Here is a 144,179-nt window from a genome sequence, read left to right on the forward strand (position 1 = left end):
CTTAGTGTCTACTTTTAGCAAGGATAGCGGTCGATAGGAGCTACACTCCTCCAGGGTCTTACCTGGTTTGGGGATAGCTACCAAGATAGCCTCACGCATAGACTGTGGCATTTGGCCCGTAACACACATATCATCAAACAGCTGCGATATATGTGGGAGCAATAAGTCTATGAAGGTTTTGTAGAAAGTGACCGTTAGGCCATCCGCCCCCGGAGAGCTATTCGCCCTCATGCCCGCCAATGCCTCCAGGATTTCATCCTTCTCAATGGGAAGGGCCAGGAATTCCCTATGTGAATTAGAGAGGAAGGGTAACTGAATATGATCCAGGTAATCCCCTATGTCCTCATCCATATCAGTCTGTCGTGAAGCGTAAAGTGCTGCATAATACGACTTGAAGCGAGCTGCTATATCCGCTTCCTCCATCATCAGCTCCCCTTCGTCCGATCTAATCTTGGTGATGGTGGCTTTACCCCTCTGGGCCTTTAGTATATTAGCCAGCACTGAGCCAGGCCTGTCACCCTCTCCACACACCCTGGCCATAGCATACTTCCCTAAATGCTGCACTTCAGTATCTGCTGCCTCATGATATTCTTCTAACAGTGCCTTCAGCTCTTCTGTAGTGCCATCCGCCGTATCCAGTTGCTGCACAGCCTCCAATTCCCCCAATCTGCGCTCCAATGTCGATAATCTCTGTCGAATGGCGCGCAGCACCCCAGAATGCTTAGTAATGGCCACCCCTCTAATATATATCTTAAATGTTTCCCAGACCGTTTGAAAACTATCCACTGAACCAATATTAGTGTCGAAAAACGTTGTTATCGCTTCCGCCATTTTCTCCTTAAATAGAGGATCCAACAGAGAATATGGGGGAAACCGCCACGTAAACGGGGGTATGGCCTTCCTAGGTGTGGCGAGAATCAGCATTATAGGGGAGTGATCCGATAGGGTACGTGGCAACACCTGGCACGATCGCACCTGCGACATAAGAGACGTCGATGCAAACCAGTAAACAAAACGCATGTGTAGGTTATAGTAGGCTGAATAGTGCGTGTAGCCTCCCTCCATTGGGTTAAGCGTTCTCCATACATCCGAAAGTGCCATACTGATCATTGCCCTGTTCAGTATTTTAACTGCCGACGCCGGCGCTCTGGCCGGACCTCCCGATCTGTCTAGGCTCAGGTTCATAACCATATTGAAATCTCCTCCCCACAAGATTTGAGGCGCTCCGCTATCCCTCATTGTATTGGCCAGCGTATTCTAAAACTCCGGGCAGTCATAGTTTGGGCCGTAAACATTGACCAATAGCAAATCAAGGCCCCTACCCTGACATCGGGATAGTACATACCTACCCCCGTTGTCCGCTGCCACCAGCTGCACCCTGTAGTCCGAAATAGGGTTGATCCAAGTAATGACCCCCCTGGCACGTGTTGTAAATCCGTCTGCATGCGCATTTCCCAGCAGCCCTCTGGTTCTGGTTTGGGAGGTGCGTCTCCTGAAGGAAGGCTACATCGATGGCATGTCTATTGAGGTAATGCAACACCTTACGCAACTTCCGGTGATTATTCAGGCCTCTGACATTCCAGGTCACCACCTTTATGGAGTCCAGCGACCCCCGGGGAGCAGTTGTGCTAGTCATTACTATCCTGTCCGTTACGCATTACACCTCCCTCTAAGTGTTGTATATGACCTGTGTAATGAAAAATGAGCAACGTTGTGTACTGCCGGACTAACCTCTGAACGAAAAACTGAAACCCATCCCTCACCCCCCTCTCACAGCAGACCACCCGCAGCTCGGCCATGCCGCATCCCATTTAGAGATTTCCCACACCTCCCGCTGCCCTCCCCCCAACAAGTTAACCCCTCAAAGTTGTGGTATGCACTCGCGAGCGGAGGTCGCTCCGTTCTTAATCTATAGAAAAAATGTCACCTTGTACCTACCCACGACCTCCGGTCGCAGATCTCATATCTCTGCCCCACCGCTAAGGGAGAATTTAACCACTGTATGCATCCATGCGTGATACACACCCCCCAGGTGTGTGCCCTGCTATCGTCCACACCATACCTTGTATGTGGCGAGGCTTCCGCCCGCGCCTAAGCCTGTTTGACAGCCTACGTACTTTTGGCCAATACCACTATGTCAGTTTGCCAGCATCTTTGTAGCCCGTATGTCAATATTTCAGTGAATGTCTACTGGGCGGCAATTACATGCCTTTTGTCTACGTAGTTTGCCCCCTTTTTCCACCCCCGTCCCTCCAGCCCCCAGACCCAAGTTTACTTCAGCCCACGCTTGCCACCAGACCATGCTCAGTCTTGGTGCTCCAGCACACCCTCCGCCGCTTCTCCCTGCGATTGTCTCTCTGGGCTCCGCCTCCGCTCTTTGCTCCAGTCTTTCAGTGCCTTCTGCAGTGCTTTAGGACCCAGGAAAATGTGGGTTCTCCCCTGCCTGTTCACTCGCAGCTTGGCAGGGTACAGCATCGCGTAATCCAAGCCCAGTTCCCTCAACTGCTTTTTTATCGGGATGAACTGCCGTCTGGCCTCCTGCACCCGTGCAGTAAAATCCGGATATAGTGAGATAGTCGACCCCTCATATGTCAGCGTCTTTTTCTCCCTCACCACGCGAAGGGCCGCATCTCTGTCCTGGTAGTTCAATAGCTTCGCTATGATTGGTCACGGCGGCGCACCTGGAGGGGGACTAGGTCTCCACAAAGCACTCCATTCGACTCGTTGGCGTAGTCTCCAGCAGGCCCGTAATTCGCAAATTACAGCGTCTCGTACGGGCCTCAAGGTCCTCAGTTTTATCCTGCAACACCTGCATGATACGCCCCAGTTTCTTATGCTCAGTATCCAGCGAGGTCTGCGCCTCCTCAACTCCCGCTAGCCGTTGTTCCGACTGGTCCAGTCGCTCAGCATGTTTGTCGATTCGTTCCCCCATCCGGTCCATTCTGTATGAGAGAGCATCGATCTTTGCGCCCAAGGAAGTGATGCCGTTCTGTGGTCCCTTTTCCATGGAGAGCAACAAGCTCCGGATATCCTGTCCTTCATCCGGGGGTGGGATTGCGCTACCCTCTGCCCCCGCAGCAGGGTCATGGGGTTTAGAGCGCTTCTGCTTGAACGTTAGTTTCGACTGGGTCCTGTCCGACTTGCCCATCGCGTATTCTGCTGCCTCTGGGCGTCACTCACCGCTTCCGCAGCTTCACACCAAAGCGCCAAATAGTGCTAATTTACAAGTGTGTCTTCTTACCAGGAGCAAACCACCGCACACTTCAGTCCCGAGACATCGCACGGTGCTTGTTGGCAGCGTCTGCAAGTGGTCCCTTCCTTTGCCGCTTTGCCGGCCACTGCCCACACTCCCCAGGTGTACAGCGCTTCTACACAGGATCCTTCTGTGGCCAAAGCAGCCCGCCCCGTCTGGCACTCCAGCTAGGCGATCTACACTCTAGTGGGGCTCCACGTCCCGAAGGCTCCCCCACTCCTCGCCTGAGAGTCGCCTCCAGGCGACTCTCAGACACAGTTGCAGGCTGGCGTCTGCCTCGGGACCCACCGCCTCTCAACCACCGCCCAGGGCGTCTTCGTATTACTCTGCACCCCCAAGGAGGGTCCTCTTGTTGGAGCGTGGGCTACGTCGTGTGGACTCCCGCCTTCCGTTCACCCACTATGGCCTTATGTCGAGCGATTTTGCGCCGTCGCAGCCACCACACCGCCTCTCCAGTGACCGACCTCACGCTGCGCTCCGCTGCTCACACATCCGAGCCCCAGCTCCGCTATGCAGTTGGCGCCCTCCGTCCGTGAGTCGCCGCGCCGGCGGGTAGCCGAGATGACGCCGCCCCCCCACTATTGTGGTCGTTGAAGCTACAATGGGTGGTCTGCCGGTTCGCGCTGCCCACAATCCGCCAACAGCACTTGGGCCCCTATGCCATACCGCAGTGGGGCAGTATGTAGCGACCTAGGCCAACAATCCTCTGATCACCGGTCTCTCCGGCAGCGCCAGGCTCACTCTCACCGCTCACCTGGCCCGCCCGCGGCTTCACAGCACTCACCAGACCCCGGCGGCCCTCCAATGCACCCGTTTTTTCGGCGCCTCGGTGCACTGCAGTGTCCTGCGCAGCTCCGGCCGTCCCTCGCCCGTCTGGCGATCGAGGCCGAGGCGCCCTTGTCTGTGATCCTTCCCTGGCAGTGATAAATTCAGGTGCATGAGCGCCAGTGTATTGAAGATCCGCTCCCTCCACCTGTCAGCAGATCGCAGCAACAGCCACGCCGATCCTGCAGCACCGCCTCCTCCAATCCGCTCGCATCTGGGCCACAGCGACGGGGACGACGTGAAGGTCCGAGCTCTCCTCAATTGTTCTGCCGCACGCACGGCGACGTCACTCCGCCGCCGCACATACCAGCGCCCGGGGATTAGCGGCCTCCAACATCCCGCGCTTCAGCGACTCTATCTGAACATCAGCCGTGCCCCCAGACCTCGGGATTGTCTCGTCGGATCGTCCACCTCTTCCGCCGCATGTGTCGCTTCACCCGCTTCGAATACCAGCGGTGTAGGGCAGGATTATTGAAGGATTTTGCTTTCTGCGCACCGGAGCTCGAGGCTCAAGCTGCCATCTCCGTTTAGAGCCAAGCTCCGCCCCCGTGTTCTTACCTTTACCACTATGCCTATGTATGTGACACGTCATTACTGGTGTGTAATGACAGCACTGCTGCTGCATCATAAACAAGCATTTGCACTGGAATTGGTCTCGCCTTTAGGACCTTATATGTATTTAGCCATGCAGCACATTAGCCTGGAGGCTGAAACATCTACTGTTCTTTAACATGGAGGGAAAAGAAGCACCAAACTGCGTGACACGCCTATAGGAACACATGAGAGAAATGTTGCCTTTCAGCGGGAAATGGTATAGCCAAAGCTCTGTTTTTAATATAAAATCTGGGCCTTCGGTGGTCATATAACTGAAAATACAAGATTTGAAAAAAATATTATTGTCTACGAGTGCTCGTGGAAGACAATTTCTATGGACTGGAATTTAGAGGATGCTAAAGTGATGCTGGTATTTTACTGACCTCTGCTGGTCGTTTCCTATCAAGAAAGTTAAATAGAGGGAGATGCCAGAAATATTAAAAAACATAAAGTCCCTCAGCAGAAAGCAATTTTGGTATTTTACTGACCTCTACTGGTCCTTTTTTATTAAGAAAGTTAAATAGAGGCAGTTGAACAGAAACAAAAGTCCCTAAGCGGAAGCAGACAAGTCCTAGGGCTGATCTCCAGGCCCTACAAAGTACATACACATAGAAGTATATACTAAAGTATATACAAGAGTTCTTGAATACTCGACCTAATGATGGGGCCTCCCTGCAGAATTTGAAGCGGGACCCCTGTGTCTCCCATATCGCACATATACTAATTGGCCATGGCCTTAATGGGAGTCCTCTGAAGAGTTGGAGGGCCCCAATCGTGCAGGTGGACCCCTATACTACAAAGGCCTGTGTTACACTCCTGCGCGGCACAAGGAGGGCCAGGACAGATATAGCCTGGGGAGTTGCCGCATGTGCCCCACTCTAATGATGCCACTGGCTCCCAAATTCTGGAAAAGAGGAATCAGGAAGTAGTTCACCAGGAAAAATGCCAAACTGTAGGCATAGCTAACAACAACATGTGTGCACTATTCCAGATGCTTCACAGGATTATTTGCTGCGTGCATCATGAATCTGATATGTTTGTGACATAAAAGGCAGAGGAGCTGGAATAGTTTTCAGAGTGGGGGTGTGCATCAATGCTACAACACCAAAGTCATAGTAATTGTGAAACATCCAAGCGGCACACAAAGAACACGTGTAGCAAATAAGCCGCTTTCTGTCATGTCGTCATTTTCTGCATTTTTCTTAAAATTTTGTAGCATGCAGTATTTATATAAGATGTGCACATGTATTGCAGGGTATGGCGCACTCCTAGTGAGTTTCCTTTGGCATTGCAGGGTATGGCGCACTCCTAGTGAATTTCCTTTGGTATTGCAGGGTAGGGCGCAGTCCTAGTGAGTTTCCTTTGGTATTGCAGGGTAGGGCGCACTCCTAGTGAGTTTCCTTTGGTATTGCAGGGTATGGCACACTCTTAGTGAGTTTCCTTTGGTATTGCAGGGTATGGCGCACTCCTAGTGAGTTTCCTTTGGTATTGCAGGGTATGGCACACTCTAAGTGAGTTTCCTTTGGTATTGCAGGGTATGGCGCACTCCTAGTGAGTTTCCTTTGGTATTGCAGGGTATGGCGCACTCCTAGTGAGTTTCCTTTGGTATTGCAGGGTATGGCTCACTCCTAGGTAGTTTCCTTTGGTATTGAAGGGTATGGCGCACTCCTAGTAAGTTTCCTTTGGTATTGCAGGGTATGGCGCACTCCTAGTGAGTTTCCTTTGGTATTGCAGGGTATGGCGCACTCCTAGTGAGTTTCCTTTGGTATTGCAGGGTATGGCGCACTCCTACTGAGTTTCCTTTGGTATTGCAGGGTATGGCGCACTCTTAGTGAGTTTCCTTTGGTATTGCATGGTATGGCGCACTCCTAGTGAGTTTCCTTTGGTATTGCAGGGTATGGCGCACTCTTAGTGAGTTTCCTTTGGTATTGCATGGTATGGCGCACTCCTAGTGAGTTTCCTTTGGTATTGCATGGTATGGCGCACTCCTAGTGAGTTTCCTTTGGTATTGCAGGGTAGGGCGCAGTCCTAGTGAGTTTCCTTTGGTATTGCAGGGTATGGCGCACTCTTAGTGAGTTTCCTTTGGTATTGCATGGTATGGCGCACTCCTAGTGAGTTTCCTTTGGTATTGCAGGGTATGGTGCACTCCTAGTGAGTTTCCTTTGATATTGCAGGGTATGGCGCACTCTTAGTGAGTTTCCTTTGGTATTGCATGGTATGGCGCACTCCTAGTGAGTTTCCTTTGGTATTGCAGGGTATGGCGCACTCCTAGTGAGTTTCCTTTTTAGGTCTCGCCTGGCGAACGCAGCGCGAAGCGCTGTCGCCAGCGAGATCTATTGTTACTGACTTGCCTCGGAAGTGGGACAGGACATGGGCACGCGCATGGTCTCGGCGGATTTGAGTTGGTGTACGCGCCTACAGCCATGCGGCGTGCACATCTCCTGCCTCTCTTCCCTCAGCAAGCCAGTATCCAGTTTCACTTTCTTCCTCATTAGTCTCTGTGAACGCTCATACATAGGCCCCAGCATTCAGTGATTCACATCAGCGTCTGCTTAGGTGACTGTTCGCGCCACGTTAATTGGCTTTCTGCGTTGCTACATGATTAGCATAGCTCCAACTCTTAGCAAAACATTGGCAGCCGTCTAACTGCCGCCATAGTTTTCTTAAAATACGGAAGGGGATTAAATAACAAATTACTTGTTTTTATCTCCTTGCTAAGTTTGGCTTTTTTTTCCTTTTCAGCCTTATAGCAACTGCTTTTGTGATATGCTTGGATGTCCGATGTGCTTTGCTGTATTAAACATTCATTGGCCATTTAATTTTATTCATTATGTTATCGTAGACAATCAGCATACAAGCTCATGTTTCTACGAAAACATGAACTTCTTTAGCGAATCTGTGCGTTATATTCAACGCCATTATGTTATCGTAGACAATCAGCATACAAGCTCATGTTCCTACGAAAACATGAACTTCTTTAGCGATTGTGTGCGTTATATTCAACGCCATTATTACCGCTGTAAGAGCAGTTGAGTTCATATTAGTGGTACTGCAAACAAACTTATAGTTTAACTGGTGTTCACATTCGTCGTGTTTTTATCGTTCTTGCATACCTTAAGATTTTTTTCCTACTAGATGCGTTTAGCTGAAATATGCGCTTTTGATGTTACACCGTGTAAGAACTCGTTCTCCACATTTACAATGTCCACATGTTGTTTGTGGCACCTGCGTATCTTCACACCATCGCCATACGTCGGCTTGGCTGACTCTTCGCGCCACGTTAATTGGCTTCCTCTGTTCCTACACGATTAGCATAGCTCCAACTCGTAGCAAAGCCTTTGGCAGCCGTCTAACTGGCGCCATAGTTTTCTTAAGGAACGGAAGGGCATTAAATGACAAATTATTTCTTATTATCTCATTGCTAACTTTGGCTTTTTTTTCCCCTTTCAGCCTTATAGGAACTGCTTTTGTGATATGCGTTGGATGTTTGATGTGCTTTGCTGTATTAAACATTCATTGGCCGTTTAATTTTATTCATTATGTTATCGTAGACAATCAGCATACAAGCTCATGTTTCTACGAAACCATGAACTGCTATAGCGATTCTGTGCGCTATATTCAACGCTATTATCACCGCTGTAAGAGTTGTTGTCTAGTGATCAAAGTATAATAATTTTTAGCATACCTTATAATATGCTCAATAGTATTCTGCTTAATATATGCTCAATAGTATTTTGCTTAACATTTAATATTGTTGCCTGGTCCTTCGTGCTACGAAAGGGAGGACACACTATACGCTTTTGCTGTTTTTGGGGCATGACGTCTTTTATACACTGTGCACAGAGTATTGGCCTTCTTTATAAAATGCACCAGCGTTTTTGTTAAAAGCAGTCTGCTGATATCGCCACATTAATTGGCTGCTTGCGGCCTACACGATTAGCATAGCTCCAACTTGTAGCAAAACCTTTGGCAGCCGTCTAACTGGCGCCATAGTTTTCTTAAGGAACGGAAGTGGACTAAATGACAAATTATTTATTTTTATCTCATTCTTAAGTTTTGCTTTTTTCCCCTTTCAGCCTTATACGAACTGCTTTTGTGATATGCGTTGGATTTCCGATGGGATTTGCTGTATTAAACATTCATTGGCTGTTTAATTTTATTCATTATGTTATCGTAGACAATCAGCATACAAGCTCATGTTCCTACGAAAACATGAACTTCTATAGCGATTCTGTGCGCTATATTCAACGCCATTACCACCGCTGTAAGAGCAGTTGTCTACTGATCTAAGTATAATAAGTTTTAGCATACCTTGTAAATATGCTCAATAGTATTCTGCTTAATATATACTCAATAGTAATTTGCTTACCATCTAATATTGTTGCCTGGTCCTTTGTGCTACGAAAGGAGGGACACTACTATACGCTTTTGCTGTTTTTGGGGCATGACGGCCTTTACACACTGTGCACAGAGTATTGGCCTTGTTTATAAAATGCACCAGCGTTTTTTGTTAAAAGCAGTCCGTCCATATTAGTGGTACTGCACACAAACATATAGTCCACTTCATGTTCGCATTCGTATCTCATATTGTCATCTAATCCTTTGTGGCATCAAAGAAGAAATACTACTATAATCCTTTACTGCATATTGAGATTTGGCAGCGTTTCATATTGTCCTTTTTTATAAAATAGAACTAAGTTTTAATAGAAATGAATACGTTGATATTAGTGGTACCGCAAACAAAGTTTTAGTTTGGCTGGTGTTCACATTCGTTCTGTTTTTATCGTTCTTGCATACCTTAAGATTTTTTTCTTACTAGATGCGTTTAGCTGAAATATGCGCTTTTGATGTTACACCGTGTAAGAACTCGTTCTCCACATTTACAATGTCCACATGTTGTTTGTAGCACCTGCCTATCTTCACACCATCGCCATACGTCGGCTTGGCTGACTCTTCGCGCCACGTTAATTGGCTTTGTCTGTTCCTACACGATTAGCATAGCTCCAACTCGTAGCCAAACCTTTGGCAGCCGTCTAACTGGCGCCATAGTTTTCTTAAGGAACGGAAGGGCATTAAATGACAAATTATTTCTTATTATCTCATTGCTAACTTTGGTTTTTTTTCCCCCTTTCAGCCTTATAGGAACTGCTTTTGTGATATGCGTTAGATATTTGATGTGCTTTGCTGTAATGAACATTCATTGGCCGTTTAATTTTATTCATTATGTTATCGTAGACAATCAGCATACAAGCTCATGTTTCTACGAAACAATGAACTGCTATAGCGATTCTGTGCGCTATATTCAACGCTATTATCACCGCTGTAAGAGTTGTTGTCTACTGATCAAAGTATAATAATTTTTAGCATACCTTATAATATGCTCAATAGTATTCTGCTTAATATATGCTCAATAGTATTTTGCTTAACATCTAATATTGTTGCCTGGTCCTTCGTGCTACGAAAGGGGAGACACTACTATACGCTTTTGCTGTTTTTGGGGCATGACGTCCTTTACACTGTGCACAGAGTATTGGCCTTCTTTATAAAATGCACCAGCGTTTTTGTTAAAAGCAGTCTGCTGATATCGACACGTTAATTGGCTGCTTGCGGCCTACACGATTAACATAGCTCCAACTTGTAGCAAAACCTTTGGCAGCCGTCTAACTGGCGCCATAGTTTTTTTAAGGAACGGAAAGGGACTAGATGACAAATTACTTATTTTTATCTCATTGTTAAGTTTTGCTTTTTTTCCCCTTTCAGCCTTATACGAACTGCTTTTGTGATATGCGTTGGATTTCCGATGGGCTTTGCTGTATTAAACATTCATTGGCTGTTTAATTTTATTCATTATGTTATCGTAGACAATCAGCATACAAGCTCATGTTCCTACGGAAACATGAACTTCTATAGCGATTCTGTGCGCTATATTCAACACCATTATCACCGCTGTAAGAGCAGTTGTCTACTGATCTAAATATAATAAGTTTTAGCATACCTTGTAAATATGCTCAATAGTATTCTGCTTAATATATACTCAATAGTATTTTGCTTACCATCTAATATTGTTGCCTGGTCCTTTGTGCTACGAAAGGAGAGACACTAATATACGCTTTTGCTGTTTTTGGGGCATGACGGCCTTTACACACTGTGCACAGAGTATTGGCCTTGTTTATAAAATGCACCAGCGTTTTTTGTTAAAAGCAGTCCGTCCATATTAGTGGTACTGCACACAAACATATAGTCCACTTCATGTTCGCAGTCGTATCTCATATTGTCATCTAATCCTTTGTGGCATCAAAGAAGAAATACTACTATAATCCTTTACTGCATATTGGGATTTGGCAGCGTTTGATATTGTCCTTTTTTATAAAATAGAACCAAATTTTAATTGAAAAGAATACGTCTATATAAGTGATGCTACAAACAAACTAATAATTTAGCTGGTGTTCACATTCGTCGTGTTTTTATCGTTCTTGCATACCTTATACAGTTTCCTTTACTAGATGCATTTAGTTGGAATATGCGCTTTTGATGTTACATCGTGTAAGAACTCGTTCTCCACATTTACAATGCCCACATGTTGTTTGTAGCACCTGCCTATCTTCACACCATCGCCATGCGTCTGCTTGGCTGACTCTTCGCGCCACGTTAATTGGCTCTCTCTGTTCCTGCACGATTAGCATAGCTCCAACTTGTAGCAAAACCTTTGGCAGCCGTCTAACTGGCGCCATAGTTTTCTTAAGGAACAGCAGGGCATTAAATGACAAATTATTTGTTATTATCTCATTGCCAAGTTTCGCTCTTTCTTCCCCTTTAAGCCGTATAGGAACTGCTTTTGTGATATGCGTTGGATGTCCGATGTGCTTTGCTGAGTAAACAATCATTGGCCATCTAATTTTATTCATTATGTTATCGTAGACAATCAGCATACAAGCTCATGTTCCTACGAAAACATGAACTTCTATAGCGATTCTGTGCGCTATATTCAACGCCATTATCACCGCTGTAAGAGCAGTTGTCTACTGATCAAAGTATAATAATTTTTAGCATACCTTATAATATGCTCAATACTATTCGGCTTAATATATACTCAATAGTATTTTGCTTAACATGTAAAATTGTTGCCTGGTCCTTCGTGCTACGAAAGGGAGGACACTACTATACGCTTTTGCTGTTTTTGGGGCATGACGGCCTTTATACACTGTGCACATAGTATTGGCCTTGTTATAAAATGCACCAGCGTTAATGTTAAAAGCAGTCCGCCCATATTAGTGGTACTGCACACAAACATATAGTTCGCCTGAAGTTCTCAGTCGTATCTCATATTCTCGCCTATTCCTTTGTGGCATCAAAGAAGAAATACTACTATAATATTTTACTGCATATTGGGATTTGGCAGCGTTTACATACTATGCACATGATATTGTCTTTTTTATAAAATAGAACCAAGTTTTAATTTAAAAGAATACGTCTATATTAGTGGTACTGCAAACAAACTTATAGTTTAGCTGGTGTTCACATTCGTCGTGTTTTTATCGTTCTTGCATACCTTATAGAGTTTCCTTACTACTACATGCCTTTAGCTGAAATATGCGCTTTTGATGTTACACCGTGTAAGAAGTCCTTCTCCACATTTACAATGCCCACATGTTGTTTGTAGCACCTGCTTATCTCAACACTATCGCCATGCATACTGGTGCCATGTGCGTTTGTTTAGTTTAGAAGTAGAGTGAAAATAAGCCTCTGCAATATTTGCGGATTCCACTTGGTGTACGTGCTTGCTGGCGCTGGTGTATACATTGCTTGCATATTGCGTGTTAATTTTGATGTCGTGTAGGCATATTATGAACGTTTGCATTTAAGTATATTGTAAACGTATGCATTTAAAAATCACGTCATGTAGGCGTATTGTAAACGTGTGCATTTAAAAATCACGTTGTGTAGGCATTTTATAAACGTCTGCATTTAATAATCACATCGTGTAGGCATATTATAAACATCTGCATTTACAAATCATGTCATGTAAGCATTTTATAAATGTCTGCATTTAAAAATCAAGTCGCGTAGGCATATTATAAATATCTGCTTTTAAAAATCACATCGTGTAGGCATTTTATAAACGTATGCATTTAAAAATCACGTCGTGTAGGCATATTATAAACGTCTGCATTTAAAAATAATGTCTGGTATGCATTTTATAAACGTCTGCAATTAAAAATCACGTTGTGTAGACATATTATAAACGTCTGCATTTAAAAATCATGTGTGGTAGGCATTTTATAAACGTCTGCATTTAAAAATCACGTCATGTAGGCGTATTATAAACGTCTGTATTTAAAAATTATCTTGTGTAGGCATATTATAAACATTTGTATTTAAAAATTACGTCGTGTAGGCATATTATAAACGTATACATTTGAAGATGACGTCATGTGGGCTTATTATAAACATCTGCATTTAAAATACACGTTGTATAAGCATATGCTTGCCAATAGCATAAATTTATCTGGTGCTTGGCATCACGTCACTTTAATATGTTTCCTGCTTTGTTATACAATTTATGTATGTACAATTTTATAGCAGGGTCTTTAACACACGTATCACTGACGCCGTATATGAATGGCCTTAAGAAGTGCAGCCGAAAAAAATCTCGATAGTGTTGAGTTTGCATGCTGCGTGTTAATTAATCTATGGGCAATAGTTTATTTGTGAACGTGCTTAAACCTGTTGTGTTTACTTTGCGAAGTTGGCTGTGTTTATTGAGCTAGTGATATTATAAACATCTACATTTAAAATTTACGGCGTATACGCATATTATAAATGTCTGCATTTAAAAATTAGGTTGTGTTTGTTATAAGACTCTTTTCTTATAAAGCAAGGCGACATTGCCTTTTGCTGGCCGCTCTCTCGTACACATTGTGTTTGTTATAAGAGTCTTTTTTTATAAAGCAAGGCGTTAAGGCTGTTGCCTTTAGGTTGTATTATCAAGTTGTGAACTGGTGGATGTGCTCATAAAGACGCGCCAGCATCCAGTGTTTCACAGTAGCATGTGTTTAGCTGGTGCTTGGCATTCCGTCACTTTAATTGGCTTCCTGCTATGCTGTACAGTTAATGTATCTACATTTCTATACTACGGTCTTTGGCAGACGACTTACTAGCGCCCTTTGTGTTTCTTTATTTGAGAAGTATAGTGAGAATAAGTCTTCATAGTGTTTAATTGGCCTCATATGTCTTCTATATTTATTTCTTCATTTATAGAAACTGGTTAAGGTCATGTTATAGTCTGCTTTTTGATTATTAATTAAGTGCCATCTGTTTTAGCTTGGCATGTTATGTTTTGTGGTTTATTACTATTGCTCTATAACAGGACTGTGTAACGTTGGAAAACCGCTGTTTATTTTGCAGTCTTCGCATAGTATATGCTAGACTAGGCTACTATTATAAAATGATAAAGGACAGTATTGCAAGTAGTTTTTCATAGAGGTATTTAGCAACAGCGTGCACAAGTAAAAATACTTGCAAAGGGATTGATTTTACATATTAATATACATAGGGACATATTATAAACATCTGCAGTTATACTTATGTACGCTATATCGGTAGGAAAGGCTTAATAATATGCCAAACACAATTATTCTACAAGCTCATGTCCATACAAAAACATAAACTTGTATCAGGTTTCTCTACATCATATTATAAACGTCTTCTTGCCTTGTTATAAAATTTATGTACTTACAATTTTATACCAAGGCCTTTAGAAAACGTCTCACTGGCACCATGTGTGTTTCTTTGCTTAAGAAGTGCAGCGAAAATAAATCTGAGCAGTGTTTAGTTTGCATGTTACAAGCTAATTAATCTATGGGCAATAGTTTATTCATGAACGTACTTAAACCTGCTGTGTTTACCTATGGGGTTGGCAATGTATCACTAGGCTAGGCATATTATGAGCATCTGCATTTTAAATTTACGTTGCGTCGGCATATTATAAGCGTCTGCATTTGAAATTGAGGTCCCCTTTGTTATAAAAGTCTTTTTATTACAAAGCAAGGTGACATTGCCTTTTGCTGGGCGCTCTCTCGTGCACGTCGCGTGTGTTATAAGAGTTTTTTTTTTATAAAGCCAGGCGTTAAGGCTGTTGCCTTTGCGGTGTATCACAGAGTTGGTAACTGGTGGATGCGTTCATAGAGACACTCTACCATCCAGTGTTTGACAATAGCATATGTATAGTTGGTGCTTGGCATGGCATTACTTTAATTAGCTTCTTGCTTGCTATACAGTTAATGTACGTACAATTCTAAAGCAAGATCTTATGCAGACGTCTCACTGGCGCCATGTGTGTTTCTTAACTAAAGAAATGCAGTGGGAATAAGCCTTAAGAGCGTTTGGTTTTTTGGCTTTTTTTCCCCTTTTCAGCCTTATAGAAACTGCTTTTGTGATATGCGTTGGATGTCCAATGTGCTTTGCTGTATTAAACATTTATTGGCTATATAATTTTATTCATTATGTTATCGTAGACAATCAGCATACAAGCTCATGTTCCTACAAAAACATGAACTTGTTTAGCGATTCTATGCGCTATATTTAACGCCATTATCACCACTATAGGAGCAGTTGTCTACTGATCAAACTATAATAATTTTTAGCATACCTTATAAATATGCTCAATAGTATTCTGCTTACCATCTAATATTGTTGCCTGGTCCTTCGTGCTATGAAAGGGGGAACACTACTATACGCTTTTGCTGTTTTTGGGGCATGACGGTCTTTATACACTGTGCACAGAGTATTGGCCTTCTTTATAAAATGCATCAGCGTTTATGTTAAAAGCAGCCCGCCCATATTAGTGGTACTGCACACAAACATATAGTTCGCCTGATGTTCTCAGTTGTATCTCATATTGTTGTCTAATCCTTCCGACATCAAGAAGAAATACTACTATAATCCTTTACTGCATATAAAGATTTGTCAGCGTTTACATACTATGCACATGATATTGTTCTTTTTTATAAAATAGAACCAAGTGTTAATTTATAAGAATACGTCTATATAAGTGGTACTGCAAACAAACTTATAGTTTAGCTGGTGTTCACATTCGTCATATTTTTATCGTACTTGCATACTTTATAAATTGACATTACTACTAGATGCATTTAGCCGAAATGTGCGCTTTGATGTTACACCGTATGCAAGAAGGCGTTCTCCACATTTACAATGCCCACATGTTGTTTGTAGCACCTGCCTATCTTCACACCATCGCTATACATTTCCTTTACTGTGTCTTCCCCCATTCTATGACTTTTCTTCATGGCAATGTGCTTTTGAAGGTCTATTTAAACGTGATACACCAACCATTCTACAGAATGCCGAAGCTGTGGTGACCATTGTACGAGCTATATATTCAACTACATACTGCTGTTTTTGTGGTAAGTTTTAGCGGAGTTTTATATTATTTATTTACCTGTTCATAATTATTGTACAATCTTAGAATACTTACTAATTGCACATTCTTTTTTGGTAAGTGCATGTGTATTATATTAAGCTTATACTTTTCTTTCACGTTACTTTTATAATATTACTTATTTACATGTTATGCTACTTTAGTAAAATACTGCGTTATTGCACATATATTACTTTCTTATAAGTACCATATAACTACTCGCATCTCAACAGGCATACAGAGACATCCTTTGTTAGGAGCCTTACTTAAATAGCTTCTTGTACAATTTGTTACGATTACACAGCGTTTGCTACAAGTGCCACTTACATACGGCTACTGTACACAGCATTGTATTATTATTCACCCTGTTTTAAAACTCTTATTATGTGCATAGCATATCTTAAAGCATTCTGTTAAGATGCTTTTTTAACATACATTATTTACCCAACATTATAGAAAACATATCTATAACCTTTCGCTTTGCACGTATATCACAAACGCATGTGTTTAATGCGCTTTGCCTGTTCAGCTGCCATGTATTATGCTACTTAATAATTAGTGTTGCCATGTATTTACATGTACCTGTATATTTACAACTATCTTTTTTTGATTGCAGGGTAAAAAAACTCATTGTGCCATATCGTCATTTGGATTTTTAGCTGCTTTGAAAATAATCCTTGGCTATAGTACTTCAACGAACATACGTGTGAGTAAATAATAACATTTGTATACACTGCAATTCAAATGCAATTATGCTCTTAGTAAAATCAACTTTAGTAATTGCCCAATTTAACAGTTACTAACGTCGCTTAAGCAATTGCACTTTTCCTGTTCCTATAAAGCGTATTAGCAATTGCGTATTATTTCATTGGTAAACTGCTTTTAATAGTAAATATTTTTTCGTGCTTCGTGTTTGCCGCTAACACAGGTAATGTTTGCTTGTATATAAAGTACATATTACCAAACACTTTCAGGTTAATACCTATGATTCTATTACTTTACAAACTCACCACAATGTACTTGCCTGTATTTTATTTGCCGTTTTATATACGTGGTTTACACGTACTTTGTTTACCTTGTGTGCGTGATATCTTAACCTAATATATTAATAACGAATAATTTACTTGTTGTGGTTGATTTTTAATTATTTGCCAGGTTGCGAAACACTAATAGACGTAATTTTGTATTACACTTCTCGCTGTTATGTTATGCGCATGCTGTGGTCTATATTACGTTAAAAAGCATCTGTTACTGTTGCAGTCAAAAAAAACATTTTCCAAACCGAGTACCTCAAATACAGTGGATCTTATAAGCAAGCTGCATTTCATTTATTCAATTTCCCCTATTTTTTTTGCTCTCCACTTTCATTTACCCCTTAGGTTTTCCTATATCTTTTTGTCCCTCTATCTTATAACGTGCATTAGTTGCTAATTACTATATTAAAGTATCCACATGTAACTTCCTTTTACTGCTACGTGTATCTATACTCCGTTTTACCAGTTCGCCTTGTTTTATATTATAACAACAAAAGCATATACAATTAGAACTATCCATGATGGTGCAATTCCTAACATGCTGCACACCTACTACTTGGCATTCCCCACATTGCTGATTATACAACTGTCTATCTAACTGCTATTTTCGATTACATTTGCTACTGTCCTCACCACACCTTTACTAAGCTGCAATTTCCACTACTTTCCTAACATTTTCGCAAAAAAATCAATTGTCATTTCGTATTTACCTACTTGCACTCTCCTACCAACACTAATATATAAATATAGTCTTTACCCTCCTGCGAAGTAGCTCTTACTCTATCTGCAGTACATAAAGACTACACTACCAACGCGGTCACTACGCTATACCTTTTGTCCTCCTACAACATTCAATATCTTTACTTTGGCTTACCTACAACTATTTCTTCATGCTAAGACTGCACACTCCTCTCAACGTAATAATCTTCTAAGGTACTTACAGTTAGCAGCATTTAAAATAAGCTGGGTACAAGTTTTCATGTACACATCCAGCTAACGTTTGCATTGTGCCTGTATATCACATCGAAAGCAAAATGCTCTCAGCAGCAATAATACATGCACGAACACACTAGCGAGGTTGTATCACGTGATATTTTTTTTTCCCTCTAGCATACGTTCAGCATGACGAATAGTTTTAAGATAAATGCTCGTTGTTATTAAAAATAGTCTACAAATAAACATATATTTTACATTTTTGCTTTTACGATGTTGCTCTTTCGGCAACGCACAAATTATATGCATTTTTAAACATATAATGTAAACACGTGTATACATGTTTAAAGTCTTTCCTTAAAAGCGAAAAAAACATAACAACAAAAGCATTAAACAAGCATTTACAATGCAATAGTCTCGGCATTGGTAAAGTTAGACTTATTGCCATTGCTCATGACATTATTTTTGCTAATGTTTTTTGTTTTTAATACATTTAAAGAAACGGCATTGTCACTGTGCAGCAGACGTAGCACAAAGGGCATAACCTTACAGACACGCACGGGTCCTGTCTTTTATAAAGGCAACCTGAACGCTGCCCACGCTTGTAATCGAGTGGATCCCGTTCGTAGCAGGAAGGATCTCGCGCTCTTGTCCCCCTCGCCTCCACCCCTCAAGCACTTCACTCCTATCGCACTATCTATCGGTAATAGGACAGAAGCAGTCTTAATAGTCTCAATTTGTGTTCCCTTTGGCATTAAATATTTATACGATCGATCGCTTGGTTCAGGGTTTTACAGGCGTCTTAACACATCTCAAGGCAGGAGTCTTCGGTGGGTTATTTAGATAGCTAACTTCTAAGCCTTTGTGTGCAGTTTATCCACCCCTCCGCACAAAATTCGTGTCCAGGACGCAACGCTAATAGATATTCATTAAAAATACTCTTTTAATACTCGCTAAAGTATTATTAAAAGCCATTAGCATAAGAAGTGCTGCCCTCTTACCTCCACCTGCGAATTGTCTCTGTATAGCTTGAACCTTAGGAGGGTAGAGGCGAGGGCTGGGCGGAGCTACGAATTTCTTCCCAACACGTATTTATAGCTAGTAAATGTACAGTGCCATACAAAATTATATTACAAAAATCAACGCCCTTTATTTAACTTGCTTTCTTGTACAAAGTAGTGTGTGAAACCATTTTTAAAAGTTTCGCTTAAAAATGAGCATGCTGGCCGAGATGTGCATCGTGTATTACAGCAATAAGGATGAAAGTTCCGTAAACTAGACAATCATTGAACAGAGCCAGTGAAAGGAAACCGCTTCCTGTGGCCAGGCATGCATTTTTTTACTCACCCATACATACATACATACTTGTAATCATCCATCCGTACACCAGTTCATCCGTCTGTTCATGCATTTTGCCCGTTCATCCATACGACACATAAATTCATCCACCCAGGCATCCATTCAGTCATCTATCTATTTCAATATAGCTAATCATACATCCATGCGTCCAGTTACCAACCAACGCACCCACCCACTTACTCATCCATCCCATCAAGTTCATCCAGCCAAAAATACATTCATTCACACATCTATTTCCCCTCCGTTTCTTTAGTGTATACAAATATATAATGTATACCCTGTATTTTTTACATTACCATACCTCCAAGGGGCACTGTTTACATTACAAAGGAGAAGACAACTGTCTCACATGGGTACATTACACTAGAACCTGGAGGTGTTTTTAGAAACCAAAAAAATTCTCTCGCCTAGCCTTGTGTATCTTATACTGAATTAAACATCTTAAGGGTCTCTTTTTAATATGCAAGTCATTAAATTGCTCTAGTTATTGTGAATTATGGAATACAACTGCCCGGTGTACATATTACCAAACACTTTCAGATTAATACCAGTGTTTCTATTACTTAAAAAAATTACCTCAATGTACTTGCCTGTATTTATTTGCCGTTTTATAAACTTTGTTTACACGTACTTTGTTTAGCTTGTGTGCGCGATATCTTTATTTAACATATTAATAACGATTAATTTACTTGTTGTAGTTGATTTTTAATAAATTACCAGGTCGCCAAACACTAATAGACGTAATTTTTTATTACACTTCTTGCTGTTATGTTATTCGCATGGTGTAGTCTATGTTACGTTAATAAGCATCTGTTACTGTTGCAGTCAAAAAAAACATTTTCCAAACCGAGTACCTCAGATTTAGTGAATATTATAAGCCAGCTGCATTTCATTATCTCAATTTTCCCTATTTTATTTGCTCTCCACTTTTCTTTACCCCTTAGGTTTTTCTATATCTTTTTGTCCTTCTATCTTATGCCGTACATTAGTTCGTAATTACTATATATAAGTGTCCACATGTAACTTCCTTTTACTGCTACGTGTATCTATACTCCGTTTTACTAGTTCGCCTTCTAATATATTATAACAACAAAACCATATACAATTAAAACTATCTATCATGGTGCGATTCCTAACATGCTGCACACCTACTCCCCAGCATTCCCCACATTGCTGATTATACAACTGTCTATCTTACTGCTATTTTCGATTACATTTGCTACTGTCCTCACCGCATCTCACTAAACTGCAATCTCCACTACTTTCTCAACATTTTCGGCGAAACTCCATTTTTACTCGTATTTACCCATTTGCACTCTCCTACTAACACTAATATTTAAATATAGTCTATACCCCCCTGCAACCTAGCACTTACTCTATCTGCAATACATAAACACTACACTACCAATGCGGTTACTACGCCATACATTTTCTCTTCTTACAACATTCAATCCTTTTACTTTAGCTTTTTTACAACTATTTCATCATGCTAAGACTCTACGCTCCTCTTAATGTAATAATCTTTTGAGGTACTTACAGTTAGCAGCATTTAAAATAGCCTCGCTACGAGTTTCCGTGTGCCCATCCAGCTAACGTTTGCATTGTGCCTGTGTATAACATCGAAAGCAAAATGCTCCCAGCAGCAATGTGCACGAGCACGCTAGCGAGGTCGTATCACGTGATATTTTTTTTTCCCCACTAGCATACGTTCAGCATGACGAATAGTTTTAAGATAAATGTTAGTTGTTATTAAAAATACTCTATAAATAAAGATATATTTTATATATTGCTTTTACGATGTTGCTCTTTCGGCAACGCACTAATTATATGCATATTTGAACACATATTGTAAACACGTGTATACGTGTTTAAAGTCTTTGCTTAAAAGTGAAAAAGCATAACACAAAAGCATTAAACAAGCATTTACAATGCAATGGTATCGGCATTGGTAAACTTACAGCTATTACCTTGCTCATGACATTATTTTTGCTTATGTTTTTTTTTTTAATACATTTAAAAAAACGGCATTGTCACCGTGCAGCAGACGTACCGCAAACAGCATGACCTTACAGACACGCTCGGGTCCTGTATTCTATAAAAGCAACCTGAAAGCCAACCACGCTTCTAATCGAGTGGGTCCCATTCGTGGCAGGAATGATCCCGCGCTCTTGTCCTCCTCGCCCCCACCCCTCAAGCACTTCACTCCTATCGCACTATCTATCGGTAATAGGAACAGAAGCAGTGTTAATGATTTTCAATTTGTATTCTTTGTAACTTAAAAATATATAGCGATCGATCGCCCGGTTCAGGATATTACATGCGTCTTAACACATCTCAAGGCAGGAGTCCTCGGTGGGTTATTTAGATAGCTAACTTCTAAGCCTTTGTGTGCGGTTTGTGCAGTTTATCGACCCCTCCGCCCACAATTCCTGTCCAGGAGGCGCAGCTAATAGATTTTTATCAAACATACTCTTTTAATACTCGCTAAAATATTATTAAAAAGCCATTAGCATGAGAGGTGCTGCCTTCTTTCTTCAACTTACGATCTGTCTCTGTATAGCCTGAACCTTAAAGGGGTATAAACGAGGGCTGGGCGGAAGTACGAATCCCTTCCCAACAGGTATTTATAGCTACTGAATGTACAGTGCCATACAAAATTATATTACAGATTCAAATGCTCTTTATTTAACTTGCCTTCTTGTAGAAAAGTAGTGTGTGAAACCATTTTTAAAAGTTTGGCTTCAAAATGAGCACGCTGGCTGAAATGTACATCATGTACCACAGCAATGAGAATGAAAGTTCCGTGAAGCTGGACAACCATCAAACACAGCTAGTAAATAGAAACTGCTTCCTATCGCCAAGCATGCATTCTTCCACCCATCTATACATACACACACACATGCAATCATCCATCCGTACATTAATCCATTCGTTTGTTGATGCATTTTGCCTGTTCATCCATACAACAAACATGATTTTATCCACACAGGCATCCATTCAGTCACCTATCAATTCCAATATGACCAATCATACATCCATGCATCCAATTACCAATCAACGCACTCACCCACCTACCCATCCATCCAATCAAGTTCATTCAGCCAAAAATACATTTATTCACATATCCATTTCCTTTCCATTTCTTATCTGTATACAAATATATAATGTATACCATGTATATTGACCATACCATACCTCCCAGAGGCACTGTTTACACCATAAGAAAAAGACAGTTGCCCCACATGGGTACATTACACTAGAACCTGGAGGTGCAGAGAACAAAAGATTCTCTCACCTGGCCTTGTGTTTTTATACTGAATTAAACATCTTAAGGGTTTCTTTTTAATATGCAAGTCACTAAATTGCTAAAGTTATTATTAATTATAGAAAACAACTGCCCAATATTAAATTGTTTTGTGAAGTTTAGGTACTAAGTACGGTGCAGTGCAAGTAAATTGATAAATGTTAAAAAAATGACATAATCATGGGCCATCTTTCACAGACACTCTCCATCCGGTGCAGTTGAGGAGGCCATCACTAGAAAAATAATAACATTCCAAGAGTGTGTGTGGTGTATGTCACCCACGTACAAAAACGCGCACACAGCTACAAATGCGTCGTTACACACATATGCATAAACAAACATACAGTCATTCACATACATACAATGACATACAGACACAAAGCATATGTCAACTTGCATACACACAAAAATACACACAAAAAAATATGCACGAACATAGTCACAAGCACATATACATACAGAGATTATACACACACACATGGAGACACTCAAACATGCATATATTTATAAAGGTTAAGATACACACTTAACAGTCATTAAAAAATAACTTAGTACATGTTAAGCTATCTGCAATACAAAATCTAACTCTGGCACAACCAGAAAAGCTATTAAATAAAGGGGCCGTAATTATTTGAAAAAGGACTCAGCTGTTTGTGTATACCCCATTCAGGTAAACAAATATAGGTTTCAATTAGTTCCTCTTGTTTCCTTCCAACCTGATATGAATTAGAGATGCAGGGAAATCTACCAAAACATAGGCCTAACGTGCATTAACTCTAGCACATAATAACATTTTTTCATTTAAATAACAACAACGCGGTGGGAGGTGGCGCTCTCTACAAACAAATACAAGCTGTAGCCAAGGACAAGACATACTTGCAGACACTGCAATTTTAAATAGCATATAAGTAACACAACATAAAGTTTGTACTAATTGTTTTTCTATCGTCCTTTTGGAAAATTATGTAGCTTTAAAATAGAGATCTATAAAACACTCATGCCAGCCACTTACCCAAGGTGAAGGCGTCTTTAAAACCTGGGCGTCTGACTTAAGTCCACAAGTACACATAGAAAAAAAAACAGACCGGTCTAAACCAGGACTGGTGTTAGGGCGCTAAACAAGCCATCTAGATCAGGCAGAGGTGGCACCAGTATCGTATTATCAGGCTTTAAGTAAGAAAATTTTAATATAAAATACAGCAAGTCATAATTGCTGCTTATTTATTTTATGCAACTAACATCTATTAACAAAGCCAATAGTCCTGCCTTGTTATACGTATAATATTACTTACATCATATATCTGGATGCGGTAACACAAAACCAAAAAATATATATTATGCACTACTATACTACACACATATTTAAAGTTTATGTATATTTAAGGTACAACTTAAAATTACTTAGTTATACCCCTTTAAAAGATGCCTCTCTTTGTTTTTAACCGACTTCTAGCCCTAACTAAATATAAAAAAATCTTGCTAATCAAATAAGCATAGTGTATCTTTTAAAATTGAACTGTACCATATGCAAAGAAAAAAACAGGAAGCATCAAATCTTGCAGCATTATTGCATAGTCACTGATTAATATATACTAGTCCTTTACAGTAGTAGGCAACATCTCATATTTGTTAACTGACACTTCTATTATAATCTAATATTTTGACTTGCATAAACACAGAGACAGAAAAGCCACAATTCTTCCTTACTGCAGGGCACTTCATGATCAAATTTCAGTTGAATGACATATTAGGCTTGCCTTTGTAATACCTATTAACTTGCCTACTAGTATTCTTTCAATCAAACTAACAAACTTGCATGCCTACTGCTAACAATAATTTAATAAGTTTTTATACTACTTTCATAGTAATCTACTTTAATTGCTAAACTAATATGCTACTCCTAGAAAAGATTTTCTAATATTCCATCAAAGCGAAGCGCTATATATATTGCCGCTCCTTTATTTCTCAGCTATCCTTTACAACACAAATAACTTTCTTGCATGATCGCCCCTCAAATTAATACATATTTTTTTATACTAATTCACCTCTATGCATTTTTACTCCTGGAATAATATATTGTTTGCAAAAAAAATGGTTTACTCACGTTAGGGATAGTAAGCACTATAGAAATGCAACATTCAATTATTATATTTGCTTACAGATCCATAGTATGTGCCTGCAAAAGTAGGCAACATCTAATATGTTACAGCTACAACTGCTGTTACAATTATTTATTTAACTCGCAGAACAAAAACAACAGAAAAGCAACAATTCCTATTGAAGGGCACTTCATCATCAATTAGCAGATGGATACCTTAATAAGGCTTTGCCTTTTGCAAACTTTCTCACCTGCCTCCCTATTATCCTTCCCAATAAAACTAACAAAGTCAACAATTCCTATTAAAGGGCACTACATCATCAAGTAACAGGTAGATACCTTAATAAGGCTTTGCCTTTTACAAACTTTCTCACCTGCCTTCCTATTGTCCTTACCGATAAAACTAACAAACTTACATGCTCACTGCTGACATAAACTATTTTCCTGTACTACTTCACTACTAATCTTATTACATTTCTAAACTAACATGCTACTTTTAGAAAAAGATTTCCTAATGCCTTAACAAGATGCCCAGCACTACATGAATTGTCGCTCTTGTATTTGCCAGCTATCCTTTCCAAGCAAGAAAACTAACTTGCATATTTACCCTACAAATTAATTTCATATTTACCCATACTAATTCATCTCTAAGCATTATTAATTCAGGAAACACACCCATACTCTATGCCTACACAAATAAGCATGTCTTATATACCACAGCTGAAACTTGTTATTATTATCAGATTCTAATTTACAAAAAAGAAAAACACAGTTCTCACCAAACAGCAGTTTATAATGAAGTAACAGGTAAAAATTAATAAGGCATAGCCTTTTACAAACTATCTCACTTGCCACTTTACTATCCTTTCCAATCAAACAAACACACTTGCATGCTTACAGTTCACATTGCATATTTTCCTATACTACTTCATTAGTAATCTTATTACATTTCTGTACTAGCCCCACTTCTACAAAGAAAATTTAACGCATTTTTGAGGTGTAAAGCACTATATAGTTGCCACCTCTGTATTTTCCAGTTATCTTTTTCAACCAAAATAACTGCTTGTTATATCCATTCCTCGTTTAATTACATATTGTTTTCTAATAAATCTCTATTGTTTTTATAAAAAATCATCCCTAAGCATTTTTAAATTCAAGAACAGTTAAATACTTGCTGAATGATATCTTAATGTTACATCATGGGTAGTAAGCACTATATAAATGCAAGTACAATCACCATATTTGTTTACAGCCCTATAGCAGTATGCCAAATAAGTATACTGTGGTGTTAAAGCCTAAACCTATACTCCTTCCCATACCTCTACAATTCTTAAATCCTTGAACAATATACTCGCATGCTCAAATTTTACTTTAGTTACAAACACAAAAAAAATCATTACAAGTTATAACTATAATTCAACATTTCTAAATTAAAAATTAATTCTAAGACAGATCACTTTAAAAAGTTAATAATAAACAATTTTATTGCAATCTAACATTCTTTATTGCCTATCTAAGCAAATATCTTGTTATCTTTTGTAAACAAAAGTATTACTTTAAAAAGTTATGAATATAATATCTTACAATAATATTAAGATATTTTTTTTACAAAAAACTTCTACTGTCTTATAAATGCTACAATGTGTAAAAAAATACTTTGCAAGCAATTTAATATAGCTAATACTATAATGTAGTAAACATTTATAAATTAAAGCAAATTTTAAAAATACTTCTTTTTATTTGCAGATACCTAAAAAAGAAAAGAAAAACCTATTGACAAGGTAAGATATTTATTACAATCAATCAATGTCAATATATAGAGATAGTTTATACATACCAGTATAATATACCTCCTTCAAATTATCTAATTATATCTAATTTTTATTAAGTAAACTGATATAAAAGTATTCATATAATTGTAAAAAAATACAAATATAAATATACATATAAAGCTGCATATCTATACAATTCAGTATTTTAAAAAACAATTATAAGCAGTAATACTTTAAAAACCACATCTGTATAAATAAATATAAATGCATAACATAGTACAAGCCAATTACCACCAAGGAAATGCAAAGTTTGCAATGACTTCTAGAGGTAAACAATGTTTGCCAAATAGTACATTTGCTATTCTTTACATTTATGACAAACCAGCAAATATATGGGATGTTGATGATTTGCATTATATAATGGACCTTGGAGATGCTTTATATACAGAAATGCACTCCATTAACAAAGAAGATCTTATGCATCCTGATGATCTACCTAAATATATACAACATATGGATAGTGTGTATTCTATTAAGCTTTATCAACCATATTATGGTAACATATTTAAACGTTTTGATTCATTATATCCAGATATACAAGCTGCATTAGCTATATCATTAACACATTCTGGAGTCCTGCTTTGCATGGATATATATGTTATTTCTATAATAAAAAATGAAGATAAGTATTTCATTTTTGATTCACATAGCCGAGATAGCAATGGAATGCCCCATGAAAATGGAACATGCATAGTCCTCCAAAAAAAAACCTTTGAAGAACTAATAAAGTACATTAACAATTTAGCATCTTGCATAAAATTATATAATGCAGAAGATGTTCAATTTGAATTAACACCAATTGATATAAATACAATACAGAAAAAGTCCTTTAGCAGAGCTCAACGCATAAACAAACAAAATACGCCAAATCAAACTCCTAAATTATTTATGCATAATACTGGCTTATGCACAAAACTTGATAACCCTGCAAAATCTTTTGCTAAACAAACATCACCACCACAGTTGCATAATACAAATATAAATACAAGTGAGCATGCACAAAATTCACTGTCATTATTAAATACACCACATACAATTACTACACACAAAAAAAACATTAAAAAAGACATAATCCAAACACTATTATTTGTAAACCACTTAAAAAAACTAAAAAAAGTACAGCATTAGAAAATGATATATCACAATATAACATTATGCATAACACACCAGATACAAATATGCTTGCAAAAAATAAACCATTAGACACAAATATACAAAAGATACCATTAGATTTTAGTCATACTTCCACAAACAAAAACACACAACAAACTACAACAATAGATGCTCTAAACACAACAGAAACACTTACTAATGTAGTACATCATACGAATACAAACCCCAAAAAAACCAAACACACTAATACTAAACACCAACACCTCAAAAAGCAAACAGTTACTATAAAAAAACAAAATATAGGTACCATAGACGAAACTAGCAAAGTGCAAATAGAAGCATATTTCAAAATAGAACATAACCAGGATAAACAATATTTAATAAACAACACATATAATTGCAATAATATATTTGCTATTATATATAATCACCAAAAAAGTGCTTCTAAGTGGATTGCAGAAGATCTATATAATATAATGGATCTAGGCAATACACTGTATATAGAATTGATAAAGTTTTATAGCAAAACAGACATACAGTTAGAAGATATACCTACTTACATAAAATACATTAATACAATATATACAATTAAAGTTAGGAAACCATATTTATATAGTATATCAATAGATAATACATTACAGGAAGCCATCAAAACAGCATTGCAGAATGCATTAGCTATATATAATTCTATAATAATATGCTTACATACAAATATAATTTCTATTGGTAAAACTAACAACCTATATTATACATTTTACTCACATACATCAAACAATAAAAAAAGTTTACATATTAACTGTAAGAGTATAGCTATAACATTAAATACCATTTATAATCTTACACAACATATAATAGAACTTGTAAATAATGTAATGCCCTGCAATGCAAGATTAATATTATTGACAATAACACCAATTAATGTAAACACAATCAAACAAGAACCCTTTAAAAAAGCACAAAAAAGAATAATTTTAAAACAGAATGAAGATAGTCACAAAAAGATGTATATACATTATACAAAACAATTGCCCAACTCAACAAAAACTATTTTATCTACAAGTATACAAACAAACGCTATTAAAATGCAGGGCGACAGTAATATTCAAATAACAAATAACATTGACAATAGTACACCAATAGTTACCGAAAAACTAGTTGATACTACTAAAAACTCTTCGCAGGGAAACCAATGTCAAAATGAACTTTTGATTGAAAACATTAGTCAAAATTGTACAAATAACATAAGCACACAAAGAACATTACAAATGTTTTTAATCGATAACTTTCATACCGAAATACATTATGGACCAGAATATGTTTGTACTATTTGCAACCAAATGTGGCACAAACAAACAATAAAAGAAACACATTATATTAATAAACAAAATACCTTTATATTATGTAACATTAGTAAACATAAAACAAACTATATATGCACTACATGTTACAAATATATTAGCAAGGACAAAATACCACCATGTTCTGTGTATAATGGAATGGGTTTTCCAGATATACCACCTGAACTATATTTACATAACTTAGAAGAAAGGTTAGTATCACCAAGAATACCCTTTTTGCAAATTAGGACATTGCCACGTGGTTTTCAGAAATCATTATCAGGTGCAGTTGTTAATGTTCCATCTGATGTTATGACAACTGTTACCATTTTACCTAGACAAATACATGATAATATGACAATTCCAATTAAATTAAAGCGGAGATTAAGCTATAAATCATATACACATTTTGAAAATGTAAGACCAAATGTTGTAAAAAATGCAGCTATATGGCTAGCATGCAATAGCAATTTATTCAAAGAATATGGAGTAACAGTCAATACAGATTGGGAATATGCCCCACAAGAAACAAACAGTGATATTAACACTTCCGAAGCAAATAATACATCAAGTAGTACAGATAACGTACCAGTCGGCAACTTAGATACATTATTAACAAATGAGACAGTCCCTATCGATAATATAAATATTTTAAGTTTAGCCCCTGCAGAACATAACACACCACGTGGGTTATACGAAGATAAAGATTCTGAATATCTAGCATTTCCAACAATATTTGGTGGTAAACGTAGACCATCTAACAAAGAAAGACATATACCAGTACATTACAGTACAATATGTCAATGGGAATTAAGAAGCTGTGACAAAAGAGTAGCTAATTGTATAACAAATATATTTTTTAAGCTAAAAAAATTACATATAAAGCAAATCCAAGACAAAATATTTATATCACTAAAAAAACATTTTAATGATGGTAAAGTTATAACAGTTAAAGATATAAAAGACAACTTACAAGGCATACTGCAATATAATGAAGGATACAAAATACTAAAAACTATACGAAGTTCGCCTCCATACTGGGAAAATTGCAAAAAAGATTTATTTGCGATGATAAGGCAATTGGGAATACCAACATTCTTTCTCACTTTATCAGCAGCAGAAACAAAATGGTATCATTTAATTAATATACTTCTGCGTATTAACAATAAAAATGAATGCAGTAAAGAACAATTTGAGAGCATGTCGTGGGAAACAAAATGCACATTAATACAACAAAACCCAATAACATGTGCACGACACTTTGACTATCAAGTTAGGAAATTGTTTAATTGTATATTACTACACAAAAGTAATCCTATAGGAAAAATTTCTGATTACTTTTATAGAATAGAATTTCAACAAAGAGGATCACCACATATACATGCATTGTTATGGATTAATAATGCTCCGCAGTATAACAAAGCAAAAAATGAGGAAGTTATAAATGTTATTGACAGTCACATAACATGTAGTAAGACAGTAGACACATGTATAGAACCTTTACTACCATTACAAAAACATGGACATACTAAAAATTGTCACATAAAACACAAGAGAACATGTAAATATCAGTACCCTAAATATCCTATGGCATATACTGTTATACTAGAACCAATAGAATTAGACAAGACAGATAGTATACTAAAGCAGCACATAGACTTAATACATACAACAATGAATTCAGAATTCTTTAATACTTATTCATTTGAAGAATTTTTACAACATATGCACTTAACTGAAAACCAATATATAACATGCATACAAACAATTATAGATAAAAAAACTATACTTTTAAAAAGAACACCAGCTGAATGCTTTATCAATAACTATAATAATATAATATTACAAGCATGGCAAGCTAACATTGACATACAGTATGTTTTAGATGCTTGTGCTGTCTATATCGTGTCATATATTAGTAAATCACAGCGAGGGTTAAGCAAAATAATTGCACAAGCTGCAAAAGAAGTATACCATAATCCAAGCATCAAAGAACAATTAAAGCACATAAGTAACAAATATTTAAATTGTACTGAAATTAGTGCACAAGAAGCAGCTTATCTCATTTTGCAAATTCCATTAAGGAAAAGTTCAAGAGCATTTGTATTTATTAATACAAATATGCCAGATAAAAGAACATACCTAATGAAAGACATACAGACAATAAACTCATTGCCAGATACATCAAGTAAGATACAATTTGACAATATAATTGTTAAATACAGCAAACGTCCAAAAACATTAGAACAATGTACATTAGCTGACTATGCATCAAAGTACAATAAAAGAGCAAAGCAAACAAAAGAAACACTACAAAACAATCATGATAATTTTCTTCTGGAAACTAACTTTTACAGTTCAGATGATGAAGAAATTGAAATAGATAACTTACTTCAGGAAAAAACCAACATGTTATAGATCAAGCGTAAACAACAAAAAATAATTCGATACTGTAGATTTAGCAAACTAAATGACTCTGAAAATTATTACAGGGAATTATTAATGCTTTATTATCCATGGAGAATAGAAAGTGAAATAATTATACCAAAACACACATACTTAGAAAGATACTTACAAGTACAAAAGCAAGTCGATGCAAATTATTTTCAGTATAATAAACAAACTGAAATAGCAAACAATTTTAATGCAGCAACAAATAATGACCTTATTGTTACACCTCCATTATCACCAATAGCAGCAGTATCAATAGATGATATACACAATAACACACAAGAATATCAAGAACAAATACAATATGACATATCATTTGATTTAGGAATTAGAAGCACTGCAGAAGAAGAAGTCTTCGTAAATAATATATTACCAGAAAACGAATACAATCTTATCATGCAAGATTTAACACTTGAACAACTTAACTTTATATATCACCACTTAAATTTGATTAAAACTCAAACCACACCCTGTTATACTTTTTGTACAGGTGGTGCAGGAGTAGGTAAAAGTTTTCTAATAACTGCACTTTATCAAACTTTATTACGATACTACAATACTAAAGCAGGGGAAAATCCTGATAATATATATATATTACTCACAGCACCAACAGGAAAAGCAGCACTTAATATAAATGGAAAAACATTACATAGTACATTTAAAATACCAGTATCCCAAACATTAACATATAAACAATTAACACATGAAAACAGAAGAATGCTACAAACACAACTCATGCATATAAAAGTGCTAATAATAGATGAAATATCAATGGTAGGTGCAAATATGTTCAATTTTATACACAACAGATTGCAAGAAATAAAAGCATCTAACCAACCATTTGGTGGCATATCAATACTAGCGTTAGGAGATTTCTATCAATTAAAACCTGTTTTCGACACATACATGTTTGACAATTCAAGACATTTATATGGACCATTAAGTACAAACTTATGGCAAACACATTTTAAATTATATGAACTCACAAAAATAATGAGACAGTTAAATGACTTGCCATTTGCACTAATGCTTAATAGACTAAGAATAGGTGAGCATACACAAACTGATATAGCAAATATAAAATTAAGAGAAATTGTACCTCACCCAAGTATTATACAAACTATACCATATATAATGTCTACAAATAAAGAAGTCAATGAAATAAATAATAACGTTCTAATGCAACATATAAAGCACAATGCAGTATATACAACATTAGCAATAGATACAGTTGCAGCAGACTTAAGCCAGGAAGTAAAGCAAACAATATTAAAACAATTACCAACAGACTCAACAAAAACAAAAACAATGGGCTTACCACACATATTGCATATTGCAATAAAATTACGATATGATTTAACATCTAATATTAATATAAATGATGGCTTAACCAATGGTGCAACAGGTATAGTTGAATATGTAGATAAGTAATAATGGCATACCAATTGTAGTATGGATACAATTTGATCATAGCAAAGTAGGCAAATATACAAGACAACAAAACAAACACCTATATCATATTCACATTTCAGATAATTGGACACCTATTGTACCAATATCAAGACATTTCCAATTCACAAAAAAATTCATCACAATAATACGCAAACAATTTCCATTACGCCAATCTTCTGCACGCACTATACATCGAACACAAGGTGAAACAATAGAACCATTATATATACATTTTAATAATTCAAAAATACATCATTTACATTACGTAGCTATTAGCAGGGCAAAATCCTTAAAAAACATATATATTAAAAACTTTGATCACACTAAAATAGTAATACACCCAAAAGTGCATGACGAAATGTTACGCTTAAAAACATATATGTTATTGGAAATATCAATACCACAAATTAACAAATATCATGACTACTTTACAATTGTAGTACATAAAATACGTTCACTACCAAAAAATTTCAAAGCAATGCTAGCTGACACTAATATATTGAGTGCTGAAATATTATGCTTAACCGAAATAAATAATACACAAACCACAAATCCAAATATATTTAAAATTGACCATTATCATATGATGTTATTTGACAAACATTATAGCAAGCATACAAACCATGGAATTACAATATATTACAACAAACACCACATATTGCAACCAACATTTACAACTGAGCACGAAATTGACATTTTAAAATTCACAAAATGTATTAATAACACACAATACCTTATAGTAATTATATACAAACCACCAAAAGTCACAATACAAACCTTACTAAACATCTTAACAACCATATTAAATGCCTTCCCCAACTATAAATATATAATAATGGGTGATTTTAATATAGATTTAAAAAAAGCAACACACAGTACCAATTTGTTATTAAATTATATGATGGAAAATTTTAACTGCATTCAAAAAATAAGCACGCTCACAACAGACTATAATTCTTTATTGGATCATATATATACAAACACAGACATCCCATATTATGGAACATTAGAATCATATTACAGTGATCACAAACCAATATGGATAGCTATTTGACAAAAATGTATTACATGCAAGTATATTAACAAATCTTGTTTAAGCCAAACTTTATTACATCATTATTTACTGCTGCATTTTATTTTACAGATGATTTCCATTCAAGAATTAAAAGACATGAAACAAGAAGATGCAAAGCCATACCAAAAGGCAATACGTGTCAACATTATTCAATGTTCAGCAAAAACCTATTATCGCAATGCCAAACAAGAAAACAAAGTATTGTATTATATGGCTCTGGCAGACCAAACTGGATCTATTAAAGCTACATGTTACAATGAAGATTATTATACTCAAACCAAAGAGCAAAATGGAATGCTAATTCGCAATTATCTGATCAAAAATGCTATATTACTAATAACCAAACAAACGAAATTATCAAGAATGCCGCCAATTACAATATCACCAGCTATTATTCAACAAGCTGAATATATTTTGCAGCCACCAGCTCCACCACTGTCTCCTATAAAGACAGTTAGAGAAGCAAATGAAAAAACACTATTAAGTGTGTCCGGGACAATATCTGAGGTAAGTTAAAATATATCACTTTTAAATTAAATTTGTCATTGTTTGTTTTACCATAGAAACATAAAACACAATACTACTAAAAAATGCTTCTTAATATAACTATTGTACCTAACTAATGTATAAGTGTTACTAGAAGTGATTGCAAATATTAATGCTTTTAACTATACTTGTAAATGCAATAAAATAATTTGCATGTAAAATTACATACAAACATATTAATGCAACCATGAAGGAAACCTTTGTTAAAAAGTAAGTAAAATAAAATGTAAAACATTCGTTTGAAGATAATTTCCCATTAATACATGTAAAGGAATTTACAAAGATACCCAATTTTTATATATAATATATTTATTATTAGAAAAATAAATTTCTTCCTCTCTCTCTCTCTTTCTCTCTCTCTTTCTATCTCTCTATAAAAAAAATTTTTTTATATATATATATATATTGTTTATTTCAATGGCTCTATATTCACAAAAGCATTCAACAGTAGAACAAAAAAAATCTTCATTGTTCATGGCATTTTAGCAGTAACAGGTAATATGTTATTGTTCCTCATTGCCAACACGTTTCTAAGCTGTCTGCTTATTCTTCATAAGCAATGGAGAGGCAGACTTGCAAGGTTACTAACAGCTCCATGATTCAGCTGTCCTTTAGTAGTAGTTGATTCAGGTGTGCGCAATGATTAGTTCTTGCGCACTCACAATGTATGTCAGCATGTAGTTTTGTCTTGCTATATTTTTCGCCAATAATCTGCTCCACAGTGCCAGTAATTATTAACGGGATCACAGCAATTCAGTACACATCATCTGTGATATTTTAAAAGCACTTCAATGTGCTAGAGATTATATTACACCTTCATTACAAGAGCCGTCTGCTATGCCCCTTCAAACAGGAAACTCCTGCTGGCACCCCCTCCTTTTCATGAAGCTGTGCTAATCGCACAACGAAGCTGTCTTACAGTTAAATTTTATTTCAATGGCTCTATATTCACAAAAGCACTCAGCAGTAAGCAAAAGAAATCTTCATTGTTCATTGCATTTTTAAGGTAACAGGTAAACTGTCATTATGATAATTGCCAACGCATTTCTAAGCTCTCTGCTTCTCCTCCTTAGACAATAGAGAAGCAAACTTGCAAGCTTACTAACAGCCCCATGATTCAGATGTCCTTTAGTACTAGTTAATTCAGATGTACGCAATGATTACTTCGTGCAAACTCACAATGTATGCTAGAACATGTAGTTTTGTCCTGCTATATTTTTCGCCCATAGTGGGCTCTGCAGCACTATTAATTATTAACAAATCACAGCGATCCAGTACACAACATCTGTAATATTTTAAAAGCACTTCAGTGTGCTCCGGATTAGATTTCATCTTCATTACTTGAGCCGTCTGCTGTACCTCTTCAAACAAGAAACTCCTGCTAACCGCCCCTCCTTTACATGAGATAATGCTAATCTCACAACAAGCTATCGTGCAGTTAAATTTTATTTTAATAGCTCTATATTCACAAAAACACTCGACAATAAAACAAAAAGAATCTTCATTGTTTATGGCATTTTTGAGAGTAACAAAAATCCGTCATTGTTCCTCGTTGCCAACGCATTTCTAAGCTGTTTGCTTATTTTACTTCGACAATAGAAGGCAGACTTGCAAAATAACTAATAACCCCATGATACAGCTGTCCTTTAGTAGTAGTTGATTCAGGTATGCACAATAATTAGTTCATGCGCACTCACAATGTATGCTAGACCATGTAGTTTTTTACTATATATATATATATAAAACACAAAGTAACAAAATAATAAATACTATTAAATTATTCATATCAACCTTTTAGATGTAACATTTTATAAAAAACAAATATCTAATAAATGTAGTATTTTGCACAATTAATATACATAAATATATTTCTTTGCCCAAACGATATCTTGAAGCATACTTTAAAGGTGAGTAAAATAAAACTATTATTATAAATTATGTTTAAATAAACATTAACAGCAACTATATAACATAAATGTATTTTTTGCAAATATGTATATATATATAGACAAGAAAAAACACCCTAATAACGCTATTAAAGGTAAGTACATTAAATCAACAGTTATAAATAGACACCAATGTATATTAAACAGAATTACTAAAAATATATAAAGATACTTTCTTTTGCAATTCATGTATAAAGTATATCTACTATCTCTGTCTATGCTTATATAGCAATATTTATATGCACCTCTAAACAACTATAATACAATACTTAATATATATTAATCTTCTATGCATGTGTATATATATATAAATATATATATATATATTTGTATATATATATATATATATATGCACACAAACATATGTATATAATGCATTAAAAATAAACTATTCCTATATAGTTCCTAACAACTTTATCTATAAAACAACATGACAGGTAAGCTACTACTAACAAATAATTATTCAGCTAAGCAGCCTCCAAGACATTAATAAAAGGTAAGTAAAACTAACACAATAAATTTGCAGCAAATATATATAACAACTTATCATCTAAACTGCAATAACTATAAATCAATATTATTTTTTAACATTAATTTTATATATAAATACTTTAGACATGTTTATATGAATTGTATAGGAAAAAACATGATTTTCATTTGAAAAAACCTTACATATACAGAAACATAACAGGTAAGTAATAATTTCCATATCTGCAATAAATACAATAATATATACAAAAAGAATTAGTGCAGCAACAACTTTGAAACATCATTTGAAGGTAAATACAATATAACATAAAATAATAAATGCTATTGCAACATACATATGAATGCAAATAATGCATAGCATTTACTTATTATGTAAGCACATATCTAAAATGCATGTCAAAGTACTACATTTAAAAACTATAAGAACTTATATTGATATTGCATTAACTTCTTGTCATATGTCATAAAATGTAGATATATTATTATGTATCGTAATGATTTTTTTATTGTAAATTGAATAACTGTCTAACAATAACTAACATACTCATAAAACTACTTCCCAAAAATACTTTAAAAGTATGTGATAATCATGATATATCCTACATGTACATTTAAAGCAACATGATATTGTATAAATATATAAGACATTTTTACTAATAAAACAGTAACCAAAGCATATTTTATATTACAGGAAGAAGCAACCAAAAAGATATTCATCGGAGGACAGGAAACAAAACTAAAAAGCATAACTATAACTGATGCAACCGACTCAGTAAAAATCACTCTGTGGAGAGAAGCAACGGACTTCCCTATAGAAATTGGAAAATATGTAAAAATAACACATCTAACAGTACATCAATACAATGGAGAGAAAATCTTGAATACAACTCGACATACCCAAATCCAAGTAAGTCTACATTTATATAATAATTTTCTTTAAAAACCTGTAAGCAGTGCCATGTAAGCAGTGCCATTACTAAAACGATTTCTCTATAGGGAATACAACCACCAAAAGAAAATATAACTGTTACACTATATGGACTGGAAAAAACGTTTCAAGAAATAAGTACTATGACAGTGCAAGTTGAAGGAACAGAACATTTCCAATCAATGGAAATACATAACACTACTATCATGGATTTCTTGGATATAAGTGCAGATACTGAAGACTTTGGGGATGCATTAATGCCACACCTGCCAATTACCCTTAATGTACTATTCTCTAATGGATGTATCACACAAATAATAAAGCAAATTTAATGTACAATTTAACCCCTTCCCTGCTCATGACGGAACCGTTCCGTCATGAGCCACGGTTGTCGTGTGCTCATGACGGAACGGTTCCGTCATGACAATCCTGCCGGCGGCCGCTCCGCCTGCGCGGCGCTGTTTCCCCGCCTGTGCGGGGCGACAACGCAAATGGGCGGAGTCATGACGGAACCGTTCCGTCATGAGCACAGCTCAACTGTGGCTCATGACGGAGCGGCTCCGTCATGAGTACAGGCCCGCCGCGCTGCCCCCCTGCCCCCCCCAGCGCTGCAGCAGAATGTCCGCAGCAGCGAAGGGGTTAAACAACTATGTATCAACAACCTATGCATACAAATGTATATCTAAAAGAATTTGCTTGTGTATTGCAAATTTTACAAAGTAATACTAAATACTATTTTGTACAATACGTGATCGAACTATGGTATCTTATTATATAGACCACAAATGTAGCCAACTGCAAATACTATATAGCAATGTGTACTAATACTTAATTGTTTGTTGACATTTTATATAACAAAAATACTTGTATTGCAAAGTACTTTCTAAATATTTTTTAACTATGGTACATTATTAATATATATATTAAAAAAGCAAATTTGCCTTATAAAACAATGTATATACATAGCTATCAACATTAGACTGTTCATTAAAAAAATACAATATGTCTAATATTTACCTTATTATTAAAATGTTTTCATGAACACCTACTATTCAACAAAAACTGATTAAAAAATGCAAAAAAAATTATTAAAAATGTTTACTGTTTTTACACATACTTTGCATAATATTTTTTAAAAAAAAGCTTAAATTACAATGTGTATTAATATAACCAAATAATTATTAATGTTATTACAGAAAAATGCATGTTTACAAAAGAAAGTTTAAAAACCCATATTCCTAAGATATGCATTATTAGAACAAAAAATTAGCTGCACACCTCACACTGATGCACGCCTCACACTGCTGCACGCCTCACACTGCTGCACGCCACATACTGCTGCACGCCACACACTGCTGCACGCCACACTGCTGCATGCCACTGCACAAAACACACTACTGCATGCCACACACTGCTGCACACCTCACACTACCGCACGCCACACAATGCTGCACACACTGCTGCATTACACACTGCTGCACGCCTCACAATGCTGCACCCTTAACTGCTGCACGACACACACTGCTGCACGCCACACACTGCTGCACGCCTCACACTGCTACACGCCTCACACTGCTGCACACCGCACACTGCTGCACACCGCACAATGCTACACGAAACGCTACTGCACAACACACACTGCTGCACACCGCACACTGCTGCACGTCACACACTGCTGCACACTGCTGCATTACTCATTGCTGCATGCTGCACGCTACACACTGCTGCACGCCGCACACTGCTGCACGCCACACACTACTACACACCGCACAATGTTGCACACCGCACACTGCTGCACTCCATACACTGCTTTTATGCAGGTTTATGCTACTGACATTGTAAATGACAATGCCTTTTATTTGTTTTAAACCAAAACAAAAAAAAAAGGCATTGTAAATTTACAATGCCAATAGCTCAAACTCTATAATTGCGAGACCTATTGCATTGCAAATGCTTGTTATTGCAGGGTATGGCGCACTCCTAGTGAGGTTCCTTTGGTATTGCAGGGTAGGGCGCAGTCCTAGTGAGTTTCCTTTGGTATTGCAGGGTATGGCGCACTCCTAGTGAGGTTCCTTTGGTATTGCAGGGCTTGGCGCACTCCTAGTGAGTTTCCTTTTTATTGCAGGGTATGGCGCACTCCTAGTGAGTTTCCTTTGGTATAGCAGGGTATGGCGCACTCTTAGTGAGTTTCCTTTGGTATTGCAGGGTATGGCGCACTCCTAGTGAGTTTCCTTTGGTATAGCAGGGTATGGCGCACTCTTAGTGAGTTTCCTTTGGTATTGCAGGGTATGGCGCACTCCTAGTGAGTTTCCTTTGGTATTGCAGGGTATGGCGCACTCCTAGTAAGTTTCCTTTGGTATTGCAGGGTATTGCGCACTCCTAGTGAGTTTCCTTTGGTATTGCAGGGTATGGCACACTCCTAGTGAGTTTCCTTTGGTATTGCAGGGTATGGCGCACTCCTAGTGAGTATTGCAGGGTATGGCGCACTCCTAGTCAGTTTCCTTTGGTATTGCAGGGTATGGCTTCTCCTAGGTAGTTTCCTTTGGTATTGAAGGGTATGGCGCACTCCTAGTAAGGTTCCTTTGGTATTGCAGGGTATGGCGCACACCTAGTGAGTTTCCTTTGGTATTGCAGGGTCTGGTGCACTCCTAGTGAGTTTCCTTTGGCATTGCAGGGCATGGTGCACTCCTAGTGAGTTAGTGAGTTTCCTTTGGCATTGCACGGTATGGTGCACTCCTAGTGAGTTTCCTTTGGCATTGCAGGGTATGGCTCACTCCTAGGTAGTTTCCTTTGGTATTGCAGGGTATGGCGCACTCCTAGTAAGTTTCCTTTGGTATTGCAGGGTATGGTGCACTCCTAGTGAGTTTCCTTTGGCATTGCAGGGCATGGTGCACTCCTAGTGAGTTAGTGAGTTTCCTTTGGTATTGCAGGGTATGGTGCACTCCTAGGGAGTTTCCTTTGGCATTGCAGGGTATGGCGCACTCCTAGTGAGTTTCCTTTGGTATTGCAGGGTATGGCGCACTCCTAGGGAGGTTCCTTTGGTATTGCAGGGTATGGCGCACTCCTAGGTAGTTTCCTTTGGTATTGCAGGGTATGGCGCACTCCTAGTGAGGTTCCTTTGGTATTGCAGGGTAGGGCGCAGTCCTAGTGAGTTTCCTTTGGTATTGCAGGGTATGGCGCACTCCTAGTGAGGTTCCTTTGGTATTGCAGGGTTTGGCGCACTCCTAGTGAGTTTCCTTTTTATTGCAGGGTATGGCGCACTCCTAGTGAGTTTCCTTTGGTATAGCAGGGTATGGCGCACTCTTAGTGAGTTTCCTTTGGTATTGCAGGGTATGGCGCACTCCTAGTGAGTTTCCTTTGGTATAGCAGGGTATGGCGCACTCTTAGTGAGTTTCCTTTGGTATTGCAGGGTATGGCGCACTCCTAGTGAGTTTCCTTTGGTATTGCAGGGTATGGCGCACTCCTAGTAAGTTTCCTTTGGTATTGCAGGGTATTGCGCACTCCTAGTGAGTTTCCTTTGGTATTGCAGGGTATGGCGCACTCCTAGTGAGTATTGCAGGGTATGGCGCACTCCTAGTCAGTTTCCTTTGGTATTGCAGGGTATGGCTTCTCCTAGGTAGTTTCCTTTGGTATTGAAGGGTATGGCGCACTCCTAGTAAGGTTCCTTTGGTATTGCAGGGTATGGCGCACACCTAGTGAGTTTCCTTTGGTATTGCAGGGTCTGGTGCACTCCTAGTGAGTTTCCTTTGGCATTGCAGGGCATGGTGCACTCCTAGTGAGTTAGTGAGTTTCCTTTGGCATTGCACGGTATGGTGCACTCCTAGTGAGTTTCCTTTGGCATTGCAGGGTATGGCTCACTCCTAGGTAGTTTCCATTGGTATTGCAGGGTATGGCGCACTCCTAGTGAGTTTCCTTTGGTATTGCAGGGTATGGTGCACTCCTAGTGAGTTTCCTTTGGCATTGCAGGGCATGGTGCACTCCTAGTGAGTTAGTGAGTTTCCTTTGGTATTGCAGGGTATGGTGCACTCCTAGGGAGTTTCCTTTGGCATTGCAGGGTATGGCGCACTCCTAGTGAGTTTCCTTTGGTATTGCAGGGTATGGCGCACTCCTAGGGAGGTTCCTTTGGTATTGCAGGGTATGGCGCACTCCTAGGTAGTTTCCTTTGGTATTGCAGGGTATGGCGCACTCCTAGTGAATTTCCTTTGGTATTGCAGGGTAGGGCGCAGTCCTAGTGAGTTTCCTTTGGTATTGCAGGGTAGGGCGCACTCCTAGTGAGTTTCCTTTGGTATTGCAGGGTATGGCGCACTCTTAATGAGTTTCCTTTGGTATTGCAGGGTATGGCGCACTCCTAGTGAGTTTCCTTTGGTATTGCAGGGTATGGCGCACTACTAGTGAGTTTCCTTTGGTATTGCAGGGTATGGCGCACTCCTAGTGAGTTTCCTTTGGTATTGCAGGGTATGGCGAACTCCTAGGTAGTTTCCTTTGGTATTGCAGGGTATGGCGCACTCCTAGTGAGTTTCCTTTGGTATTGCAGGGTATGGCGCACTCCTAGTGAGTTTCCTCTGGTATTGCAGGGTATGGCGCACTCCTAGTGAGTTTCCTTTAATATTGCAGGGTATGGCGCACTCTTAGTGAGTTTCCTTTGGTTTTACAGGGTATGGTGCACTCCTAGTGAGTTTCCTTTGGTATTGCAGGGTATGGCGCACTCCTAGTGAGTTTCCTTTGGTATTGCAGGGTATGGCGCACTCCTACTGAGTTTCCTTTGGTATTGCAGGGTATGGCGCACTCCTAGTGAGTTTCCTTTGGTATTGCAGGGTATGGCGCACTCCTAGTGAGTTTCCTTTTTATTGCAGGGTATGGCGCACTCCTAGTGAGGTTCCTTTGGTATTGCAGGGTTTGGCGCACTCCTAGTGAGTTTCCTTTTTATTGCAGGGTATGGCACACTCCTAGTGAGTTTCCTTTGGTATAGTAGGGTATGGCGCACTCTTAGTGAGTTTCCTTGGGTATTGCAGGGTATGGCGCACTCCTAGTGAGTTTCCTTTGGTATTGCAGGGTTTGGCGCACTCCTAGTGAGTTTCCTTTTTATTGCAGGGTATGGCGCACTCCTAGTGAGTTTCCTTTGGTATAGCAGGGTATGGCGCATTCTTAGTGAGTTTCCTTTGGTATAGCAGGGTATGGTGCACTCCTAGTGAGTTTCCTTTGGTATTGCAGGGTATGGCGCACTCCTAGTGAGTTTCCTTTGGTATTGCAGGGTATGGCGCACTCCTAGTAAGTTTCCTTTGGTATTGCAGGGTATTGCGCACTCCTAGTGAGTTTCCTTTGGTATTGCAGGGTATGGCACACTCCTAGTGAGTTTCCTTTGGTATTGCAGGGTATGGCGCACTCCTAGTGAGTATTGCAGGGTATGGCGCACTCATAGTGAGTTTCCTTTGGTATTGCAGGGTATGGCTCCCTCCTAGGTAGTTTCCTTTGGTATTTAAGGGTATGGCGCACTCCTAGTAAGGTTCCTTTGGTATTGCAGGGTATGGCGCACACCTAGTGAGTTTCCTTTGGTATTGCAGGGAATGGCGCACTCCTAGTGAGTTTCCTTTGGTATTGCAGGGTATGGCGCACTCCTAGAGATTTCCTTTGGTATTGCAGGGTAGGGCGCAGTCCTAGTGAGTTTCCTTTGGTATTGCAGGGTATGGCGCACTCCTAGGTAGTTTCCTTTGGTATTGCAGGGTATGGCGCACTCCTAGTGAGTTTCCTTTGGTATTGCAGGGTATGGCGCACTCTTAGTGAGTTTCCTTTGGTATTGCAGGGTATGGCGCACGCCTAGAGATTTACTTTGGTATTGCAGGGTAGGGCGCAGTCCTAGTGAGTTTCCTTTGGTATTGCAGAGTATGGCGCACTCCTAGGTAGTTTCCTTTGGTATTGCAGGGTATGGCGCACTCCTAGTGAGTTTCCTTTGGTATTGCAGGGTATGGCGCACTCTTAGTGAGTTTCCTTTGGTATTGCAGGGTATGGCGCACTCCTAGTGAGTTTCCTTTGGTATTGCAGGGTATGGCGCACTCCTAGTGAGTTTCCTTTGGTATTGCAGGGTATGGCGCACTCTTAGTAAGTTTCCTTTGGTATTGCAGGGTATTGCACACTCCTAGTGAGTTTCCTTTGGTATTGCAGGGTATGGCACACTCCTAGTGAGTTTCCTTTGGTATTGCAGGGTATGGCGCACTCCTAGTGAGTTTCCTTTGGTATTGCAGGGTATGGCGCACTCCTAGTGAGTTTCCTTTGGTATTGCAGGGTGTGGCTCACTCCTAGGTAGTTTCCTTTGGTATTGAAGGGTATGGCGCACTCCTAGTAAGTTTCCTTTGGTATTGCAGGGTATGGCGCACACCTAGTGAGTTTCCTTTGGTATTGCAGGCTATGGCGCACTCCTAGTGAGTTTCCTTTGGTATTGCAGGGTATGGTGCACTCCTAGTGAGTTTCCTTTGGCATTGCAGGGCATGGTGCACTCCTAGTGAGTTAGTGAGTTTCCTTTGGTATTACAGGGTATGGTGCACTCCTAGTGAGTTTCCTTTGGTATTGCAGGGTATGGCGCACTCCTAGTGAGTTTCCTTTGGTATTGCATGGTATGGCGCACTCCTAGTGAGTTTCCTTTGGTATTGCAGGGTAGGGCGCAGTCCTAGTGAGTTTCCTTTGGTATTGCAGGGTAGGGCGCACTCCTAGTGAGTTTCCTTTGGTATTGCAGGGTATGGTGCACTCCTAGTGAGTTTCCTTTGGTATTGCAGGGTATGGCGCACTCCTAGGTAGTTTCCTTTGGTATTGCATGGTATGGCGCACTCCTAGTGAGTTTCCTTTGGTATTGCAGGGTATGGAGCACTCCTAGTGAGTTTCCTTTGGTATTGCAGGGTATGGTGCACTCCTAGTGAGTTTCCTTCGGCATTGCAGGGTATGGCGCACTCCTAGTGAGTTTCCTTTGGTATTGCAGGGTATGGCGCACTCCTAGTGAGTTTCCTTTGGCATTGCAGGGTATGGCACACTCCTAGTGAGTTTCCTTTGGTATTGCAGGGTATGGCGCACTCCTAGGTAGTTTCCTTTGGTATTGCAGGGTATGGCGCACTCCTAGTGAGTTTCCTTTGGTATTGCAGGGTATGGCGCACTCTTAGTGAGCTAATAATAGATGAAATATCAATGGTAGGTGCAAATATGTTCAATTTTATACACAACAGATTGCAAGAAATAAAAGCATCTAACCAACCATTTGGTGGCATATCAATACTAGCGTTAGGAGATTTCTATCAATTAAAACCTGTTTTCGACACATACATGTTTGACAATTCAAGACATTTATATGGACCATTAAGTACAAACTTATGGCAAACACATTTTAAATTATATGAACTCACAAAAATAATGAGACAGTTAAATGACTTGCCATTTGCACTAATGCTTAATAGACTAAGAATAGGTGAGCATACACAAACTGATATAGCAAATATAAAATTAAGAGAAATTGTACCTCACCCAAGTATTATACAAACTATACCATATATAATGTCTACAAATAAAGAAGTCAATGAAATAAATAATAACGTTCTAATGCAACATATAAAGCACAATGCAGTATATACAACATTAGCAATAGATACAGTTGCAGCAGACTTAAGCCAGGAAGTAAAGCAAACAATATTAAAACAATTACCAACAGACTCAACAAAAACAATGGGCTTACCACACATATTGCATATTGCAATAAAATTACGATATGATTTAACATCTAATATTAATATAAATGATGGCTTAACCAATGGTGCAACAGGTATAGTTGAATATGTAGATAAGTAATAATGGCATACCAATTGTAGTATGGATACAATTTGATCATAGCAAAGTAGGCAAATATACAAGACAACAAAACAAACACCTATATCATATTCACATTTCAGATAATTGGACACCTATTGTACCAATATCAAGACATTTCCAATTCACAAAAAAATTCATCACAATAATACGCAAACAATTTCCATTACGCCAATCTTCTGCACGCACTATACATCGAACACAAGGTGAAACAATAGAACCATTATATATACATTTTAATAATTCAAAAATACATCATTTACATTACGTAGCTATTAGCAGGGCAAAATCCTTAAAAAATATATATATTAAAAACTTTGATCACACTAAAATAGTAATACACCCAAAAGTGCATGACGAAATGTTACGCTTAAAAACATATATGTTATTGGAAATATCAATACCACAAATTAACAAATATCATGACTACTTTACAATTGTAGTACATAAAATACGTTCACTACCAAAAAATTTCAAAGCAATGCTAGCTGACACTAATATATTGAGTGCTGAAATATTATGCTTAACCGAAATAAATAATACACAAACCACAAATCCAAATATATTTAAAATTGACCATTATCATATGATGTTATTTGACAAACATTATAGCAAGCATACAAACCATGGAATTACAATATATTACAACAAACACCACATATTGCAACCAACATTTACAACTGAGCACGAAATTGACATTTTAAAATTCACAAAATGTATTAATAACACACAATACCTTATAGTAATTATATACAAACCACCAAAAGTCACAATACAAACCTTACTAAACATCTTAACAACCATATTAAATGCCTTCCCCAACTATAAATATATAATAATGGGTGATTTTAATATAGATTTAAAAAAAGCAACACACAGTACCAATTTGTTATTAAATTATATGATGGAAAATTTTAACTGCATTCAAAAAATAAGCACGCTCACAACAGACTATAATTCTTTATTGGATCATATATATACAAACACAGACATCCCATATTATGGAACATTAGAATCATATTACAGTGATCACAAACCAATATGGATAGCTATTTGACAAAAATGTATTACATGCAAGTATATTAACAAATCTTGTTTAAGCCAAACTTTATTACATCATTATTTACTGCTGCATTTTATTTTACAGATGATTTCCATTCAAGAATTAAAAGACATGAAACAAGAAGATGCAAAGCCATACCAAAAGGCAATACGTGTCAACATTATTCAATGTTCAGCAAAAACCTATTATCGCAATGCCAAACAAGAAAACAAAGTATTGTATTATATGGCTCTGGCAGACCAAACTGGATCTATTAAAGCTACATGTTACAATGAAGATTATTATACTCAAACCAAAGAGCAAAATGGAATGCTAATTCGCAATTATCTGATCAAAAATGCTATATTACTAATAACCAAACAAACGAAATTATCAAGAATGCCGCCAATTACAATATCACCAGCTATTATTCAACAAGCTGAATATATTTTGCAGCCACCAGCTCCACCACTGTCTCCTATAAAGACAGTTAGAGAAGCAAATGAAAAAACACTATTAAGTGTGTCCGGGACAATATCTGAGGTAAGTTAAAATATATCACTTTTAAATTAAATTTGTCATTGTTTGTTTTACCATAGAAACATAAAACACAATACTACTAAAAAATGCTTCTTAATATAACTATTGTACCTAACTAATGTATAAGTGTTACTAGAAGTGATTGCAAATATTAATGCTTTTAACTATACTTGTAAATGCAATAAAATAATTTGCATGTAAAATTACATACAAACATATTAATGCAACCATGAAGGAAACCTTTGTTAAAAAGTAAGTAAAATAAAATGTAAAACATTCGTTTGAAGATAATTTCCCATTAATACATGTAAAGGAATTTACAAAGATACCCAATTTTTATATATAATATATTTATTATTAGAAAAATAAATTTCTTCCTCTCTCTCTCTCTTTCTCTCTCTCTTTCTATCTCTCTATAAAAAAATTTTTTTTATATATATATATATTGTTTATTTCAATGGCTCTATATTCACAAAAGCATTCAACAGTAGAACAAAAAAAATCTTCATTGTTCATGGCATTTTAGCAGTAACAGGTAATATGTTATTGTTCCTCATTGCCAACACGTTTCTAAGCTGTCTGCTTATTCTTCATAAGCAATGGAGAGGCAGACTTGCAAGGTTACTAACAGCTCCATGATTCAGCTGTCCTTTAGTAGTAGTTGATTCAGGTGTGCGCAATGATTAGTTCTTGCGCACTCACAATGTATGTCAGCATGTAGTTTTGTCTTGCTATATTTTTCGCCAATAATCTGCTCCACAGTGCCAGTAATTATTAACGGGATCACAGCAATTCAGTACACATCATCTGTGATATTTTAAAAGCACTTCAATGTGCTAGAGATTATATTACACCTTCATTACAAGAGCCGTCTGCTATGCCCCTTCAAACAGGAAACTCCTGCTGGCACCCCCTCCTTTTCATGAAGCTGTGCTAATCGCACAACGAAGCTGTCTTACAGTTAAATTTTATTTCAATGGCTCTATATTCACAAAAGCACTCAGCAGTAAGCAAAAGAAATCTTCATTGTTCATTGCATTTTTAAGGTAACAGGTAAACTGTCATTATGATAATTGCCAACGCATTTCTAAGCTCTCTGCTTCTCCTCCTTAGACAATAGAGAAGCAAACTTGCAAGCTTACTAACAGCCCCATGATTCAGATGTCCTTTAGTACTAGTTAATTCAGATGTACGCAATGATTACTTCGTGCAAACTCACAATGTATGCTAGAACATGTAGTTTTGTCCTGCTATATTTTTCGCCCATAGTGGGCTCTGCAGCACTATTAATTATTAACAAATCACAGCGATCCAGTACACAACATCTGTAATATTTTAAAAGCACTTCAGTGTGCTCCGGATTAGATTTCATCTTCATTACTTGAGCCGTCTGCTGTACCTCTTCAAACAAGAAACTCCTGCTAACCGCCCCTCCTTTACATGAGATAATGCTAATCTCACAACAAGCTATCGTGCAGTTAAATTTTATTTTAATAGCTCTATATTCACAAAAACACTCGACAATAAAACAAAAAGAATCTTCATTGTTTATGGCATTTTTGAGAGTAACAAAAATCCGTCATTGTTCCTCGTTGTCAACGCATTTCTAAGCTGTTTGCTTATTTTACTTCGACAATAGAAGGCAGACTTGCAAAATAACTAATAACCCCATGATACAGCTGTCCTTTAGTAGTAGTTGATTCAGGTATGCACAATAATTAGTTCATGCGCACTCACAATGTATGCTAGACCATGTAGTTTTTTACTATATATATATATATAAAACACAAAGTAACAAAATAATAAATACTATTAAATTATTCATATCAACCTTTTAGATGTAACATTTTATAAAAAACAAATATCTAATAAATGTAGTATTTTGCACAATTAATATACATAAATATATTTCTTTGCCCAAACGATATCTTGAAGCATACTTTAAAGGTGAGTAAAATAAAACTATTATTATAAATTATGTTTAAATAAACATTAACAGCAACTATATAACATAAATGTATTTTTTGCAAATATGTATATATATATAGACAAGAAAAAACACCCTAATAACGCTATTAAAGGTAAGTACATTAAATCAACAGTTATAAATAGACACCAATGTATATTAAACAGAATTACTAAAAATATATAAAGATACTTTCTTTTGCAATTCATGTATAAAGTATATCTACTATCTCTGTCTATGCTTATATAGCAATATTTATATGCACCTCTAAACAACTATAATACAATACTTAATATATATTAATCTTCTATGCATGTGTATATATATATAAATATATATATATATATTTGTATATATATATATATATATATGCACACAAACATATGTATATAATGCATTAAAAATAAACTATTCCTATATAGTTCCTAACAACTTTATCTATAAAACAACATGACAGGTAAGCTACTACTAACAAATAATTATTCAGCTAAGCAGCCTCCAAGACATTAATAAAAGGTAAGTAAAACTAACACAATAAATTTGCAGCAAATATATATAACAACTTATCATCTAAACTGCAATAACTATAAATCAATATTATTTTTTAACATTAATTTTATATATAAATACTTTAGACATGTTTATATGAATTGTATAGGAAAAAACATGATTTTCATTTGAAAAAACCTTACATATACAGAAACATAACAGGTAAGTAATAATTTCCATATCTGCAATAAATACAATAATATATACAAAAAGAATTAGTGCAGCAACAACTTTGAAACATCATTTGAAGGTAAATACAATATAACATAAAATAATAAATGCTATTGCAACATACATATGAATGCAAATAATGCATAGCATTTACTTATTATGTAAGCACATATCTAAAATGCATGTCAAAGTACTACATTTAAAAACTATAAGAACTTATATTGATATTGCATTAACTTCTTGTCATATGTCATAAAATGTAGATATATTATTATGTATTGTAATGATTTTTTTATTGTAAATTGAATAACTGTCTAACAATAACTAACATACTCATAAAACTACTTCCCAAAAATACTTTAAAAGTATGTGATAATCATGATATATCCTACATGTACATTTAAAGCAACATGATATTGTATAAATATATAAGACATTTTTACTAATAAAACAGTAACCAAAGCATATTTTATATTACAGGAAGAAGCAACCAAAAAGATATTCATCGGAGGACAGGAAACAAAACTAAAAAGCATAACTATAACTGATGCAACCGACTCAGTAAAAATCACTCTGTGGAGAGAAGCAACGGACTTCCCTATAGAAATTGGAAAATATGTAAAAATAACACATCTAACAGTACATCAATACAATGGAGAGAAAATCTTGAATACAACTCGACATACCCAAATCCAAGTAAGTCTACATTTATATAATAATTTTCTTTAAAAACCTGTAAGCAGTGCCATGTAAGCAGTGCCATTACTAAAACGATTTCTCTATAGGGAATACAACCACCAAAAGAAAATATAACTGTTACACTATATGGACTGGAAAAAACGTTTCAAGAAATAAGTACTATGACAGTGCAAGTTGAAGGAACAGAACATTTCCAATCAATGGAAATACATAACACTACTATCATGGATTTCTTGGATATAAGTGCAGATACTGAAGACTTTGGGGATGCATTAATGCCACACCTGCCAATTACCCTTAATGTACTATTCTCTAATGGATGTATCACACAAATAATAAAGCAAATTTAATGTACAATTTAAACAACTATGTATCAACAACCTATGCATACAAATGTATATCTAAAAGAATTTGCTTGTGTATTGCAAATTTTACAAAGTAATACTAAATACTATTTTGTACAATACGTGATCGAACTATGGTATCTTATTATATAGACCACAAATGTAGCCAACTGCAAATACTATATAGCAATGTGTACTAATACTTAATTGTTTGTTGACATTTTATATAACAAAAATACTTGTATTGCAAAGTACTTTCTAAATATTTTTTAACTATGGTACATTATTAATATATATATTAAAAAAGCAAATTTGCCTTATAAAACAATGTATATACATAGCTATCAACATTAGACTGTTCATTAAAAAAATACAATATGTCTAATATTTACCTTATTATTAAAATGTTTTCATGAACACCTACTATTCAACAAAAACTGATTAAAAAATGCAAAAAAAATTATTAAAAATGTTTACTGTTTTTACACATACTTTGCATAATATTTTTTTAAAAAAAGCTTAAATTACAATGTGTATTAATATAACCAAATAATTATTAATGTTATTACAGAAAAATGCATGTTTACAAAAGAAAGTTTAAAAACCCATATTCCTAAGATATGCATTATTAGAACAAAAAATTAGCTGCACACCTCACACTGATGCACGCCTCACACTGCTGCACGCCTCACACTGCTGCACGCCACATACTGCTGCACGCCACACACTGCTGCACGCCACACTGCTGCATGCCACTGCACAAAACACACTACTGCATGCCACACACTGCTGCACACCTCACACTACCGCACGCCACACAATGCTGCACACACTGCTGCATTACACACTGCTGCACGCCTCACAATGCTGCACCCTTAACTGCTGCACGACACACACTGCTGCACGCCACACACTGCTGCACGCCTCACACTGCTACACGCCTCACACTGCTGCACACCGCACACTGCTGCACACCGCACAATGCTACACGAAACGCTACTGCACAACACACACTGCTGCACACCGCACACTGCTGCACGTCACACACTGCTGCACACTGCTGCATTACTCATTGCTGCATGCTGCACGCTACACACTGCTGCACGCCGCACACTGCTGCACGCCACACACTACTACACACCGCACAATGTTGCACACCGCACACTGCTGCACTCCATACACTGCTTTTATGCAGGTTTATGCTACTGACATTGTAAATGACAATGCCTTTTATTTGTTTTAAACCAAAACAAAAAAAAAAGGCATTGTAAATTTACAATGCCAATAGCTCAAACTCTATAATTGCGAGACCTATTGCATTGCAAATGCTTGTTATTGCAGGGTATGGCGCACTCCTAGTGAGGTTCCTTTGGTATTGCAGGGTAGGGCGCAGTCCTAGTGAGTTTCCTTTGGTATTGCAGGGTATGGCGCACTCCTAGTGAGGTTCCTTTGGTATTGCAGGGCTTGGCGCACTCCTAGTGAGTTTCCTTTTTATTGCAGGGTATGGCGCACTCCTAGTGAGTTTCCTTTGGTATAGCAGGGTATGGCGCACTCTTAGTGAGTTTCCTTTGGTATTGCAGGGTATGGCGCACTCCTAGTGAGTTTCCTTTGGTATTGCAGGGTATGGCGCACTCCTAGTGAGTTTCCTTTGGTATTGCAGGGTATGGCGCACTCCTAGTAAGTTTCCTTTGGTATTGCAGGGTATTGCGCACTCCTAGTGAGTTTCCTTTGGTATTGCAGGGTATGGCACACTCCTAGTGAGTTTCCTTTGGTATTGCAGGGTATGGCGCACTCCTAGTGAGTATTGCAGGGTATGGCGCACTCCTAGTCAGTTTCCTTTGGTATTGCAGGGTATGGCTTCTCCTAGGTAGTTTCCTTTGGTATTGAAGGGTATGGCGCACTCCTAGTAAGGTTCCTTTGGTATTGCAGGGTATGGCGCACACCTAGTGAGTTTCCTTTGGTATTGCAGGGTCTGGTGCACTCCTAGTGAGTTTCCTTTGGCATTGCAGGGCATGGTGCACTCCTAGTGAGTTAGTGAGTTTCCTTTGGCATTGCACGGTATGGTGCACTCCTAGTGAGTTTCCTTTGGCATTGCAGGGTATGGCTCACTCCTAGGTAGTTTCCTTTGGTATTGCAGGGTATGGCGCACTCCTAGTAAGTTTCCTTTGGTATTGCAGGGTATGGTGCACTCCTAGTGAGTTTCCTTTGGCATTGCAGGGCATGGTGCACTCCTAGTGAGTTAGTGAGTTTCCTTTGGTATTGCAGGGTATGGTGCACTCCTAGGGAGTTTCCTTTGGCATTGCAGGGTATGGCGCACTCCTAGTGAGTTTCCTTTGGTATTGCAGGGTATGGCGCACTCCTAGGGAGGTTCCTTTGGTATTGCAGGGTATGGCGCACTCCTAGGTAGTTTCCTTTGGTATTGCAGGGTATGGCGCACTCCTAGTGAGGTTCCTTTGGTATTGCAGGGTAGGGCGCAGTCCTAGTGAGTTTCCTTTGGTATTGCAGGGTATGGCGCACTCCTAGTGAGGTTCCTTTGGTATTGCAGGGTTTGGCGCACTCCTAGTGAGTTTCCTTTTTATTGCAGGGTATGGCGCACTCCTAGTGAGTTTCCTTTGGTATAGCAGGGTATGGCGCACTCTTAGTGAGTTTCCTTTGGTATTGCAGGGTATGGCGCACTCCTAGTGAGTTTCCTTTGGTATAGCAGGGTATGGCGCACTCTTAGTGAGTTTCCTTTGGTATTGCAGGGTATGGCGCACTCCTAGTGAGTTTCCTTTGGTATTGCAGGGTATGGCGCACTCCTAGTAAGTTTCCTTTGGTATTGCAGGGTATTGCGCACTCCTAGTGAGTTTCCTTTGGTATTGCAGGGTATGGCGCACTCCTAGTGAGTATTGCAGGGTATGGCGCACTCCTAGTCAGTTTCCTTTGGTATTGCAGGGTATGGCTTCTCCTAGGTAGTTTCCTTTGGTATTGAAGGGTATGGCGCACTCCTAGTAAGGTTCCTTTGGTATTGCAGGGTATGGCGCACACCTAGTGAGTTTCCTTTGGTATTGCAGGGTCTGGTGCACTCCTAGTGAGTTTCCTTTGGCATTGCAGGGCATGGTGCACTCCTAGTGAGTTAGTGAGTTTCCTTTGGCATTGCACGGTATGGTGCACTCCTAGTGAGTTTCCTTTGGCATTGCAGGGTATGGCTCACTCCTAGGTAGTTTCCTTTGGTATTGCAGGGTATGGCGCACTCCTAGTGAGTTTCCTTTGGTATTGCAGGGTATGGTGCACTCCTAGTGAGTTTCCTTTGGCATTGCAGGGCATGGTGCACTCCTAGTGAGTTAGTGAGTTTCCTTTGGTATTGCAGGGTATGGTGCACTCCTAGGGAGTTTCCTTTGGCATTGCAGGGTATGGCGCACTCCTAGTGAGTTTCCTTTGGTATTGCAGGGTATGGCGCACTCCTAGGGAGGTTCCTTTGGTATTGCAGGGTATGGCGCACTCCTAGGTAGTTTCCTTTGGTATTGCAGGGTATGGCGCACTCCTAGTGAATTTCCTTTGGTATTGCAGGGTAGGGCGCAGTCCTAGTGAGTTTCCTTTGGTATTGCAGGGTAGGGCGCACTCCTAGTGAGTTTCCTTTGGTATTGCAGGGTATGGCGCACTCTTAATGAGTTTCCTTTGGTATTGCAGGGTATGGCGCACTCCTAGTGAGTTTCCTTTGGTATTGCAGGGTATGGCGCACTACTAGTGAGTTTCCTTTGGTATTGCAGGGTATGGCGCACTCCTAGTGAGTTTCCTTTGGTATTGCAGGGTATGGCGAACTCCTAGGTAGTTTCCTTTGGTATTGCAGGGTATGGCGCACTCCTAGTGAGTTTCCTTTGGTATTGCAGGGTATGGCGCACTCCTAGTGAGTTTCCTCTGGTATTGCAGGGTATGGCGCACTCCTAGTGAGTTTCCTTTAATATTGCAGGGTATGGCGCACTCTTAGTGAGTTTCCTTTGGTTTTACAGGGTATGGTGCACTCCTAGTGAGTTTCCTTTGGTATTGCAGGGTATGGCGCACTCCTAGTGAGTTTCCTTTGGTATTGCAGGGTATGGCGCACTCCTACTGAGTTTCCTTTGGTATTGCAGGGTATGGCGCACTCCTAGTGAGTTTCCTTTGGTATTGCAGGGTATGGCGCACTCCTAGTGAGTTTCCTTTTTATTGCAGGGTATGGCGCACTCCTAGTGAGGTTCCTTTGGTATTGCAGGGTTTGGCGCACTCCTAGTGAGTTTCCTTTTTATTGCAGGGTATGGCACACTCCTAGTGAGTTTCCTTTGGTATAGTAGGGTATGGCGCACTCTTAGTGAGTTTCCTTGGGTATTGCAGGGTATGGCACACTCCTAGTGAGTTTCCTTTGGTATTGCAGGGTTTGGCGCACTCCTAGTGAGTTTCCTTTTTATTGCAGGGTATGGCGCACTCCTAGTGAGTTTCCTTTGGTATAGCAGGGTATGGCGCATTCTTAGTGAGTTTCCTTTGGTATAGCAGGGTATGGTGCACTCCTAGTGAGTTTCCTTTGGTATTGCAGGGTATGGCGCACTCCTAGTGAGTTTCCTTTGGTATTGCAGGGTATGGCGCACTCCTAGTAAGTTTCCTTTGGTATTGCAGGGTATTGCGCACTCCTAGTGAGTTTCCTTTGGTATTGCAGGGTATGGCACACTCCTAGTGAGTTTCCTTTGGTATTGCAGGGTATGGCGCACTCCTAGTGAGTATTGCAGGGTATGGCGCACTCATAGTGAGTTTCCTTTGGTATTGCAGGGTATGGCTCCCTCCTAGGTAGTTTCCTTTGGTATTGCAGGGTATTGCGCACTCCTAGTAAGGTTCCTTTGGTATTGCAGGGTATGGCGCACACCTAGTGAGTTTCCTTTGGTATTGCAGGGTATGGCGCACTCCTAGTGAGTTTCCTTTGGTATTGCAGGGTATGGCGCACTCCTAGAGATTTCCTTTGGTATTGCAGGGTAGGGCGCAGTCCTAGTGAGTTTCCTTTGGTATTGCAGGGTATGGCGCACTCCTAGGTAGTTTCCTTTGGTATTGCAGGGTATGGCGCACTCTTAGTGAGTTTCCTTTGGTATTGCAGGGTATGGCGCACGCCTAGAGATTTACTTTGGTATTGCAGGGTAGGGCGCAGTCCTAGTGAGTTTCCTTTGGTATTGCAGAGTATGGCGCACTCCTAGGTAGTTTCCTTTGGTATTGCAGGGTATGGCGCACTCCTAGTGAGTTTCCTTTGGTATTGCAGGGTATGGCGCACTCTTAGTGAGTTTCCTTTGGTATTGCAGGGTATGGCGCACTCCTAGTGAGTTTCCTTTGGTATTGCAGGGTATGGCGCACTCCTAGTGAGTTTCCTTTGGTATTGCAGGGTATGGCGCACTCTTAGTAAGTTTCCTTTGGTATTGCAGGGTATTGCACACTCCTAGTGAGTTTCCTTTGGTATTGCAGGGTATGGCACACTCCTAGTGAGTTTCCTTTGGTATTGCAGGGTATGGCGCACTCCTAGTGAGTTTCCTTTGGTATTGCAGGGTATGGCGCACTCCTAGTGAGTTTCCTTTGGTATTGCAGGGTATGGCTCACTCCTAGGTAGTTTCCTTTGGTATTGAAGGGTATGGCGCACTCCTAGTAAGTTTCCTTTGGTATTGCAGGGTATGGCGCACACCTAGTGAGTTTCCTTTGGTATTGCAGGCTATGGCGCACTCCTAGTGAGTTTCCTTTGGTATTGCAGGGTATGGTGCACTCCTAGTGAGTTTCCTTTGGCATTGCAGGGCATGGTGCACTCCTAGTGAGTTAGTGAGTTTCCTTTGGTATTACAGGGTATGGTGCACTCCTAGTGAGTTTCCTTTGGTATTGCAGGGTATGGCGCACTCCTAGTGAGTTTCCTTTGGTATTGCATGGTATGGCGCACTCCTAGTGAGTTTTCTTTGGTATTGCAGGGTAGGGCGCAGTCCTAGTGAGTTTCCTTTGGTATTGCAGGGTAGGGCGCACTCCTAGTGAGTTTCCTTTGGTATTGCAGGGTATGGCGCACTCCTAGTGAGTTTCCTTTGGTATTGCAGGGTATGGCGCACTCCTAGGTAGTTTCCTTTGGTATTGCATGGTATGGCGCACTCCTAGTGAGTTTCCTTTGGTATTGCAGGGTATGGAGCACTCCTAGTGAGTTTCCTTTGGTATTGCAGGGTATGGTGCACTCCTAGTGAGTTTCCTTCGGCATTGCAGGGTATGGCGCACTCCTAGTGAGTTTCCTTTGGTATTGCAGGGTATGGCGCACTCCTAGTGAGTTTCCTTTGGCATTGCAGGGTATGGCACACTCCTAGTGAGTTTCCTTTGGTATTGCAGGGTATGGCGCACTCCTAGGTAGTTTCCTTTGGTATTGCAGGGTATGGCGCACTCCTAGTGAGTTTCCTTTGGTATTGCAGGGTATGGAGCACTCTTAGTGAGTTTCCTTTGGTATTGCAGGGTATGGCGCACTCCTAGAGATTTCCTTTGGTATTGCAGGGTAGGGCGCAGTCCTAGTGAGTTTCCTTTGGTATTGCAGGGTATGGCGCACTCCTAGGTAGTTTCCTTTGGTATTGCAGGATATGGCGCACTCCTAGTGAGTTTCCTTTGGTATTGCAGGGTATGGCGCACTCTTAGTGAGTTTCCTTTGGTATTGCAGGGTATGGCGCACTCCTAGTGAGTTTCCTTTGGTATTGCAGGGTATGGCGCACTCCTAGTGAGTTTCCTTTGGTATTGCAGGGTATGGCTCACTCCTAGGTAGTTTCCTTTGGTATTGAAGGGTATGGCGCACTCCTAGTAAGTTTCCTTTGGTATTGCAGGGTATGGCGCACACCTAGTGAGTTTCCTTTGGTATTGCAGGCTATAGCGCACTCCTAGTGAGTTTCCTTTGGTATTGCAGGGTATGGTGCACTCCTAGTGAGTTTCCTTTGGCATTGCAGGGCATGGTGCACTCCTAGTGAGTTAGTGAGTTTCCTTTGGTATTACAGGGTATGGTGCACTCCTAGTGAGTTTCCTTTGGTATTGCAGGGTATGGCGCACTCCTAGTGAGTTTCCTTTGGTATTGCATGGTATGGCGCACTCCTAGTGAGTTTCCTTTGGTATTGCAGGGTAGGGCGCAGTCCTAATGAGTTTCCTTTGGTATTGCAGGGTAGGGCGCACTCCTAGTGAGTTTCCTTTGGTATTGCAGGGTATGGCGCACTCCTAGTGAGTTTCCTTTGGTATTGCAGGGTATGGCGCACTCCTAGGTAGTTTCCTCTGGTATTGCATGGTATGGCGCACTCCTAGTGAGTTTCCTTTGGTATTGCAGGGTATGGAGCACTCCTAGTGGGTTTCCTTTGGTATTGCAGGGTATGGCGCACTCCTAGTGAGTTTCCTTCGGCATTGCAGGGTATGGAGCACTCCTAGTGAGTTTCCTTTGGTATTGCAGGGTATGGCGCACTCCTAGTGAGTTTCCTTTGGCATTGCAGGGTATGGCACACTCCTAGTGAGTTTCCTTTGGTATTGCAGGGTATGGCGCACTCCTAGTGAGTTTCCTTTGGTATTGCAGGGTATGGCGCACTCCTAGTGAGTTTCCATTCATATTGCAGGGTATGGCGTACTCCTAGTGAGTTTCCTTTGGCATTGCAGGGTATGGCGCACTCCTAGTGAGTTTCCTTTGGCATTGCAGGGCATGGTGCACTCCTAGTGAGTTAGTGAGTTTCCTTTGGTATTGCAGGGTATGGCGCACTCCTAGGTAGTTTCCTTTGGTATTGCAGGGTATGGCGCATTCCGAGTGAGTTTCCTTTCGTATTGCAGGGTATGGCGCACCCCTAGTGAGTTTCCTTTGGCATTGCACGGTATGGCGCACTCCTAGTGAGTTTCCTTTGGTATTGCAGGGTATGGCGCCCTCCCAGTGAGTTTCCTTTCGTATTGCAGGGTATGGCGCACTCCTAGTGAGGTTCCTTTGGCTAGTGCAGTTTAAGTCTCTTTGATGAATAGCCGAGTTCAGGTTTGTTTGTTCATAGCTTTCCCCTGACAAAGGGTCCTAGTATCCCAAAATGCACTGAGGCTCATGAATCACAGACGTCCAATTGTGGCTAATGACACATGAGCTGTTAAGAAATGAGTTTGAACAACATTCATGATATAAATGTATATATACTTGGAGTCACGAATATTGAATATTTCTTAAAATGATTATGAAAAACAACAGTATGGGTAATTTGTTTTATTTCTGTTTCCACTTGAACTGGCCGTTAGACAGCACCATAGACAGTGACTGGTTACAGGCATCTTGAAACAGCTATTTTAGTTGATTACAGTGTTTGTTGGACAGAAAACACACCAAGGTAGCACAAATGAAATCATAAAAAAATGGTGTACCTACCACATATATTCAATGCAATTTCAGGACTTCTCAGATACTGATCCAATCACCCACGCCCATTCAGCAGGAGAATGTTAAGGGTGTAGTATGCAGCCAAGGTTGTATTTTGGAGCTCTCTGTTGCAAATAAATTCTAAAGCATGGTGTACTAACATGCTGTCAGTTGGACACCAAATGTGTACAAACATGCAGTTCTACTGATTAAAGTTTATAGCGCACAAACGATGCGTCAAGTTGAGTTTCAATGCATATTTAGCATTTCCATATCACCAAATCAAGTCTTTCGATCCTATTAAAATCTTTGATTCCATCATACTTCAGAATTACCCCCAAAAAAGTGTTTCATTTGTCCTTTCCTAACTGCAGATACATTTTGAGATGTTTGCACATTTCAGTTACAGATAATTAACTTCTTTTGTGTGCTAAAAATAATTGACATAATGCAGCTTTTCCTCTCGCATTCCTGTACCCCATCAAGATTGACGCATACTTCCCTTTACAAAATCCTCTTCGCGGTCAGAAAAAGAAAGCAAACACCCATCTCCATGTTAAAAGAATAAGCATTCCTGTGTCAGGCGACGGAGCTGGACATTTGACATCTTGCATTGTATTGTAATTGCATTTATATAGCGCTTACTACCCCTGACGAGGCGTCGAAGCGCTTTTTCGGCGAGTAGCACGCTACTCCGGGACCCATAGAGGATTAGTGTTGAATTAGTATAGAGAAACATGCAAGTACATTTCAAGTGGTGGATAGGTTAGTCAGGTATTTGGATTAGGAAGGATAGCAGAAGGATAGAAGATGAAAAAAGGTTTGTATGTATATAGCGCTTGGTACCCCTGATGGGGTGTTGGAGCACGCTACTCCGGAAACGTAGCGGAGGGATAAAAGGGAAGAAAGGTTTGCATTCATGTAGCACCTGTTACCCCTGATGGGTGTTGAAGCGCTTTTCTTGCGGGTAGCACACTACTCCGGAACCCATAAAGGATTAGTGTTAAAAATTAGTATAGTGAAATATGAAGTAATTTGAGTGGTGGATATGTTATTCAGTTATTTGGATAGAGAAGGGTAGGTTGCGGGATAGAAGAGGGAAAGAGGTTTGTATTTATATAGCGCTTGCTACCCCTTGATGGGTTTTTGAAGCGCTTTATTTGCGAGTAGCACGCTACGCTCGAACCCATAAGGATGACTGTTGAATTAATATGGCAAAACATGAGAGTAATTTGATTGGTGGATATGTGAGTCAGTTATTTGGATAGAGAAGGGTTGTGGAGGGGTAGAAAAGGGAAAAAGGTTTGCGTTTATATAGCGCTAGTAACCCTGATGGGGTGTTGAAACGCTTCATTAGCGAGTAGCACGCTACTCTGGAACCCATAAAGGATTAGTGGTGAATTAGTATAGTGGAATATGGAAATTGAGAAGTGAACATGTTAGTCTGTTATTTTGATTGAAAAGGATAGTGGAGGGACAGAAGAGGGAGATTTCGTAGCAGTAGGAGGAGGCTTTTAGATGAGTAAAAAGGGTTTTTTGAGAGGAAGAGTCAGAGGGGAGAGTTTATAAAGGTTTGTTTTGGGGGATCGGTATAGTAAAAAGAGGTGTCAGATGATGCCAGGATGGGGAGAGTAGGAGAGAGTCTAGAGGGTTATTTTGGGGATCATAGTAGTGGTATAGGGTTTGGGATAAATGACAGAGTGGATGTAGAGGATATATTGATAGAAGTATAGGGTGAGAGATAGGGTTGTGCATTGGAAAGAGTAGTAGAAAGAAGTTTGAGAGGAGTCAGAAGGTTGGGCCAGAGGATATATTGAGAGAAGTATGAGCTGAGAAATAGGGTAGTGCATTTGAAATGCTAAATTAGAAGAAAGTGATAAATATATAGATCCATAAGTACATGGAAAGTATATAGATGCATAAAGGAGGTAAGTATATATAGAGTAAAGATAATGATAGAGGCACAGGATGAGAAATAGGGTAGTGCATTGATATGCTTTTTCAGGAGAAAGGTAACAGACACACAGATCCAAGTACATGGAAGGTACATAGATGCATAATGGAATTTATGTTTGAAAGCACAGCAAATGTGACAAGATAAAAACGAAATTGGAAGGCATCTTTATTGCGCAGTCGCCTTTTGAATTCCAGCATTTTTACTTAGCGGGTGCTACACCTCCACTCGCATCCTTACTTGCAGCACTAAGATAAAATGCCAGAAAACATATAAAAGCATCCTAAGCGCCCGAACGGTGTGCACGGACCATGCTGTAGTGTCCTGCAGGACATGTTTTAGTGTTCGGCAGGAACCTGTAACTCCAGCCACTCCCTTGTGGGCTGGACACACTCGCACCCACACCCATCCATCATGGGAGTCACGAGTGACGTGGTCCTGTCAATAAAAGGGCCCGGGTGCTCGTGGCCAGTTACAGTACCCAAGTCCGCTGTGTCTGTGTTGTCATTTACACAGCATGTGGGCCTAAGGCCCAACACACTACAGATGCCTCCGCATTTCACTTGAATGCATATTAATTACAGTGAGAGCTGGTAATAGTGCGTCCTCAAAGAGACATTTATCGGATGGATTTGTGTCTTTACAGAGCTAGGGAAGCAAGCTAACGTTTTACTTTCATGCAATAACACGCTTTCTAGTGCTATGAATGGTAGCATGTGTTACAGACGTGCGTGTTTGTAATGCGTGAATGCTTACGGTACTTTGATGTCAGTGCATTACTTACACATATACATGCTAATTGATGCTATGAATACAAGGCCCCCTCACTGCAGGTGAGAACGCACACTCACCTTTTCACCAGGAATGTTGATCATAGCAGCCGAGCGCAAATGAACCAAGACTACAAGACCCAGAATGCATCGATTGCCACAGGGGGCCCGGACCGGACACCGTGTCCTGAATACATGGAGTGAGGCGGTCGCTCTTCTGTCTGCATGTTAGGTGACCGCTGTACTTGCTCCGGCTCCCTCCATGTTGCTCAGCAGTGGACTCTGTTATGCTGGTGTTTTCAGTTTCCATTTCAAGGGTGTTCACTGTTCAAGTTGTTGCCAGCACCAACCACTCCGTGTGGGCTGGCTTACACTCACCCCACACACATTCAGCACTGGCGTCACTGTACATGTGCCCCTGCCAATAAAGGGACCGGGCGCACATGCCCGTAGCCAGTTCCACATACTATCTGCATGTGTCCCTGTGGTCTTATTGTATGCATGTGGGCCCTGGGCGCTACGACATTACATTGTGCTGTGTACAGCGGACGCAGACATGTCACTGCAGGCAGTGGGTTAGAGCATGGACATGTAGCTTTGTCTTCACCGACTCAATACATAAGAGAAGTGGACCGGGCCGTCGTACACAAAGCCTACGTGGGTGTGTGACTGATAATTGCGTGCCCCTGGGCGTGGTTCTGTACTGGGAATGTGCATCTGCATGTGTATCTGTGGCAGTGTGGGTCTCCTTTGTGGGGTGTAGGTGGTCCCTGAAGGGTATTAGACACCCATGTATGTGATCCAGTTCATCTTCCATGGGCTCGGATCCCACCCACACGTGTTCGGCCACCTTCTTTTGGCATGCTGACACATGACATTGGGATGCCATGTGTGGGTCGGTGTAATGTTGGGAGCCAGCCGTGCTTGCAGGTGCTTGCTGCTGTGTGGTCTGTTGCAGGGGCTGTGTTCTCCTCTATGTAGCTTGGCTGCCCTGGTCCTGGTGGTGAGTTGTGTGGGATGTCCATGGGCTGTTGTAGGGCTTCGTGTCGGAGGTGTGGTGGTCCTCTCCGGCATCACTGATGAGTGGTCTGCTCTGCTCTGCTGGAGGTGTTGTGTGTCCCTCTGCAATGTGAAGGGGAGATGCATGTTGACATTGTGTTGACATGTATGTTGGCACATTGTTCTTGTTTACATGCAGACTGTATGAAAATGTACATTGTGACTGTTATGGAGGTGCTGGATTTAGATGTGGGACAGTGTACATTTGGTCTACATGACGAATGTGAGGGTGAACGCGTACATTTCCATCTCACAGATTCCAGCTCTCTCAGATGTAGTTGGCCTGTTTCTGCACGTGTGCGGAGCCAGTTGTGTCCTCTGTTCTGCAGTGTCAGGGTTGCACATTGTACCACTTTGTCGTCAATGTGAATGTGCTGTTATTGCTATGTGTGTGTGCTGCAGTGTGCCACGGGGATCAGGGACATGAACCAGGGTCATTGTGTGTGTGCAGTGTGCTATACATCATTGTGCATGTGCGCTATTGTGCCCATCTCCCCCCGCCCCCCCAGTCCCTGGTCGTTACTCACCCTGTTGTTGTTGTGTCAGGTGCTCCCGAGCTGTGTCCGGACTCCCGACTCCTTGCACTGTCTCCACACTGATGACTGGCCTCCGTTTCCTCCAGCTCCTCCTGTGGCGCAGGACTCCCACCTGCTGTCGCCGTTGCTGCCTTCCTGTTGGCAGCGGCTTTGTGCCTGGTTTAGATTTTCACATCATGCCAGCGCCCCTTGGCCTTCTCCATTGACCTCCTCGACACTCCGACTGCATTCACGGTAGTCTAATTGTGGGTCAGTTGCTGGTAGTGTTCTGTCACCTCCATGACGCTGATCTGGTTTTGCTGTGGAGTGTACCAAGTGAATGAATGAGAATGATTTATAACGCGCTGACTAAGCCCAAAGGCATCAAGGCGCCTAACAAATAAGATCCAAAGACACAGAGCCCAATTCACGGATATGCCTTAACAAAGAGGCAAGTCTTTAATGCTTTCCTGAACAGAGGGACCGAAGGTTGAGCTTTAATTTCCATGGGGAGAGCATTCCACAACTTAGGAGCTAAATGGGAAAAAGACCTTCCTCCCCACCTGGCTCTCCTAAATCGAGGCACAGATAGCAGGCTCTTTCCCAAAGAGCGGAGGTTTCTACTGGGGACATAGGGTACTAAAAGGTCCTTGACCCCACCAGCTCCCCGGCCAGATATCGCCCCATGCGTCAGGCTGAGGATCTTAAAAATAATCCTGGCAGAAATAGGAAGCCAGTGCAGGCTCTTCCTAACAGCAGTAGCCGAGGAAAGCCTCGGGGCATCAAGTCTTCCTCTCCCTCTTCTCCTTAGCCTTCCCCGACCCCGTTGTTCCTTGCTGGTGGTCTGTGGGGAATGTGGGGTTCGCGTTGGCCTCTGCACTCGGTCAGGGTGCATCCATGTTGCAACGCACTTTGGATTGTTTTTGGTGTGTTGTTTTTGTTGCTTTTATAGTACATTTTGCCGGCCTGCCGCTGGTTTTCGCTGCTTTTTGTATCGCGATTGGCCTCATAGCAAGTTTTCTTGCGTTCGTGTTTCGCATTTTTGCAGTGTTGCGTTGACTTTATCACGGACATTTGATGCGTTGTTGGGGGCCTATCGCATGGTGCCTCCGTGTTGTGAATACTTACTTAACACGGCGTAATTTTCCCACGATAGACTGCGATGTTGAAAGTTGCGCTAAGTTACTTTTGCGATGGTTATCACACGTTCTTGAGAATCCGCCCCAAAGAGGGGTATTTGCTACTTATGAGAGGAGATGAGAGGGGAGAGGAGTTGGCCTAACGGCTAGGGCGGTCAACCTCGAATCTGGGGAACGGGGTTCGAGTGTCGGCAATGACGCTGAACATCCTGTGATTCTGGGCAAATCATTTAATCTCCCCGTGCCTAACAAAAATGAATGTGTCCTCATGTAACGCAACTAGTGCTATGTAAAGCGCCCTGATAACCGATACTGGGTCAAGTTTGCGCTACATAAAACTCAGTAAAAAAAATATGGGCAAGGTTTTTAAGGTGAGTGTCTGCCATTTGTAATTGCATTTGGTGGACATTCTGTCCATGGAGATGTTTACCTATGAATGCCTTTCTAATGTAATGACACACTTACTATGAAGACGCTTCACCGCCTCATGCTACTGGGTGGAAGGCCTAAAGCAGGTGACTCTCAAAGAGGGATGCCTCGAGCAGGGAGTGGATAGACACAGGGGGAGAAGGTTATTCAACTAGTGTGCGGTTTATAAAAATAAACGCAACGGGAAGCATTCTCAGAGCGCAAGTAAGTTAAAACAAGCATTTGCAATGCAATTGGTCTCGGCTTTGGGACCTTATAAGTATTTAGAAATTGCAATACATTATTTTTGGTGCTGCAACATCTACTGCTCCGAAGCTTTGACACTACTAAGTGTTATTTTCGTACACCTGTTAGTTTGAGCTCGTATATCTGCAGTGCTTTCATACACAAAGCTTTAATAAGCAGGCCAGGTGTGTTCAAATAAATAAAATACAAACGGTGTTTGGGAGCAGTACAACCTCTGTAAGGCAATCCTAAAAAACTGAACATTGTCCAAACATAAATAGCGAAGAAAGAAAAGCTTTCCGGTGCCCTGGAGTGTCTGGAACGGTTGTAAATGCAGAGACACCCGGACCAGGCAGGGAGATTTGCGCTCGGCCTCATTCTGTGTTTGACGCGCGAGGCTGTGAAAGTCCAGACGAGGAAGCTGCACAAACGCACAACTCCAACGTGTCTGTCAGTCGACGAGGAGCACGCCAGATAAAAGCAGGGACTGAAGAGCTGTGCAGGTGCCGCACACTGAATCATGCAGAGTGAGTCAGTCGACGAGGAGCACGCCAGATAAAAGCAGGGACTGAAGAGCGACGCAGGTGCCGCACACTGAATCATGCAGCGTGAGTCAGGAACACGTTTGAAATCCAGGCTCGATGCCTTATCGTTGGTGCCTGAGCTAAGCAGATCCTAGGCTTTGCTAACGCAGGACGCTAAACTCTTGCGGACATGCGCTTCTCATTTCACTCCATCCTTGAGACCTTCTTCCATGCTGCTGCGCCAAGCTTGGAGCCAGGGCCTTAGGGCAGTGCAGCCAGTGCGGCCGCACAGGGCGCTGCCCTGGAGGAGGGGCGCTGACGTCAGCTCTGGGCACTTTGTTTAGCAATAACTTATGATTTAAAAGCAGCTGATGCAGAGTTCCTTGTGTATCCAGATTTCAGGCAGCAATAAAAATGTCAATGTAACTCTTGTAAGTAATTTTCCTGCTAGAGAGAGACATCGGAGTTTTGTCTGGGGGCAGTTTTGACTCGCCCTAAAGTAGCGCAAAGGGTTCATAGGCCTGTTACAAAGAACAGATCTGTATTTAAAGTGGAGAGCTCAGTGGATCAGTAAAGCCAGCATTTAGCAGCGCTTTAACCCAAATGAATTGTATGTGAGAGGGGCTAAGGGGAGATGAGGGATGCTTTTGCTGGGTGGAGTGAGAGAATCTGAGGAGGAAGTTGGACTAAAAAAGGTTGTCGCACCGGGCGCCACCCGCCCCGCTTGGAGCACATTAACAAACACGGAACAGGATGTAGCAGTTCTTGTACCAGGTATCCACCATGCACACAGCAATAGGATCATTGGGGTGCGGCAAGAAGCCCAAAATGGGCAGAAACAGTATTTGTGCTCATGAAAGCAAGATCAGCTCTTAAAAGACGCGCGCGCACTGCGCCCCCTCCTGTTTCTGCCTGGGTACCTGGGTATTTGTACATGGAACAAAAAGAGAAACTAATGACACGAGACACAGGCACACAAAAAGGATTACCCTCGTGTTAGGCGTCCTGCCTCTGTGCAGATATCCCCTCCATCGATATACCCTTTAATGCCCTAATAGAAGAGCCCTTACACTCCAGACAGATTACCATCTGTGAGAAGTTGGCCTGGCATATGCTGGTCACTAGATAAAGAGGCCACCTTGCACCAGTCCAGTACGACTCTTATTGGAAGATAGGTTTAAGACAACCTTTTAAAGAAAGCTATCCTAGTGGTAGCTGTGGAGAGCAGCCTTCAGGCTAAGTCTCTGAGGAATGTAAAGCAGCTTGTTTTACCTTATAATCTCTTGAATTACCAAATGAAAGGACAATACACAGGTATATATATCAAATATATATGCATTTATTCTTAGATACACTCTACTAATCTCTTTATGTGATTAGAACCCAGATACACATTCAAATGTCAACACTTCTCAATAAATTAAGCACACATATGGCTGTAGCCCTAGGGGCGTACCAGACCATATACTAAAAAAATGGTTTAACAAACTCGACTTGCAAAATGAAAAGGCCTAGGGCCTTGGGAATCGCTGGGGCTTCACGTCTGCAGTGTTAGCAGGTAAGTAATCAGCCCATGGGAGACGCGTGCAGTGTCTAAACACAGCCGCGGGTTTCCTATTGGTTTCAATGGCACAAGTCGCGGTTTGTAATTTAAAGTTTTAGGGCACTTCGAAGAAGTCAACAAGCAAGCCACTTACAGGGTAAGTATTTCGAGGGCCAACACACACTTGGGCACCGGAGTGCACGAGTTACCTCACCCACGGAAGCCGGGTGCATAGGTGTCTTTTGGTGTCGGGTCGCGATGCTGTTTTCAATGGAGATCACTGAAGACTTGCTGCTTGTGACGACTGGAGAGGTGTCCGCTGGAATCCGAAGATGGATTGAAGTTGAAGAAGACCTGAAAATTGAGGGGACAGAGTTCAAAGTCACTTGCCAGTGATCGGTGGCCAGCAGGATGAATGACCACTGATGTTGCGTCGCTTCAGGACATTGATGGTGATTTGTCTCTTCGCTCACGAGGTCCAGGAGAGATCGACGATGACCAGCAGCTGGATTCTGAGGGTCCCATGACGTCTGCAGCTGATGACGGTGTTGGCAACCAGATTGGAGCCAACAAGCCTTGGCAACTGCAAGTCTTGTGTGGAGTGAAGATTGAAGATGGTGCAGACCAGCAAGGTCTGATGGACTTACCCATCGAGGGTAAATGAGGGCAAGCCTGGAGCAACCAGCAAAGCCCTTGAAGTTGATGAGAAAGTCTTCGGGTGAGTCGCTAGCTAACAGGCAAGCAACTGCAAAGACGCCTTTGCAGGAAAAGTTCCACAGGAGCCCACGGTCACTCGGGATGGAGTAGGCTGCTGATTTTCGGAACCAGACCTGCTAGGGACTTGGACTACAGATGTTCCAAAGCACAAGTTCGTAGAACGTGGTTTAGGGTTTGCACTCGAAATCAGTGCACGGTTCCCTGGTATTGCTGTTCCTCGTTACTCATGGGGTCCAGACGCCACAGCTTCGCTGGGGACTCAAAATGACCATCGAGAGGTCAGGAAATCTGCTTCAGGGGATGCAGGGACTTCAGACTCCGGCGGGAGCGGTGAAGTTTGCAACCGTTGATCAAGTTACTGGTGCCTGCCAAGCAGGGGAGTCACTCCTTGACTCCAAGGGAGATTCTTCAGTCTTCCAGAGATAGTGGAACGTCGAAGGGCCAGGATTCTTCTTTGTAGAGCGTCGTCCAGGTGTAATCTGAATTGCATTGGCAATGCTTGGTATCTTATAGTGAAGATAGGGGAGGGACTAGCTCTAGGACCACTCCTCTAGGAGGGTCAGGGTAGTGGGTGGTTACACCCACTTCCCTTTGTCCAGTTTCGCGCCAGAGCAGGGGCAGGTAGCCCCTGAACCGGTTTGAGCTGGCATATGCACAGAGGAGCCTACTGCTCCCCCAGTGCAGGACTTCAGAGGCACTCTAAGAGTGCACCCACCTAGCTCCAATACACTAAATCCTGTCTGGGAGGTGGTAACACCTCCCTGTGACAGGATACCCTTTGTTGGGCTTCCTCCACTGCGAGTTTCGGTCAGCAGCAGGAGGGCAGCCCGGTGTCTGTGCTGGTGGCATCCATTTTGTGATGCCAGGGCTCTAGAAGATTTCTACCGTTTAGTACAGTGGGTACATGTCGTCCCCTCTAGAAGGGTGGGATCAAACTCCCACACCAGTTACTGGTGTGGGTGTATGATTCCAAGTTGTTTGACACCAAACACGACATGTTTTGATGCAGTCATTCCAAAGTTATCATTTACCGCAAGGCTATAATGCACTTAAGAGTATATGGTTTAACCGCATCCACAAACAGCAGCAGAGAATAGACTCTGCCAGCTGCAGAGGGGTCCTGCTCAGGCAGAAGCACCCCCTCACATAGTAAACCAAGCACCCTGCCCTCAGGATTGTTAGGGCCTGCTAGAGGGGTGACTGATAGGTTGATATGTGTGTGTATGGTGAGATATAGAACCTATACCTCAGTGAGGAGTGCTAACACTACCTCACACAGGCTGCAGTAGCAGGCCTGTGGTGTCAGATTGTGAATGCTTCCCAGGGGTGGCATAATACATGCTGCAGCCCCTGGTAGGCCTGTGAAGTACCAATGCCCTAGGTACCTAAGGTACCATATACTAGGGGCTCATAAGGTACCACAGTATCCAATCACTAGCGCATCTAATATGCACACCAATCATTTAAGGGAGTAAGCAGATAGGCTGGAGTCCTGGATAGCAGGATCCCAGCCAGACTAGTCAAAAACCATTCAAACACCAGGAAAAAAGTGGGGGCAACCATATAGTCAGATTCCACCTTCCTACACCATCAAAAAGTAAATATGGCGTACAAACACACCTTACACTTGGGATCTAATGTTCCTGCAGCTGTCTAATTAACCCTTTTTGCACAGTTAGTCCACGGTGGACAAGAAAAATAAAGCTATTCTTCGAAAGCATAACAGGGTACAGGGTAATGTAACTGTGACACCGGGGCATTTAGAAACAGAAGATATGATAACATGTCCCACCGGGGCATTAACGAGCATGGGGCACAAGCACATATTTTAACAAGGCATTAACACATACTCACCGTCCTTACGGGTTGGTTTGCCGCTTCGGAAAGGCTGGTCCAAGTCTGTACATTTCCAGACATGGACTTAGGGCTCTGTGTTAGGGTTCAGGGCAGGAGGGTGAGAGGAGTGGAGTAGGTAGGGATTGTGTGTTAGGGGTTTGGGGAGGGTAGCTGGTGTTTTGGGGTTTAGGGTTGGTTTCTGTGGTTTAGGGGTGTTTTGGGTGTTGAGGGTTGGTGTTTAGGGTTCAGGGGCAGTGTGTAGGGTTTATGGTTAGGTTGTAGGTATTTGGGGTGGTGTTTAGGGTTTAGTGCATGTTTTGGGGGTTCGGGCTGATTTTGTAGCGTTTAGCATAATGGAGTTGGCAAGGTTTCAGGGTGGTTTGGCTCGATTTTGGCCAGATTTGGCTGATTTTGGGACGTTTTTGTAGATTGGCGGATGGGGGATGTTTGGGTGAAAAGTTGTACCTGTTCCAGTGGATGGATTTTGTTCTTTCTTGATGAGATTGTTGGGAATCGGTGGAACTAGTGTCCCAGTGAGTTTGAAGATGACATGTTAACCCTCTTGTCTGGTAAAGCTCAGCGTCCAGCCCATTACCACTGTTTTTCCTCTCACGAGAACATGTTTGGAGATCTGATCTCATAGATGGAGCGGGATAACTTGACGATTTAAAACTACTTTGATTAGAAACAGCAAAGCAATTAAATTATTGACAACTAGAATCGAGTATGCAATACATATGCACACAGATTCATCTGACGAATAGCTTCAAATAGAGATTTTAAAAAACATAAATAACTCAAGCACTGTACAGTAAAGGAGAGTGAGAATTGCAGTTGTTGTGAGGCGCCTTCATGCGCACTCAGAAACAGTCGTGAACCGCCCCTTAACTTGCCCCTTAACTCACCCCCAGCAGCAAACATTAAAGGCAGTTCGGAGTCACCTGGAGGCGTTGGGAGGTGACATGAAAGCTGCTCGGACTGACGCCAGGGGGTTTACCCAAGCTAAAACCTTGCAGAAGAAGTCAAAGATCACAAATTTACTCATTTGCTAATGACCTGTCCACTACCATGGCAATGTATCAGACAACCTAAAAAATCATGCCGCTCAGCTCAGACACTGTTTTACGTTTAATTTGTGTAATTAGGAGATAAGATGTATTCGCGCAATAAACAGACCACGCTGATGTCTTAAGCGTAAAAGGCCATTTATTAGGACCAGGCTGCATAACATAATCAATACTCAAATAACAATTAACCATTTACAAACCCCAACATCAACTCTTCATCCACACACTCCCTTCCCTTCCGCACTCCAAACTCACCTCTCATTCCAGTACATGACCCATTCCGTTCTTCATACAATTCTTCAGATCACTCCTAGCATCCTCCCCGGTATCACCTGGCATTACACTCATGCCTCCAGCCCCCACATCATTCACTCCCCCCCCCCGAGGGATGGGTGCGCCCGCTATCGACTCCCCCACCCCTCCCAAGTACCGTCAACCAGGGAACCCACTTTAGGGCGGTTACCTGCCCCCCCGGGTCAAACTGTGCATCTTTTGCTCCTAAGCACTCATTCATTCCTGTGACATCAAATAGCTTTGTTCTACAACTTGCTGACCACATCTCTCATTTCCATCATGTAATATGCGTTCCCCAATCTCGAAAGATGCACACCGCCATCCCTGAACAGTACTGGTTCCTCCAGTCGCAGTCCAGTATGAGCAATCACTGTGATGTCCTTTTCCCCACAAAAAAGCCTCATCGCTCTGTTTAGTTTTCTTCATGCTTTTTCAACAGCCTCACGCTTTATTGCCCCCCTCCAAACTCTCCGAGGATACAAATTCCATCCATGCAATGCAAGTCCCAGCCAGTCTTTGTTTCAACACCTCCAAGTCTCTTTGCATCAGCTGAAAGAGCGCCAAACACGACAGCCAAATTAAATCGTTCTCACCCAAATGTATTATTAACAGATCAGGGCAGCCTTTCTGGGCGACCATCTTCGCGAGCCAGGGCAATAGTGCCCCCCATCGTATCCCCCCTTTTTCCCCACCAATGCACCTCATGACGTTGTCCTTTGAGTCTTAGGTTACGGCCGTACACCTGTTGCTCTGCATACTTGGAGGTCCAGTGCACAAACGAATGCCCCACAATCCAAGTGACCGTCTTGGCCCCCGGGCCACCCACGCAACCTACGGTGAGAAAAAGGCATTAGTAACACATCCTGAGACGCTTCACCCCCACCCCCCGGCAAACAACGCACCAGGCCAAGCATCTTTATTTACGGACATAGCGCTCACAGCACCTAGACTTCCACCTTCCAATCTGCCGAATCCTATCCCAAGATCATCCCAGTCGTGCTGCCTCCGTCGCCGCCCCATTACGAAAAGAATGCGTCCCAAAACCCGCCAGGTTCAGACCCAACCTCTTCAATGCCGTGCACAGAACCGCCAACAACTGTGCCGCCGTCACCCTTGCCCCAGACGCATGACAAAAGATCTCACCACTTGTGGCCCTTGTGGTCAATAAAAAGGTCTGCCATTCAGCCACCGGTCACACACCCCTGCAGTCAGTCTCACACAACCAAACCCACTTTCCTCTCCCCAACTGATCCGTCTTAGACTGCCCCAGCCAAATCCCCAGGGGACTCGCATCCGACCTGATCTCCTCATACCTCCTGCCACACACCTTCTCCCTCCCCAACAACTCAGAGACCCGAAAGGCCCCAAAAATCATCCATACCATGCATAAACGGAAAACTCGAACTTCAAAACCGTCATAACAACACAGCGGCAAAGCCTCAACCAATCATACCAACAAGTGAAAAGTAATGGCCTCCCTCAACACCCCTCCCCCCTTCTCTCCCTGCCCCAACCCCTGAGTACCTGACCCAGAATCACATCTTTCATAGGGTCAAATCCAAAAAACAAACAACAATAAAACAACACTCCCGCCAATTTCCCCGCAATCGTCGCGGAAGACAGCCCCTTGTCAATGCAATGTAATACAAACTGCAACACTCCTTGTTCCACAGTTGAGCGGTCTCCAAACGCAGAACCCCCACTCCATCCCATAAAGGATCCAAACTCTGCCCATGCCAATCTGTAGGTCCGTCTTGTAGTATCGGGTATAGAGTTCTCCACCAGGCCTATCACCCTCACGCCCCCAAGGCTCAGATGCCGTCCGGCAGCTCGGTCTTGGACTGATCCGCTCCTGGTGCCAACCACCGGAACCACTGCCACTGCGAACGAGACAAAGCATCCGCAATGTCATTATTCGCCCCAGGGACATGCTTGGCTCGGAAAACCACATTCAATCTCAGACACTTCAGCAAGCGCAACACTCTCAGATCTCTTGCCCTCTGTCGGTTGACCAACTCGGCCACAGTCATGTTGTCCACATGGAACAGCACTGACCTGTTCTGAAATTCAGACCCCCACACCTCCAGAGCCACCAACAAAGGAAAGAATTCCAGAAACGCAATGCTCCTCCCCTGCCGTACCCAATGAACCGGCCAGTCCTCAGCGCACCACCTGCCATCCCAGAAAATCCAAAAACCTGCTGCCCCGGCTGCATCGGAGTAAATTTGCACTTCCCAAACCATTCTCTCATCCTCAAAATCCAGGGACACCCCATTGAAGTCAGTCAAGAAAGTCAGCCATGTCCTCAAGTCAGCCCGGACCCCCATGGAAATCCTGACCCTGTGGTGTGGTAATACTGCCCCCGACATGAACATGCCGAGCCGTCTGCAGAACGTCCGTCCAGCCCTCACCACCCTGCATGCGAAGTTCAGGAAACCCAACAGTTGCTGCACCGCCCTCAACGCGATCCTCTTTTCCCCAATCGCCCACAAGAGGCACGCCTGTATTTCCGATACCTTCGCGTCAGGGAGTCGAGCTATCCATTGAATGGAGTCCAGGTCAATTCCCAGGAATGTCAGACTGCAGCTAGGACCAGCTGTTTTCTCGGGCACCAAGGGGACTCCGAACCGCAGTGACATCTCCTGGAATCGCAACAGGGCCCTGCCACAATCCCCCGAATGGGCCTTCCCCAAAAACAGGAAGTCATCCAGATAGTGAGTAACGTCCCGATGTCAGCTGATCTGTGTAAAAGCCCACTGCAAGAATGTGCTAAACATCTCGAACAGCGCGCAGGAGATCACACACCCCATGGGCAAAACCTTGTCCACGTAGATGGCCCCCCCAAACTGCATCCCCAGTAGAGAGAAATCCGCGGGGTGTATTGGCAGCAGGCGCAAAGCAGATTTCACATCACACTTTGCCAATTCTGCTCCCGGCCTACACACCCTCACTAGGCAGATCACATCATCCACCTGGTTCAGTGACTAAATATCGAGAGACATAATATAGAATGCCCAAAATATCAACTCCAACATATAGAAGTACAGAATATAGAATCCCTATCTACAAACAGGTAAGTACTAAAATATCAATTCCAAAATATAGAATGTTAAAATATAGTTAGCTAAAATATCAAATTTTTTAAATGTATTACAAATAATATAAAAGTAATTAAATATTAAAAACAATTCAATAAAACATACTTCAAATAATATGAAAAAGCTTAAAATGTAAAAATAATAAATGTAATGTAAAAAAAAGGAGAGATTTTGTTGGATAGTGAGAAGGTAAAAATTACTATTCCCACTCCAGTGAATGCAACAGTAGGGAAAATGTTGGATAGCGTAGGGGTGAAAATTACTATTCCCACTCCAGAGAGTGCAACAGTAGAGAAAGCATTGGATAGCGGGAGGGCAAAAATTACTATTCCCACTCCAGTGAGTGCAACAGTAGGGAAAGCGTTGGATAGCGTAGGGGTAAAAATTACTATTCCCACTCCAGTGAGTGCAACAGTAGGGAAAGTGTTGGATAGCGTAGGGGTAAAAATTACTATTCCCACTCCAGTGAGTGCAACAGTAGGGAAAACGTTGGATAGCGGGAAAGTAAAAATTACTATTCCCACTCCAAAGAGTGCAAGTTCTCAGGCTCTAGGGCAGCTCTGCTGACCTGCTTCTCTGTCTCTAGAGCTGCTCTGCTGACCTGGGTCTCAGGCTCTACAACGGCTCTGCTGACCTGCTTCTCTGGCTCTAAAGCAGCTCTGCTGTCCTGGTTCTCAGGCTCTAGGGCAGCTCTGCTGACCTGCTTCTCTGTCTCTAGAGCTGCTCTGCTGACCTGCTTCTCTGGCTCTAAAGCAGCTCTGCTGACCTGGTTCTCTGGCTCTACAGCAGCTCTGCTGACCTAGTTCTCTGGTGCTACAGCAGCTTGCTGACCTGGTTCTCTGGCTCTACAGCAACTCTGCTGACCTGGTTCACTGACCTGATTCTCTGGCCCAGTTCTCTGGCCATAGAGCAGCTCTACTGACCTTGATCTCTGGCTCTACAGCAGCTCTGCTGACCTGGTTCTCTGGCACTACAGCAGCTCTGCTCACCTGGTTCTCTGGTTCGACAGCAGCTCTGCTGACCTGGTTCTATGGCTCTACAGCGGCTCTGCTGTCCTGGTTCTCTGGCTCTAGAGCAGCTCTGCTTACCTGGATCTATGGCTCTACAGCAGTTTGCGGACATTTTTCTCTTGCTCTAGAGTGACTGTGTGGGCCTGGTTCTCTGGCTTTAGAGCAGCTCTGCTGACCTGCTTCTCTGGCTCTAGAGCTGCTCTGCTGACCTGGGTCTCAGACTCTACAACGGCTCTGCTGACCTGGTTCTATGGCTCTACAGCAGCTCTGCTGACCTAGATCTATGGCTCTAAAGCAGCTATGCTGACCTGGTTCTCTGCCTCTAGAGCAGCTCTGCTGACCTGGTTCTCTGGCTCTAGAGCAGCTCTGCTGACCTGGTTCTCTGGCTCTACAGCAGCTCTGCTGGCCTAGTTCTCTGGCTCTAGAGGAAGTCTGCTGACCTGATTCTCCGGCTCTAGAGCAGCTCTGCTGACCTGGTTCTCTGGCTCTAGAGCAGCTCTGCTGACCAGGTTCTCTGGCTTTACAGCAGCTCTGCTGTCCAGGTTCTAAGGCTCTAGGGCAGCTCTACTGACCTGCTTCTCTGTCTCTAGTGCTGCTCTACTGTCCTGGTTCTCTGGCTCTAGGGCAGCTCTGCTGACGTGCTTCTCTGGCTCTAGTGCTGCTCTGCTGACCTGGGTCTCAACCCCTAAAACGGCTCTGCTGACCTGCTTCTCTGGCTCTAAAGCAGCTCTACTGTCCTGGTTCTCTGGCTCTAGGGCAGCTCTGCTGACCTGGTTCTCTGTCTCTAGAGCTGCTCTACTGTCCTGGTTCTCTGGCTCTAGGGCAGCTCTGGTGACCTGGTTCTCTGCCTCTAGAGCAGCTCTGCTGACCTGGTTCTCTGGCTCTACAACGACTCTGCTGACCTGGTTCACTGACCTGATTCTCTGGCCCAGTTCTCTAGCTATAGAGCAACTCTGCTGACCTCGATCTCTGGCTCTACAGCAGCTCTGCAGACCTGGTTCTCTGGCTCTACAGCAGCTCTGCTCACCTGGTTCTCTGGTTCGATAGCAGCTCTGCTGACCTCGTTCTATGGCTCTACAGCGGCTCTGCTGACCTGGTTCTCTGGCTCTAGAGCCGCTCTGCTGTCCTGATTCTCTGGCTCTAGAGCAGCTCTGCTTACCTGGTTCTATGGCTCTACAGCAGTTTGTGGACATTTTTCTCTTGCTCCAGAGTGACTGTGCTGGCCTGGTTCTCTGGCTCTAGAGCAGCTCTGCTGACCTGGTTCCCTGGCTCTATAGCAGCTCTGCTGACTTGATTATCTGGCACTACAGCAGCTCTGCTGACCTGGGTCTCAGGCTCTACAACTGCTCTGCTGGCCTGGTTCTCAGGCTATACAATGGCTCTGCTGTCCCAGTTCTCAGGACCTAGGGCAGCTCTGCTGACCTGGGTCTCCGGCTCTACAACGGCTCTGCTGACCTGGTTCTCTGGCTCTACAGCAGCTCTGCTGATGTGGTTCTCTGGCTCTACAACACCTCTGATGACCTGGTTCGCTGACCTAGTTCTCTGGCCCAGTTCTCTGGCCATAGAGCAGCTCTGCTGACCTTGATCTCTGGCTCTACAGCAGCTCTGCTGACCTGGTCCTCTGGCTCTACAGCAGCTCTGCTGACCTAGTTCTCTGGCTCTAAAGCAGCTCTGCTGACCTGGTTCCCTGGCTCTACAGCAGCTCTGCTGACCTGGTTCTCTGGCTCTAAAGCAGCTCTGCTGGCCTGGTACTCTGGCTCTAGAGCAGCTACGCTGACCTGGTTCTCTAGCTCTACAATGGCTCTGCTGACCTGGTTCTCTGGCTCTAGAGCAGCTCTGCTGACCTGGTTCTATGGCTCTACAGCAGCTTTGATGACCTAGTTCTCTGGCTCTAGAGCAGCTCTGCTGACCTGGTTCTATAGCTCCTTGCCGGCTCAACTGACCTGGTTCTTTGGCTCTACAGCAGCTTGCTGACCTGGTTTTCTGGCTCTACAACACTTCTGCTGACCTGGTTAGCTGACCTGGTTCTCTGGACCAGTTTTCTGGCCATAGAGCAGCTCTGCTGACCTCGATCTCTGGCTCTACAGCGGCTCTGCTGACCTGGTTCTCTGGCTCTACAGCAGCTCTGCTGACCTGGTTCTCTGGCTCCACAGCAGCTCTGCTGACATGGTTCTCTGGCTCTAGTGAGGCTCTGCTGACCTTGTTCTCTGGCTCTAGAAAGGCTCTGCTGACCCAGTTATCTGGCTCTACAGCGGCTCTGCTTACCTGTTTCTATGGCTCTGCAGCAGCTCTGCTGACCTGATTCTCTGGCTCTACAACAGCTCCGCTGACTTGGTTCTCTGGCTCCACAGCAGCTCTGTTGACCTGGTTCTCTGGCTCTAGAGCACCTCTGCTGACCTGTTTCTCTGGCTCTAGAACTGCTCTGCCTACCTGTGTTTGAAGATTGTTCTCACCATCTGAGTCACACGGATTGTTCGCTTTTTTAATACCTAAATGTGGAGCTTTTGCTGTGGGAGAGCCTCATAGGTTGGGACTCACCCACAGTGAACTCATGATTAAAGAGACTGCATGTGGATTTTACTGGTATCCCCCTGGTGAGAGTAGGCCACTGCACTGCAGCCAGAGTAAAGGGCACCGGGCTGGTTACATGCAGACACGTGTGGACATGCGTGTGCACAAGTGTGAGGGCTACACAGGTGAGATTCTTGGTGTGCGCAGACCAGGAGCAGCTACAAATTAAATGGTGTGGCAGGAATTATGCAGAGCTGGGTTGTGGGAGAGTAGGATCTGCTTCACATGGGTACCCCAACTTTTTGCTGGTGTTTCGCTGTTTTTCGACCTTAGTCTGGCTGTGGCCCTGCTAATCAGCACCACAGCCTAGTTGCTTCCTCTCTAAAATGGTTTCCATGTACATATCTATTAGGATTCTGGAGTGCCTTATAAGCCCCTAGTATATGGTATACTATGTAAAAGTCCGATTGGCCGCACTCTGCTCGTCCTACCAGCGTGTTACCCCAAGGCATTGTGGTCCATGAAGTAGCGTCGGCGAGTACGCCTGTGCCAAAGTTTTGAGTGAAAGTAAGTGTCGCGTTAGCCATCCCTGGACACGTGTTTCGAGGTAGTTGCCTCTCGTCAATAGGGAGTAGGTATATGTGTAGGGTTGCTGCGTAGGCTGCCAAAAAAAAGTATTCTCAGGTAAAGTACCACTCATGGCGCGCAGGTGCTGATACATGGGCTCGTCAGCCCCACCGGCTCAAGGGAGCCTGAATACAAACAAAAGTCCGATTGGCCGCACTCTGCTCGTCCTACAGCGTGTTACCCCAAGGCATTGTGGTCCATGAAGTAGCGTCGGCGAGTACGCCTGTGCCAAAGTTTTGAGTGAAAGTAAGTGTCGCGTTAGCCATCCCTGGACACGTGTTTCGAGGTAGTTGCCTCTCGTCAGCAGGGAGTAGGTATATGTGTAGGGTTGCTGCGTAGGCTGCCAAAAAAAGTATTCTCAGGTAAAGTACCACTCATGGCGCGCAGGTGCTGATCCATGGGCTCGTCAGCCCCACCGGCTCAAGGGAGCCTGAATACAAACAAAAGTCCGATTGGCCGCACTCTGCTCGTCCTATCAGCGTGTTACCCCAAGGCATTGTGGTCCATGAAGTAGCGTCGGCAAGTACGCCTGTGCCAAAGTTTTGAGTGAAAGTAAGTGTCGCGTTAGCCATCCCTGGACACGTGTTTCGAGGTAGTTGCCTCTCGTCAGCAGGGAGTAGGTATATGTGTAGGGTTGCTGCGTAGGCTGCCAAAAAAAAGTAGTCTCAGGTAAAGTACCACTCATGGCGCGCAGGTGCTGATCCATGGGCTCGTCAGCCCCACCGGCTCAAGGGAGCCTGAATACAAACAAAAGTCCGATTGGCCGCACTCTGCTCGTCCTACCAGCGTGTTACCCCAAGGCATTGTGGTCCATGAAGTAGCGTCGGCGAGTACGCCTGTGCCAAAGTTTTGAGTGAAAGTAAGTGTCGCGTTAGCCATCCCTGGACACGTGTTTCGAGGTAGTTGCCTCTCGTCAGCAGGGAGTAGGTATATGTGTTGGGTTGCTGCGTAGGCTGCCAAAAAAAAGTATTCTCAGGTAAAGTACCACTCATGGCGCGCAGGTGCTGATCCATGGGCTCGTCAGCCCCACCGGCTCAAGGGAGCCTGAATACAAACAAAAGTCCGATTGGCCGCACTCTGCTCGTCCTACCACAATGCTTTGGGGTAACACGCTGGTAGGTCGAGCAGTGTGCGACCAATTGGATTTTTGTTTATATTCAGGCTCCCTTGAGCCGGTGGGGCTGACGAGCTCATGGTTACGCACCTGCGTGCCACGAGTGGTACCGGACCTGAGAAAAAAATTTTGGCAGCCTACGCAGCAACCCGACACACATGCCTATTCCCTGCTGATGAGAGGTAACAACCTCGAAACACGTGTCCAGGGATGGCCAACGCGACATTGATTTTTGCTTAAGACTCTGGCAGAGGCGCACTCGCTGATGCTTACTTCATGGACCACAATGCTTTGGGGTAACACGCTGGTAGGTCGAGCAGTGTGCGACCAATTGGATTTGTGTTAATATTCAGGCTCCCTTGAGCCGGTGGGGCTGACGAGCTCATGGTTACGCACCTGAATGCCACGAGCGGTACTGGACCTGAGAACAATTTTTGGCAGCCTACGCAGCAACCCTACACACATGCCTATTCCCTGCTGACGAGAGGTAATAACCTCGAAACACGTGTCCAGGGATGGCCAACGCGACTTTAATTTTGCTTAATACTCTGGCAGAGGCGCACCCGCTGATGCTTACTTCATGGACCATAATGCTTTGGGGTAACACGCTGGTAGGACGAGCAGTGCGCGACCAATTGGATTCAGGTATATGGATAGCCTGGATCTATGTGTTCATTTGCTGGTCTGCACCACAGACCTTTCTCTGAATTCCAGTGACTTGCCGTCGCCAAGGCTTGTTTGGTCCATTCTGGTTGCCGACACTGCAGCACTCGACCGACTTCATGGAACAGCTCGAATCCGGCACGTGGACTTCGCCAACACCTCCTGGACCTCGTGGCTGAAGAGTCAAGACACCCATCAACTTACCTGAAGCACCCGACATCTGTGGGCATTGGTCCATCCTGGCCTCGGTCACTGGCTAGTGACCCAGACTCTGTTCCCTCTACTTTCAGGTTCCTTACATCCTAGATACAGGCTTGGATCTCTCCGGACACTTCTCCTCTTCACGGCAGCAGCAGTTCTTTGCAGGCTTCCATTGAAATCGACGACACGACCCGACACCAAAAGACACCTATGCACCCGGCTTCCCTGGGTGAGGTAACTCGAGTACTCCGGTGCTCACGTGGGTGCTAGCCCTAGAACTACCTAAGTCCAAAAGGGTTTTGTCCTGACTCGATTAGAAGTGTCCCTAATCTTTAAATTTCCAACTGCGACATTGCCCATAGAAGATAACGGGAACCCACGGTTGTGTTTACACACTGCATACAGTCCCCGGGGGTCCCCTGTGTCACTACCTTGGGTGGTTCCTTGGGGTCCCAGCGATTCTACAGGTTATAGGCCTAGTGTCTATTCCAGTCGTGGTTCTTATACCACTTTTTTGGTATATGGTTTGGTACGCCCCTAGGGCCCAAACGTGTATTTGTGCTATTACTGATGATTGCTATCTTGTAACTTAAGTACTTCGAACTCCAGTCTCATAAAGAGTCGAGAGGGGTGTGTGTTAACCTAAATACATATATTTTAAATATATACCTGGTGTGGTTGTCTTTTAATTTGATCATTCAAGGGATTATGGACTGGTAAAACAAGCTGCTTTACATTCCTTCAAGACTTAGCCTGAAGGCTGCTCTCCATAGCTACCACTAGGATAGCTTTCAATAAAGGTTGTCTTTAACCATTTACCATAAGGGGTTGTTTGGACTGATACAAGGTGCCCACTAGAACTAGTGGACAGCATATATCAGGCCCCCTTCTCACATGGGTGGTGATATGAAATAGGTTTTATACAATGGGAAGAAACATGGAAGGGAAAGTCAGTGTGCTTTAATGGTTTCACTGAAAGAGCACATCAGTATTCCCCTATGAGGAGGGGGACCATTTGGGATAGTTTCACTTCCCTAGGGCCTACAAATTCCAGACGCACTAAAGTCCACAGTAACTTAGGTGAGAAGAAGTTTTCTGCAGAGTCCAAAGTCATATCTGTACTGCTTTTGGGTCATCCAGAAATGTCACATCCCTCTGACTCAACTCATAACCAGAGCATGGCTGGGGCTGACCCTGCCAGGCTGGATTAATTACCTTCCTCCCCAAGTTGTAGCATCAGAGGCCTAGCCCTTCATGACAAGCATTCCAAGGGCAAAGGTCTCCTCTCCAAGAAGAGAAGATGGGTGGAGCTACAGGTTAATCCATCAGCAGCTGTCACCAAGCTGCTCTGGAGAGAAGGCAGAGGCGGAGGCGGGGGGAGTGCCGTCGCACTCCCCCGAGGACCCGCCAGACGGGAGAAAGCCTCATGTCTGCTCGCTGGAGTGGGCAGACCAGAACAGAGGGGCAGGCAGACCAGAACATAGGTGCCGGCTCCCGCGGCAGCACACGAGGGTGCTGGACAGATGGGGAGTCGGTGGGGGGGCAGCCGGGGGTAGGCTACCCGAGTCGTGGGTACACTCACCTGAGGGGAAGGGGGTCCGGATGGGACCGGGCCCCCAGCGAGGATCCGAGGTGGCCAAAAACACATCGCGGCTCTCCCCGGAGCAGTGGGAGAGCCGCTGCTACAATATGCGAGGAGAAGGAGACACTAGCCCCATAATGCTTTGCAGAGCCTGGACAGGCATGCATGAAAATGCCCATTTTCTGTGTGTAGGGTGGCCCTAGGAAAACGGGGTCACTGCCAGGTGTGTGCCAAGGTACTGGGGGAGCTGCAGGAGCAACGCAGTCTCCCCCAGCACGAAGATGAAGAGTCCCACTCTCAGTTTCTGGGGGACTTACAAGAATGAACCCCCTCAAGGGTTAGCCATGGTTTTTAAAGCTTCATTAATGCTGGGACTTTAGTTCAGCAGCTGACAGTTGATGCTTGAGACTTCACTACAGAGTGAAAGGTTAAACCTGGATGGTCAATGAGATGACTCCCCCTTGAGGTGGAATGGTGAAGTTGCACAAGGGTGCATCCATGTGATATTGTTTCTTGTTGGGACTGAAAGTCACATGTGTAATGTGAAGTCATAAGCAAAGTGGGGTTATGTTGCTAGACATTCCTGCTAGGGTGCCTAGTTGTATATGCTTTATCCTGTGGTTTTAACTGTGATGCCTTTTAGGGGCTTTAATTGCAATGCATTACAACTGTTATTAGCTATGCTGAGTACCTCATTTAAAGTGATGCCCAAACATGTATTCTTGCTACTGTGTTAGGTGAAGAACAACCCAGACTGCTAGCCACTAAGATGTAGAGCTGTATACTGTACGGTCAGTATGTGATGCTCAGTCAGGCGGTGTACCTATGTTTAATGCTTGTTGAGATGATGGGGTGGGTCGCCACTGGGCTTGTGCCAGTTGGCAAGGCCCTCACCCCAGGTTGTGTCAACACACTGCATTAGAGGGCAGGCAAGATGATGTGCATACATGGGAGTGGTGGTACTAGACCCCACCCCCCCGCTGGAGGGGTGGAGATGGTATGCAATGTCACAAAGTAATTCCAACAGCTTATGTATATTTGTAAATTGATGCATAGTACTGAGTGGTGTGTGTGTTTAATAAATGTACTCCTACTTTTATGAAGCAAAGTACAGACTGGACAATCAATTATTGAATGTTATTTCTGCGTACTTGTAAATGGCGATCACTAGCCCACACCATCTCCCTTGAGTAAGCCTTAGACCGCTCTACAACGCTACCCTCAGAGAGTCAAGTGCTACAATAGGGTGTTTGGTTCCCAGTGAAGGACAAATGTGACATGTTATTAGTGAAGGCCTCACAGATACTGCCTCGTTTTCCAACAACCTGGTTCTCTGGCTCTACGGCAGCTCTGCTGACCTGATTCTCTCCCTCTAAAGCAGCTCTGCTGACCTGGTTTCTCTGGCTCTACAGCAGTTCTGCTGACCTGGTTTCTCTGGCTCTACAGCAGCTCTGCTGACCTGGTTCTCTGGCTCTAGAGCAGCTCTACTGACCTGGTTCTCTGGCTCTAGAGCAGCTCTGCTGTCCTGGTTCTTTGGCTCTACAACGGCTCTGCAGACCTGGTTCTCTGGCTCTACAGCAGCTCTGCTGACCTGGTTCTCTGGATCTAGAGCAGCTCTGCTGACCTGGTTCTCTGGCTCTTCAACGGCTCTGCTGACCTGGTTCCCTGGCTTTATGGCAGCTCTGCTGACCTGGTTCTCTGGCTCTACAACGGTTCTGCTGACCTGGTTCTCTGGCTGTACAACGGCTCTGCTGACCTGGTTCGCTGGCTCTAGAGTGGCTCTGCTGATCTGGTTCTCTAGCTTACAACGGCTCCGCTGACCTTGTTCTCAGGCTCTACAGCCGCACGTGAAAACCCAGAATAAAAATACCAGACAAGCTGTCGCCATTGTGTAAAAACTATAGTGCCTACCGACTAATGAAGGAGACAGTGTAACGCCGCAAGTAAAAGATCCAGTCCTGATGGGCAGTCCCGAAAGGAGACAGGGCAGTAGCAAGAAGGGACTAAGAATCCTCATTATCAATCGGAAGCCAGCATTTACCATGGACGATGACGCCAGCCAATGAAAAATATGAGCGGGGCTTCCACACCACTTCTAAAACATACCCTAATACAGCATGCCTTGCAAAGCGAGTAGCGCATGCGCTGCTATGCTAGGCTTGACCAGGGCACAAGTCCTAAAAAAAGAAGTGGGGGGACGCTCCAAGTTAGGTGGTGTCGCCGGAAGTGACGTCACGACAGGAAGTGTCGTCACGAAAGGTGAAGGGGGCAAGCTGCCACCAGCAAACCTCGGCGTTGTCATCACACTTCCTTCCTATTCCAAACCCGGGCCCCTAGTGAGCGTGCGCCGTTTCCTCTCTTGCTTTATTTGGTGGTGTGCTGGGATTATGTTTTCCTCGTGAAGCCCTCAATGCGGCCAGCTTTTGCGCAGGGGGGACGGCGTCCACCCGGTAAAATAAGTGGGGGGACGCCGTCCACCCGCGTGGTACCCCGACTCGAGCCCTGGGCTTGACCTAAAAACCAGGAGCGCTTGTGAAAAACGCTTGTGAAAAGAGCTTGGAGTGGTCGTTAAAAGCGCTGTTGAAAAGCACTCTTAATGAAATAATACAAAAGTAGTGTAGAAACGATGCCTTAAAGCAGCTGCTGCGTAGGTCCGGGAGTAGTAGGGCTAATCGCTTAGGGAGGGCAAAACATGGAAGAGGCATGACGTATACATGCCCTTCAAAAATGGGGAGGAGGGAAAATAGAGCGACGGTGAGTCCAGCAAATGCAAAGACTTTGCGCGGGCTGGATGCCCAGAAGTACATACTGCAGGTCTCTGTTCCAGACAGCGCATGTGCACCGTCTAGAGCCGAGACCTAAAAAAAGTGACCCACTCGAGCTGAAAGTGCGGTACAATTGTGCGATACAAAATGCACTTTCAGGCGGGCCAGGGCAGGCGGGCCAGGGCAGCATAAACTAAAAAAACAAGCATTTGCAATGCAATAGGAGAGGTTGAGCTATTGGCACTGTAAATATCAATAGCTTATCTTTTCGCAAATGCGAGACCTATTGAATTGCAAATATTGTTTGTTTCCAAGCGCATCACGCCACGCTTGCTTGAGCTGCGTCTAAAGAAAGGGGCGCGGCCTCTATTAAGTGCAAGCGCGGCATGGAGCACTTGGGAACAACTCACAAACAAATATTTGTAAAACAATATGTTTCGCATTTGTGAGAGTTTCAGCTATTGTCATTTACAATGCCAATAACTCAAACTCTCCTAAATGCGAGACCTATGGCATTCTAAAGAAGGGCTGCCATTGGGCACGCTGAATGTTGCTGCAAAGCATGTCGGGCCTGCACTAAGCCAAAACTCACTATGCGGACCTTGCTGCCTCCAGAGAAATGTGGTGGATACTATGTGGAAACAGAGCGCCCTAGTGTTTTAATCCAGGCTATGCCACTTTGCTTTTTTCTGTGATCTGCTGTTAATCGCTTGATCTCCTACTGCCTCCTTAGCCTTCTGAAAAAAGCTTACGAACATGCAAAATACTGCTACGTTAGTGCTAAATTGTGCTGTTTATAAGTGAACAGCGCATTTCTCTCTACACGGTGTCTGTACCATCCCGGGCATAGGGAGTGTAGTATCCGGCTGGATACGTTCTAGTGTTCCAGTTGACATGTAACCCACACTGAACACCCACCCACCACAGGCGTCACCAGTCAGGTGACCCTGACAATAAAAGGGGCCGAGCGCACGTGCTCCTGGCCAGTTTACAGTACCAGCCATCCTGTGTCTTGCGTCCCTCATTTGTATGCATGAGGGCCTGAGGGCCCAATTACCACATTGGCGACGAGGGGGCTGTGCCCTTGCGTGCAGCAGCCCAGCAGCAGTGGGAAAAGGGGGAGAGAGCTGCCCGTGTGCAGGGCGCCCCTGGAGAAGGCGTTAGGAGCGCCTGATCGCCGTGGGGCGCGCGACGAGCCCCGAGCGAGGAACGGCTATTCGCCTGCTGGCAGATGCAAAGCCCCAGGCGTGACGCGAGGTGACCGGGAGCCTACCCCGCACCTCATGACCCCGCCGTGAGCCGCCCTTGCGTGGAAGTGCCCCGGGCCTACAGTGAGCTAACCACGGTGATCGTGTGGTAAATATTTCTCCTTTACCGGGACTGAATTTGATACAGAAACATTATAAAATAGCTCATTAAAATGAGAGGCAGAATCCGTGATATTAGAGTTTCGGAATGGGCTTTATTCCGGTGATCGATTATAATCGGATGCTTCAAGTTCCATCACCACGGGGGTTCAGGAAGTGAAGAACACACTTTATTGACAAGAAATGACTTTTATAGTACATATATGACAATGAAGTAAATGCAGTAGGCGTAACAATTGATAAGGAAAATGACGAGTTGTTCTTCGTAACCAGAAATGGGTGTAATAAGGCAAAAAAGGAACATAATTGGGTGTGATGTCATGTATAGGTGGGTCTATAAGATAATACTTGGCATGGATGCGCGCGCAGCAGTCTGACGTGTAATTGACGTGTAACTAGGGGGTGAAGGGGACTTGACATTTAGCTCTACGTGTGGAGACAAGAAGTCTGGGGGGTCAAGTCAACCTAATCCCAAATCATATCTAACATCCTATGTTTAAAGAACTATGTTATCCATAAAAGAAGGACTTTCGGACAGAATCTATTCTATACTGACTGTGCGTGCGTGTACAAGCGTCTAAGTGTCTACACTGAATGCGAGGGGGTAGGAATATTCCCTGGTAACAGGGCTATGAATTACTTGCATGAGGACAGAGAAGTTGGGCCTTTTTGCTTGGTAACTGGAAGAATGTTTACTTAAACTACTAGGCAGGAATGCATCGGCTGAGGGGGAAGCAGATAATTCGAAGGGGAAATACAGTTCTTGGCAGAGAGTAGGCTGATGTCAGGCTTCGTGAGCCGCGCAGAGAATGAGACAAAGTTCATGGTCACAGATGCAGGCTCGGACTGGAGCTTTCAGAGGCAGAAGGCAAGAAGAGTTTGATGACAGAATCAGGGCCTACTTGCCTGGACTGTAAAAATGGCATAAGTGAACCATATAAAGCCGGTGGCCTTTCATATTTAGGAAGCGAATATCCAGCCCATTCATGGCGGATCTGACAGAGGACATGTTGACGGTGGACGCACATGTGTTTGCGTCATCAAAACTGGAACTGGAGGGAACATATATGTACTTGTGATATGCACATAGAACCGTTGGGGTCCAAGATAGGGGACATAACTGACCAGGAAAATCCATATTTCCACATTCCCTCCTTGTCCCCTTCTTGCCCTTCAAGAGATATCAATCTTCATCAATCCATTGATCTGTTCATATAGCATCATTTGTTCTTCTTTCTTCTTCCGGGATCTTGAATGAAAATCTTGATGTGGAATGCACGATGTGGCACACAGACCACAAATCGCTGGTCCACATTGTAGGCATAGACAGCAACTGAATAGTATGAGAAGGCCAATACCTAGGAAGGATAAAACTCTCCATCCCCAGGCTGATACCGCATTCCAAAACCAACTGGACCAAGTCCAAGTGCCGGGGTTCTGGTGTATCTGGCTTACAATCTTATGAAGGCGAGTGATGGCTTTATATACAGATGGCGAATTTTCTGGTATGAATACGCAGCAGCTTGATCCGATGACCCTACAAGCTCCGCCTCTATCAGCCAGGATGACGTCAAGGACAAGACGATTTTGAAGCACAACAATCCGCATAGCAGACTGCTCTTCCGTTAAATTGCCTAAGACGGAAATAGTTTCATTCACTATTGCTTCAAGGGTTCTAGTTAATCTACGTATCAGTTTACTATTAGTAACAGTACCTATATAGGGAAAGATGCCTTTATTAAAATCTACATACTTGTCCCATGCCGTCTCAGTGTAATCGACAATGGGGAGATCTCTCCGTTCTCTGTTGTGTACTAAATGAATATTTCTATAATAATCAGGAGGTGCTAGGAAAACAGGTGGCAAAAGGAATGCTATGTAGCAGGTACCATCCCAATCTAGAGGTAGACGCATATATGCAGTCTGACCACATATAAAGTAGGAGTGGCGAGAAGCTCTAAATGAAGATTTTCCTTGATCACTGAATTCTACTATAGTAGTGCATTTACTATGGCCCATATGTATGGAACCAACCTTTCTTACACACAATTCACCCTTCGCTGGAAATACTGACATGGTGGGTAAGACTAGTTCAATTTCAGATACGACATTTAGAATCATGAGATTAGGTGTAAAATTACCTAATCCATATACTTCATTTTCTAGATCAGTTCCTGTTCTTTTGGGGCGACCCTCCTTGTCAGGGTAACAGACCTTGAGTAAAGCTAGGTTCAGATTTCCCCATACCCAATGATCTCGGTAAACTGCTGTGTCTGAGTCTATGGAATTAATTAAGCTAAACCATGCTCCACAGGAGCCATTATGTGTAAATGGATGTGGAAAGAAAGGCAGGACTCCTTCATAATTCTGATAGGGAGGGAGTCGGCCACACACCCAACAATTGGTGGCATTACTAGTCTGATGGGAATGATGTAACATACTAATGAAAGTGTTATTGCGCAGCGCAAGTCTATAAGACAATTCATGCGGAGGTAAGTCACTAAAAGAATGTTCAGCAGCAACATTATAAACATGTCTAGAAATAGGGTAATATATGTGCAACAACATACTTGTAATGATTATTAAAAGACTCAATAAAAACAAAATTAATAATGTCACTATGCAGTGGCTACGCAGTGATTTACAATACGCCTGTCGTTTCAACATTTTTCGGGTATTTTCTCTACTCAGGTCCAAGGGATACATGTCAGAGACAATTCAACCGCTTCACCTTGGAGAGGACTTAAACAATCAAATTGCTCGACTTGGTGGGCCTAAGCTTTAGTTTGTAATTTTCAGATTTGTTCAGTTCAACAAAAGGGAGTTTTGTATCAATCTGTGAGGGAGTGCAGGGCACAATGTCTGTATCCGAAGATAGTCCATGAAATTTCTTGATGTGGCTTGAATGAATCCAGCCCTTGCGGCCCTCGATCTTCACGGCTGTTCTTGTGGTCAGCAGAACCAACTTGGGTGCTTTCCACCTGGGCTCCAGCTGAGTCTTTCGGTCAAAATTTCTCACAAAGACAAGATTACCCGGAACAACGTCATGGGGTTTCACCTCAGTGTTGTCGGGAAAGGCTGCAGCTACCTGTGAACGAGAAGATTGTAGTGCAGACATCAAGGAAGCCAAGTAATCTGTCAGCATATTACAGTCAACATCAGTTATTTTGCGTGGTATAGGCGTCCCCCACATATTCGGTGGTCTACCGAAGATCACCTCATACGGGGATAGCCCTGTTCTAGAGTGTGCTACCATTCTCATGTAAAAGAGTGCAACTGGTAATGCTACTATCCAGTCGACCCCTTTCTCTCTGCATATTTTGGACAGTCTGATTTTCAGTATCTGGTTATGTCTTTCTACGAGACCTGCTGCCTCGGGATGTCGGACACAGTGAAATTTCCACTGATATCCTAACAGAAGTGAAACGTGTTTCATTAATTCGGATGAGAACGGCTGGCCGTTATCTGAGTAGACAACACGTGGTAAACCGTATCGTGGGAAGAATTCTCGAACCAACTGTTTGGCAGTAGTCGGGGCAGTGTAATCTGAAACCGGGTACGCCTCCGTCCAACGGGACAGAGCGCAGACAACTACGAGAACATATTTGAATCCTCGACATCGTTCCATCTGGATATAATCCATCTGTAGGACTTCAAAAGGGTGATCAGGAGGATGAAATCCACCCTGTTCTACGGGAACACTTTTTCCTGGGTTGAACTGGCAACAGATCATACAGGTACGGACCTTTTGTTTGGCTGCTGCTCGTAAATGTTTATTAAACCAAATGTGTTGAATGCTGTCTAGCATAGCTTTTTCTCCTAGATGTGCCGGACTATGTATAGTGTTAATTACAACTTGGACCATTGAATCAGGAAGGAACCATACAGACCTTTCCTTCATCATCCATCCTTGGTCCGTTTGGATCCCTCCTAATTCAGTCCATTTCTTTATTTCGTCTGGTGTAGCATGTGTCTGTATGTCAATTACGTCAAGAGTAGGATCTTTAACTGTCATACAATGTGTCGGTGTCGGGACTATTGTCTTAGTCATATCGGGGGTTTGAGTTTGAGCAGTCAGTTTAGCTGTTCTGTCGGCTAGATCATTGCCTTGGGAAATGGTATCAGTAACCTTTGTATGGGCTTTACATTTCATAATTGATATTGCAGTGGGTAGATGTATTGCATCTAATAATGCATGAATGAGGGGTCCGTGCTGAATGTGGGCACCGTGGGAAGTTAAATAACCTCTCTCTCGCCACAGCACGCCGAAGTCATGTACCACTCCGAATGCATAACGTGAATCAGTGTATATGTTGACTTTTTTATTCGTGGCTTGAATACAGGCTTGTGTCAGAGCGATGAGCTCTGCGGCTTGAGCTGACAAAGTATTTATACGATTAGTTTCAATGACTTCAGTATCTGTTGTGACTGCATAAGCGGCTACTAACTCTCCTGTACTTGTTCTCATGCATGAACCATCGACATAAAATGTCAAGTCTGGATCTGACAATGGAACATCGGTCAAGTCTTGTCTGGGTTTTGTCGTTACAGTAATAACTTCAATACAGTCATGGGCTAGTGGGTCTGTTCCGACTACTGGTAAAAGTGTGGCAGGATTCAATGTGTTACAGCGTCTTATTTCTATATGTGGCTGAAACAATGTAAGTTCATACCCTGTAAGTCGTGCTACGGTCAAGTGTTGTGTTTGTGTTCTATTTACAAGAACCTCTACTGCGTGTGGTACTTGAACTGTCAATGGATGTCCTAACACTATGGCATCGCTTTGTCTGATTGCTAAAGCTGTTGCTGCCACTGATTTCAGACATGCAGGCAAAGCCTGAGCTACGGGATCTAATGTACTAGAAAAATAAGCACATGGTTTGTGTGCTCCTGCTTGTTCCTGTGTGAGTACTGACAAAGCAGTACCTTCGCGTTCTGTAACAAAGAGTGTAAACTGTTTTCTGTAACATGGCGTTGCTAAAACTGGTGCTTGACATAAAGTTTTCTTTAGGTTTTCAAAAGCTTGTGTGTGTTCCTGAGTCCAAGGGAGAACAGTCGGTGTGGCTGCCTCCTGAGTTGTCAACTGAATGAGTGGTTTTGCTAGGAATGCATATTGCGGGATCCACTGTCTACAATATGAAGTGAGGCCTATGAAAGCCCGCACCTCCTTTTGTGTCTTGGGTATTGGCATGTTAGCTATCAACTGAATGCGGTCGGGTGTAAGCTGCCTTCCCTCCTTGTCCAGCGAGTGTCCAAGATAAACAACTCGCTGGACACAGAATTGCAGCTTAGAAGGGGACACCTTGTGCCCTTTTTCGGCTAGAAATTGTAAAACTGTCAGTGATGCTTTCTCACATTCAGGTTCACTTCTTGCGGTGATCAGCAGATCATCGACGTATTGAAGCAGAGCAGTGTTAACTGGCATGTGGATACTGTCAAGTTCTCGTTTCAGTGCTTGGCTATAGATGCTGGGGCTTTCTGTAAATCCTTGAGGTGCGCGTGAGAATTTAAAGCTACGTCCATTTAAACTAAATCCGAACAAATATTGGCTTTCCGGATCTATTGGGACGCTGAAAAAGGCATTCTTGAGATCGATTACAGTGAAGAATGTCGCTTCGGAATCAATAGCTGTCAGTAATGACGAGATATCTGGGACCACAGGGAATTGTGGCACAATGCATTTGTTTAACTCGCGCAGATCAATAACCAATCGATATACTGGCGGGGCCTTCGGATCTGTTCGTTTAAGAATCGGTATTATCGGTGAATTACATATATTGGAGTCTGTTTCCACAACTACTCCTTGGGCAATGAGCTCGTCAATGATTTGTAGTAAAGCCACTACAGCATCTGGTGGCAACTTGTATTGTCGCATTCGTGGTAACACCACTCCTGCCTTTAATGTGACTCGATATGGAGTAATATTCATGCATCCAACATCAGTAGGGCCTTGTGCCCATAGACGTGTAGGTAAAATCTGTAATCGGGGATCCATGTCTCTAGACACATAGTGACCTTTAAAATCACGTAAAAACAATCTTACTCCTTCCGGAGAACAACATATTATAGCTCCTAGAGCTTTTAACGTTTTTATTCCTAATAGATTTTCTGGACATGATTTAGTAAGCAATAAATCTGTAGTTCGGGTCAAAGGTCCTATCGTAAGTGGCAGAGGTTGTGACACTTCATTAACAATAGGTTTTCCTGAAAAACCAAGGGAAATATTCTGTGAGCCTGAGAGGGGTGCCCCTGGAACTTCACTACGTTTTATGGTCGTTCGACTTGCCCCTGTATCGAGTAGAAATTTTCTATCTTGGCCTAATAATTTACTATGTACATAAGGTCCTTCTTGGTCTACTGGGATTTCAATAAGGGGTAAGTCAACTTCCCTCTCGAGGCTTGTTCATGCGTAACGCTGATACTCGGGATATTCATACTGTGCGGTCTGATACATTTGTCGTGTTGTTGTTTGTGTGGCAGCAACAGGCAATGGGGGTGCAGCTGGCACAAACTGTATTGGCTGTTGTGCGGCTGGCATGGCCTGGGCATGCTGCATAGCTCCTTGTTCATTCTGATCTTGTCTGAGTGGCCGTGATCTTTCTTGCGTTTTGCCTATGGCGATATTATGTTTTAAAACTGGACAATCGTGTACGTAATGGCCTGGCTTTTTACAATAATTGCATGTCCCTTTTACAGGTCCTGCTGAATCGGAATGTGTCATACCCCTTTTATGTCCTTCAGCTGGAACTGTCTGGGAAACTAACATTTTCATTTTCGTGTCTTTCATGCGTCTGTGTTCATGTTCTTGTTCCTCTCTAATTCTATTGTGATGGTACTGTAACATTTGTAACATTTGTGATGGAGTGTTACCTTGCCAGGTACTCTCGAATTTTAATACTCTATTCTTTACTGGGGGCAGAGCATTTTCTACTAATTTTGTTACAAACAGATGTGGGTATGATTCGCTACTTGCTTTTATGCCACTATTTATACCAAAACATTTTTCAAAACGGGCATAGTAATCACTAGTGTCTTCATCTTGCTTCTGCTTACAGGCTGAAATTGTACCCCAATCTTCCTTTTTCGTAGTTAATAAACGCGGCAGTACATGTACTAGTAATCCTGGTAATGCCTTAGTTTTGTCCCCAAGCCCTGCACCCGGGTCTCGGGCCCTTTCTTCCGCTTCTAATGCTGACCATTCTATCTTTTGATCACCTACCTCCCACTCTTTTTCCTTGAGTTTCTCATAAATGCCAGCAGGCATCAACACCTTTAATATTGTCATAATGTCGGGGTAGGTATACTCTCCCATGAGTAACATGTCTTTAATTTCTCGGTGAAAACCCGCTGGGTCTTTGTCATGACTGGGTACCACTTTCTTCATTTGTAACAATTCTATTTTCGATATAGGCGTATATACAAATACGCGTTTAAACTGATTGTCCTCACCCTTTATTGGGTGCACTTCTCGTAAGGGATTCTGTCTATCTATGTGATACGTAGTTCTTTCCTTGACGGACAATGGAACATGTTCTGAACATACAAAAAGAATATACTGCTTTCTTGATTCTAGAATTTCTTTAATTAATTCAGTACCTGGACCTCTCCATTTATTCATAAGTAATTCAGTCAGTATGTCAGGCAAGGGACCAGGGTCCGAATGCTGACTCCGATATAGTACAATGAGTTGTTGAATCATATAAATCCCAGCTAACCTTTGTTCATCTGGGGTAAGATTCAAAAATGTGCGTACTACTGTCTCATCACTATATTTTCCGGGACTGTCCACCCAATGGACAGCTGCCCTTGCTAAATCTTGTTCATCCATAGAATCGAGAAAATGATAACCCCTTCGTTCTCGGAGTAGTTTGTCGGCGGTTTGGAACGAATGCTCGTTAGACCTTATATTAATTATAGGTATTTGAAAATTCCTGTTATTATCTGGACATATCGGATGTATTGAGTCAGTATGATATCTAGTCTTATTCCTATTACAAGATCTTCCTCTACCTACATAGGCTATGGTGTCCGACTGTCCTGTGGACAGTCCTGACCCTTCTTCCTCGCTTTGTTCGAACTCGTCTGTCTCTAATCTCTCCTCGTGTAGGCGTTCTATTTCTTTACGGATCTTTCGGCACATGGCTATTATACAATTTTGCTTATCGTGTCTCCCTTCTGATATATTCTGGCTCCATTTTGTAAGAATTTTCATTGCTTCCGGATCTACCCCCGGTCGGTCTTGATTTCTGATCACACAGTTTATGAGGAAACGTAACAGTTCCCCCTGTATCTCTACTTTCTGGTATTCCATAGCTCTGTTAATACATTCTGGATCTCGCCCTGTTTGAACAAAATGATATATTTTATCTAGATGCGCAGTCATTCCTGGTAGCTTCGCTAAATACCCTGCGGCTCGTCTGATACGTAATGATGCCAGGATCATTTCGTCCTCCTTACCGAGCACCGGGTCATATCTACAATCTATAAGAAGTTCCTTAAGCGTACGATCACTTACGAATTTGGGTGTACGTGAATGCGCTGACTCTTGAAAAGTAAGTTTATTTGTTCTGGGTGGCGTAGAAAAGACATTAGTAGCTCCTCCCGCGGCCCCATCTGGGGCGTCGGGTGTAAAAGGATTCGTTGAACGTGACACAGCAACTACAGGTGTGGACACCGCCATAGAAGTAGCTGTAGGGGCGGATACAGAAACAGATGTGCTTGCCGGAACTTGTGACTCGATTTGTTGCTGTAGGGATACGGGCACTGGATCTTGGCGTTGAACCTCCCTGGTATGCGGTCTATGTGGGGCAGAATTAGCATACTCGGGAGCTGCGTCATCTAAATATGAGGAAAGAAAAACATCTTCTGCGGTTCTAGGATGCCCCTTAGGATGTACCTTTATTGGGAACAATGGGGTTGGCAAGTCTTTTGGTGTTTCTGGAGTAGCCTTAGGTAATCCTTCGGCCAGAAGGGGATACATACCATTCATAAGGGCATTTCTTTGTCTGTCTACTTGCTCTGATTTCACTCGGATACCTTCCTCAATTAATAGATTCTCTCGAACTTTATTGGAATTCTCTTTACTCTTCTCTTCCTGTCTACGTGCTTTTTCTGTTCGCCTATGTGATTCTTTACGCCATAATTCAACGGCGTCTTTCTGTGACTGTCTGACTTTCCTTTTCCATAACTCTTCCTCGACTTTCATGATGCACTCTGCATCCCAGGTCCCCGCTGTGGGCCACCTCTGACTTTCTGGTAATCCCTTGGTATAGTCTACCCATAAATCAAGAAATAATATAGCGTCTAATCCATGTTTGTGATACATAAAGTGCCCTGGGGTGTCCCTAGGAGGAATAGGGACAGCTTCTTCGAGAACCCCTTTTCTGGTAGTGATCTGTCTTAATTTCGAAAAGAGCGGCATATTGAGAACTAACCTTATACTTGATTTTGACCTGATACTTGAATTTTGAACAGACTTAATACAATAAACACGATAATGAACAGTCATTCATACCACGATATACTTAAACACTTTAAACATTAAACATTAAACCTTTAACTGAAACAACAATGATGATCGTCTGCATAACTAATCACCACGCTTAATTCTCGACAATAACTAGACAATAACTAGACACTTCGGAATACTTCGGAATACTTGATATACTGCTAAACAGTACAGATACACTGCTAAAACAGTGCAGACCGGATTTGTGTACCCAAACCCGTCTTGACCGGCACAACCTATGTGCACGTCAGAAATGCCTCCCCAGCAATGGTACTCACCGGGTAGCTTCGGAAACAGATGGCCTCAGTAACTTGAACTTGACTCGGACTGGACTGGAATCGACTCGACTCGTCGGACACTGGGCTTGACTTCGGACTGGTGGGTCTCTGTATACCTCGGATCTTGCTCTCTCAGCTAGGCTCTGGTCGGGATACTTCGCACTTCTCACCGCCTCGTCTGGGTGTTGATCGCAGTCTCAGTCGCCCCCGCTTGACCGGAGGGAGATACAGGAAATCCTGCTGGTACGCGTTATTGTCCGTCCAGCTGTGGCAGGAGACCGGGCCTGCAACGCACCGCCGGCGCGTGAGATGAGAAAGTGTCCCTGTTCGGGCGCCATCATGTGGTAAATATTTCTCCTTTACCGGGACTGAATTTGATACAGAAACATTATAAAATAGCTCAGTAAAATGAGAGGCAGAATCCGTGATATTAGAGTTTCGGAATGGGCTTTATTCCGGTGATCGATTATAATCGGATGCTTCAAGTTCCATCACCACGGGGGTTCAGGAAGTGAAGAACACACTTTATTGACAAGAAATGACTTTTATAGTACATATATGACAATGAAGTAAATGCAGTAGGCGTAACAATTGATAAGGAAAATGACGAGTTGTTCTTCGTAACCAGAAATGGGTGTAATAAGGCAAAAAAGGAACATAATTGGGTGTGATGTCATGTATAGGTGGGTCTATAAGATAATACTTGGCATGGATGCGCGCGCAGCAGTCTGACGTGTAATTGACGTGTAACTAGGGGGTGAAGGGGACTTGACATTTAGCTCTACGTGTGGAGACAAGAAGTCTGGGGGGTCAAGTCAACCTAATCCCAAATCATATCTAACATCCTATGTTTAAAGAACTATGTTATCCATAAAAGAAGGACTTTCGGACAGAATCTATTCTATACTGACTGTGCGTGCGTGTACAAGCGTCTAAGTGTCTACACTGAATGCGAGGGGGTAGGAATATTCCCTGGTAACAGGGCTATGAATTACTTGCATGAGGACAGAGAAGTTGGGCCTTTTTGCTTGGTAACTGGAAGAATGTTTACTTAAACTACTAGGCAGGAATGCATCGGCTGAGGGGGAAGCAGATAATTCGACGGTGAAATACAGTTCTTGGCAGAGAGTAGGCTGATGTCAGGCTTCGTGAGCCGCGCAGAGAATGAGACAAAGTTCATGGTCACAGATGCAGGCTCGGACTGGAGCTTTCAGAGGCAGAAGGCAAGAAGAGTTTGATGACAGAATCAGGGCCTACTTGCCTGGACTGTAAAAATGGCATAAGTGAACCATATAAAGCCGGTGGCCTTTCATATTTAGGAAGCGAATATCCAGCCCATTCATGGCGGATCTGACAGAGGACATGTTGACGGTGGACGCACATGTGTTTGCGTCATCAAAACTGGAACTGGAGGGAACATATATGTACTTGTGATATGCACATAGAACCGTTGGGGTCCAAGATAGGGGACATAACTGACCAGGAAAATCCATATTTCCACAATCGGGAGCCCACCCCACACCGGCGGGATGTCCCACGGGGCATGAGAAGAGCCCGGAGATGAGCGAGCCGTGCGGTGCCCACCCGCATCGGCCGCGACTGAGTTGACCCCGAGAGCCGGCGCCGACACGCAAGATAGACCACGGGGCCGAAGACAGCCGAGCGGGTGCCCACCCCGCGTGAAGACTGCCGTATCACTGGAAGAGTGACCCAGATCAGCTGACGGCCCGCGAGAGCCCACCCGCATCTGAAGAACGAAGGTGAGCCCGGAAGATAAGGGACTGTAGCGCGAAAAGGGACTTTCGTCTAAAGGACTGCGGGAGCCTACCCCGCATGGTGTGGGTTGAAGGTGAGCGACGGCGGGGGCGAGAAAGAAAGCCAAGAAGCCCGGCGGGCATCTGCCACTGACCCGCCGAGACCCCAGTGAAGCACCAACACCCTTTCCACCCCCCATGCGCGGCAATGGCGCTAATCCTCCCCTGCCGGCGTGTGCCATAAGAAGCGGCCTCGGGAGCGGGGAGAGTGGGCCCGGAGAGAGAGAAGCGGCACACCAGTGGAGAAGCGGAGCCCACCCGCAGACGCCGCGGCACGAGAGACCACGGTCCCCCCCCCCCCCCGCCCGCTCCCAGCGCAGCATGCAAGACGAGTGAGGCTGCGGGGGGCGGGAGAGCGAGGGTAGGTTAGCGCGCGGCCCGTGGCCGTTTAAACTCCCTACATGCAGCCGGAGGACAAGGGAGTCGAGGGGAATCAGCAGAGACAGTGAAATAAAGGCGCAGCTAAGCGCGACTGCAAGGAAGCGCGAGGTGCCCCAGGCGGGCGCCACGGAGGACCCAGGAGATGAGTGAGGGCTGCTGAGCCCATAATTAAGTACTATCACCTGCAATACACACACCGGAGGAGAAAAGGAAGAGAAGCGCTGGCACCGGGTGAGCACTCCCGAGCGAACGGGGAATGAAACCAAGCCCCCTGGTGGTGCCTGCAGGCGTGGGCCCCAATCGGGACAGAGAGCAGTTCCAAGGTGCATGTAAGCGCAACGGTGAACTCAAAGCACGCGCGAAGAGCGCGAGTGTGCCCCCCTCCCTGCACAGCCCGGTGGGTACAGGAAATAAACAAATAGAGCACTCACCACGTGTTGGACTGCCCTCCTTCCCTCTGCTCCCGGGGTGAGCATTTTCCAAGGCAAAGGAAGCAGTGGAAGCTCTGGGAGAGGCCGGCAGCGTGGAGCAGTAGAGCTGCAAGACCCAGGTCAGGATGAAAATGAAACTACACTGCCATCTAGTGGCCATTTTGCGCCACTGCTGTGTGAAACAAGACACTAATAGTTTAAAGCACACGCATCTGCAAAAGGAGAACAAGCACTGGAACTGGTCTACAATAAGTGCCACGGCTGGCAAGGAAAAGCAGCAAGGTCCAATCTAGAGTGGACAGTGTACAAGGTTTGGAAAAAGCGTTACAGGCAGACCCCTAGGACTTGGTCATTTCAGTGTAGGAAGGAAGCAAGCGAGCCCAACTCGGAAAAGGGAACCGGGGACGCCCAAGGAAAGGAAAAGAATCGCGAAGATAGACTGCCTGCATGCCGCATCAGTCTCAAAGCTAAGAGAAAGAGAGCCATATAGCCCAACACAGCGAAAGGAGGGAAAGGTGCCACGGGGAATGCACAGCAGCGAGGGGAAAAGCTGCAACACAGGAGAGCAGAGTGGAGTAGGCACGACCGCCACACCCGAGTGGCAAACGCTGACAAGTGCGCACACCAGAGGCCCTCCAGAAAAAGACCCTGCTGACAAGGTTGCGTGGAGTGCGGTGACGCCTACTGGCCAGGGGTAGTCGCCGCAGGAGTGAAGACACCAGAGTGCACCAGCCTTGGGTGGCAAGGTTGAAGAGACTCGTCAAAGCAGCAAGTCTCAAGAGGATCAGAAGGAAGTGCGCAGCACGTGCATCCACGGAAGCAACTAAAGAGCGCATTCAGAAGCGCGCGGAAGCATTGCCACTGCGAGAGAAGAAAAGAAATGGTCACACGACCACCCGAAGCCGACCAGCAAGATGGTCGCAAGGAGGAAGCAGCCGACCAGCAAGATGGTCGCAAGGAGGAAGCAACCGACCAGCAAGATGGTCGCAAGGAAGGAGCCGACGGCCCAGATGGTCGCACGGAAGGAGCCGACGACCCAGATGGTCGCACGGAAGGAGCCGACGACCCAGATGGTCGCACGGAAGGAGCCGACCACCCAGATGGTGGCACGGAGGAAGCCGACCACCCAGATGGTCGCACGGAGGACGACGCTGACCACCAGTTGGTCGCAAGGAGGATGCAGGCCTACAAGAGGTCGGAGAGCACACTGACCTGCCAAGGGTCAGAGCCGGAGAGAAGAGGAAGTCCGAAGGGACGTCAGTGAAGAGGACCCCATGAGAGGTTCGCAAAGAGGACCAGGAGGAGTAGGAAAAGAGGTCCAGTACGTCACTCGACATCAGAAGCAACATCCGAAGCAACTACGAGACAGAAGGTCGCGATGGTCGGTCCAGTCACAGAGGGAAAGGAAGACAGTGTCCTAGTGGCGGGACAAGACCAGAGGGAAACGCGTAGAGTGCACGCTACACGAAGAAGCCTGGTAAGGACGAGCAATAAGGCAGGAAGACTGGATCGCGTCGCAATGGAAGGAGAAGGGGAACACCCGAAGAGGAAAGGAGAAGAGCGCTTAGCTGTGCGTGACAGATCAACACACACACCAGAGGGAGTACCTGAAGAGGGAAGTGAGAAGGTTCAGGGACACCCAGACGCAGTACCTGGAACACAACATCAGCACCACTAGGAGTATACGTCGATGCGCTAACCCGAAGGTCACCCGGGGATGACAGAGACGAGCAGGCCGGTCCGTTGGTACCAACCACCTCTGGGACGTCACGGAAACAGGACCGTGGACATCCAAGGGGCAGAGGCCTCAGGGACACCGGTGGCAGCGGATCCCCAAGACGAGAGATGGACTGTTGAAGCTTGCTCTGGAGGTCCTGGGAGAACAAAGGCAGAGCGCGAAGGACCAAGTGCCAACAGCACCCTTTTAGGTGGAACTTCGGACACGGAAAGAGGACCCGTAGCGACTCCTCCAACGCGATTGGAGCGACAAGGCGGCGGTCAACCGTTCCAGTGGAAGCCTGGCAACAAAAGGGCCTCCGGGTCGTCCAGTGAGAGGGGACACCCACGAGAGAGGGGTATCCGTGAGAGGGATATCCTGCAACGGTGAGTCCTGTAAGAAGACAACTACTAGTTGGAGGAAACACCTCTACCAGGGCATACAGCGGAAAGTCGAATAACGAGGGTCCACCATCATTCCACCCACACTTCCACCGACGGCGGTACAAGAAAGAGACTGTGAAGCGCACTTCCACGTTGTAAGTCCAAAATCACGCATCCATAGAGCACTCGGACATTGTGCCAAGGAGACAGAGTGGTCCCGGCTGTCAGAACACCCTCGCCGGCAGTTGACCATCAGCCAAGAGACTACGTGGAAGTCCTGCTCGCCAACTAATGTTTTGTTTGTAACTTGTGCGTTTTCTCCCACAGGTTCGGACTTCATTTTGGTTCAACTTTCATTAAAGTTTGGGAGGGATGTAGTATCCGGCTGGATACGTTCTAGTGTTCCAGTTGACATGTAACCCACACTGAACACCCACCCACCACAGGCGTCACCAGTCAGGTGACCCTGACAATAAAAGGGGCCGAGCGCACGTGCTCCTGGCCAGCTTACAGTACCAGCCATCTTGTGTCTTGCGTCCCTCATTTGTATGCATGAGGGCCTGAGGGCCCAATTACCACAGGGAGGACCCCCTCCCCTGAGGAGCTTTGGAGAGTGTAGGGGCAGCCCACGCCGGAGGGGCTGGGTTTGGGCAGGATGAGGCTCCTTGCTCTTGTCACATGGCTTTGTAATGAGGTCCCTCACCTCCTGAGGTCCCCGGCCCAGGACACACGCAGACAGACCAGCACAGCCCATGAGCCCAGCTGCACAGAGAGAGAGGATGCAGTGGAAGGTCCCTTTGCCACCTTCTCTGCCCTCGCACCTCTGCCACCTCCCTCTGCCGTGCTCTGTGTGCACACCTGTCAAGGCTGCCCGGGGGGCCACGCAGTGGCCCCTCTACAGGGCGGCCGCCTTAGTGCCACAGGAAGGCACTGGAGTCGGCCTCCTAGTTTCCCTGGGCGTGGGTCCAGGGGGACTTCCGGCCGGCCTCTTCCGGTAGTGGGAGGGGGGACAGGGGTACATATACTGTCCCCCGTCCACTGGGCAGCCTCTTGTCCGCTGCCCGTCTCGCCTTTCGGTCGTGCGATGCCTCGCTGCCTTTTCTGACTTCACCTCGTTTTACTCGAATTCTGGTGAGTAATCGCAGACCTCCCCCCCGCCTATGCACTTTAGCGTTAGTGCAGCATGGCTGGGCGGCCCAGCTTCGGCTGGTAGGCTGCTGGGGGGTGGCGGGCTGCTGCCTTGGGGATGGAGCGGGGGTTGGGGGTGGGTGCTGTGTGTGCGAGTGGACTTTCCCCTGTAGCCCCTGCCGGGCAGCGGTGGGGGCAGCACGCTTGGTGGCACGCTCTTTGTGCGTGCCTGACCCCGGCCAACGCGCGCTGGCCTGCCTCCACCACGGGCTGTTGTGTGGGGGGGTGTGGGGCGGCGGGGAAGGCAGGGTTGTGCAGGCGGTCCTCCGGCGTGAGCGGCTGGGGCCTCCCGTGTAAGCGGGGACCGCGCGGCTGTCGCCTCTCCCAGCGGCGAGAGGAGGCTTATCGGAGAGCCTCATACTTCAACCAGGGGACTCCTGGGTTCGACCTTGGCGAGATATCCAGGCTGGGTAGAGCTGGCCTTACAGCTAGGGCGCCCATCTTCGGAGCTGGGGTCCAGGTTCGAGTCTCGAGCCGAGACACGCACATTCTGTAAGCCTGGGCAAATCACGTATCTTTACCATAAGCAGGATGACTCGTGGTGCCCCAAGCGCACTCACCGCTTGCCGAGCAGGCACCAGGCACGCTTAGCTGCGGTCGGGGCTGGGCACGCCCGGGGTGTGCACAGTCGGACATGCTGCCCACCTGCGAGCCCTATCATGTACAGCGCTCCTTCCTTCCGGTCGAGTTCGTGCTATATAACGCCACGTTGCCCGCTCCCTGCGACTGTGGAGTCATTTAAAAGTAATCGTTACAGTAGGGATGCCGGGCTCCGAGAGGTCCGCATTGCTGTGGGCTGCGGGTCGGCGCTTTCCTCGGCTTCCCATGGTCGCCAGGCATCACGGGGTGGAGGTGCACTGCACGGCAGTGGGGGGTGTGGAGCGCCTGGTTTGCGCAGTGCTCAGAGGCTCAATCTGCTGGCTGTAGTGCAGGAAACCAGGGATCGAGCCTCGAGGTTGCGTCCGCATCCTGTGATGCTGGGGCAAATCACTTAATATCCCCGTGACTGAATATGTAATGTAAATACAGTGCTCACGTACAGCGCTCCTATCCTTCGGGTCGAGTTTGCGCTATATAACGCCACGTTGCCCGCTCCCTGCGACTGTGGAGTCATTTAATAGTAATCTTTACAGTATGGATACCGGGCGCCGAGAGGTCCGCATTGCTGTGGGCTGCGGGTCGGCGCTCACCTCGGCTTCCCACGGTCGTCAGGCCTCCCGGGGTGGAGGTGCACTGCACGGCAGTGGGGGGTGTGGAGCGCCTGGCTTGCGCAGTGCTCCGAGGCTCAGGCTGCTGCCTTTGGTGCAGGATACCAGGGATCGAGCCTCGAGGTCGCGTCCGCATCCTGTGATTCTGGGCAAATCACTTATTATCCCCGTGACTGAATATGTAATGTAAATATGGTGCTCATGCACAGCGCTCCTATCCTTCGGGTCGAGTTCGCGCTATATAACGCCACGTGGCCTGCTCCCTGCGACTGTGGAGTCATTTAAAAGTTTCTTTACAGTAGGGATGCCGGGCGCCAAGAGGTCTGCATTGCTGTGGGCTGCGGGGCGGCGCTCACCTCGGCTTCCCATGGTCGCCAGACTTCCCGGGGTGGAGGTGCAATGCACGGCAGTGGGGGTTTGGAGCGCCTGGTTTGCGCAGTGCTCCGAGGCTCAGGCTGCTGACTTTGGTGCAGGAAACCAGGGATCGAGCCTCGAGGTCGCGTCTGCATCCGGTGATTCTGGGCAAATCACTTTATATCCCCGTGACTGAATATGTGATGTAAATACGGTGCTCATGTACAGCGCTCCTATCCTTCGGGTCGAGTTCGCGCTACATAACAGATGCAAAAATTGTACTAATTGTTGTGCGGTGCGCAGGTAATGGGCTCCATCCATTCGGGCCATGGCGCGGCGGACAGTGGGGACAGCGTCTCGGCATTGTACGGCCTGGCCCATAACTCCCCCTTGTGCTGTGTAATAGGGAGGAGGGGCACAGTTGCCAGCTATAAATGGTACCAAGGGGGAAAATGAGATTACATATTAAAGTTACCACGAGCCTGCTGGCTAGTGGCTATGATGGGACGTAAGCAGCAGTTGCTTAACACTTGGTTTGCTTTACAGGAACGGGAACAGGCAACAGTAGACCATCAAGGGGGTCGCAGTTGAGGGACGGCGGGGTCGAGAAGTCCTAACGCGCACCAGTGTACTGGCGTGTTCCCCCTGGAGGTTGACACTCGGATGCCTCCCTTTTTCTTAACGCTTCTGTCTCTTCAGCAGGTCACGATTATAAGGTTGACTTGGACCATCGTTGAGCAGACTGACCCTTCCGAACCCTATTAATTCTCCTGCGTACTGTCCAAGTACGAAGATATAGGTATGGATACCTGGGTAATTCAAGCTGCGCAGTTTCGGAGCGTGAATACCCGGGGGAGAGATGAGTTTTCTTGCACAAGCCAGGCGAAATTAGGTGGTGGGGGAATGTCCTCCCTCCAGGCTTTCCGTGAAGGGAGGCAGATGAGCAGGGCCAGCATAGGGTGTGGGGGGCGAGTAGTAATTTATCTTTACTTATGTTCCACCACAGATCTCTCCAGGACCCAGTGAGCGCCTGCGATCAAGCCTGCTAGTGACATAGGAGTGTAAGTAAGGTCTAGAGTTGGCAGGAACTTAAGGGACAACACAAGTACTTGTGCGTGGCAAATAGCAAGGACTAAGAATACAGTGTGGGGGGCGTGGCAACCTAACATCTCCTTGATTTCTACTACAGAATTCTTGGAAGTACCCTGCGACCGACATCTTGCAAGCACGTTAGCTCAGAGTCAAGCATAGTAAGTACAGGCGCGGATCAGAGCGTCGCAGGAGGGACAACTGAGGATCTTAAGGTGTGCCTGTTCAAGTTGGTTTAGGCTGCAGCTCATAGCAGTTTTTCTTTCAGATTGAGTCAACCCGAACAGGAGTGATGGATAGCCAGGGATCCCCTTCGCTTTTTACGCTGACGTCTCAAGTAGAGGAAACACAGCAAGGCACCCCCCAAGACGTACAGCTAGCAGCCATCATCGAACTCGCCAAGACCAAGGGTTTGGCCTGGGCTGCTGACCTATTGAAGGCAAGCAACCCTGATGATTCTGGGGTCATATCTGGGGGCTCTCACACAGAGCAGGAGCCTAGCGAGGAAGCAGGCCCGTCCCGGTCCAAGCGGATTCGTAGGGCAACAGTGACTTTCCGGCGGACGCGCCGCCACCAAAGAGCCGGGCAGTGCCTACTCCCCGAAGTGCCCTGCTGCCCGTCCCCCCGCCCGTGACTCAAGGACTAGTCCTCCCCCCGGCCGGCGGCCCACCTCATGCAAACTTCGCAACTACGGAGGACTTGGGTAAGCTCAATGACACTTTAAGGAGCTTCATGGAGGAGGTCAGATCGGGCCTCATGAGGGCGGGCTCAACCGCGGGAGCCACATCTGCAAACATTATGGGAGGAGATTTAACATCGGCAGCAAATGTATGGGCTCTCCAAGGGAAAGGCACTCAGGCACTAGAGTTTCCCACCCACGGGGGTTCTCTCCGCACAGGCACAGGCAGGAGCAAAGAAGTGGCAGCTGCTGGGTCAGTTGGTGTCTCCGGGCTAGTCAACGAGACTGTGACGGCCCCAGGTGTAGGGCTGGCAGTGGTGAGGAGTGACAGGCAACAGATTGGGGTGAGGGAGACGCTGTCAGCAGGATCAGCGGCCATCAACACCCAGACGGTACTCAGCCTTCCCCCAGTCGATCCTCCCACTACACCCCAGCTGGGGGTAACAGCTACTGCAATGGCAGTTCAGTCGCCAACAGGGCACAAGGTGGTCTCCCACGCACCACTATTGTCAGGTCACAGCTCCTTGTCATGGGAAGTGCCACTTGCGGTTAAGGAATTTATATGGAGGCGGGAATTCTTGGACTTCTTTTCCCTGCTCTTGCTGGGCCAACATGGCCAAGACGCTCGGAGGGTTGGGGGGAAAGATGAGGATAAGAATTCAGGTTCCAGGCATGGCCGGAGAAGTCCATTGACAATTGGCTATCTGCCTTCTCCATCTTTCAGTCTGTTATCCTGGAAAAATTCCCCGAGCAAGGGCAAGCGCTTGTACTTTACCAAAGGTTGATACATACAGAGGTACAGAAGTGGGGGGGGGGGGGTCAGGGTGGCTGAATTACGACCGTGAATTTCGAAAAAAGATGGCAATATGCCCGGAGATGGAGTGGGATCAAAAAGAGGTTCAGTTGTGGATGGACCATATGGGATCCCGCGAGGCGCAGAGCGCAGTCACTCAGCCGAAGGCACCAGTGGGGGGGCACACACCTCCAGGGTCCCTACAGACCAGCACCAAGCCTTTCAAGCAGTCCTTTCGTAGGGCGCGTAGGGGGGCAACAGGGGGGGGGGGTTAAGAGGGTGTCACCAGGGACGTGCAACCTCTTTAACTCTGGGGCATGCTCTTGGGGGATCAAGTGTAGGTTCCAGCATGTGTGCAGCAAATGCGGGGGCCGACACGCATCGACCTCTTGTCAGTCCAAGCAGGACAAGAAACCCTCAGATACAAGTAAACAGGCCAGTTGAGTTACTTCAGTCAGAAGCAGTAGCACTCACCTTTCCCCCCCATGATCAACCACGCTGCAGCTCGATCCCTGTCGTCATCTCCCACAGAGGTAGTCAGCCCCCGGTACTTCCTAGCACGACAGTCCTCCCCGCATGCAAAGGGCCGTCTCCAGTGAACCTGAGCAACATCCTCCCCCTTCTCAGGAGGTACCCCAACAAGGTAGACAGTGCGCTATTGCTGGGGGGGTTCTCTGAAGGTTTCATTATCCCGTACATAGGTCCTTTGTCTTGCAGGGAGGCGGACAACCTCAAGTCAGCTAGAGACCTTCCGGCGATAGTGCAGGCTAAAGTCAGGAAGGAGCTAGAACTGGGGAGAGTAGTGGGACCTTTCAGGGAGCCACCTCTGGAGAATTACGTGGTTTCCCCGCTGGGGCTGGTACCCAAGAAGGAACTAGGGGCCTTCCGACTTATTCATCACTTATCCTACCCGGAGGGGGACTCTGTCAACCATGGGCTCCAAGAGGGGGTTTGCTCAGTGTCATATTGTACGCTGGATGTGGCCCTGGACCTAGTCAGGAGGGCGGGCAAAGGGGCCTGGTTAGCAAAGGCGGACATTGAGTCGGCGTTCCGCTTGCTACCAGTGCACCCAAGCAGCCAACACCTGCTGGGTTTCAAGCTAGATGGCTGGTACTTCTTTGACAAGTGCATGCCCATGGGGTGCGCGGTGTCCTGTGCCTTCTTTGAAGCTTTTAGCTCCTTCCTGCAGTGGGCGCTACAAGAAACCTTTGGGGTGTCAGGGGTTTCCCACTACTTAGACGATTTCCTGTTCATTGGGCGGGATGGCACTCAGGAATGCGAGGCGGCTCTATCTAATTTTCAGACCCTCGCGAAACAGCTCGGGGTCCCCCTAGCTCCTAAAAAGACAGAAGGGCCACCGCAGGTACTCACTTTCCTAGGTATAGAACTGGACACGGTTTTAGGCGAAGCCAGGTTGCCACCAGACAAAGTGCGTGATCTGGGTCAGCAGATTCGCCTAGCTGTAGGGAAGGACAAGGCCTCGCTGGCCTTCATCCAGAGCCTCCTGGGGAAACTCCACTTTGCGGCCAGGGTGATTCCAGCGGGGAGGGTATTTGCGGGCAGGATAGCCAGAGCCACGGCTTCAGTAAAAAAGAAGCATCACATGGTGAAGCTGAGCAGAGGCATGAGAGAAGATCTACTCATGTGGGCGGACTTCCTGGACAACTTTAATGGGTCTGTCATCTGGCGCACTCCCTGGGCCAATAGCACAGAGCTGTCACTCTTCACTGATGCGTCTGGTAGGGAGGGGTTCGGCGTGATCCTGGATAGGGATTGGTGCGCTGAGAAGTGGGCGAACGCTTGGCACAAGAGAAAGATCACGTCCAAGATCACTGTGTTGGAACTCTTCCCCATAGTTATTGCTTTTCACCCATGGCCGGCAGCGAAAAGGGTCTTGTTCTGGTCCGACAACCTAGCGGTTGTACAGGCCACCAACACACAGTCAGCTAGTTGCCCCTTGGTGTTGTGCCTGTTGAGAGAGCTGGTGAGGGCATGCTTAAAGAACAATGTTGACTGCAGAGCTAGGCACATTCAAGGGGTATTGAACGTGGCCGCTGACGCTCTTTCTCGCTTTCAGTGGCGCCGCTTCCGGGAGGCCTGGCCAAGAGCGAGAGAAGGAATGACCACTTTCCTACAACACTTATGGCTTCTTCTGAAGTGGAACAATGGATGAGGGGCTTGGGGGAGGGGTCACTAGCACCAAGGACGGCGAAGCGATACAGGACTTGTGTTGAAAACTTTTGTGCAATCACAGGGGCATGGAAGGATGAAATGTCTTCTTTAGAGCTCAGAGTGCAACAATTCATACTGTGGGCGAAGGATGGAGGGAAATCACACCCGTGGGTCTTGGCCACTTGTCAGCCATCAGCCATCATGCTAGGTTACGAGGACAGGTCGACCCTACCAAAGCCTTTGTTATCAGAGCTGCGCTTAAGGGTTGGGCAAGGAGTGAACCTAGATCCCCCGACAACAGGTCCCCCATTAGTTACGCGATTCTACAAGGGATGTTGGATAGCTTGACTAGGGCCACCCGCTCGGGTTATGAGGCTACTCTATTCTCGGCTTGCTTTGCACTGGCCTTCTTTGGGGCTTTTAGGATTGGGGAGCTGGTGGCGCGATCCAAGCAGGACACCACCGGGGTAGCCTTGAACATCAAAGATGTTGACTTTGACTCGGCCTGTCTCAGGATAGTAGTGAGGCAGTCCAAAACTGACCAATCAGGGCAAGGGAGATTGGTCCTGCTATAGGGGTTGGGTGATGCCAGATACTGTCCTCTGCTATGGGTCAAGGCGTATTTGGCCCTCCGCCCAGGGGGTGCGGGATACCTTCTTGTGCATGATGACGGGTCCCCAGTGACGAGGTTCCAAGCAGACCACATCATGCAGGTATGCTTACGGTTGGCTGGGCAGACAGAAGGGGGCAAGAAATTCAGTAGCCACTCCTTCAGGATTGGGGCAGCAACCACAGCATTCCTTTCTGGGATGCCGCCTGAGAGAATCAATTAAGCAAGTGGGGCGCTGGGAGTCTCAATGCTGCAAACGATACATCAGGCCTTAGGCGGGAGGGGTGGCGAGATGCTGCCCAGGTTTATAGCCCCAACGTACTGTTAGTATATATAGACACACGAGTTGGGCCTAGGCCACTCGGATGGTTGCAGTGTTGTGTTGTGATGTACAATTGAAGATTTGCTGTGTGTTGTGTTTCTCAGTTACAATAAATGTTTTCAAACACAGCATTTCTTTATTTACCAGGAACCAAAGTGCGGGTAATCGACCATTCAAGCATCACAAGAGTGGCACGGTGGGCTGAGTTCAGAAAATGGTGTCATGGCTTCTCCGCCACTGAGATAACGTGGCTGGGTTACCCGGGGATGCATTGGAGTGAACTGACCAGGAAGCTGCAGCAGAGACTTGGGGGTGGGGTTGTTCCACCTCTCATGCTGGTCATACATTTGGGAGGGAATGACCTGACTGCACTGGGGAGGAGAGTACTGCTCCAAGGTATGAGAGACACCATGTGTCATTTGAGCAATCTACTGGGGCCATGTGAACGGTGGTGGTCAGAAATTACACCACGGGCTGTTTGGAGATGAGCGCGCTCTGTTATGTTATGTTATGGATATTTTTATAGCACGCAACTCACCCGGGGGCATCTCGGCGCTCTACTTCGTTGTTCGCTGAGAGGGGAGAATGGGAGGAGGCATCTACGTCAGGTAATAGGGAGTCAGAAACAGAAAAGTTTTCAGTTTTTTCCTAAAAACAGTGAGGGAGGGGGATTTCCGGATGGCGATAGGAAGCGAGTTCCAATAGCGCGGCGCGAGACAAGAGAAGGCCTTCGCCCCTGAGCGGGAGCGGGAGCGGCAGATTCTAGGAGTCTACAGAAGATCCATGGCATTGGACCGTAAGTTAAGAATGGAGGTACTTTTTATTAGTTTGTTTGCCAAGTATTTGGGACCTATACCGTTCAAGGATTTGCAGGTTAGACAACAAGTCTTAAAGTGGGAACGCTTCCCGATTGGGAGCCAGTGGAGCTCTGATAGGACGGGGGCTGAAGGCGAGCCCGCCGGGCGATCAAGTATCATTCGGGCCGCAGTGTTCTGGATGACCTGTAGCTTTTTTAACAGGGATGGGCCGAGTTCGGCGAGCATCGCATTGCCGTAATCGAGACGACAAATCACCATTGCCTGTACAAGCGTTCTTCGGTGCTTAATGGGAAGGTAGGGAAGAATCTTACGCAAAAGTCGCAAGCTATAATAACAGGAGCTGGTGATTGTAGCTACATGATCTTTCATCGAGAGGGCCTGATCTAGTGTAAACCCCAGGTTCTTCACTACTTGCTGAGGAACCGGGACAGTTCCAAGTTCTTTCGGCCACCATTCCATAGACCAAGAAAGAGACGCTTTCCCTACCAATAAGATCTCTGTCTTGCTAGGGTTGAGCTGGAGAAAATTCTCAGTCATCCAGTTTGAAATAGAGGTCATTCCTGCTGCGAAGCGTAAATTTTCTGATGTGGCATTTGGGTCGATTTTAAAAATAAGCTGGGTATCGTCCGCGTATGAGATGATCTCAAACCCACAGGATTCAGCTATTTTGGCCAACGGGGACATGTAAAGATTGAACAAGGTAGGGCTGAGACATGAACCCTGAGGGACGCCTTTATCCAGGCCATGCTTATTTGATCTAAATGGACCTAGCATAATTGTTTGATTTCTGTCTGCCAGGAAGTTTCGAAGCCATTTCAGGGCTTTGCCTTGGATGCCAAAGGAGCTCAATCTCTCTAACAGCTTAGAGTGTGATATCGTATCGAAAGCTGCGGAGAGATCTAGGAGGACCAGAATGGCTGATCCTCCCACATCCATTTCTAGCCTCAGTGAGTCAGTGACCGCAAGAATCGCAGTTTCAGTGCTGAAGCCAGGACGGAAACCTGATTGCGATGGGTCTAAGCGATCGTTTGATTCGAGATAATGGCTCAGCTGTTTGTTTATAGCTGCTTCGAGTGATTTGGCCAACAAGGGAAGTAGTGATATGGGCCGATAATTAGCAAGCGTGAGGGGATCTGCAGTCTGTTTTTCAAGAATAGGGCGAACATAGGCTTCATATGGATTCAAGCAAGCCTGGCTGAAGACGGCTGAAATGCCAGAAAACGGTCCTAGGAAGCTTGTTTCCGGTCGAGGGAAGACATGGCTTGGCAGTTCGGGCTGGACTGTTCCCATGAGGCACAGGGTCAGACTCATTTGCATATGGCCATGTCTGAACTGGGGTGGCAGAGTGGGCTAAAGAACGGTGATGGATTAAACCCAGATCAGTTGACTGGGGGTGAGTGCTTGCAATGTTCAACACTCCGTCCATCATTTCCTTTGGTTTTGCTTTGTTCGCCATAAGTTGGCAGGGTATGCTCAGACCTGAGTCCCTTGCTCACTTTGCCAGTGGATTCAAGCAAGCCTGGCTGAAGACGGCTGAAATGCCAGAAACCGGTCCTAGGAAGCTTGTTTCCGGTCCAGGGAAGACATGGCTTGGCAGTTCCGGTTGGACTGTTCCCATGAGGCACAGGGTCAGACTGATTTGCATATGGCCATGTCTGAACTGGGGTGGCAGAGTGGGCTAAAGAACGGTGATGGATTAAACCCAGATCAGTTGAATGGGGGTGAGTGCTTGCAATGTTCAACACTCCGTCCATCATTTCCTTTGGTTTTGCTTTGTTCGCCATAAGTTGGCAGGGTATGCTCAGACGTGAGTCCCTTGCTCACTTTGCCAGTGGATTCAAGCAAGCCTGGCTGAAGACGGCTGAAATGCCAGAAACCGGTCCTAGGAAGCTTGTTTCCGGTCCAGGGAAGACATGGCTTGGCAGTTCGGGCTGGACTGTTCCCATGAGGCACAGGGTCAGACTGATTTGCATATGGCCATGTCTGAACTGGGGTGGCAGAGTGGGCTAAAGAACGGTGATGGATCAAACCCAGATCTGTTGACTGGGTGTGAGTGTTTGATTGGTTCTGATGCTCCATCCATCACCACCCCCTTTTGTACCGCTTTGTTCGCCATAAGTTGGCAGGGTATGCTCAGACGTGAGTCCCTTGCTCACTTTGCCACTGGATTCAAGCAAGCCTGGCTGAAGACGGCTGAAATGCCAGAAACCGGTCCTAGGAAGCTTGTTTCCGGTCCAGGGAAGGCATGGCTCGGCAGTTCGGGCTGGACTGTCCCCATGAGGCACAGGGTCAGACTGATTTGCATATGGCCATGTCTGAACTGGGGTGGCAGAGTGGGCTAAAGAACGGTGATGGATCAAACCCAGATCTGTTGACTGGGTGTGAGTGTTTGATTGGTTCTGATGCTCCGTCCATCACCACCTCCTTTTGTACCGCTTTGTTCGCCATAAGTTGGCGGGATATGCTCAGACGTGAGTCCCTTGCTCACTTTGCCACTGGATTCAAGCAAGCCTGGCTGAAGACGGCTGAAATGCCAGAAACCGGTCCTAGGAAGCTTGCTTCCGGTCCAGGGAAGGCATGGCTTGGCAGTTCGGGCTGGACTGCTCCCATGAGGCACAGGGTCAGACTGATTTGCATATGGCCATGTCTGAACTGGGGTGGCAGAGTGGGCTAAAGAACGGTGATGGATCAAACCCAGATCTATTGACTGGGTGTGAGTTTTTGATTGGTTCTGATGCTCCGTCCATCACCACCCCCTTTTGTACCGCTTTGTTCGCCATAAGTTGGCAGGGTATGCTCAGACGTGAGTCCCTTGCTCACTTTGCCACTGGATTCAAGCAAGCCTGGCTGAAGATGGCTGAAATGCCAGAAACCGGTCCTAGGAAGCTTGTTTCCGGTCCAGGGAAGGCATGGCTTGGCAGTTCGGGCTGGACTGTTCCCATGAGGCACAGGGTCAGACTGAATTGCATATGGCCATGTCTGAACTGGGGTGGCAGAGTTGGCTAAAGAACGGTGATGGGGAGGCGTGGCCAAGATGGCGGGGTGAGCGGACGCCTTTCCTGCCGGCTCCCGCTCCGTTAGACCCCCAGCCTCGGTTCTTTCGCTGAATCTCCCCCCGGTTCAAGAGAGCACCAGTAGCGGGGGCAGAGGAACCCGAGAGCAAGCCGGAGGGAGGCCTCCAACACCCACGGCGGCCCGGAGACGGACAGCGCTCGGCCGGGACTGAAGAGCCGAGAGGGGGCGGAGCTTCGCGCCGGGCTGGACGAGGCTGAGTCCGGCTGCGGCATCACGCGAGTGCCCGGGCCCGTGGTGGAGCAATGAGGCGAGTGGCGGCGGCCTCGGGCCTTGGCTGGAGGTCAACCCGGAGAGCGGAAAAATGTCCGGTGAACGCGAAGAGTGATACCCGGTCCGGTGGTGGAACTGCTCCTCCGCCGGAGATTGCAGGAGGTGGCGGCGTGGGCGGCCTCCGCCGGGAGCGGCCGCAGCCCACGCGGGCACCAGCACTGGGGGCTCTGCTGAGGAGCCTGATACGGATGTGGGGGGCACCTTTGCTGCTTTGCTTGCAGCGGACTCACCCAAGGTACGAGGGAGCACCGACAGGCCCCGGGAGCGACCCTTGGCCGGGGGGTTTTCCATGCTACTGGCGACGCCATTGAAGAGGCGCGACAACCCAGCAAGGAGAATAGCGGGCGGGACCCGGGGAGACCCCATTGGAGACCCAGCGGCCCCCGGCTCGTGGGGGGGGCTCAGCCACCGGCAACCAGGAGAAGTAAGTGGCCAACAGCCCCGCAGGTGCAGAGACGACCGGGGCGCCGCAGAGACGGTGGCGGCAAGAAGCGGACCCGAGGGGTGAGAGGCCGGGCGACACTGAGCCACAGAAGCCATGGCCGGCAGTAGAGGAGGGAAGAAGGGGGAACGCACCCTCCCCGAGCTGCTAGGACGACACCAGCAGCGAGCAGATCGGGGGCAGCAGTCTCCCGGGTCCTCCGGAGGGGCACAGGACGCTGGAAGTGGAGAACCCCCCCATCACTAGGTCCTTTATGGAGTCGCTCTTCAGCACCCTCAGGGAGGACTTCCAAACCCTGAAGAATGAGGTGGCAGGTGAGGTGCGGGAGCTGCGCCGGGAGGAGGATGGCCTGGGAGACCGGGTAGTCGCGGTGAAAGACGCCAGCCACAGAAGAGACGAGGAGTTTGAACAGCTACAACAAGAAGTGTTGCGCCTCAGAGACCAACAGAGTGATCTCCAAGCACACACTGAGGACCTTGAAAACAGGTCTCGGCGGAACAACATAAGGGTTCGGGGGCTGCCATCTGCGGCCGAGGGGACGGACGTGACGGGATATCTGCAGGCCCTGTTCCGAGACGTGTTGGGTGAGGCAGAGGGGTTCCCTATCCGGATTGACAGAGCGCACAGAGTGGGACCCCAACGTAGAGCGACTGCGCCGCCCCCGGACATTTTGGCTTTCCTCCCGGATTTCCCGCTCAAGGAACGCATCATGATAGAGGCGCGGAAGAGGCAGCCCCTGACTTTCCGAGGCCATCAAGTGGCCCTCTACCAAGACTTGTCAGCCATCACGTTGCAGAAGCGGAAAGCGTTCAAAACGGCCACGGACTTCCTAAGGGCACAAGGCGCGCCCTATACCTGGGGACATCCCTTTAGACTCATCTTCCGCTGGAACGGTACTATGCATCAACTACGCTCCCTGCGGGAGACTTGCGGAGTCCTGGGCATTGCTGCGCCAGACGACGAGACGGCCGAGCAGCGGCAGGGCCGCTCCCGAGAGGACGACTGGCGGAGGGTGTCTGGGCGCAGACCCCGGGAGCGGACCATGCGACCGGACTCGCCCATCATCAGAGCCGGCATGGACGAGGCGGTAATGGAGGTGGCAGGAAACACAGGTGTCAGTGACGTCGCACTGACTGCCTGAGACAGCTCCGGGGGGAGTTCAACACAGCCTTTCTCGAAATGCAGGTTTGGGGGTCGGGGCGGGGGGAGGGACGGGCGGGGAAGGGGTAGGGGCCTGACGTCCACGGATATACTATACCGAAGACCTGCTTCCCAGGGAGCCGGACTTGGACATTGATATTCCTGAACTTGGGGGTGTGGAGAGAGGTGTTGCGGGCATGTTGTTGGGGAAGGGGCGGTTGGGGTATCAGGGAGTTTTGCGGGGCGTTTGGGGGAAGGGGAGAGGGGAGGGGGGACTTCGGGGCACATGGGGAGGGCACGGAGGGTACTGGGGACGTGGGGGGGGCAGTCCAGTGCGTGGCTGGGGCGGCCGTTCTCATAAGGGCGTGCACGCTACAATCTGTCAATGCTCAGGAGACACGGCGGTATTGATGACATTCCCACATGACACAGACACCTTTTAAAATAGTCACGCTTAATGTCAAGGGCCTAAACAATCCGATAAAACGGCGTGCTGTTCTATCCCTTCTAGAAAACACCGGAGCGGATATCTGTCTGCTCCAGGAGACCCACCTCTTACCCCGGGATTGCTTTAGGCTGCGATCCTCCGCATTCCCTACACAATTCTTCTCCTCTAACAACACTAAAACCGCGGGGGTGGCGATCCTCGTAGCCCGGCACTTTAGAGGGGAGGTGCTCCATAAACATGCGGAAATGAAGGGTAGGCTCCTGGTCTACAGAGTCCGGGTGGCTGGTCTCACATTGGCGATCGGGTCCATTTATAGCCCGAACGAGCGGCAAGAAAGGTTCCTCCGCTCAGCATTGGAGGAGACAGCGACGGCACAGGACAGGCATGTAATCCTAGGGGGCGACCTTAACATGGTTTTTGATGGGGCGGCCGACAGATCCGCCCACCGTTCTCCACAGACGGGTGAGTTCTCGGCGGGATGTAGGGCTCTGATTGCGGAGATGGATGTCGGGGACCTCTGGCGTCACATGCACCCCATGGAACGGAGCTACTCGTTCTACTCGCACGCACACAAGACGTATGCACGACTGGACTACCTCCTGGTCTCGGGGCCGGTGCGTGAGCTGGCGACGACCGCGGACATAGGGGTGATCTCAGTTTCGGATCATGCTCCGGTGTCGGCTACCCTCAGTTTCCCGCCGACTTCCTGTCCCCCACGGGTTTGGCGGCTGCGTGACACACTCCTCGGCAGACGCGATGTGGTCACACAGGTGACGAAGACGGTCAGGGAGTACCTGTCTCATAATGAGAACTCAGACACGACACGAGCGACTCAGTGGGCAGCGCTGAAAGCGGTACTCCGGGGGGAATTTATCGCGATCTCATCGGCGGACAACGCCAACCAGAGAGAGAAGCGGGAGGAGCTTACGCGGAAGGTCCGTGAACGAGAGCACATGCATAGCCGGACGGGGGCCCCTAGAATATGGCGCCAACTTCAAGGTGCGAGAAAACTCCTTACAGCCTTAGATATGGACAGCGCGGAATACGCGGCTCTGCGCCTCAAACATGCCTATTACACAGGGGGAGATAAATGTGGCAAACTACTAGCGAGCAGGCTCAGGATCGCCCGCCAGAAACACACGGTGAAGGCGATCTCCGACCCTTCGGGATCCACGGTCACAGACGACGCTGGCATTGCGGAGCGTTTCCGCAGGTACTATGCGAGCCTCTACGCTGGAGACACCCCTGATGCTCTCGCAACTCGGAGGTATTTGGACTCGGTCTCCCTGCCGTCCTTAACGCCCTCCCAGACAGAGGCTCTTGAGCGGGACATTAAAACGGAGGAAGTGATATCCGCAATAGCCCGCCTTAAACATGGCAAATCCCCGGGGCCGGACGGCTTTACGTCACTTTTCTATAAAACGTTCTGTACACTGCTGGCGCCCATCCTCACGCGTCTGTTTAACACCTTTGCGACGCCGGGAGCCATCCCGCCGAACCTCTTACGGGCGTCCCTAGCGGTGATCCCCAAGCCGGGTAAAGACAGATCACACTGCGGCTCCTATCGACCAATATCTCTTCTCAATATCGATCTCAAACTATACACAGGGATCTTAGCAGCGTGTCTCGCCCCTCTCTTGCCGGGGCTTGTCGACCCGGATCAGGCGGGATTCATCCCCGGGAGACAAACGGTCGATAACACCAAAAGAATCCTTCATCTCATTAAGAAAGCATCGCGTGTCCAGGGAGAGAGGATGTTGCTGCTAGTGGACGCCGAAAAGGCGTTTGACCGTGTGCACTGGCCGTACCTAGAACAGGTGTTGGCGAGGGTAGGGGTGGGGGACAAATTTCGCCACATGATTTTTAATTGCTACAGATCTCCCACGGCCATAGTAAGAGTCAACGGGTACAGTTCGACAAGCTTCGACATTGAACGAGGCACGAGACAGGGGTGCCCGCTGTCACCATTACTCTTTGCATTATATATGGAACCCTTTGCTCAGCGGATCCGAGATAAACCGGCAGTGAAAGGAGTGAAGTTCAGTGGCTTTAGCCATGCAGTTAGCCTATACGCTGATGACGTAATACTCTCCATCGACGACCCGCTCTCGGCCTTGCCAGCGTGCATTGACGAACTGACCTCCTTTGCAGAGGTGGCAGGATTTAAAATGAATATGGGCAAGTCGGTTGCTTTGGATCTCTCCCTGGCACCGGCGACCAGAGCCCTTCTGCAACACCGAGTCCCTATAGTCTGGACCCGGGAACCGGTGCCCTATCTCGGAGTACTTTTAGCTCCAACGCTACCCGCAATAGTATTGGCCAACTACACGGCCTTGGGCCGGAAGGTCAGGGATGAGTTGGCACGCTGGGATCGTGGCACCCTGTCGCTGCTCGGAAGGGTGGCGGCGGTCAAGATGACAATTTTACCGCAGGTCCTCTATATATTTCGGGCACTCCCGCTACACCCGCCAGCCGGCTGGCTCCGGCAGATGCAGTCGGATCTGGGACGTTTCATCTGGCAAGGCAAGAAGCCAAGAATGCGGAGAGCACTCTCACTGCTGGCACCAGAAGCAGGGGGGCTCGGCATCCCGGACCTCCGCAAATATTTTCACGCGGCACAGCTGCGACACCTGGTGGAATGGAGCAGATAGGAGTCAGACAAACACTGGCTTTTCCAGGATCAGGCGGTGGCGGGGCGACCTCAGCAGGAGATACCGTTCCTCCGCAGAGCGCACCGCCCCGCTAACTTATATGCCTCCTTTATCACTAGAGTGCATCTCCAAGTCTGGGATGCTACGAATCTCATACATGGGTTGACCACGTTCCCCTCTCCGCTGACACCTCTGGCGGATAACCCTGAGTTTGCACCAGGGATGGACAAAGGTGCACTCAACCGCTGGCGGGAGGCGGGATGTAGAGCCCTGTGCCATATGTACAATGCAGAAGGGATTATCTCCTTTACAGACCTCCGACGGGACTACGCATTGCCGGAAACCGAGAGAATGCGGTATTGGCAGATTCGCCATTGGGCGCTACACCCGCAGGTGCGCGAAACAGCAGGTAGACGATTTCTTCCTTACGAACGCTGGCTGTTAACACGCACGTCCGACTCAAAACTCATCAGTGACCTGTACCAGTTCCTCCAGGTACCCCCCTCGCACTTCTACAACCCAGGGCGGGAACAATGGGAGGGGGAGCTGGGAAGGACCCTGAGCCACGACGAATGGGGACAGATAGCTTACAGAGCTAGGCACTCGGCGTATCACACGGGACTTACAGAAACATTCACCAAGGTCTCCACATATTGGTATTACACCCCAGCACGGATACACGCCATGGACAGTAGTAAGGAAGACACCTGTTGGAGGGGCTGTGGGCGGACGGGTACATTGACACATATCCTGTGGGAGTGCCCCTTACTGGGAGCTTACTGGAAGGAGGTGCTCGACGAGGTTGACTCTCACTTTAAGACTGAGTTGCCACGCCTCCCAGCCTACATAGTGTTGGGCCTCCCCAACGACCTGATGTACCCCTTGAAATCCCGCAGAGGCAGACAGATCGCCATAGCGTTGGGATCTGCCATCCAGAACATCTTAATGCACTGGCGCTCTCCCACCACCCCTACGATCGTGGGCTGGCTGCACAGACTATGGCATGTCTTGGGCATGGAGAAACTCTCACTGACAGTGACAGGGGACGCGGAGACGTTTAATGACCTCTGGCAGCCATTCCGGTCCTTACTGGTCACAGAATTCAGGGAACTCACCTGCCCCAGATACCTTCGCCTACTGAGGCTTACTACACAAGAGGACACCGCCCCTTGATGGGGCGTGCTGGTGGGGCGGGACGGGATCCCCATACGAGGCAATGCAGCTGAGCGAAGCTTGCTGGAAGCACGCACTGGACTGGGGAGGGGGGAGGGGGGAATGGGGAAGGGGGGAGGGCAAGACAGGGAGAGGGAGGGGGGCGTTGAGAAGGGATTGGATTTTGTTCTTTTGGTTTTCTGAATGTCATGGCAGATAACAGTCCTGCTGGACCAGTCTTAGCCGTAAAGCCCGCTGCAGGGATTGGGCCCCTACCGGCCACATTAGAGCGCCTTGTCGAGGGGTGTCTGGCGGGTCTGATGGCACAGAATATCCGATACACTGATCGTAGCCCACAGTGTCCCCTTTTGTAGGATACGCGGCCGGCCCTGAGGGGTTGTAGGCGACATGCTGTGTTAACACTGATTTCCCACGGGGCTAGGTAGGAGCATGAATAGGCCGCCCCTCTGCCACAGTAAAAAACCCGGCCCGCAGGGTTGTAGGCGAAGTTGCTGATGCTGTCCATGACAATCTGTTTGTGTTAAAACTAATAAAAGATTTAAACTTAAGAACGGTGATGGATCAAACCCAGATCTGTTGACTGGGTGTGAGTGTTTGATTGGTTCTGATGCTCCGTCCATCACCACCCCCTTTTGTACCGCTTTGTTCGCCATAAGTTGGCAGGGTATGCTCAGACGTGAGTCCCTTGCTCACTTTGCCACTGGATTCAAGCAAGACCGGCTGAAGACGGCTGAAATGCCAGAAACCGGTCCTAGGAATCTTGTTTCCGGTCCAGGGAAGGCATGGCTTGGCAGTTCGGGCTGGACTGTTCCCATGAGGCACAGGGTCAGACTGATTTGCATATGGCCATGTCTGAACTGGGGTGGCAGAGTGGGCTAAAGAACGGTGACGGATCAAACCCAGATCTGTTGACTGGGTGTGAGTGTTTGATTGGTTCTGATGCTCCGTCCATCACCACCCCCTTTTGTACCGCTTTGTTCGCCATAAGTTGGCGGGGTATGCTCAGACGTGAGTCCCTTGCTCACTTTGCCACTGGATTCAAGCAAGCCTGGCTGAAGACGGCTGAAATGCCAGAAACTGGTCCTAGGAAGCTTGTTTCCGGTCCAGGGAAGGCATGGCTTGGCAGTTCGGGCTGGACTGTCCCCATGAGGCACAGGGTCAGACTGATTTGCATATCGCCATGTCTGAACTGGGGTGGCAGAGTGGGCTAAACAACGGTGATGGATCAAACCCAGATCTATTGACTGGGTGTGAGTGTTTGATTGGTTCTGATGCTCCGTCCATCACCACCTCCTTTTGTACCGCTTTGTTCGCCATAAGTTGGCGGGGTATGCTCAGACGTGAGTCCCTTGCTCACTTTGCCACTGGATTCAAGTAAGCCTGGCTGAAGACGGCTGAAATGCCAGAAACCGGTCCTAGGAAGCTTGTTTCCGGTCCAGGGAAGGCATGGCTTGGCAGTTCGGGCTGGACTCTTCCCATGAGTCACAGGGTCAGACTGATTTGCATATGGCCATGTCTGAAATGGGGTGGCAGAGTGGGCTAAAGAACGGTGATGGATCAAACCCAGATCTGTTGACTGGGTGTGAGTTTTTGATTGGTTCTGATGCTCCGTCAATCACCACCCCCTTTTGTACCGCTTTGTTCGCCATAAGTTGGCGGGGTATGCTCAGACGTGAGTCCCTTGCTCACTTTGCCACTGGATTCAAGCAAGCCTGGCTGAAGACGGCTGAAATGCCAGAAATCGGTCCTAGGAAGCTTGTTTCCGGTCCAGGGAAGGCATGGCTTGGCAGTTCGGGCTGGACTGTTCCCATGAGGCACAGGGTCAGACTGATTTGCATATGGCCATTGTGAGAAGTTGGCCTGATATGTAGTGCTCACTATTCTAGTGATCACTGTGTATCATTCCAAACGACCCTTATTGATGATTGGTTGTAAGTCAACCTTTTAGACCAGCTATCCTAGTAGCGTGGATACGAGCAGTCTTAGGCTAAACTCTAGAGGGCGTGTTAAGCCAGCTGTTTACCATCACATATACCCCTCGAACACCAAGTGAAAGGACACCTCACAAGTTGTTATGAAAATAAAAGGATATTTATTTATAACAGGACTACCCTGGCTCTTTATGAGTCAGGGAGCTAAGCACACTACAAAACTCTTAGGAGAATACTTCAGTTGCACAATTTACACAAATGCCCGAGGGGCACGAGAAACCACCTACACTAACAGTGAAATGCGAATGGTTAGAGTCTGGAGATACTGATTCCGGAGTGATCCGATCAGTGGGACTAAACGAAAAAGGAACTGGACACTTGTAGAGCGAACCTGCGATGGAGCACCGAGATGCTCGAGTTACCTAGCCCGGAGGCTGCGGCTGCGTGAAGTTCGTCAAGATGTCGGGAGTCCTCGTGTAGTCTCAGGAGCCTGAAAGAAGAAGTTGCTGGCAGGCGACCAGTGACGATGTTCAGAGCGATCCAAGCCTGGATCGGTGGTGAAGGAAAACCTGAAAGCAGAGGGGACTCAGTTCTCAACCGCTAGCCAGCGATCGTGTGGGTACCAGGAGGGTACCGGCTGAAGTCACCTCGACCAGGTGAGTGGGTGACGTCGGACTCGGCTGTTCCTCGGACCAGGAGGCGCGGCGGCGACCAGGATGGAGGGCGAGCTGTCCCACGAAGGTGTCTGCTGTCGATGATGCTGGGCCCAGGAAGGGGCAGCGGATCTTGGCAGTGGCCACCCAAGCGGGGGAGTCAAGATGGCGTCGGGAGTGGACCAGGAGGGTCCGGGGTACTCCTCTGTTGAAGGGGAGCAAGAGCCAGTCTGGAGCAACCAGACTAGTGATGAAACAAAACGTGGTGCGTCGTGAAGCGGGCCACAAGCCGGTCGGCAAGTGGTCGGACAACGCGGTGAACAGCAAGGAGTGGAAGGACCCCCCCACGCAGATCTCGTGGATGCTGGGGAGACAGACTTCGATGCTGGAGCTGCTCAGGGTTTAGGGTTTCTCAAACCCTAGGCGCACTCACTCGAGGGTCCCTCGGTGGGCGTGCTAGATAAGCGTCGTGCAGGTCCTGAAGATAGCCGGTCCCGCAGGTCTCGTCACACCTACGACTCTCAGCTGAGCTGATGAGGGAGGTAAAAGGTCAGAGATGGCAGGGAACTCGGGTCTCGTCGAGCTGGGCAGTCTTGATCCGTAGGAGAGACTTACAGCAAACCGCAAGCGCTTAGATGGTGCCTGCTGGTGCAGGGTGGCTACTCCTTAGCCACAAGGGAGAGTCTTCAGAAATAGTCAAGAGTTCCTTTCGTGGAAAGTAGTTCGTGATTCGGAGTTACCCGATTATCTGATTATCCAATTTGGGAAGGGGACTCGCTCCTACCTTTATTCTAAGAAAAGGGGCTGGCCCGTGACTAGGTTCTACCTATGGGTGGAGCCAGGAGGGGGGTGGTTACACCCCTATCCTTTGTCCGGCTTCGCGCCAGCTCAGGGGCTGGTGTGCCCCCGAAACTGGTTTGAGCCGGGCTATGCACAGTGAGCACCGGGGTGCCACTTGCAATCACCTTCCTTTCAGCCCTGCCTACCTGCGATACACAAACCTTGTCTGGGACGGTGCTAACACCGCCCTCGACAGGAAACCCTTTGTCCAAGCTCCCCTTGCTGGAAGGTCCCCCAGCAGCAGGAGGTCAGACTTGTGTCTGGTGGCAGCATCCATTTTGTGATGCTGAGGCTTGAGTCAACTTTAACCGGGGTTCAAGGTTACTTCCATGTCGTGTCCCTCTAAAAGGGGGGAATGCTAACCCCGTCACCAGGACTGGCGAGGGGTTCGTATTCCCATTCGTATGACACCTTACTCGACATGTATAGGTGATGCGATGCCAAAGTTAGCAAATAACCGCAAGGATTATAATGCATTAAAAGTAGTTGGCCCGCGTCACCATGGAACGGCTATTAGGGCTTGGTTCCGCAAGCCGTCGACGGGCTCAGCTCGCGCCAGAGCACCGTCCCACATGATTCCCTGCACTCTGCCTTCAGGATTGATAAGGCCTGCTATAGGAGTGACTGATAGGAATCCATGTGTCCATTTTAGGGTTTAGGTGTAGGAATACTACACCTACAGCAACGGGTGATTACACCACGTGGCCCCAGCTGTCGTGCAGCCAGTTGTGTCAGATTTGGGCGGCCATTCCAGGGGTGGCATAACACATGCTTCAGCCCCTGGTAGGCCCTGGGTACACCGATGCCCTGGATACCTGTGGTATGCTGAGACAGGGACTGACAAGGTGGCCCAGTTCCAATTAGTGGATGCACCTAACGTACATGTGTGTTAATTTCGAGAGAGAACAGCTAGGCTGTGGGTCTGATTGGCAGGCCCACAGCCGGAGAAAGTCGTAAACCAATGAAGCAAAAGCAAAAAATCTGGGTGATCATAGGATTGCAGACCCTACTCTCCTACATGACCCCCCCCAAACTTTGGGACAATAAGCTAACCTTGACCAGGTGAGTCTTCTTGCTCTAAGTGGAAATACCTGGAGAGCCCATCTGCATTGCCATGATCAGTGCCAGGTCTATGCTCCACTGTGAAGTCCATCCCCTGTAGGGAAATGGACCACCTAAGTAGTTTGGGGTTTTCACCCTTCATTTGATTTAGCCACAAGAGGGGCTTATGGTCGGTCTGAATCTTGAAGTGAGTGCCAAACAAGTATGGCCTCAACTTCTTCAGGGCCCAAACCACAGCAAAGGCCTCCCTCTCAATAGCTGACCAATTCTTCTCTCTGGGGGTCAGCCTCCTGCTAATAAAAGCTATGGGCTGGTCATGACCATCAAAATTCAGTTGCGATAGAACAGCTCCCACACCCAGCTCCGAAGCGTCTGTTTGGACAATGAATGGTTTGGAGTAGTCTGGACTCTTTAGGATAGGTGCTGTGCACATGGCCTGCTTTAGGTCATCGAATGCCTTCTGACAGCTTGCTGTCCACTGAACTTTTTTTGGCATCTTTTTACTTGTCAGGTCGTTTAGCGGGGTCACAATGGATCCATAATTTCTGACAAATTTCCGGTAATAACCAGTCAGGCCCAAGAAAGCTCGAACCTGAGTCTGGGTGGTTGGAGAAGCCCAGTCCTGGATGGCCTGTATTTTGCTCTCCAATGGTTGAACCTGGCCTCCACCTACAAGGTGGCCCAGGTATACAACCTGTGTCTGCCCTATCTGGCACTTGGTGGCCTTGATAGTGAGGCCTGCCTTCTGCAGGGCCTCTAACACTTTCCTCAGGTGGACCAGGTGATCCTCCCAGGTGGAGCTAAAGACAGCGATATCGTCCAGATACGCCGCACAGAAGTCGTCCAACCCAGTGAGAACTCGATTCACCAGCCTTTGGAAGGTGGCAGGTGCATTTTTCAAACCAAAGGGCATTACCACGAACTGATAATGCCCACCCGGGGTAGAAAATGCTGTTTTGGGCTTGGCCTCCTCAGCTAACCTGATTTGCCAATACCCAGCTGTCAGGTCAAACGTACTTAAGTAGTTGGCCGAGGCCAACCGGTCGATAAGTTCGTCTGCTCTTGGTATCGGGTGGGCGTCGGTCTTAGTGACCGCATTGAGACCTCTGTAGTCCACGCAAAACCTCATCTCTTTCTTACCGCCCTGGGTGTGAGGTTTCGGCACGAGCACTACGGGACTAGCCCAGGGGCTGTCCGAGGGTTCAATGACTCCCAGCTCCAACATTTTCTGCACCTCTGTCTTGATGCAGTCTCTGACATGATCAGGTTGCCGATAGATTTTACTCTTTACGGGCAGACTGTCCCCAGTGTCGACCTCGTGGGTACACCACTTGGTCTGACTGGGTGTCAGAGAGAACATATGTCGAAAGGATTGAAGAACCTGTTTACAATCCTCTTGTTGATGTCCAGAGAGGCTGCCACAAAAGACAACACCATCTACTGATCCATCGTCAGGGTTCTGAGAGAGCAGGTCTGGGAGAGGGTCACTCTCCTCCTCCTGTCCCTCATCTGTGGCCATGAGCAAGCCCATGCCCTCCCTGTCGACATATGCCTTGAGCCTGTTTACGTGGAGCACCCTGTGGGGGCTCCGGGGAGTTCCCAGGTCTACCAGGTAGGTGACCTCTCCCTTTTGCTCAATGATCGTGTGGGGCCCAGACCATTTGTCTTTGAGTGCTGCTGGGGCCACTGGCTCCAGCACCCACACCTTCTGTCCAGGCTGGTACACAGTCAGGACAGCCTTTTGGTCGTGCCAAGCTTTCTGTAATTCTTGGCTCGCCTCCAGGTTTTTAGACGCCTTTTCCATGTACTCCGCCATCCGCGAGCGGAGACCGAGCACATAGTCCACAATGTTTGATGCCGGCTTTCTGAGAGGTCTCTCCCATCCTTCCTTTACCAAACAAAGGGGTCCCCTTACAGGATGTCCGAACAGAAGCTCGAAAGGGCTGTAGCCAACCCCCTTCTGCGGGACCTCTCTGTAGGCGAACAAGAGGCAGGGTATCAGGACATCCCATCTCCGCCGAAGCTTTTCAGGTAGTCCGTGAATCATCCCTTTTAGGGTCCGGTTGAATCTCTCAACCAGCCCATTGCATTGTGGGTGATAGGGTGTGGTGAACTTGTAGTTGACACCACATTCCTTCCACATAGCAGTCAGATATCCCGACATGAAGTTTGCACCTCTGTCTGAGACGACCTCCTTAGGGAAGCCCACTCTGGAGAACACTCCAAGCAGGGCCCGTGCCACCACAGGTGCTGTAGTGGTCCTAAGGGGAATAGCTTCAGGATACCTGGTGGCGTGGTCCACCACCACCAGTATGAACTTGTGCCCTGATGCTGTCTGGGGTTCCATTGGTCCGACAATGTCGATCCCCACTCGTTCAAAGGGTACCCCCACCACTGGTAGTGGTATGAGGGGGGCCTTTGTCGTGCCACCTGACTTACCACTGGCTTGGCAAGTGACACAGGAGCGGCAAAACTCCTTCGTATCTTCGGACATGTGGGGCCAGTGAAAGTGTGGAACAATTCTGTCCCAAGTCTTATTCTGGCCTAAGTGACCTGCAAGGGGAATCTCGTGGGCCAAGGTGAGAAGGAAACCTCTCAGAGACAAGGGGATGACCAACCTCCTGGTCGCACCAGGTTTGGGGTCTCTTGCCTCGGAGTACAGGAGTCCATCGTCCCAGTACACTTTGTGGGTACCTGTGGCGTTCCCTGCAGCCTCAGCAGCGGCCTGCTGTCTGAGGGGTTCAAGTGAGGGGCAGTCTAACTGTGCCTTCCCCAGGTCTTCCCTGGAGGGTCCCCCTGAGCCCAGAAACTCAACCTGACCAGGTTCAAGCTCTTGCGGCTCAGTTTCCCTCAGTTCTTTAAGGTCAGCCTCCTCGGAGACTTGATCCACGACCTGGGGCAAGGGGGAAGGCGAAGCCTTACCCTTACTGCTCCTTTTCTTGGAAGGTGTCTGGTCCGTTCTTCCAGGATCCAGCACCTGTTCAGTGGGGCATCTTTTGGCCTGTGACCTGGTCACAGCAAGGACATGTGCTGGCAAACCTAACATTTCCATGTGAGTCCTCTGCTCCACTTCTGACCATTGTGACGTTTCCAAATCATTGCCCAACAGACATTCTACGGGGAGGTCTGAACTAACCACAACCTTTTTCGGGCCACTTACCCCTCCCCAGGAGAAATCAACAACGGCCATACTGTGATTGGTAGTGACGTTGCTGGCATTGGTCACTAGGTAACTGGTACCTAGCATGATCTGTCCAGGGTCCACGAAGTTAGGCGTCACCATGGTGACACTGGCGCACGTGTCCCTGTAGGCCTGAGCCACTCTTCCATTTATCAAAGGTGTCTGTCTGTATTTGCCCAAAGTATTGGGACTGGCGTCAGGGGACATATCCATATCCCCTGTACAGACAAGGACGGCCTGAGTGAGCGTGCCGACTAAGTCGTCACTCCCCTCGGTTCCCAAGGTTAACCCAACTAATGCCTTGGGAGGCGCACTACCACTGCTGACTGTACTAGGGGGTGCAGGTGCCTTAGGGGCTGCAGTGGCAGGAGTTTGCCCTCCTTTCTTGGTGCACTCACTAAACCAGTGAGTCTTACTTTTACAGTATTGGCACCACCTTTTTGACTGGCCTTCTTGAGTCTTCTTCTTCTGTGAAGCCTGACCTCCACCCTCTTTGGTTTGTTGGGGACCTGTCGAAGACTTCTGGTCATTTTGTTCGTTCTTGTTACCCTTTTGGTCTGCTTTCTTCTGACCACCCTGGTTCTGATTCTGGTTCTGCTTGACCCTTGTTCTGACCCATCTGTCTGCCTTCTTTCCCAATTCTTGGGGAGAGGTCAGATCCGAGTCGACAAGGTGCTGATGCAACAATTGGTTCTGACAGTTGTTTAAAATCTGTTCTCGCATGATAAGATTGTACAATCCTGTGTAATCAGTAACCTTGCTACCCAGCAACCAGCCTTCCAAAGCCTTAGTGGCACAATCGACAAAGTCAGCCCAATCCTGAGACTGAATTTTCTGGGTGTCTCGGAACAGCACCCGGTACTGTTCCGTGGTTAAGCCGAACCCATCAATCAGTGTGTTCTTCAGGACTTGGTAGTTGTTAGCATCCTCAGCTCTTGTAGTGAGGAGCTTGTCCCTTCCTTTACCTTCAAAGGAAAGCCACAGTATAGCTGCCCACTGACTTGGGGGGACGCACTGGACAGTGCAGGCCCTCTCCAAGGCAGTTATCCACTTGTGGATGTCGTCCCCTTGTTTAAAGGGGGGCACTATTTTACTCAGGTGTCTAGTGTCTATACCCCTGTCTTTCTCTCTATTGAGAATGCTGCCACCAGTGGGATCTAACCCACTTAATTTCTGCTCTCGGGCTAAGGCAAGTCTTTCTTTGGCGAGGGCAAGTTCTTCCCGCTCGATCCTCAGATTGACCTCCCGCATCTTCGCTTCATGCTCCCTCCTCTGAGGGGAAGTCATTCCTCTCTGAGAAGGTGCCTGAGAGACATGTGTATGAACCGATCTGCCAGAGCCTCTGGAGAGAGACCTAGCTCGTCCGTTCCCAAGGTTAAGCCTGCTTGAGCGTGGGCCCGGGGCTCCCCCAGTTCCATTCTCATGCCTGCTTAAGTTGGTCCTTGTAAGCCTGCCGACTACCGCTGGACCTTTGTCTGCCTCGTCTCCCGATAACTCGTCCTCGTCCTCCTCCTCTGTGTGAGGGTCGAGGTCCGGGTCACCGAGGGTTCCTTCTAAGGGCGGCATGTTCCCATCTGCACTGGGGGGACCTGTGTTAGAGGACCTCCTAGCATCGTACGCCTCTAAGAGACCTATCAGTATTGCGATGGTAGGGTTAGAACCCTGGTTTAGCTTCCTGGAGGCACACAGTTGTCGCATCTCCTTGAAGCTAAGAGTTGCATATCGTGACACGACCTGTGGAGGGTCACTGACCACCAAGGGAGTCTGCGAAGACTCTCCGTGGATCGACATGCTTTTCTAGTGAGGTGTAAGTGTTGCACCTACCTACACTATGGGTTTACCTACTGATCCCTTGCTAGGAGTTGTAGTCAGGGTGTGCTAAGCCCTGTTACACTACAACAGCCGGTTCAGTAGAACTCGGAGTATTCTAAGTTAAGTTATATGTACCTGGGTACTTATGTGATCTTTCACTGCGATATTCTTAGGATACGTGTGTGGTAAAACAACAGCAAGCTCAAATCCCAACCGCTGCTCACCAATGTGAGAAGTTGGCCTGATATGTAGTGCTCACTATTCTAGTGATCACTGTGTATCATTCCAAACGACCCTTATTGATGATTGGTTGTAAGTCAACCTTTTAGACCAGCTATCCTAGTAGCGTGGATACGAGCAGTCTTAGGCTAAACTCTAGAGGGCGTGTTAAGCCAGCTGTTTACCATCACATATACCCCTCGAACACCAAGTGAAAGGACACCTCACAAGTTGTTATGAAAATAAAAGGATATTTATTTATAACAGGACTACCCTGGCTCTTTATGAGTCAGGGAGCTAAGCACACTACAAAACTCTTAGGAGAATACTTCAGTTGCACAATTTACACAAATGCCCGAGGGGCACGAGAAACCACCTACACTAACAGTGAAATGCGAATGGTTAGAGTCTGGAGATACTGATTCCGGAGTGATCCGATCAGTGGGACTAAACGAAAAAGGAACTGGACACTTGTAGAGCGAACCTGCGATGGAGCACCGAGATGCTCGAGTTACCTAGCCCGGAGGCTGCGGCTGCGTGAAGTTCGTCAAGATGTCGGGAGTCCTCGTGTAGTCTCAGGAGCCTGAAAGAAGAAGTTGCTGGCAGGCGACCAGTGACGATGTTCAGAGCGATCCAAGCCTGGATCGGTGGTGAAGGAAAACCTGAAAGCAGAGGGGACTCAGTTCTCAACCGCTAGCCAGCGATCGTGTGGGTACCAGGAGGGTACCGGCTGAAGTCACCTCGACCAGGTGAGTGGGTGACGTCGGACTCGGCTGTTCCTCGGACCAGGAGGCGCGGCGGCGACCAGGATGGAGGGCGAGCTGTCCCACGAAGGTGTCTGCTGTCGATGATGCTGGGCCCAGGAAGGGGCAGCGGATCTTGGCAGTGGCCACCCAAGCGGGGGAGTCAAGATGGCGTCGGGAGTGGACCAGGAGGGTCCGGGGTACTCCTCTGTTGAAGGGGAGCAAGAGCCAGTCTGGAGCAACCAGACTAGTGATGAAACAAAACGTGGTGCGTCGTGAAGCGGGCCACAAGCCGGTCGGCAAGTGGTCGGACAACGCGGTGAACAGCAAGGAGTGGAAGGGCCCCCCCACGCAGATCTCGTGGATGCTGGGGAGACAGACTTCGATGCTGGAGCTGCTCAGGGTTTAGGGTTTCTCAAACCCTAGGCGCACTCACTCGAGGGTCCCTCGGTGGGCGTGCTAGATAAGCGTCGTGCAGGTCCTGAAGATAGCCGGTCCCGCAGGTCTCGTCACACCTACGACTCTCAGCTGAGCTGATGAGGGAGGTAAAAGGTCAGAGATGGCAGGGAACTCGGGTCTCGTCGAGCTGGGCAGTCTTGATCCGTAGGAGAGACTTACAGCAAACCGCAAGCGCTTAGATGGTGCCTGCTGGTGCAGGGTGGCTACTCCTTAGCCACAAGGGAGAGTCTTCAGAAATAGTCAAGAGTTCCTTTCGTGGAAAGTAGTTCGTGATTCGGAGTTACCCGATTATCTGATTATCCAATTTGGGAAGGGGACTCGCTCCTACCTTTATTCTAAGAAAAGGGGCTGGCCCGTGACTAGGTTCTACCTATGGGTGGAGCCAGGAGGGGGGTGGTTACACCCCTATCCTTTGTCCGGCTTCGCGCCAGCTCAGGGGCTGGTGTGCCCCCGAAACTGGTTTGAGCCGGGCTATGCACAGTGAGCACCGGGGTGCCACTTGCAATCACCTTCCTTTCAGCCCTGCCTACCTGCGATACACAAACCTTGTCTGGGACGGTGCTAACACCGCCCTCGACAGGAAACCCTTTGTCCAAGCTCCCCTTGCTGGAAGGTCCCCCAGCAGCAGGAGGTCAGACTTGTGTCTGGTGGCAGCATCCATTTTGTGATGCTGAGGCTTGAGTCAACTTTAACCGGGGTTCAAGGTTACTTCCATGTCGTGTCCCTCTAAAAGGGGGGAACGCTAACCCCGTCACCAGGACTGGCGAGGGGTTCGTATTCCCATTCGTATGACACCTTACTCGACATGTATAGGTGATGCGATGCCAAAGTTAGCAAATAACCGCAAGGATTATAATGCATTAAAAGTAGTTGGCCCGCGTCACCATGGAACGGCTATTAGGGCTTGGTTCCGCAAGCCGTCGACGGGCTCAGCTCGCGCCAGAGCACCGTCCCACATGATTCCCTGCACTCTGCCTTCAGGATTGATAAGGCCTGCTATAGGAGTGACTGATAGGAATCCATGTGTCCATTTTAGGGTTTAGGTGTAGGAATACTACACCTACAGCAACGGGTGATTACACCACGTGGCCCCAGCTGTCGTGCAGCCAGTTGTGTCAGATTTGGGCGGCCATTCCAGGGGTGGCATAACACATGCTTCAGCCCCTGGTAGGCCCTGGGTACACCGATGCCCTGGATACCTGTGGTATGCTGAGACAGGGACTGACAAGGTGGCCCAGTTCCAATTAGTGGATGCACCTAACGTACATGTGTGTTAATTTCGAGAGAGAACAGCTAGGCTGTGGGTCTGATTGGCAGGCCCACAGCCGGAGAAAGTCGTAAACCAATGAAGCAAAAGCAAAAAATCTGGGTGATCATAGGTTTGCAGACCCTACTCTCCTACAGCCATGTCTGAACTGGGGTGGCAGAGTGGGCTAAAGAACGGTGATGGATCAAACCCAGATCTGTTGACTGGGTGTGAGTGTTTGATTAGTTCTGATGCTCCGTCCATCACCACCCCCTTTTGTACCGCTTTGTTTGCCATAATTTGGCAGGGTATGCTCAGACGTGAGTCCCTTGCTCACTTTGCCACTGGATTCAAGCAAGCCTGGCTGAAGACGGCTGAAATGCCAGAAACCGGTCCTAGGAAGCTTGTTTCCGGTCCAGGGAAGGCATGGCTTGGCAGTTCGGGCTGGACTGTTCCCATGAGGCACAGGGTCAGACTGATTTGCATATGGCCATGTCTGAACTGGGGTGGCAGAGTGGGCTAAACAACGGTGATGGATCAAACCCAGATCTGTTGACTGGGTGTGAGTGTTTGATTGGTTCTGATGCTCCGTCCATCACCACCCCCTTTTGTACCGCTTTGTTCGCCATAAGTTGGCAGGGTATGCTCAGACGTGAGTTCCTTGCTCACTTTGCCACTGGACTCAAGCACGCCTGGCTGAAGACGACTGAAATGCCAGAAACTGGTCCTAGGAAGCTTGTTTCTGGTCCAGGGAAGGCATGACTTGGCAGTTCGGGCTGGACTGTTCCCATGGGGCAAAGGGTCAGACTGATTTGCATATGGCCATGTCTGAACTGGGGTGGCAGAGTGGGCTAAAGAACAGTGATGGATCAAACCCAGATCTGTTGACTGGGTGTGAGTGTTTGATTGGTTCTGATGCTCCGTCCATCACCACCCCCTTTTGTACCGCTTTGTTCGCCATAAGTTGGCAAGGTATGCTCAGGCATGAGTCCCTTGCTCACTTTGCCACTGGATTCAAACAAGCCTGGCCGAAGACGGCTGAAATGCCAGAAACCGGTCCTAGGAAGCTTGTTTCCGGTCCAGGGAAGGCATGGCTTGGCAGTTCGGGCTGGACTGTTCCCATGAGGCACAGGGTCAGACTGATTTGCATATGGCCATGTCTGAACTGGGGTGGAAGAGTGGGCTAAAGAACGGTGATGGATCAAACCCAGATCTGTTGACTGGGTGTGAGTGTTTGATTGGTTCTGATGCTCCGTCCATCACCACCCCCTTTTGTACCGCTTTGTTCGCCATAAGTTGGCGGGGTATGCTCAGACGTGAGTCCCTTGCTCACTTTGCCACTGGATTCAAGCAAGCCTGGCTGAAGACGGCTGAAATGCCAGAAACCGGTCCTAGGAAGCTTGTTTCCGGTCCAGGGAAGGCATGGCTTGGCAGTTCGGGCTGGACTGTTCCCATGAGGCACAGGGTCAGACTGATTTACATATGGCCATGTCTGAACTGGGGTGGCAGAGTGGGCTAAAGAACGGTGATGGATCAAACCCAGATCTGTTGACTGGGTGTGAGTGTTTGATTGGTTCTGATGCACCGTCCATCACCACCCCCTTTTGTACCGCTTTGTTCGCCATAAGTTGGCAAGGTATGCTCAGACGTGAGTCCCTTGCTCACTTTGCCACTGGATTCAAGCAAGCCTGGCCGAAGACGGCTGAAATGCCAGAAACCGGTCCTAGGAAGCTTGTTTCCGGTCCAGGGAAGGCATGGCTTGGCAGTTCGGGATGGACTGTTCCCATGAGGCACAGGGTCACACTGATTTGCATATGGCCATGTCTGAACTGGGGTGGCAGAGTGGGCTAAAGAACGGTGATGGATCAAACCCAGATCTGTTGACTGGGTGTGAGTGTTTGATTGGTTCTGATGCTCCGTCCATCACCACCCCCTTTTGTACCGCTTTGTTCGCCATAAGTTGGCAGGGTATGCTCAGACGTGAGTCCCTTGCTCACTTTGCCACTGGATTCAAGCAAGCCTGGCTGAAGACGGCTGAAATGCCAGAAACCGGTCCTAGGAAGCTTGTTTCCGGTCCAGGAAAGGCATGGCTTGGCAGTTTGGGCTGGACTGTTCCCATGAGGCACAGGGTCAGACTGATTTGCATATGGCCATGTCTGAACTGGGGTGGCAGAGTGGGCTAAAGAACGGTGATGGATCAAACCCAGATCTGTTGACTGGGTGTGAGTGTTTGATTGGTTCTGATGCTCCGTCCATCACCGCCCCCTTTTATACCGTCAGGAACGAAGTGCAGCGCGTGCGCTGGGGGGTCGGCGTTTTATTCCTATGGAGCTAACCACTAGACCGCCTCCCCCTTGTAGCCCCAAGATGGCGGCCGTCCCAAGGAGGAGTCCGGTCTTTCCCCCGGTCCCCAAAGAGTGCGGGTCCCACGAGGGGCTCCGGTTCTGGGGACGCCATTGGAATATCACGTAGGAAAGGCAACCGCGCCATGCGTACTTTCACGGAGCAAAGGGGATTTGGCTTTGTTAGACATGTTTTACTTCATGCCAAGTCCACGGGATACTTGGAGGTGGATGGGGTACACCTCTCAGGATTGGGCATGGACTTATTCTTACTAGACCTAGGGGAGGCCTTGGTAGCATCGGGATGTAAGTAGGAATGTATGCCTTGGTGGGGGGGCCCTGGTGTGACGGTGGCCACTCCCAGAGCTGTGGAGGAGTTACAGGGCGATCCAGAGTCTGCAAGATACCAAGGGGTACTTCATGCAGCAGCACAGTATGGTGCTAAGCCAAGGATACCCAGGGATGTCTTAGCGTTGGCCCCTGGAAGAACTACGGCGCCCCGTTAGTCCTACGGGCGGTTGTGGGTCTGAGCAACCGGGGGCTGCCTGGAACGCTCCGCCCACCTTTTTGGGGGGCATGAGTAAGGGAGTGGACTGGTGGTCCACTGATGGGAGGGGTGGCCCCTCCCAAGAATTGGTAAACACCGATTGGCGACGGCCACGGTGTAATTTGGCTCATCAGACGGGCAGGCGGCATAAGGGTTGGCCTGCCCTGGGATCGCCCGTAAGATAACCCACCATGTTGGCATATTTGTTATGCAAATAAACCTGCAGCAACTTTCTCCACTAACAAGGTGTCGTGTGGTTTATTGATGTATTGTGCTGCATGATAAGTGACTACAGTTGTCGATATTGGCACTATGTCAAGGCTGCCCGGGGGGCCACGCAGTGGCCCCTCTACAGGGCAGCCGCCTTAGTGCCACAGGAAGGCACTGGAGTCGGCCTCCTAGTTTCCCTGGGCGTGGGTCCAGGGGAACTTCCAGCTGGCCTCTTCCGGTAGTGGGAGGGGGGACAGGGGTACATATACTGTCCCCCGCCCACTGGGCAGTCTCTTGTCCGCTGCCCGTCTCGCCTTTCCCACCCCACCTCGTACCCTGCGGACGGACAATGAGGAGGATTGGGGGGGGTATAATTTCTAACCTATTGTTTTGTGTTGCAGGAGGAGTTACAGGGCGATCCAGAGTCTGCAAGATACCAAGGGGTACTTCATGCAGCAGCACAGTATGGTGCTAAGCCAAGGATACCCAGGGATGTCTTAGCGTTGTCCCCTGGAAGAACAACGGCACCCCGTTAGTCCTACGGGCAGTTGTGGGTCTGAGCAACTGGGGGCTGCCTGGAACGCTCCGCCCACCTTTTGGGGGGCGTGAGTAAGGGAGTGGACTGGTGGTCCACTGATGAGAGGGGTGGCCCCCCCCAAGAATTGGTAAACACTGATTGGCGACGGCCACGGTGTAATTTGGCTCATCAGACGGGCAGGCGGCATAAGGGTTGGCCTGCCCTGGGATCGCCCGTAAGATAACCCACCATGTTGGCATATTTGTTATGCAAATAAACCTGCAGCAATTTTCTCCACTAACAAGGTGTCGTGTGGTTTATTGATGTATAGTGCTGCATGATAAGTGACTACAGTTGTCGATATTGGCACTAAGTAAGAGGAGCTGTGAGGGGACGGTCCAGGCAGCCCTGCGTGCTCACACAGCGGGAGCCCACGAGAGCTCCACTGGGCAGAGCAAGGAAGAAGCACCGGGCGGGGGGAGACAGAGGGGCCACTGAGACAAGGGACTGAAGGTCGCCCTCCTCTGAAGAAGCCTGCGAGCTCTCTACCACCTTGGACTGAGGGGCTGGACGCTCCCACATGACCGGACTAGGGGGCTGTCGACACCGCCTACAGAGCACTAGTGGTTGCTCACACCCACCCAGAAGAGGAGTGGGGGGTGGGCTGCTGACACGTGGGCCTGAGTGGTTTTAAACATCTCAGGGCAGCGTAGGGGGCTGCTGACTCGGCAGAAGACCGAAAGGTGCTGCTACTTGGACCCGTTGGCTCTCTTCACCGTCACAAATGCCTGAGGGGCTGATGCCTCCTTAGCACCTGGGGCTATAAGTTGCCTATAGCTCCGGGAGCTCATCAGAGGACTGAGGAAACCCTGAGGTACCTGCACCTGGGGGCAACAGCCACGCACCTGTGTCTCTGAGGCTGCCTGCGGCTCCCGCAGTGGGCTACCTAAAAGGGCGGCCCCATTAATGCCACTTAGGCACACCACCACCGCTCTAGTTGAGGGGACCCCATGGAGGAGTCCCCCAGCCCGGCGCGCTGGCCATGTCAATTCCGGCGTGCAGAGGATAGGGGCGAGGTATTTATATCTACCCCCGCCCATCTGATGCCCTCTTTGGCACTGGACATGCCGTCCACGGGTTGATCCTGGTTCCAAGCCACCTGCATCAGATCGGCAGAGTCGGTTGATACAGTGGTGAGTCTGAGCTCTTGGGGAAGTTTGTGCGGCCGGTTGTGACTCTCTCTTGGGCCTGGTTGCCCCTGCCCATAGGCAAGTATAGTAGAGCTCACCAAAGCCCCCCCTCCTTCTTTATATCAAATAGGGTTACTGCGGGTGAGGAGGCAATGTGCCAATGTAGAACAGCGCGACGAGTATAGCCACCACTTGGCAGCAGAGGCGTCATTGCTGACGAGTGCAGGGGTGCCTGGCCCCGGCATCAGCAAACTGTCTCGGGAGTAGGGCCGGCTCAGAGCAGCTAACAGACATGGCCCTCTGACTGGTTTCGGCCATTCCCATGTCAAAGCTGTACGGCACAGTGATTTCCCGGTCTGGCCCGGGGCGAGCCACGTGCTTGGCCACAGGCGTGCTGCACCTACCTGGGGGGTGGCGTTGCCTTCTGGGCTGCAATGGGAGGCACGGCAGAGCAGACTGGTCTATGGGTACACGTTGCAGGCATTGCTCTTGGGGATGGGGGCAGCTGAGTGTAGTATGGGCCGCCCGCCCACATGTCTGCTCCAGGTTCCGCATCGCGTCGTGTTCTCTGGTCGGAGGCAGAGTCAGGTTTTTGCTGTGAGTCTTCGGGCCCATTTGGGGCAGTTGTCTCAGTCATGTCCACAGTGGGAACCTTGTATTACCTGGCGTGACTGAAAGGGACATAGTTCCTGCCCATATCCTTGGCGGTGGAGGGCAAGCGCATCTGCCGGGGGGGGGGGGGGGGTGCCTGCCCACATGCTGCAGTTTTCGGGTCCATGGGCCTCCCGGTTTGCGCCGAGAGGGCAGCGTGCGTGGCTTTGCTCTCTTGTAGTGCGTTGGTGCACCAGGGCCCAGGGGGGCTTATTGGTGTACTCAGAAGGGGGCAAAGTGTCGCCCCGCATCCTTGGTGGGCATGCTTCCAATGTAAGGTCGGAGTGATTAGAAGCGAACGGTATGGGTGGGGGCGATAAGGTGTGTTACATGACATGACTCTCGTAAGAGCGTTGCGTCCCTTTGCTTGGTGGTGAAGAATTGAGCAGCAGTGCGAGTGGCCCGCAGCCCCGCTGCGGGCAGGAGCCCCACTACTGTGTCGGGAGTCCAAGTTTTTTAAGTTCAGGGGGCAGTGGGCCCGTTGCCCTTAGTGCTGTTTAGAGGGGGCTAGACTAGATTTATTTTGAGGGTCATGCAGTGTTTAAGACTGGATTTATTTTGAGGCTCATGCATTGTTTAAGACTGGATTTATTTTGAGGGTCATGCAGTGTTTAAGATTGATTTTATTTTGTGAATCATGCATTGTTTAAGACTTGATTTATTTGAGGATCATGCATGGTGTAAGACTAGATTTATTTTGAGGGTCATGCAGTGTTTAAGACTGGATTTATATGAGGACCATGAATTGTTTAAGACTGGATTTATTTTGAGGATCATGCACTGTTTAAGATTGGATTTATTTTGAGGATCATGCATTGTTTAAGACTGGATTTATGGGACCATGCAGTGTTTTAGACTGGATTTATTCAGAGGATCATACATTGTTAAAGATTGGATTTATTTTGAGGATCATGCATTGTTTAAGACTGGATTTATGGGATCATGCATTGTTTAAGACTGGATTTAATTTGTGGATCATACATTGTTAAAGATTGGATTTATTTTGAGGATCATGCATTGTTTAAGACTGGATTTATGGGATCATGCATTGTTTAAGACTGGATTTAATTTGTGGATCATGCATTGTTTAAGATTGGATTTATTTTGAGGATCATGCATTGTTTAAGAATGGATTTATGGGATCATGCATTGTTTAAGACTGGATTTATTTTGAGGATCATGCATTGTTTAAGATTGGATTTATTTTGAGGATCATGCACAATTTAACACTGGATTTATTTTGAGAATCATGCACTGTTTAAGATTGGATTTATTTTGAGGATCATGAATTGTTTAAGATTGGATTTATTTTGAGGATCATGCACTGTTTAAGACTGGATTTATTTTGAGGATCATGCACTGTTTAAGATTGGATTCTTTTTGAGGATCTTGCAGTGTTTAGGATTGGATTTAATTTGAGGCATGAGGCAATGCACAATACCTGCTGATGTGTTGATGAATCTTGTCAGTATTTGTATGGTGCCTGCAAGTTCTGCATTACTCGGTGAAGCTCACCAGAGCATGGGATAGGTACACCAATTGAAAAGTAATCCTCATATTACTTTATGAGTTTGTTGCATACGGAATGCCACATTTATGTTCTTTTGTTGTAGATAGACTATTTATGCTATACACATCCGGGGTCTGCCTAGTGTACCAGAAAGTAAGATATTTTTGTATTCAACTCTACTATTTGTTGCATTACAGGAGGCGATCGAGAGGAGCCAAGGCGACTTATACACAGAACTCATTTCTCATCCAGGCTGGGCAGGGTAGACTTTGGCACACTTGAGTCTTCTTGTCTGACACGGAGGTTGGGAATGTTCCTTGTCGCCGCCCATTTCACTCCTGAGAAAAAATACCAGGTGAGACCCTGATAATATTAGCAAACTGTACTATTGCCTTTGAAGAGGCGCATCTCAAGAGGCCGAGAGGCTGTGCATCAGAGGAAAGAGGTGCAGAGGGAGTCAGTGAAGAAGGGTACAGGATAAAAGGTAGAGTGACAGGATTTAGAGACATGCGAGAGGCAGGTATACAGTGAAAGGAAAAAAGAGTGTAATTCGACAGGGACAATGACGGGAGAAGGTAGAATACCTGAAAGAAGATTGAGAGGTTAGTGTTAGAATCGCTTTCAAAGTGCTGTGAGGCAAGCAGGAGCTGCTGGGCCTTCCATGGGGATCGTAGCCTTTTACCCCTACTGTCTGGGGTATGACCTACTATGGGTCCTGAACAGCTGGGTCAAGTAGTACCCCTTCTGCCCTTGACTCTCGGTGCTAGCGTAGGTCATGCAGTCCAAGGCTTCTCAGGGGGAGGGAGGTGCAAGGCACCCGTAAGCACAAGACTCAAAGTATGAGCAGTAACTTCAAACAAGCATTGGCATAGCCAATAGGTCTCGCCTTTGGGATCTTATGTGTTTAGCCAGAACTTTTGGCTATGTTGTAGAGCATTCTGGCTGCTGCGTACCAGGTTGAAAAGTTATAATAAAAAGTGTTAAGCATTTTTGTTACCTTTATACAAACCAAGATGACATTATATACAACTGAACAACCTGATTAAAAAAACATTTTAACATAAAAAATGTCTTCTAGTTTTTTTGTACATGCACTGCTGGCAACTTCTTCCTGCCTGTTCTCATGCTTGTTTGTTATAAAAAAATGTTGTTATGGGGGAGCGGGACATAAATAATGGGGGAGTGGAGGTTGGAAAACAGTAATTTAATTAGAACACGAGCAGCGGACGGACACTAGGGAAGAATCAACAGATGCCAGATTCCGAGGGCAGACTGATGTGATGCTTAGGTGATGTTTAGGTGATGCTTAGGTGGTGTGCTGATGCAAAAAGGTGGGGGTGAGTGATGTTTGATGCTCAGGTGGTTCCACTATATGGTGTGGATTGGAGGTACGTTGTGGATTGTGGAGTTGAAATATGTTGTTTGGTTTGTAATTATGTGTTGTGTATTGGAAATGTGTGGAGTTGAATTGTGTTGCCTGGAACTGTAAATGTGCAGATATTTATATAGCGCAAATCACCAACCGGTCTCTAAGTGCTTGCCTAGGGAACCCGTCCTGGTATTCCCCTGTGAGATAACCCAGCAGGGAATCCACAAGGTGAAAGCCAGGCATCCCGCCGCGAGGGGCCATTGTGGAGATTAAGCAAGCTATTGCCCAGAGTCGCAGAGTGTGAACCCATGAATCGAGTATGCACTGGAGCGAGAATTATCGAGTCCATGGACAATTTATGGACTCAAGACCCAGCCGAGCCGGGAATTGAACCCTGGTCCCAGGCTGACCTCTGCTTCCAGGTCTGCCTACTCTAACCAGTGAGCCACACTTCTCCACAAATGTGGAGTTGAGTGAAATTTTGCTTAGTGAAATTGTGTCATGGTGTGGAGTGCATTTATGTTGATTGGTGGTATGTGGCATAGAGTGCATTTATGTGGAGTGTATTTATGTTGCATTGATTAGAGTGCAATTATTCGGTTTGCTATTATGTGGCAATGAGTGGTATTATGTGTCCCCATCAAGGGGTGCACATAGTTCAGTATGTTTTTCAGTTGCAGAGTAATGCTAGAGAGGGCTCGAGTCACAAGTTCACATCAGAACAAGCCAGCGAGTGGTGCGCGTGCGCCACAGTGAGCAATCTGTTTTCAATTATCGTGCCCATTTCTGGGCACGATAATTGAAAACAGACGCGGCCTGTGCGGGTAACTGCAAACAATAGGCCGTGGGCGGAGCAAAGGCGGGACATGCACCCGCCTTTGCCCAATTGCGCGCTGTCTTTATTTAAAAGACGCATGCAAAGCCCATTAGTCTGTGAGGAAGAAAAAAACACATGCACGAGCATGTGGTGAGCTTGGGGAGCTTTCTGAAGCCCCTTACTAAAAGTCGAGCAAGCAGCGCATGCGCGCTGCTCTAGGCTTGACCTCAAAACGAATGTTCCAGTCAATGTGGAATTGAATAGAGCACAGTAAGCAATATCAACAGTCCCTTAAGGTCGGGCCATAGCTTCGTTTTGAGGAGTGCCCATGAGTACCCCCTACTCTTCTAATGGGGTTGGTTATTCCCCGTTTGATAATAGGGGTGACTTTCAGGTGTGTCCCACACTAGCCAATATGCAACAAAGTGTCATTCTGGATTTAAGCCTCAATAAGCAAATGGTAAGTGCTAAGCTTGTATAAGCCCCAGGGAGGCCTGGCAGCCTAGAAACAGTCTTACCCAACCAAGGGAACAGGCGAATTCAGGCCACCGTAGTTTCCAACGGCGACAGCTGTGTCAGACATCTCCTCCACCGCTTCCTTGGCTATCAGTAAGTGTTATCATGAGTGGGGGGCTCTGGGGCATGCCCTTCTTGTGGCTCTTCTGGCCCAAATATTCCAGGGTGACAGTCCTGATCTTCGCTATGACCCCCACCTGGAACACAGGAGTCACTGGGGTTACCGCACACCAAGGGTGACTGGCCTAACCTTCATGGTGGCCCCCTCCTGGCTTACAGTGGTCACCGACTTGACTATCAGAGAGGCAGATGCCCTTCGCTCTCACAACAGTTCTAGCCAGACCAGGTGCCTCACACTTCGTTCACCAGGATCGACTCAATGGGATCCCCTCTGTGCCTCACTCCCTCCAGGTGCAGATCTGATTTAGTGCCTGGCCCTCTGAAATTCATGTTGAAGTGCCCTCACGTGTGTCCTGCCCAGTGTCAGAGAGCGTCACTCCGCCCCAAAGGGGAATTCCATGGAAACTCGTGGCATTTTAAAGTAATTCTGCAAAATAACATTTTGCCAGTTATGGTCACCCCTAGTCCTCACCCCAAGTAGCCCACAACCTCCATGTTATGTACCAAGCACAGACAGTTCCACCACATAGCAGACACTCACAAGTATCATGCACTGCATGACACTTCCAGTGTAACAAGGCTGCATTACCATGCCACCTGGTCAGTTGTTACTGGCATGATCAGTGTCCCAACCGGTACAAAAAATAGCAACATCACGAAAAGCCTGTATTATTCGTCCTCCTCAGAACATACTTTAAACAGTAATTATAAGAAAACCTGACTAATACTTAAGTTAAAAAAGACAGAAAAGGCAAGGTAAAAATTCATAGTTTTTGTCAAATTCTATTTAAGGATCCTGTTTGGGCTTTTGCAGAATCTTAAAACCTGAAGACATGGCTGGAATGTTTCCCTGGCAAAGTTGGCACCCCAACACAGGTAGGATCCGTGATCGCCCATGACCAAAAATAACTACTAGGGGTCCAGATAGCTCTGCAGCTGGGGCCGTTGCGGAACGGGTGCACGTCCTTCATCATGCAGGAGACTTCTGTGTCCCAACAGGTAGAGTCAGTGACAGAAAGTGAGAGAAACAGGAAAAAAAGAGTGACAGCAAAAGAATGTCAGAGGAAGAGAGAAGAAGTAGGGCAGAGAAGAGAGTACATGAGAGACAGTCTCAGAATTAAGAGTGAAAGGAAGCAACGGAGAGTGACGTACAGACTGCGACAGAGTATAGTGACAGCAAGAGAGTGACTGAGCTAAGTAGAGATAGTAAAATGCAAAAGACAGACGAGCTCTGGAGGAATCCAGTACTACCAGGAAAGTACCGTACTCTAGTGTACCAATAGAAATGGAGCCCTCCACAGCAACTCAATCTAGCTTCGGTGAGAGGGAGTATGTTTGGGGGGGGCAGCTTTTGGCGCTGAGGGAAAAAGGAGACCTTCAAACATCAGTGTGAATGGCCCCTTCTTCACCCGGTTCCGTGAGGGTGGGGGGACAGCTCATGTCTGCTTCCCTGACTAGCAGGTTGGCATAAAACACTGGGGGCATCATTTATGTGGCCCCTTGCACCACCGGAACGTCACAAAAAGCCACCGGAATGTCACTTTTTGTGGTGAAGAAACCTGCTCCATATTTATGTGGCAGCACTAAGCCACTTTTTTTGGCCTAATGCTGCCTCAAAAATATGGCTCCCTTTAAAGCAGTTTTGTGCATTAAAGGTGCATGCAATGGGTGTTGCTGGGGGCGTTTCCAGCAACATCCATGGCTTTTTGACACTGCCCCAGATTTGTAAAAAATTGTAAATCTGAGGCAACGCTATAAAACTTAAGCCTTCCCATGGGAGGCGTAAGGGAGGCACAACGGAAAGAAATATATTTATTTGTCCTCCTTTTTCCTTTTTCTATGTGCTCTGCGTTCTGCAGAGAAAAAAAGTGTCTTCTGATTGTATCTGTGCAGGAAGGTTTCACAGAAATGATCATCCCCCAAAGCAGGCACCCTGCACCATTGTTCAAAGGTGCCTGCGTTGGCGCATGGCAGCCCATTGAGCGCCAGTAGAGGGGAAGAGGACAGTAATGCGCCGTATCTGATAGATACGGTGCCTTCCTGCCCTTTTCTTTTACCGTAGGGCAGTGCAGCTGAAAGCCTGCGGTAAAATCTCATAAACTAGACTCTGTATGTGCAGCCAGCGGCGTAACATAAGCCCCCGCAGCCCCAGGGATCGGGGGTCCTCGAGCTCTAGGGGGGCCCTCAGCACAGTACCCTGCGTACGGGCGGAGGGCCCCGGGCCTGAGAGTCCCCAGCTAGGTGGGGGTTACTCATTGAACTTTGCAGAGGGACCCCCTAACGTATCGTGGCGCCGATCTGTGCATCTCATCTCTAAACCTTTCTCCAATCTCCGGTTCTTTCTAGCTTGGACTGTTGCAATTCCCCCCTTGCTGGCCTCCCCAAAGCCCACCTTTCCCCTCTTAAATACGTACTTCATTCAGCGGCTGTTTTTGTTTATTGGGCCAAAAGAAGTGATCACATCACACCCATACTCCTCTGTATTCGATGGCTTCTCATCGAAGCAGGGTCAATCTACAAGACTGCCTGTGTCACCCACAAAGCCTTGCACACGTCCTCCCCTCGATACCTGGCGAATAAACGTAAAATCTCTGGAGGCTCTAGACCTTCACGAAATGCGGAAAATCTACTGCTTGAGCCCCCCTCCTTCAGAAGGGAAAGATCGATGGCGCAATCCTTCTCAGGCAATGCGGTCAGAATCTGGAACTCACTTCCGCCGCAGCTCCTTCCACCACCTCTACCCGGGCTTTCAAAGCTGACCTCAAATCTCTT

This window comes from Triturus cristatus, chromosome 10, assembly GCF_964204655.1.
Source record: "Triturus cristatus chromosome 10, aTriCri1.1, whole genome shotgun sequence".
Classification (NCBI taxonomy): Eukaryota; Metazoa; Chordata; class Amphibia; order Caudata; family Salamandridae; genus Triturus; species Triturus cristatus.